The sequence below is a fragment of the Thalia democratica genome, chromosome 5, assembly GCF_965202585.1.
Source record: "Thalia democratica chromosome 5, ktThaDemo2.hap1.1, whole genome shotgun sequence".
NCBI classification, from domain to species: domain Eukaryota; kingdom Metazoa; phylum Chordata; class Thaliacea; order Salpida; family Salpidae; genus Thalia; species Thalia democratica.
The window spans coordinates 64,074,300-64,218,478 of NC_139169.1; the positions used below are offsets into that span (position 1 = coordinate 64,074,300).

The 144,179-nt window shown below is 26.6% G+C and overlaps 2 protein-coding genes, 1 long non-coding RNA gene and 1 other non-coding gene across 9 annotated transcripts; 3 read left to right on the forward strand and 1 right to left on the reverse strand.

Annotated features, from left to right (window-relative positions):
• The first annotated feature begins 16,705 nt into the window (after window positions 1-16,705).
• On the forward strand, window positions 16,706-82,140 carry LOC145837262 (ovochymase-like). 5 transcript variants are annotated; one of them, XM_082945062.1, is made up of 27 exons: window positions 16,706-16,859; window positions 18,956-19,106; window positions 19,836-19,936; window positions 20,468-20,629; window positions 21,204-21,327; window positions 21,599-21,783; window positions 22,493-22,609; window positions 22,785-22,912; window positions 23,470-23,559; window positions 23,720-23,852; window positions 24,419-24,532; window positions 24,727-24,788; window positions 24,988-25,154; window positions 25,620-25,712; window positions 76,670-76,815; window positions 77,101-77,255; window positions 77,563-77,719; window positions 77,849-77,965; window positions 78,713-78,844; window positions 78,969-79,085; window positions 79,630-79,746; window positions 80,072-80,203; window positions 80,341-80,463; window positions 80,713-80,844; window positions 80,969-81,097; window positions 81,449-81,580; window positions 81,893-82,140. In XM_082945062.1, the coding sequence occupies exons 1-27, from the start codon at window positions 16,763-16,765 to the stop codon at window positions 81,964-81,966; spliced, it is 3,387 nt and encodes a 1,128-aa protein (XP_082801188.1). In that variant the 5' UTR covers window positions 16,706-16,762; the 3' UTR covers window positions 81,967-82,140. The 5 variants fall into 5 exon arrangements, with proteins under 5 accessions (XP_082801188.1, XP_082801190.1, XP_082801187.1 ...); XM_082945061.1 differs by lacking the exons at window positions 16,706-16,859; window positions 18,956-19,106; window positions 19,836-19,936; ... (9 more) ...; window positions 24,988-25,154; window positions 25,620-25,712 and adding exons at window positions 67,588-67,708; window positions 69,443-69,593; window positions 70,333-70,433; ... (9 more) ...; window positions 75,321-75,487; window positions 75,966-76,058; XM_082945063.1 differs by lacking the exons at window positions 16,706-16,859; window positions 18,956-19,106; window positions 19,836-19,936; ... (9 more) ...; window positions 24,988-25,154; window positions 25,620-25,712 and adding exons at window positions 68,316-68,436; window positions 69,443-69,593; window positions 70,333-70,433; ... (9 more) ...; window positions 75,321-75,487; window positions 75,966-76,058.
• LOC145835712 (28S rRNA (uridine-N(3))-methyltransferase-like) lies at window positions 44,597-46,159 on the reverse strand. The gene is made up of 2 exons (XM_082943415.1): window positions 45,509-46,159; window positions 44,597-45,201 (listed from the first exon to the last, which is right to left on the reverse strand). Exons 1-2 carry the CDS (start codon window positions 46,143-46,145, stop codon window positions 44,630-44,632), a joined length of 1,209 nt encoding a protein of 402 aa, XP_082799541.1. The 5' UTR covers window positions 46,146-46,159; the 3' UTR covers window positions 44,597-44,629.
• A 5,716-nt stretch (window positions 82,141-87,856) lies between the features above and the next one.
• LOC145836990 (uncharacterized) lies at window positions 87,857-98,252 on the forward strand. 2 transcript variants are annotated; one of them, XR_014369896.1, is made up of 3 exons: window positions 87,857-87,981; window positions 92,199-92,335; window positions 97,634-98,252. It is a non-coding gene; the product is annotated as an uncharacterized LOC145836990 (long non-coding RNA). The 2 variants fall into 2 exon arrangements; XR_014369897.1 differs by having other exon boundaries at window positions 87,866-87,968.
• A 631-nt stretch (window positions 98,253-98,883) lies between these two features.
• On the forward strand, window positions 98,884-98,957 carry Trnan-guu (transfer RNA asparagine (anticodon GUU)). The gene has a single exon. It is a non-coding gene; the product is annotated as a tRNA-Asn (tRNA).
• Window positions 98,958-144,179: the final 45,222 nt, after the last annotated feature.

Genomic DNA, 144,179 nt, shown 5'->3' on the forward strand with positions numbered 1-144,179 from the left:
TCAATGCTGATTTTTCACTTAGTGACAATATTTCTCACTAAAGGATTCAATAAGTCGCTTGTATCAAAGTTGTATTGTCTATAAATTTACGTGTCCAGATGATCTGAACAACCAGTACATTGGTGAGACAGAAAGACAACTTTTCGTAAGAATTAAAGAACATGTGACTCCAACCAACAGTGCGGTATTTAAACATATTGAAAATTGTGTATTTTGTACTAATTGTAAAAACATCTAAATTGTTTCGAAGTTATTAAAACGTGCACTTCGTATAATGAATTATTATCTTCAGAAGCTCTATTAATTAAAAAAACTTCAGCCAAATTTAAATAATCAGCTTGGTCCTGATAAAGGATCAAGAGTAACTATTAATGTATTTAAATAATCCATTTTGTCTTAATTGTTTATAAAAATCCATTTTTGCTAATTACTTGTCGTTTTAATTAGTTGTGTTTTTTACAAATGATATAATTTCACTCTATTTATTTTGTGTTTGTTTAACTAAGGAGTGTTTAGCATTTTGATAAGGGAATTTGGACATTCCGAAAGCGCTTAAGTTTTTAATAAAGTTTATAATGAAAAAATTTGTTTGTCTTGTAGTAAAGTGGTATTTAGTCATTATGTTTTTATCAACCTTAGTCATTATGTTTTTATCAATCTAGGACCTAGGTACAGCTATGTAGTATAGCTGTTTAAAAAAGTTATTGTAACTTATTTTGGTGAACAATAATCAGTTTAAACTGTTGCTATATATTGCAATCAATTAGTTTAAATTTTAAAGCAGAATTATGACACTCTCAGGCTGCTCAGGTCTCTCAAACTAACCTTACATTTTCAAAAATTCATAAAAGTCTTTATGAAGTTTTTGTTTCTGATAAACTTTACATGGTAATATTTATCTTATATATTAATGCTTTTATTAATATTGTGTTTAAGTATTCAAGCTACACACTATTTGTTGGTTAAATATATTTTGAGTCAGTTAAAGATTAACAACACTAAAAATTATTTAAGGTTAAAAATTTTTTTGAAAAAACTAAATAAATAAAAACTCAATACAACTCAGGCTAGTTTGTTTTTCGAAAATACAGGCTAGTTTGTATATTTTTTCGAATATCGGCTAGATACTTATCTTTAAATTTTTTTTTTCTGAAACATTATCTTTAATCAAGTCTTTTAATTATAGGTTACCAAAAAACCTTGAGTTCTTGAAAAACTTAAACTTGAAAATTCAGGCTAAAAAACCTGTAAAAACCTGGAAGTTGAAATTTTGAAAAATAAACCTGAAAAACCGAGGAGTTTGGAAAAAAATAACAATAAAACCTGGAATTTTAAAGAATTTAAAGTTTTGAAGTAAAGTAATGAAACTTTTGTAGATACGAATAACTTTTCGTATAGACAAAAAATATCATTAGAATTTTTTTTAACCAAAAAAACAAATTTAAAGTAGCTTTACACTACCATTTTAATCTTGTTATACTATTTAAGACAGTTTTTTACCTTAAACTTAAAAAAAAGTAGACCAAAAACAATGTTTACTAAAGTACTTGGAGTATTTTTTTAAGCCTTTGGCAACCCTGATTTAAGTATAATAAAAATTCTTAGACACTGATCAGTATTGATCGCGGTTTTTAAATGATTAGTTTTAAAGGTTTTTTTTAAATAGTGACTAAATTATAAGTTTGGGTGTTTGAAAAATCATTTTAAGATCTCCATTTTTAACAGGAGAACAATTATACTATTTAATTTATGTTAAGTTTTTTCTTTAAATTTAATAAATGGTAGCTTGTATAATAAAACTTACAGTAGAGGAATTTCTCGCCAATAAGAAACATAAACAACAAGTCCTCTTCGCGCAAGAAACCCAGAACTTCTTTGCTTAAAGGATATCAAACAACAGAGGAAATGAACCAAAACACTCTCAATAAAAATCTTGAAGAAGTTTCCTTTTTTGGGGAAAATTCCGTGATTGAAGAACATTTTGATGATATACTTGATGATTTTTCTTATGAAGAAGAAAATAACGACGATCTTAGACTTGAAAATTACGGATGTGTACAAGACGAATTTTATGAATATTATTAATAACTTTATATTCAAGTATATCACAATAGTTAAAAAAAAAATTTGACCTCACTTCCCGAAGTTAAATTATTCTGTATTAGATTAATTATTGTCACAAACATTACTTTATTGTCTTTATTTTAACATGCTAATTTATAAAAACTAGAATAAATATAAATATATGGTTTTTTTTGTTGTATATAAATTAAGTTAATTACTATTTAATTTTTAGGTCATCACTTTAGCACAGAGTGACACTTTAGCACGACGTCACTTTAGCACGATCGATACTTTTAAGTAATTAAACTAAACTAATTAAGAATATATTTAATAAAATGTTTAGAATTTAACTTTATGTAGTCAGCATCCTGTTGATTACACTTTTTATACACTTTAAAATGTTAATTCAAGGGGATGTGTATTTACCAAAACTATTTTTATCTAAAATATTAGTTAGGTAAGGAGCAAATTGTAAGACAAAGTTTGGTAGCCTTTTAAAGGAAATTACGAGTTATACTTAGAAAAGTCACTCGTAGGTAACAATAAATTACTAAACATCTTTAGTAAATATATTGTTTGTTGAACGACATAAAAATACGGTCAAAAGGGTTGGTCCTAGGACCTGGTGCACGAAAAACCTTTCGGTTATCGAGATTAAAAGTAATAAACAGTTTAACGTATGCCCAGGACAGTGAGTGCCCAGGAGAATAGTAGGCTCTATTTTCTTAAAAAGAACAATACTTAAAAACAATACTAGAAATAAGTATTAGAAAACAAGAATTTGCAAATCTAAATGTTAATTTAACTTTTTAATACTTGTTTAAATTTTTTTAACTTTATACTATTTTAATTCACGTAATAACATCAAATATTTTACTTAAAATTTATTTAAAAACTTTGCTTGGCTGACAAGGTTGGAATAATTACTTTATTTATGTAACAAAAAATTCTAAACTTTATTAGAAGAAGGAACATAAACGAAAATTATAAAACTATATTAGTCTGTACTTAAATTGTAATGTATCCCGCGTAGGAATTCAAGTGAGTTATCGTTTTCATTAAAATTCAAAACAAGATGAAACAGCCGCTTGTCCGCTTGCCGGAATCTTATTCTTAATGGATTTGGTTGTATCCTTGCTAAAAGGTGTTTAACACTCAAATCTCGAAAATTTTGTGTGGTTTTAAGTATATCAACGGAACTCCAAAGATTAGGGTGGCTTCCTTTTAAGAACGGAGTATAATGCTCGGTGATCTGCTTCTGCGATGTTATTTGGCCTCTCACTTCGCGTAAGGACTCTATGGTATTGATTTCATAAAGGGATAGAAAATAAGGGCTGGCCTCTATAAGTTTAACATTTTTTTACATTCTTTTCTAAAATGATGAAATCAATTGTTAATGTACTTTTCATTATATGAACTAATAGTTTAGTTTTTAAATATTACATTAAATCAATAATAAGTATACTTTACTATATTTTTATTTAAAAACATAAATTAAAATGTACTTAACCTTCAACATAATATTAGCGGAACCATTCCAGAACTATGACTAGTTCTCCAAAACGTAAACTGAATATACTTTTTACGATGATAACTTTTATGTTATTGATATTGAAGCTGGTATTAACAATTTTTTTAATTAAAAAAAAAAGCGTTAAACATTTCGTGTCTAACTTACTTCATTAGAAATTTAAAAAAAAGACATTTAACTTAGACTTAATAAGAAAACATACATAGCACTTTAATGTAATAAACTTTGATAAAATAAACATAGAATTAAGAAAGTTAATCCTTTATAAAGAAACAGTTGTGACATTTAAACTTTATTTCTACAAAAACATAGTTTTTGCATATTTTTGGTAACAAAATTATTTTTTATTAAAAAACTTTTTGTCCTTTTAAACTTAAACTATAAGTAGTTGATATTAAGTAACAAAGCTGAGGTTTTTAAAATATATTAGTGCTTAATAGTGATTACCAGTAATACTACTTTAAAAATATATAAAATATATATAAACTTAAGTACATAAGAACAATTACTGTAGTTTATTTTTAATTAAATTTAAAATTATAAGCATCTATGAAGCAGCCTTACAATATTTCAAGACTCAATATTAATAACAATTTAACTTGAATAGTATTTAATTTTTTATTTAGTATCTGTTTCCTGTAGTACTTATAATAATCCACCAACAATTAGTTATAACAATTTTTATTCATTAGTAAGATTAATTTTAGTTATAAATTTTAAAGGTGTTGTTATAGTTTGTTCAAACCTTCATATCATTATTAGTATAATGTTGAAAAAGTTAAATTAAAAACGAATAATCTAAAGTCGATTTCTTAAATTAAATTATAAAAATAAAGTTTTTTATTTGTTTAGTAATATTATTTTAAGTTATTGTTTGAAATAAGTTACATTTTTTGTTTTTTAAAACTAAATGTTATTTACCTTATTATTCGTTTATCTTTTTTTGGAAGTTGTAGCTATGCAGATGTTACAATCCGTTTAAATTTTATGCTACTAGTATACTAGTAAGAAATTCTATCATAATATTTATTTTTAGCTTTAAGAGTTAAAGAGTGGTTTAAACAAAGAAAGACATGTTTAATCACATGCTATGCATATTTTTGTGGTAATTTCCTTAAATGCTTACCCAGTTTTTACCAATAAAAATCAGAGGCAATTTGGCTACAACTCAGTTAGTTTACTTTGTTCTAAAGATTTCATTGCATAATAGTTGGTAAAATAATGTATATTACTAGCAATAAAATAAAAAATAGCAAACGTTTACAGTTTTAAAAAATTATTTTTTATCTGCAAGACATAGCCATAATGTTTTTTTATCTACGTGAGAAATAGTATGTGTAAACATACTACAAGTTAAATATTCTACAATAAAGTTAGTTGCTGAATTAACTTATATTTTATGAAGTTTAAATACTTCTTTAATATAAAGCACTTGGAGCATTGACAAATATTTTCTTTAAAAGAATGACACTACTTATATAAATGTAAATGTGACAAAATGATTTTGTAAATGTGTAAATTTTGAAAATTCAGGAAAATCTTCAGTAGTGACCAGATTTTCCGTATACTTGGATGAAAACACGGAGTTGACAAGCTTTAATTCTATTAAAAGCAAAGAAATAAGTAACAAGATGCACTCAAATATGATAAATCGTCGATTTTCTCTGGTAAGTATACAAGTTAGTTTAGTATTGAAGAATGTTTTTGGAAGATTTTTTTAAAACCTTTTGTATGATGTTACATAAGTTTAATGGTATATGGTATAGTTAATCAGGGACAAAGTTGATCTAAATGTAGATATAAACGAATGTTTAATAAACAACGGTGGCTGTGGAGATGCTTCGAGTACTGAATGTGTAAACAATTGGGGAAATTTTTCGTGTCAGTGTAAACAAGGGTACAACGAAACAGCATCAAACTGTATTGGTAAATTTAACCTTAAAATTGTTGAACACACCTTGAGTTTTTTCGTATAGAATTTTCTGTAGAATAATTAAATTTACAATAAGTTACACAAGACACAAACTTTAGATCAATTATAACGTAAATGGTCTTATTTGATTTAAATGTTACTAATTGCTTTTGTCTGTAATTAATCTTTAATTTACTTTATGACTACTTGATTACTTGGTTACTATATAAGTGTGTAAAACCTGATTACTTGTTAGCATTGTACTCTACTAAAGAAAATTGCTCGAAATACACTTAGTGTTTTTGAAATTGTGTGTCTTGTGTAACTTATTGTATATTTACTGGTCACTTATGTTCCAATAATTAAATTAACTAAAAGACCAACAGGACAATTACTGACAGAAAATTTAAAATTTTGGTTTAAAAATCTAAGCATTTTTACTATTGCAATGCAATGAGATACTAATCAGACTAGCTACAATCTATAACATCTAAAGATAATCATCTCTTTTTTCTCGCTGTTTTGTAAACTGATGTTGTGAACCAAGCTTAATTTAAATTATATTTAGTTTTGTAGTTTTAATCAACCATTAAAATTTGACTTCAGACTAATAGTTTTTTATGAAAATATTAACAAATTGCAGACATAGATGAGTGTTTAATTGACAATGGAAATTGTGGAGAGGGAAATGTAACGAGAGCATCATGTATAAACTCACCTGGAAGTTTTAAGTGTGAATGTAATGAGGGCTATGTAGATCCACCCACATGTGAAAGTAATTGTATTACTATTAAAAAGTAAAATATATTTTTGAGAGATTACTAGTTTTTAAATAACTTGATAGTTTCATTCCTTTAAAAATTTGAATTTATCAAAAAAATTTAAAAAACTCAAATTAAAATTAAAAATTAGTTATAAACATCTAGTGAATTTTTATTTATTTTGTTGTAGTGCTTTCAATAATAAACTTTGATTAAACAATAAGTTTTTGTACGTTATCAAATTCTAAAGTACAAGCCCATTACTTTAATTAATTTAGCTTAATCTTAATTTTTATAATTAAAATACTAAAAATTCATAGGTTCAGCATCAGTTTTGAAGAGTGGCTTACTACTAGTGTTTGTTTTGCTTCTGACTACATACTTTGCTAAAGAAATGAACTGCCAATAAAAATTCAATTTATACAAATTTGTTTACTTCGAGCTGTATTATATTGTACTTAATTCTTTTTTTCTCTTTTTTTTTAGTCGTTGTACTTGTGTTTTTAGTTTTATCATTTTACTTCATTCACTGTGAAACAATGTTTAAAACATTTATAATTTTTTATTAATTTCATTTTATGCGATTGTGTACGACTCGATAACCATAAGGTTCCTTTGTACACCAGGTCCTTGAACCAAACCTTTTGAGCGCTTTTTTTATCGTTCAATAAACAATAAATGTATATTTAAAAACTGTGTTTCAGTCATCATATATTTCAAACCTTTTATTTTCAATGAACGAATTGTTATAACTTGATAACATTTAAATGATAGGTTTGATTTAGCACTTTAACTAAATAAACTAACAAAACTTAACTAATGAAACTTTCATTTTGTTTTATTCTAAGTTATTGTAAACTATATTAGTATTAAATACTTTAAGTATTGATAAATAAAAGTATATTATATTTATACACAGCAACCAACATAATTTTCGTTCACAGATACAGTTTTATGTTTTATAAAAAATTGTTTTTATTGAGTGTTAAAAGTTCAATTTTAAACTTATTATTACATTACTCTTATTTCGCAGTTTAAATTTTTATTTGTAAACTAAACTAAAACATATACTGTACTATGTTATTAAAAAGCAACAAGAATTGTTATTAAGTACTTTAATAACTTGTATGATAGTTTTTTTTATTACATTAATTATTTATTTATATCCTTCTCTTATGTCTTATGTCTCTTATGAAGTTGAACTAATAAAAGGATTCTATTACTTTAAAATTTGTAAATTTGAATAAGGCTATGAAAACAGTATAAAAATAAATTGGTTATTTTATAATAATATTAAACAAGATTTATACATAATTTTCAAATCGGTCCAGGACACAGTCAATTGTTTTTATTTGTGTTTTTTTTTTCTCGCATCAGTAGTTATAAAAAATCAGAAGATGGTTTAAATAATCTACAAATTTATGCATACTTTAGTTCAAATCGATTTCGGACAACAGTCCTTCTTCAGTGAACTTTATACTAACAGAACTTAAACACATTCATGCAACTAAGTAAATAAAAATTAGAAAATATTTTTTTACGTAGTAATTCAAAATTGTGTATAAAACCAAATGAAAAAGTGAGTGAACACGTCTTTTTCCCAAAGATGGTGCTCTCACAGACATAACTGGAAGAACATGACCACCAGCGAGACAAATGATCGAGCTGCACTTAAACTTTATTATGCCAACAAGCATCCAACATCGAGCAAAACTTTTAAAGAAGCATATTCAATCACTTTTACAGACTCAACAAGCAACCATACGAACTTAGATTATTTAGAGAGTAAGTAGATCAATTTATTACAAGCAGGTATAAACATAAATAAAACAATACTGCCTGTTTAAAGATATTTGCAAACTTATAAAATTAACAATTTTACATTAAACCAATTTTAATAGGATAGTTTTACCAAGAATAATTTTTGTTTCAGAGTAGTTTTTAAACTTTTGTTTAATTGATAAAACGTTTACTTTAAAAACAATATATTAGAAAAAATAATTTGCTGTTAAAACAATTTTAATTAATTCTTTTTTTAATTTTTGTATTATTGTTTTACTTAGATTTTTAAATAGTTAATTTTATTCATCGATAATACTATTTATTTAAGATAAGAAGTTTGTGAGATACAGTTTCTAATTAATATAAGTATTTCTAATTACTTAAAGTAATGTTTGGGAAAAGTTTTTTATTTGTATTTCACCGATAGCTGTAATCATTTATTAACAATAACTTGCACCAAACAGTTCCTTACTACTTACTTTTTAAAAAACTTTAAACAATAAGCGACAAAGAATTTATTAAGTATGTAGCTACTACTTTAATACTTACTTTACCAACCTTTAAAGTTTAAAGTGCTCATGCATCTGACATACATTAGTTTAAATCAAAGTTTTACAAAAAGGTCCATATGGCTTTCTTTTGGTTGAAAATAAGGGAGTACCTAGCAAGCATAAAATACGAAAATCATTATTTACAGCTATTTTATGCTATTTTATCGCTGTAGTAACTAGAAAGCTAAAGTAACAAATTATAATAATCAGTTTTTTTATTCTCGTGATTTACATTTTATCAAATTTATAAGTTGATCTTTATTGTTATAATGAATTACTACAATGTTAAATTACATAATTTTTAATAATCTATTTTCTCTCAGTAAGTAATTAGTTCTATAAGGTTCAAGATTGATTGTATAACAATTTTAGTTTAACCGATAACTTGTTTAAAAAAAAGTAATGAGGTCAAAGTCAAGTCTCCTGCATTATAAAGTTTTATTATTACGTTTTGTTAGTCTATCCAGGTGAGACGTATAAGAAGTATTGCAGCGGATGAAGATTAATCTGGTATATTTTCTTTGAGCAACTTTTACATGATTAGTATCTTTTTTTAATTATTGAGAAAAGATTGGTGTTTTATGTGCCAACTTAGGACGACTGTATATGAAAAAAATAAATAAAAATGTTTATACCCGTAGACTTAAAGCTCTTTAAAACTTGAAAAGATGTAGTAATTAATATAGTGATCCTATTTTAAATTTTCAGCAACAAATTTCAAAGATACTTAAATACTTTAGTTGAAGATAAACTTACAATGTTTATTTTAAAGTCAAAAGTAGAGATAGTAGTTTTTTTTTTAACATTTGAAAGTTGAAATTTACTAGGGTTTAAATTTAGTTTTCTTAACTAAATGAAAATGTTGTCTAAGGAAATCTGTAAAATTGTGTTGGATTGGCTTAAAATTTTTGTGTCATCTTCAAAGAGGTTAATGTTGCTGCTAACATCAACTTCTGAAGCTACATCATTTCTGTATATAATAAATAGTAGAGGGTCATTAGACTCTCCTTGAGGGACTCAACTAAAAATAGGTAAAGATTGTGAAAATGTGCTTTTAATTACTACTTTTTGAGTTCTATCGTTCAGTAACACTTTGATTCCAACTAACTAGACTGATATGAATTTTGTATTGCGATAATATTTTTAATTTAATATGGAAGACAGAGTCAAAAGCTTTTTTGATATCTGTATAGATTACTTTAGTAGACTTATTGCTTAAAAAAGGCACCAACTGAGATTTTAAGCAATCATACAGTTGAAAACAGGATGCTCAGTTAGAGCAAAAACCAAATTATTTAGGTGAGGTAAGGTAAAAAAGGCGATCATATATATTTATAGAAACTATATGTTTAAAGATTCTGCAAAAGCTACTTGTAATTTTAAAGGTTGTATTTGCTACCTTTTTTGTGTATTGGTATTGCATATGAAACTTTCCATTGTTTTGATACAGAAGATGTAGCCAGTTAACAATTTAAGATTAGTGATATTAAGGAGATAAGTTATAGAATAAATAGTACGTTTAGTAAAAAACGAAGGAATATCAACCGTTGTTCTTGTTATTTTATCTTTAAGAAGATTTACAGATTTAATGGTTTCATCATTACTTATAAAAAATTTTTTGCATTTCTTGACAATCTTGATCAATAAGTTTAAGATTTTAGTTTTCACCATTTTAAAAAATACTTTTTGAAAGGCCTTATTAAAAAAAGAGGCTTTTACAAAATCTGATACTATTAGTAAGTTGTTTTCGTCATGCAAAACAGAAAAAGCAGGTGGTATCTTAAGTTTAGATTTAACATAGCAGTTTTCTTTTTTTTGCATTTGTATTGTTGAAAAACTTTTTTCATGTTCCATATGAGATATTTAAACAATTTTTTTATAATTATTTGAAACTTTTTTTGTTTTTTTGTATCATCTGCTTATCTGATTTACATTGTTTATAGATTTTTAGATTTTTCTCAACAGTTTTTTTATAAATTAAAGGATATATTTTTGATTTTCTGCGATGTCTAGTTAAATGCACAAATTGTTTGATTAAAAGTTTATTGTATTTTAAATTTGTCAAAAAATTCTTGTAAGTTTTTTTAATAAACTGTCATATTTAACTTTCCAATTTATTTCTGACAATAATTTATAAATGTTATCAAAGTTTGCTTTGTAAAAACCTGGGTAAAGTGACCGAGAAGTTGGCTTTGTACCTCTACCAACACTAATGCCAAACGAAATAACGCTGTAGTCATCAGCATCGGTTAAAGGCAAATCAAACGAATAAAACTTAATTCTATCCAAACCCATATAACTACAAAGCAGTAAATAAAAAAATATTACTTTCTTTATGTGTAGGTGAATTTTATTTGTTACACACAAACAAGCATAAACAAGTTTAAGAAACTAAGAAGGTGTTGAGAGGTTTAAACAATTTCCAAAGGTGTTTTCTAGTATATATATCTACTCTATTGTAGAGTATACAAATGATTTTAGAATTTTTAATAAGAAATGTTTTTATTTTTTAATTGTCTGTAAGTATGTTTCATCTAACAATTTTCTTAATTTTTTATAGTAGCTAATACCAGTATATACTTAGATACAATTTGCTGTAAAATACTAAATAAAATAGTTTTTAAAAAGCAATAAAACTGAAGTTTAAAATAAATAGTGTTGGTATTTTTAAGTTTGGTCGTAAAGTTAAACTTTAGTTACTGCTTAAACTCATAAAATCAATTTAAGATATATTCAAAATTTTATCATACATAAGCAAATATTCACAATTTTATAAATTCTTTAAATCAAAAATAAAATAAACACTGTTATTTTTATCTAATATTTTTTTATTCGAGAAAGACTTAGTTTTTTTAAGCTTGGCTTGTTAGATAGTTTGTCTTAGTTTTTTTAGCTTGTTTAGTAAAAAGATTCCTTTTTTTTTAAGAAACTTGTAAATTAAATTTTTAACAAACTTACTATATTTTAATTAAATCATTTTTCAATTCGTCTACTATAAATAAAGTTTACAATATTTCTTTTTAAAGTTCATTTGTATCTTAAATACTAATAAGTCTTCAAACATTAGTATAGTAATTTAATTTAGGCTTAAATTATTTTTCAATGAACCAAACTAAATTACAAACTTTTTTTTAATTGCAAAACATAAGTATGAATATTCTCTAAAATTAAAAGATAAGCTTTTTAGCCAAGACTATCTACAGCTCAAGTTTAAGATTGCTCTTTTTAAAAGATTGCTAAGGTGCGCGTCGTTTTGTTACATGTTTTTGTTACAAAATACTTTTATTTTTAAGTTCAAAACTTTTTTGAAACGAGTGTTGACGTCTTTTTTTCCTTTAAAACGCTCTGATCATTTGAAGAACTAGACTTTTGTGTACCGACTGACGGCTGTTGCCGGCTCGCTAACAGTGGACATTGAAATGATGTGGGGTTTTCTTTATTAGCTAGAATTGCCAATTATACAGTTGACATATTCGTGTTGCCCCTAACAAATGAATCTACGATTTTTCGACTTCCTCTGTTTCGATACTAGAGTTCGAAAAAACAGGTGATACCTTCTTCAGAAAAGGCTTGTTGTATGTCGGATATGCGTGGTGTAACTTACACTTCCTTACTACATTCTTAAACTTGATAGGTGAATGATTTTGGCTGATAAGTTGTTCATACCTTGAACTATTAGTTCTCAAAATGTTTCTTATCTAAACTTGATGCTCTCTTAAATAAAAAAATATTTTGTTTTTATGATTTACCTAAATAATTCCGTGATAAAATGTTTATTTGAAATTTATTTTTAAACGTATTTCATTTCATTTAAACTTAAATCTTTAGTAGGTTATTTAGATATTTTTAGACAATATGTACAACATAGCATTTTCTTAAGCATCATAAAAAATATCGTATCTGATGATACTCACAAAATAAACATAATAAGCAATTACAATACTCCAAAAATAAATAGATTTTTTTAGAGCAAAAATTTTGAAAAATATGAAGCAATTTTTTTTTTCTAGAAATAACAAATTTTGGTATTCCTCAATGACAAGATACCCTGCATTTAAAATGGAACAAAACATACGAGTTGCTGTAGTTTTCATCTAAAAATATAAGGTAAGTTGTAAGGTTAATACAAATCATAAGTAAAGGAAAAGTAATTTTTTTTAGTCATTTATCAATAATTCAACTGTTTTACGATAAATAAATACTTCAATCGAAGGACCTGGTGCATAGAAAGACTTTTGGTTATCACACCAGTTGTTTACTTATCTGTTTTGTTTTACAAAACAAAGAAGAAAAGTGTTATTTGATAAGTGTACATATATATATATAAATGGTATTTAAGTTGTAAAACAGGGTTTACATAAAATTACTTAAGCTTATTAAATTGTTTAGAATTTTTAATATCTTTAAGTATGCACCTTTAGATTTAATTATAAAAAGATAAAGCATGTAAGAAATTGGCAAAATACATACAGTTTAAATTGTTTAATACAAAAATTAAAATATATACAATAATTTGCTAAATAATTTGCTATAACAACAAGTTTACTACAAAAATTTTATAAATACTACTAAAATCAATTACTCAAAATCACCATTTTCTAAAAAAATTTAAACAATTGAAATAACTATTAGTGAGCTTTGGTCATTTGAAACACTATGAAGTTGTAAAACAATTATAACTGCAATGTATGTACTTCTATTTAGTGCGCGTTAGTTAAGTGTATAAATTTGAAAGTGTTTTTTACACTTTGAAAATAGTAAAGCGGAATAAAAGTTTGATTATTATAAAAACTAATAGTTTTAGCATCTGCTTCTTTTGTTTTTGGAAGTAAAGCTATTTAATTTTACTCAAAAGTTTTAAACAAATGTTTTTCTTATGTATTTTAGTTTTCAGCCTACGTTAACTTTACAGTTATTACATTTAGTAAATATATTTTATCTTTTGTTACTCGTGTTACTTAAAAAATAAGCTTCAAAGTAAAACATTTATGCTAGTAAAATAAGAAGATGGGTTTAAATTTAACTTATGGTTTTTATAAGCGTAAAATACGATCAAAAGTTACGACATATAACTATTTATGTTTAGAGCAGGGTTTCCTAAACTTTTTTGCATATTGCCCCCTTTTATGAAACTGAAAACGCCATTGCCCCCTTTAACAGTATTACTCTTAGAAGACCTTTTTTCTTTTTGCTTTTCATCTGCAACTCAAGAACATCAAGTGTAAGCTTCAATTTATGACCTTATGGCCCCCTGTGGCTCCTTTACTTTTCATGGCCCCCCTTTTACCTCTTTGCTGCTCGTGGCCCCCAGAGTATTTGTCATGGCCCCTTAAGGGGCCACTTTGGGAAACCCTAGTATAGAGTATTGTTTTGTCCCATATTACATAGTCTACAACAAAATTTCATAAAACATTGCATTCACTACAAATAAGAAAAGCAGAAATACTATAATTAATTTTACTACGTTCATCAATGTTTAATATGATGCTTAATATAAAAGTTAAAAAATGTTGTATTTAAGATAATTACTTTACTTCAAAATAAATATATTCTATTAAAGTACAAAGTTAAGTTAGTTACAAGTTTTTTATTTAACGCTGCCGTTATAATTAATTAAGTAAAGTACAAAATTATCAATTTAGGTTCACATTATAAAACAAAATGGTCAAATTTGCAATTTTATTTTGCCTGCAAAGCTCACGTTTCACGTTTAAAATATAAATTTCTTCTAAGTTTTAGATAAAAACCACTACGTTACTTTGATACTAACTTTGAATTATCCTCATTTTGTAATTGTCAAAGCGATCCAAGTTACTAATCAAATGTTGAGCAAATAACGAACTACTACTTGTGCATCCTTTGCAACATACTTTCATTAAACATTTTATCTCGAAAGCATTCTAATTACATGTTTTGATTATCAACAATCAATTATTCACATGACGTCATCATGTTTGGGCTGTAAATGAATTACAGTATTTCTTAATAGGTATTTTTAATTTAAATCGTTTTTCATAATTTCAGAACAACTTTTGGCTAATGTATTTGTTGACGTCAAATTAAGGATTTTAAAAACTTTTCCAACTAATCTTATAAATCGTGAATTATAAACTTAAATAAAAATAGGAAAAAAACGTTGTAAAATATAAAATCTTACTTAATATCAAGGATTTTATTTAGAGAAAAAAAAAGGTTTGTATAAAATTTTTGCATATTTGTGTAAAAACGTAATTATTTTGGCATTGTTTAAGTTTTGTCCCTTAATCCATTAATATATAGAGGCTAGCATTCATACTCATTTAAATTCCTTGAAACACTGCCAATCGTTTTATATTTTTGGTCTGTTGTGCGACTAAGTTTATTTTACAATAAACACTTTCTATATCCTTAAAAGTTGCAAACAATTTTAATAATAAAATATTTAAGTTAACTCTGATTTTTACTGCCCTTTTTTTTATAATCAACTTAAACCAAAGTATAAACCTATACTTCATATTTAACTTTTAAAAATTTTATAAAAATATAAAGAGCCGTCAAATAACAAAAGCAAAACCAAAACACACCGGATTTAAAAAATTAAGTTTAAAGTGTTTAATAGTTATTTTTAGCAATAACCAACATCTAAAACAATAAAAAAATAAACAAGGTGACAAAAAGCATAACAATACACAGTTAGGTTGTATATAGATTTACAAAAAGCATTGCTAGTTAATAAATTTGTTAAAATAGTATTTTTTATATACGATTAAAAGTTATTTTATGTAAGGAGAAAAATAATAATTATTTTACAAATGATTTAGCTTTATTTATACCTAGCATAAGCTCTAGTTTCATCATAGTCGTTCGTTAAAAGATTTAAAAAGTCAAAACTTTTTTAAATGTTTTATATCTTGTTTAAGTTTTAGTTTTTATAGTCTGGAGGTTTGTTAAAACGACAAGCAATAAAAAGTTTTAGCTACTTTTTGTAAATATATTCAATGGTTTAAATTTAATTCAAGTATTTTAAAAGACATAATTTACAGATGTATTTAAATTTCAGCTAAACTATTCTTTAAGCTTTTATTGCTTTGATTTATTATTAAAAAACATGCAAGAAATATATAAAGTAGTTGCTACTACCTCCTTTGTTTTTGTGAGCCAAACCTGCTGCTTTTGTTTATAATATTTTTATAATGTATTGTGGAGAAAATTCATTTATTGTATATATTCAAATGGATAACAAAGAAAGTGACATTCGAAAAAGGTGTTAAAAGTAAAATTTAAAGCCATGCTAAATTGCAAGTTTCAAAGTATTTTGCAGAAAGATTGAAAGTTTAGTGTTTACTATATACAATGTAAAAATCGAAAATAAATACAGTGTTCAGCTTTTTAAATAAAAGAGGTGTTTCAAAATATTTGACTAGGTATATGTTAACTTTGAATTGAAAATAATGAAACTAATAAAATTTTGCACTTTATTTGTTTCTTCCTTACTGTAATTAGTTCTACTTCTGCAATTAAAATAAAATTAACATATTTTCTAAGTGCTCGACCAAAACGGTTATGTTCCTCTTTTTCGTTTGCTTTTAATGAAACACGTTTAGAACTTTTGTTTGACTTGATTTATAGCCTATGTTAGGAAAATTTGATTTATAGAGTGGTTAAAACAAGTATGCACATAAAAAGAAATAAGGCTTTATTATATATAAGGTTTAAGTAATACTGTTTTAGTTGTGGATGTTTTGTTAAAGCTTGTGAGTGTTAGTATAAAAGAAAATCTGTGATTAAACTAGAATGTTTTTTTTTATCGTTGGAGATATAGTTTAGAAAATTTAGATAAGTAGTTTGTTCAAAAAATTTTATATTTACCATAAAAGGTTTAAAGTATTAATTTTAATTTTTATTATTTAAGTAAACAGCAAAAAGGCTTATTTATCTGAAGGTTTCTAACTTTACATGTAAAAAATTCATTATATATAATATTTATAAATCTTATTACTGACTTTACTAAACATGCCATTTTTAATAATGTTACAATATAATTAGAAACTAAAATGATAACCAAAACGTTACTAAGTTGTTTCTATATTTTAGTATCTTTAAAACTCATCTAAACAAAAAAAGTTATTAATAAAAAACACTTGCAATTTTCTAGTAATCAAAAGCTTATTTTTGTGCAAATATGAGGAGAATATATATTGAACTTTTCGTTGCACTGATTTTATTTCCATGTTTTCATTCAAAAACATTTAATGTTGCTCAAAAAATTGACTATAATGGTTAGTTTATACAATTTTTTTATAAAATAAATTATGTAAACTATAATGCGTGAAGAAAATTATTTAGTTTATGATAAAAATTACAATAAGTTGCATTTTGACTTTATTTTTGATCAGATTTTTCTAACTTGTAGTTTATGCTCATTAATAGTCTAAATGCTTTTCTTTCAAACAAATCTTTAGCTGTCAAACTTAAACGTAATTATAAACGAAACTAAGTTTACTATAGCTCTATATTTTTAAAACAAAACTTTGTAAAAAAATAAGAATTTAAAACATTTTTACTTTTATAAACTACGTTGCTAAAAGAAATAATTAAACATTTAAAAATAATTGCAACTATTTTTAATTTAACAAATGTCAAATTGTTTTTTCCAATACTTACATGTTACACATTCATACTTTTGTTCACGCACCGTAACTTCCAGACGTAAATTCTCTATTTAAGCGTAAAATTAAAATGATAAATTGGTTTTTGAAAACCATCTTTTAAGTTTTTTAAGCGGTTCAAACAAAACTAGAAATTTTTACGTCATTGGTTACATACAAGTGCGTTATTACAACACAAAACTTAATTTTCGCGAGTTACGAAAAAAAAAAGCTATAAATTTAAACAAAATTTTTAATTTTAAAAAGGGCAAGTTTCTTTAAATAAGAATTTACTTGTTTAATAAACCTACATCATTAAACAAAAATAAAAGTGTAAAAACCAAATTTTCAAACAGAGCTGTGGCCCAAATAAACTTTTTATTTTTGCGATTCAACTGAAATGTGAGACATCGATACATATATGTAGAAATAAGAAATTAACTTAATAAATTAAATCTTTCACACGGAGCCTACCTTAAGGGCTTTTTTAATAAAAAGGTTTATTTAAAGATGTAAATTTTGAAGGACTCGAGTTTTGTGCTTATGCACAAATCAATTTCAAAACAAGTTCAAAACACAAAACTGTATATTAATATACATATATATATATATATATATAACATACATTAGACAATTTCAAATTGAGGGTTTTTATTCTACACAATGTTTCATGCAAACGCAATGATCACAATTTTTAAAAGATTTCGTCTATAAAGTAAGACAGACAAAGTGATATATACTACTATGAAGCACTACTCTACAATCATTAATAAAATAATTTCTGAAGCTTTAGGGAGCTGGATAGTAAAAACTACCTCGGTTAATTTTAATTTTATTTTAATAGCATAACGTTAGAATAAGTTGAAAATTCGAAATTGATAAACATAATTTATTTCAGTAGTAATCTAAATAATATAAGCAAAAGTACAGAATAAAAACTAAAATATTTTTTATAACTTTTTTTTTTATTAAATTTATGTCTTCTATTTCCTTCCCTTACTTTTTGTACTTATTCTTATCTTAATTAAACTACAATTTAACTTAAAATATTTTTATGTTGCAGTTATAAGTTGTTAATCTATCTCTAATTACTTTTGTTTATTTTTATTCAATGAGTATTTGTGATGTAACTTTAAATTTTTTACTCAAATAAAATTTAATTTTAAAATTAATTGCTTACAGTAGTAATTGATAAGGGTTAGCCGAAATATATCTTAAAACGTTTTCGAATGAGATTTGTCTCCACTTTGGTGAAAATTATAAATAAAGTTTTAAAGCTGTCTAGTGCAATAAACTTTTCAAATAGTTAATTAAAGAGTATGAATTAGTTGTAACAATTTAGCTTTTAAAACTTAATGAGTAAAAACATTTTTGCATTAAAACATTGAGTTCGCCACGGGTTAGACACACCAATGTTGTACCTAAAGTTTATTACGTGTTTGCTTTACAAAAAACTCGTGGATTTGTTAAAGTATTAAATGCTATTCTGTTGTTAAGTTGTTCTTGCTACCATGACTGGTTGTTACAATCTGATCATGTTGTTTATGTTTTGTAATAAATCTCGAAATATATCAACTACGTGCTATTCTGACACTCGTTACATTGTTCGAGATTCTTAACGTTTATCTTTATAAAGTTTAAACAAGTTTAATGAACAAAAGCATAAATAACAAAAATATTTTGTTTAAGAACTTTAAAAATATACAATTAAAATTACATCTTTTTAGAAAACAACAGAATAGTAGGAGGAACTAATGCCAATGAAGGAGAATTTCCTTACCAGTGCTATCTACGACTAATTTATAATTCCAACTATTTTTGCGGATGTTCAATAATATCGGAGAAATGGGTTTTAACAGCTACGCACTGCACTGAAGAGTAAGATTAATTCTTAAATTCTCTTTTATCCTTAGATGAAAACCTCTTGTGTGATTTCATTCACAGTTTAAAATAAAAATTAAAAAAAAACTTATTTTGTGTTATATTTGTACCATAAACACAATTTGTAACTCTAACTTAATATATATTCAAATAAGCATTTAATCTAACAATTCAAATTTACATTAGATAATAAAGAAATGAGATTCTGAATTATTTTAGTTTTTAATTACGTTTAGTTATTTTCAATAATTATTTTTTCAAATAAAGGACAAACTATATACTGTGTTTGTTCAGTTTATAACTGCTGTTGATAACAATCATTAAAAGACGAATACTTTATTAACAGTTTTTATAATTTCATACGTAGATAACTAATCTTAGAAAATAACATTAGTAAATTTGAAACAATATATTTTAAAACACACTATAAAAGTTTTAGTCAAAAAGTAACCCTCTAATGTTTTGGTTTATAACTAATGTTTTAATGACAAAAATGTTAAAAGAACCCTACCAGATTTTGTTCGGTTAAAATCATTCTTTTTGTTTTTTTTTTAATTTATTAAGTAATTTTATTTACTTTATGTCAAAAAGTTTTTTTTTAACCCAAATACGTAGTACAGTATAAAGGTAGTAATGGCAATTTAAACAATAAAAAGTTTTAACGTTTTTTCAAGTTTATAATCGTAATTACCTTAGTATACTTAAACGTTTTGTTGTTATCGACAGTTATGCTTTTTCTGATATGATAGTTGTTGCTGGAGTAACAAATAGAAATGATATAACAAACATTCAAGAATTTACTCTTACAAGAAAACTTGAATATCCTGGTTATTTTAAGTTATTATTATAAAGATCAAAATCAAATATTTAGCCAACAAACTTTAAAATTTGTATTTTTAACAGTGCGATTTATTAGATTAATTTAAGTTTTATTTTAAATCATTGAAGCTACTCTTTATAAATGAAAAAATTTGAAACATAAAAATAAAATTCTTATATACTAAAAGTTTTAAACTTGTATTTACGATATTAAATTAAAATTTTTGTGTTTATTACAAAAGCTTAGTTTATTTAACTAAAATCTACAAAAAATTAAAAAAAAAATGATTTGCTTTAGGTATAACGCTTACTTGAAACTAGTCTAATTTGTTTTAATTTTTTTCAGCTGATTTATTTTATATAGTAGTTATTAAAACTAAAATTACACAAAGAATTTTGTTTGTAGTGTTAGAACTAAATTAACTTCTAAAAGCAATAGGTTGACTAAAATATTTTTTGCCATATAATTAATATCTGTTAACATAAAATGTCGCGTATTAATAATTTGTCGATAACAACTTGTTGTAATAATTTGTTAGGTTACGTAGAATCAACAAATGAAAATGACATTAGCTTGCTTGAACTGAATACAAACATTATTTTCAATCGTTATGTTCAACCAGTTGCAATTCCCAGTCAGGGTGCAAATATTCCTGTCAACACAATTTGTGTTATAACTGGACTCGGAAGGCTTTCATTAGGTAAAATTTTTGTCTCTAAACAATACCTATCACTCAACATACATTGATAAAAAAAACCTAGTAAGTATTATTAATTAAATAAAAACTATAAAATTTAGTGAAAAACCCTTAGTGAGTCAGTATTAGTAAAATATGTACATTTTTCAAAAATAAAATATAAATTAGGTTTGTTTGTCTATAAAACGACTTCACGCTACTATTTTAACTTTAATCTACTACAGATTATTTTAATTAAGTAATGTATAATATTAATAGTAATTTTGTCTATCAAATAAGCTTCTTTCATAAATTAAAGCTAACTTGCTAAACTCGCCTTAAAAAGGAACAAAAAGTATAAGTAAAGATTTAAGTAAGCACGAGTTTATAATGTACTTGTGATTTCAGAAATATATCGTATTTATCAAACACAATAAATTTTAAACTGTTTAAAATTTATTGTGTTTAGAAAATACGAAGCATTGTCTCTTATCAAAATTGAATTTAAAAAATAAATCAATACTCACTTATTTTTGTAGTTGCGTAAAGTGTTAAAGCAATAAAGTATTATAAATTTAAATAAAACTATTAATTTCAGGAGGACCTCTTCCCTTACAGCTTCAAAAAGCAGATGTAAAAGTTTTTAGTAATTATCAGTGTGAAGACTATTTGAGAGTACGAATACCTACAATTGAAATACTTGATTCTATGTTATGTGCTGGGTTAGTTTAAAAACTTTAAAATTTTAACTTTTAGTATATTCATAAAAATGTTTCGAAACAAAGTGTTAAATTATGCTATTTAACATAGTTTAAAAAAAAACAAACTTTGACTTTTTCTAACTAAATAGTTTATTATTAGATACTTCAAAGTACTTAAAATACAACTTTAATAAATGTCAATAAATAAACAAACAGGACAAACAGTTATAAATATATTTGAATTAAAATTTAATTTTATAATTAGCTTTTTTAATTTTCGACTGAACTATAGAATAGAGATAGGAGGAGTGGACAGTTGTCAAGGTGACAGCGGAGGACCATTGGTTTGTCCGGATGGGGCAACTTCGTACCTTCATGGGGTCACCAGTTTCGGTATTGGGTGCGCTCTACCGGAACTACCTGGGGTCTACACTCGAGTTTCAGAGTACAGTGATTGGATAAACCTCTTTTTGAAAAGTAAGTTTTCAATTACCTTATGTTAAAGTGTTTTTATAGCTCATATATTGTCAGAAAAACATTAGAATGATTAAGAATTTGTTTTAAGTTTAGGAACTAAGGATGCTGTTATCTAAACATTTACTTATTTTGATGTTAAACATAGGATTTTTTAATAACATAAAACAAGTCTTTGATCTAAACTTAGCCTTAACTTATTGTCAAAAGTACAGTTAATAAAATTGTAAGCTTTCAACAGTTTTAATGTTTAAACAATATTTATTAAAAACATTTTGTAACCTATGTTCTATATAATAATACAAGTGCGAATTAACTATTCTATTTGTTATCTAGTTTCAGTACAGAAAAGTTCCGATCTTATCAAAACTTAAAGAATTATAAAACTGCTCTATACCATATTGTTGAGTAAGGGTTGAGAATTAAAACTTGTTCATGCATGAAATAAAGACAAAACTAAGATATGGCGTATTCAAAACTTTCAAATTGTTAATGTATAATAATTGAATAAAACATGTATTAGTTAAAAATTAAACTAATGCAAAAAGTAAAAGTTTAATATTAATTAAAAATTATCCAAAACTAAAAATAAAATATTTAAAACAAGTATCAACAAGATCTAAAATCTAGATTAAGATTAAAATAATCTTAATTATAAATGTTATTTTAGTTTTAAAACTTTATAACTATTATTTAAACTATTTTTTTTCAGAAAACAACTGTAATAGTACATCATTATGCCCACCAGAATCTACTTGTGTAACAACTTTCGAAGGATACAATTGCATCTGTAGTAATGAATTATACTACAATGGATCATCTTGTGTTGGTTAGTTTAAAACCTACTAGTTTAAATAAACACATTCCTTTGAAAAAAAAATTAAATTTTAATGTATAAAGACAAAAATTTCGTTCATAAATTTCTAAACTTAAGTTTTCGTTCAATATTTGTGTATTTTGCTGTATATTTTCATGCTTTTTTATTGACTGTCATAATTAATTAGAAACAACAAATATTTGTGAATTTGAAAACACAATTGATAGTTTTGGGTATTTAGTATCTCCTAACTACCCATTGCCTTACGACAATGATCAAAGTTGTTCTTCTACAATAAATTTACGTCCAGGGATGGTAAGTTAGAAAACATCAAAAGTGTTTTTTCATTTATTTTTCATCTTAATCATAAAATCTTATATTTCTTGTGTTAATATTTATTTAATTACACTTAGCACTATAGTAATCATTTAATTTTTTTTACTAATAATTTGAAGTAATAGAATAAGTTGGTAAAAATATGGGCGTAAAGTTTTATCGTCATTATATTTTAACTTAAAATACTTTAAGTATTAAATGTGTAGTTTTGTTTTTTTACACACAAACAACTTCTTACAAACTATAGTTTAATGTCATTTGTACCCTAAAACTTAAATTACTATCTCAAATGATTGTTAAACATAAACACATTAAACAATGAAACATAATTGTAACTTAAATTTCACTTAAAGGACAAAATTTAACTATGTTATTGTCATTTTAAATTTAGTAAAGCAGCCGTTAAAAGATAAAGAAAAAATTAAACGTTGTTTTTTTATTATCCTTTGTAAATTCAAAAATAAGTGCAATTTAATATTTGATATAGTTTTGTTGTATTAACATAGTTTATTATTATTACAAATAGTATAATACAGTTACTTGAAATAAGCTTCATTGAAACTGATATTGAACAAGATGATTATTGCAGCTATGATGCATTGCAACTAAATGTTGGAAGCGAAGTAGTAAGTGAACATTTGTAAAATAAATAAGACTATTTAAATTTTTAAAACTAAATAACACATCTAGATTTAGTTTACCTGGGATAATCAAACCTTTTTTTTATGAAACAGATTTTAAGATTTATTTAAAGATTATAAAATCTAAAAATAACAATTTAACTAGTACGCTGGACACAAGTTTTGTTCTACAACGCCAGCAAGAAATTTTGTGACAGATGAAAAAGTAGAAATCATTTTCACTAGCGATAGCTACGTACAAAAAAAAGGATTTATTATAGAATGGAAGTTTCTTGAAGGTATAATAAATTTATGATTTTGTATTTAAAAAAGTTATGTCTTTAGTAAACTGAAAGTATTTTTCGTCAATTTTTATGGACTACTTTTATTTGTTAGGTACTGTTTTTTGTTTGTTGTTAATTTATAATTAAACATATATAAATCTTAGTTCATAAAAGTTTAATGAAAAAAAATTATGTTAACACTTTAATACTTTTTCAAATAAGTTTCTGCTATTTAGTTTAGTTCATTGTAAAATATTTCAAGTATAAACTGAAGCTAAATAAGTTGAAACTAATCGCTTTAGAACATTAAATAACGAAATAAGTTCAAAATCTTGTAGAAAACTGAAAAAAAAAACTAAGGAAAAACTTTTGCACAAACTTGTGTACCCTAAACTGTACTTTTATATTATACTTCAATTTTGTAATGAACTTATACAATACAAAAACTTTAAAAAAATTACGGTTTAAAATTACGAATTTAAAAAAACATCTTTAGTCTGACGAAAGCAGCTATAAATTTATTGATCACATATTTTTTTTAAAAGTACTTTTTAGTATTGTTTATTATTAATATGTTACAGACTGTGCTGATGAAAACAACTTCAGATGCTGGGATGGGTCTTGTGTTTCAAAAATAAATAAATGTGATGGAAAAGTTGATTGTCCGAACGACAACTCTGATGAGGTTGAATGTGGTGAGTTATGTAAAAGTTAAACTGTTTACATATTCTCTTATGTTAAAAAATGAGTCAGTACATTTTTTTAAATTAAACTAAAAGTGTAGTTTTTTGTTAGAATAAAAAATCGTTCATAATATTTTTCTTTAAATTTTATTTAAACTAGCTGTAAGTTTAAACTAAAAGGTTAGAAAGTTTGCTTTGGTTTTTAGAAAGAAGTTCGATTAACTATGGTCAATGTGGAAAAAATCAAAACCGTATTCAGTTTACATGGGTAAATATAGTTAATTATAAGTATATTTCTAAACCTAAAAACTATATTAGTCGCATTTTAGTGTAATCAATAAAACTTTTTAAGTACAAAAATTAATATTAAGCTAAGATCTAAAATGTTGTTTTTAAGCTTGTAAACAATTTTATCGTCTTAGTTTATCGCTATAATCTAAAACCTAACTATCAAACCAAACACACAGGACAACAGAATTATTGGCGGCAACTTGGCTGCAAACAACTCGTATCCTTGGATGGTGGCATTGTACAGGGGATTGAATCAATTCTTGTGTGGTGGTTCCATAATAAGTTCTAATTGGATTTTAACTGCTGCTCACTGTGTTTACAGTGAAGTAATTTACAATCCAGAGTTTGTTTTGTTTTGATAGTTAGAACTTTGTTTTTTTTTTTGTATGTGCGTTCTTTGAAAAAACTTTTTTTTTTAGTTTTAACATCGCAAGTCAACTGAAAAATTAGTAATTAAGATTATTGACTTTTTTGTTTGAAATTGCTGTGTGTGTGTTTTAACTAAAGTACCTTCTATTTTAAAGTGCATCTTAAATTAACCTCAAAAAATTCTTGTGTTTATACTTTTTATCGAATTGTAAATTACGCGTTACATTTAAAAGTTTACATTTAGTTTTTTTTAAATTTTACTGTTAGATATTTTATTCCAATTTCACTGAATACCTTTACTAGTAAGTACAAAAATTATATGATACTAATCGAGTTGAAAAAAAAGAACTTTTGAACTCAGTATTATAAAGTTACAAAAATTAGAAAAAATAACATTGAGTTGTTTTATTGATAGTTTTTAATTGTAAAACACTTTTAGTGAGCTGATAGGAATAATTGGAACAAACAACAGACTGGATAATTCTAATAGAATATTTTTTAATGACGTAATTATCTACCCTGGATGGGATAAGTAAGATTATTCTTTTATTTGTTTAAAAATTTTGGTGGTGTAAAATTTTTAGCATTTTTGAACTTAATTTTATAACAAAAACTATGTTTTTAATCAATCTAAACAAAGATCAATAAACTTTTAGAAACAAACTTTAAAACTATTCCGTTTTAAGATTTTTTTCTATTTATTGTTAATTATGTTAAATGTTACTTTTATATCGTTCATTGTTAATGCTTAAAGTGTTAGTTCGTACCAGTGACGTAGCTTGGTATTTTGGTCTGGGGGTGCGCAAATTTTTTTCTCAAAAAATCCTCTAAATTAAAACTTTTGTAATTAGCTATAAAAAAAAATTTTTTTAAGTAATGTAATTGAAATAAATTTATTAAGTAAAATAAGTTCGTTAACTGTTTTAAAAAATATTTATAAATTACAAAATTAAACAATTAAATAAAAGTATAAATTTCATAAGAATTACTTATACTTGCAAAAATGTAAACTTACTAAATAAAAATTGTTTTTATTAATTACAGTAAACTTTATATCTTTGAAAATTAGTATATTCAATAAAACGAAAGTATCTGTTTTATTTACGAAAAAAATATCAATCTCTTTAATATACAATACAACAGCGATAACAACACCTCATTGCACATAATTTTAATAAAGTTACACAGAAATTAAAATAGACCAACTTTATAACTGTTATTACAGTTTATTTAAACTTTGTAAAATAGTTAAAAGTATAATTTTTAAATTTAATTCATTTGTTTGTATTTGTTTGAAATAAAAATCACAAACAAAGTTTATTTCTCATAGGCCGACACGCTTTTTCTTGTATGTTTACAAAAATAAAGTTCAGAAAACTAGCAGTAGTCTTAAAATTTAGCATAAAAAAAACTTTTTTAATTGTTTAATTTTTCTTTAAGCGTGACGTATTTTTGTAATTTTTTTTTAGAAAAATGATCTGCCATAAGGTTATACTACAGCGGTGCGCTTTATTAATTGCGTGCTTTTTGAGTATAAATTCTTATGAAGTTTATGAACTTATAAAATTTTTCCTTATGGAGTTTTTCATCAACATCGGTGCGCATTTGCAATTACGCACCGATTCAGTATATTGAGTAATGACATATACTTTCCTAACTTATCACTAATTGGTAGTCAAAAATTCGTTTAACTTTTTGAATACTAGATAAACATAGTTGAAAAGAGGCAAATTAAGCAGAAAAAATAAACTATAAAGAATAAAGATATTACATTCTTTTTTGTTACATTTTTGTTTTTTTGGGTGGCACGCATGCACCAGTGTCCCTCCCCACGCTACGCCCCTGGTTCGTACTAAAAATTATATTGTTCAAGTAAAACCTAGTTTGTTAGTAAGTATAACACAAGACTTTTTTTTTTAATCAGTGTACGTTAAAAACTTTGATTCTTAAAATGTATATTCTTAACCCCTTATCACATAGCTGTACGTAGTCTTCACATTATAGCTGTTGCTTATTGTAATAAGACTGACTGTTAATTTTCGATACCTAATCTTATCATATAGTAATAACTTAACCATAAATACTTTGTTGAGAGAAAAACAAGACTAAACAATTTTACACTAACTTTATAAGGTATACTATAAGCTACTATGAAAATAATTCACAAGCAGAAAACTTTTAGTATGCAAACTAAAAAGTATATTTGTTTATGTTGTTGTAGCCTATATCTGAATATATTGATTTTTTTTGATACTTTTAGAGACAATTTACACTCAAAAGGTTAGGTACACATTAACAAAATGTATTTATATGTTTTTTTTTCTGTTTACCTTGAAATTTAACGTTACAGCGCGGTTTTAGTAGGAGATTTAGCACTACTACACACGACGGAGGAAATATTATTCACTGATAATATTTCACCAATCTGCTTACCTTCTGAAGAAGACTCACCGGTAGCTGGTGATATTTGCATTAATACTGGCTGGGGAACACTAGGTAATTTAGACCTTTTATATTAAGTATTAGAATAAAAATGTTTAAGGTATATTTTTAAATAGAAAACTTAGTATGCTATTTAATTATAATAGGTATTCGAACCCAATGTTAACCTTATTATTCCACTTGCTAAAAGTACTACGTATTTATTTCATTTCGGAAAACTTTAAAGTTGTAATTATACTTAAATACTTAAAAACGAAATGGTTAAATCATTTTTTGCTTAACACATATATATGTATATAAACTATATATATGTTCTTTGAAGTGAAAGAAGGTTTTGTTTAAAGTAAAAAGTACAAAAATGTAAATAGTACAATGTTTTACAGCCCCTGGTAGCATACTTCCAACACAGTTGTACCAAGTTCGGTTGCCCATAGTTGACAATAATATCTGCGAAGATGCTTATTCAAACGTCAACGTAGTTTACAGAGGAACTATATGTGCGGGTAGCGTAGAAAATGGCGGAATTAGTACTTGCCATGTACTTAATACTTATTTTATTGTTTTTAAAGGATTAATTGAAAAAGTATTAAAACTACAGATTTATTTAAGAAAATCAGTTTATATAGTGCCAATTACAAAAGTTAGAAACATAAAAACTATTAATATATTTTAAATTTTGGTCTTAATTTGTTATAAATATTACACATATAATAATGCAGATAAAAATATTGATAAAAACTAAATATAATACGTTTGTAACAAACTGCTCAAAAGTCTGAACTTTTTTATACAAAAACACATTGTTTAAAAATAATCCAATCAAAGGGGGATTCTGGTGGTCCACTTGTTTGTTTGAAAGGTCGTTCGTTTGTTCAGTTCGGAGTTGTTTCGTATGGTCCGAATTCTTGTGGGGCTTTGGGCTGGCCTAGTGTCTTCACTGATGTCCACTTCTATCGTGACTGGATCATTGAAAATGCAGACGGTAATGAGATTAATAACATTGCTTTTAATATTAGTTTTCTAAAAGTTTTTAACAAAGTCTTGAATTTATTTAAACTGTATTTTAAATAAAACCTTGTGTAGATACAAACGAGTGCTTGTGCAGTCCATGTTCAGTTGATGCAGTATGTGAAAACACAATAGGAAATTTTACGTGTACTTGTAAAGATGGGTTTACTGGAACTGGATTTGTATGCAATGGTAGTTTTTTAAAATCACAACTTTATACCGAACGGTTGTACTTATTGTACACATTTTCTACTGTGTAGTTTTGTATAATGTATTTGGTAAACACAATTTATGTTTAATAAAGTTTTAGTTTTCAAGCTAATTTTAACATTTATTACAGAGCAACAATATAAATTAGTTAAATATGTTACCATATTACTAAATAAATGCTCTAAAAAATAGTTTAACACTATATAGATGAATAAGTACAATATTAGAATTGTAAAGTTTTACGACATTTTAAATATAAAAATGGATATTGTAGTTTAATCTTTTAAAGTCAAACAACTTAATAAACCCTTCAAAAAAAGAGTTACTGTATAAACAAAGCAAAATTATAAAATTCTTAACTTTAGTATTTTATAACTGAAATCTTAACTAGCTTGTTTAACTTTGACTATCTTGTTAAACCAATAACCATACTATAAATTACTAAAAAAAAGAAAAAATTGTAATATTTTTAACTTTGACTATTGCAAGGTTTACTGATTATTTGATTTTTTTTCAAATAAAATTAAAACTTATACACCTGCTGAATGTTTAATTAATAAAAATTAATTGTTAAGTTTTTATTGTTCGTGTACAAAATATAGTGCAATTATTAACATTGCTTTTTTAACTGTTTTTTAATTGGTGTTTTTCTAAGATTAGAATAAACTAACAAATCTTTGTTTTTAAGCAGTACTAAAAACGTGATAAACTAAAGTACGATTTTAGACATAGATGAATGCATGATAAATAATGGAAATTGTGGAGAGGGAAATGTAACGAGAGCAAACTGTGTTAATACGAACGGAAGTTTTATGTGTAATTGCAATACTGGTTTTGAAGATAAACCCATTTGTTTAGGTAAATAATTGTTAATGTTCATTTAATGTTTGTATGATGGTTACAGTAAGGTTAATAGAATTAATTGTACAAAAAAGTTTCTTTTATTCAGTACACAGTTTTTTTCTCTTTATTCTAAAACCATTTGAATTAAAAAAAAATATAAAAAAGAAAATTCAACAAAGAAACTTATCTTTAAATGTAGATATAGACGAATGTTTAATAAATAACGGTGGCTGTGGAGATGTTTCGAGTACTGAATGTGTAAACAATTGGGGAAATTTTTCGTGTCAGTGTAAACAAGGGTATAACGAAACAGCATCAAACTGTATTGGTGAGTTTAACCTTAAAATTGTTGAACACACCTTGAGTTTTTTTCGTATGAAATTTTCTGTAGAATAATTAAAATTACTAAAACACCAATAGGACAATTACTTGCACAAACTTTAAATTTTGGTTCAAAAATCTAAGCACTTTTCTTTAACTATTGCATTACAAGTAATCAGTAATTAATTTTATACAGTGTCTCAAAACTAATGAGACTAGCTGAAATCTAAAACATCTAAAAAAAGCATCTCTTTTTTCTTGCTGATTTGTAAACTGATGCTGTGAATCAAATTTTTTTTTACATTACACTTGACTTTTGTAGTTTAACTCAGTCATTAAAATTTGACTTTAGACTAATAGTTTTTTATGAAAATATTAACATATTGCAGACATAGATGAGTGTTTAATTGACAATGGAAATTGTGGAGAAGGAAATGTAACGAGAGCTTCATGTACAAACTCACCTGGAAGTTTTAAGTGTGAATGTAATGAGGGCTATGTAGATCCACCCACATGTGAAAGTAATTGTTTTAATATTAAAAAGTAAAACATTTTTATAAGAAATTACTATTTTTTAAATAACTTGATAGTTTCATTTGCTTATAAATTTGAATTTATCAAAAAGATTTGAAAAACTCAAATTAAAATTAAAAACTAGTTATAAACATCTATTGAAATTTTATTTATTTTGTTATAGTGCTTTCGATAATAAACTTTGATTAAACAATAAGTTTTTTACGTTATCAAATTCTAAAGTACAAGCCCATTACTTTAATTAATTTGGCTTAATCATTATTTTTATAATTAAAACACCAAAAATACACAGGTTCAGCATCAGTTTTGAAGAGTGGCTTACTACTAGTGCTTGTTTTGTTTCTGTCCACATGCTTTGCTGATGAAATGAAATGCCAATAAAAATTCAATTTATGCAAACTTCTTCACTTCAAGCTGTATTGTATTGCACTTCATTTTATTTTTTTTAGTCATTGTACTTGTGTTTGTAGTTTTATTATTTACTTCATTTACTGTGAAACAGTGTTTAAAATAGTTTTTTTTTTTATTAACTCTAACTTATGCAATTTAAAAACTGCGTTTCATCATACATTTAAATCTTATTTTTTTCAATAAAAAAATTGTTATATATTGGTAAGATTTAAATGATAGGTTAGATTTAGACATCACACTAAGTAAACTAGCAATTTATAAATATTAAAAGTATTAATTACTTTAAGTATTGATAAATATAAGTAACTTTACATTTATACACAGCAACAAAAATAACTTTCGTTCGCAGATACAGTTTTGTATTTTATAAAAACTTGTTTTTATATAGTTTTAAAAGTTTAATTTTAAATATATTATCACAAAACTCTTATTTCAGAGTTTCATTTTTTTATTGTTTTTTTAAAGACTATACTAAAACATATGTTGTACTATGTCATTAAAAAGCAACAAAATTTGTTACTAAGTACTTTAATGACTTGTATTATAGTTTTTTTAGATATCGTTATTTTATGTCCATGAGCTTAACTCTTGTAAAACATTCTTTCAACTTTATAGACAGTTTCTTGCTTTTCAGCTTTAAATGATGTCACAAGCGCTTATTTAAAAAATTTCTTTCTTAAAGTTAAGTTGCAATTATTTTAAATTTTTTAAAGGTGTTTATTGGAAGTCAGGTTAAAACGACCAAATTACAATTAGTCGATCGTAAACCGTTTTATATCTAAAACATATTTGTTTTATAGTAAGTATGTTATATACAACTGCAAAACTGATATTCAAAATAAGTAACCTTTTGCCAAGAGATGAGTTTTGTCAGTATTTCTAGCGAAGTTCTGTATAGATAATCATATACTTTAAAAACTCTAAAATAAATGTGACTAATCAATTAAGATTTTTATAAAAAGCTTTATTTTGTTTTTGTTAGCTGATTTATAGTTTCGTATTATTTTTTCAAAAATTATTTTTAATGGTAAGTCAATTGATGTTTAACACTAACTTAAAGTAATAACATTCTTTTATTATTTGTGTATAGCTTATTAATCATTATTAAAAAAACTGTCAGGTTGATACAAACTATTCAAAAAAATACTTTATTTAACTACTTTAAAATACCATAAGCGTAAGTTATTTTTTTTCTAAATAAATTTTAAAACTCAATGAAAAACATAAGTATTGAGTTAAGACTTCTGTTAACTCTCTCAAGCAGGGTTTCATAAACTTTTTTTCATCAGGACATCTTTAAAGACACTAGAAAAGCAATGGCCCTGTTCATTAAGATTGTTAAGAAAGTGCCCTCAAATAGTCTAACAACTTTTTTTTTTAATTTTCATCATTAACTTGAGAAAATTTAACGTAAGTTTTAAATTTTGACCTTTTATCTTTCTTAAAAATTTTCATACTTTAAAAAACCACAAAAATTGTAGTCATTATTCAGATATATTTAGACCTTTTAATGTAATTAAGTACCACTTTACTACAAGACAGACAATTTTTTTCATTATAAACTTTATTAAAAACTTAAGCGCTTTCAGAATTTCCAAATTCCCTTATCAAAATGCTAAACACTCCCTAGTTAAACAAACACAATATAAATAGAGTGAAATTATATCATTTGTAAAAAACACAACTAATTAAAACGACAAGTAATTAGCAAAAATGGATTTTTATAAACAATTAAGACAAAATGGATTATTTAAATATATTAATAGTTACTCTTGATCCTTTATCAGGACCAAGCTGATTATTCAAAGTTGGCTGGAGTTTTTTAATTAATAGAACTTCTGAAGATAATAATTCATTATACGAAGTGCACGTTTTAATAACTTCGAAACAATGATAAATGTTTTTACAATTAGTACAAAATACACAATTTTCAATATGTTTAAATACCGCACTGTTGGTTGGAGTCACATGTTCTTTAATTCTTACGAAAAGTTGTCTTTCTGTCTCACCAATGTACTGGTTGTTCAGATCACCTGGACACGTAAATTTATAGACAATACAACTTTGATACAAGCGACTTATTGAATCCTTTAGTGAGAAATATTTCCCTTCTTTTTCTGATCTATAAGCAATGCGTACTTTTACCCCGATGCTTTCAAATACTTCTTTTATGTTCTTGGCGAATTTCTCTGACGTCTTTTAACATATGGTATTGTAATTTATTGTTTTTTATCATCTTTATTTTCAATTAATTCTGTCTTAAAGTAGTCTTTCTTTTGTATTTGTTCATCAATAAACTTGGCCGGAAATGAGTTTTTCATCAACAGATCTTTTACCTTTTGCCACTCGTCATTTTGTAGATCTTCTGTAACGAGATTTTTGATTCTGTGATTCAGGTTTTTTACTAAATTTTTCTTCCACGACTGCAGTATACACGAGTTAAAATTCATGTGCACGCCCGTGCTTATTGGTTTTCTGAATATTGATGTTATAAACTTGTTGTTTTTTATTGTTACCTGTGTATTGAGATATGGTAGTTTACCTTCTTGGCAAGTCTGGATTACAAATTTCATATCTTGATGCATATTGTTGAGTTTTTTATCAAACTTATGTGTTTGTTCTTTGTTTTGGAAAATGCAGAAAATGTCGTCAACATATCTTAAGTACATTAGAGTCTGTCTCTAATTGACTTACAAACCAGTTGGCCAGTAAAGGGGCAAGAGGTGAGCCCATTGATAAACCGTTTGTTTGTTGATATATGGTCCCATTGAACATAAAGATGCTTTGTGAGCATGCTCTTAGAAGATTTTTAAATACTGTTTGAGTCATTTTTGATCGAGCAAAATATTGAGCTAGGATTGTCTATGTATACTACTTTCGTAACGTTATTAATAGTCTCCTCCAACGGGACGTTGGTATACAAACTCTTGATGTCAAATGTGACACAAATGTCTGTGTTCAAAGGTCGGTATTCTTTCAATTTTTCAACAAACTCAAAGCTGGAATTAATAATCCAGTCACTTTTTAAGTATGGTTTAAGTTCTTTCTCTAGCCATTTACATAAGGCGTATTCTGGGTTTTTTGTTGCTGATAGTACTGGTCTAAGAGGATAATTAGTTTTATGGTTTTTAGCAAAACCGTACATTTTTCCAGGTTGTGTTCCTTTGGGTATTAACTTATAGTACACTTTGTCAGTGACTAATGGTTTAATGTATTTGTATACAAGTCTGTATATAGTTTTTTTCTTTTAAGTACCAAGGTGCTCTGCTATAGTTGTTTGAGTTTGGATCAAAGTTAAGTTTTTTGAACTTACTGCCATCTTCTAGAATCTCATTCATTTTATCATTGTAATCTTTTGTGTTCATTATCACAACTCCGTTTCCTTTGTCCATATTTAGGCTCCTAATGTTTTTATTCCTAGCAAGGTTTATTAGTGTTCTGTGTATTGCTTTGTTTTCGTCGGTCGCACATGCTTTGTTGCTCTCAGAAATAAACTTTGTGGTACTGTTTCTTAGACTTTCTAGCATGTCAAATTCAGAGTTTTGTTTTCGTTTAAACAAACTTTTTTGGTTTGACTCTCAATAGAAGCTTTAGTTTTTATTTTATCAATATGTTTAGGCATAATGCTTCGTTTGAAATCTAACATCAATGCTGATTTTTCACTTAGTGACAATATTTCTCACTAAAGGATTCAATAAGTCGCTTGTATCAAAGTTGTATTGTCTATAAATTTACGTGTCCAGGTGATCTGAACAACCAGTACATTGGTGAGACAGAAAGACAACTTTTCGTAAGAATTAAAGAACATGTGACTCCAACCAACAGTGCGGTATTTCAACATATTGAAAATTGTGTATTTTGTACTAATTGTAAAAACATTTATAATTGTTTCGAAGTTATTAAAACGTGCACTTCGTATAATGAATTATTATCTTCAGAAGCTCTATTAATTAAAAAACTCCAGCCAAATTTGAATAATCAGCTTGGTCCTGATAAAGGATCAAGAGTAACTATTAATATATTTAAATAATCCATTTTGTCTTAAATGTTTATAAAAATCCATTTTTGCTAATTACTTGTCGTTTTAATTAGTTGTGTTTTTTACAAATGATATAATTTCACTCTATTTATTATGTGTTTGTTTAACTAGGGAGTGTTTAGCATTTTGATAAGGGAATTTGGACATTTCGAAAGCGCTTAAGTTTTTAATAAAGTTTATAATGAAAAAATTTGTTTGTCTTGTAGTAAAGTGGTATTTAGTCATTATGTTTTTATCAATCTTAGTCATTATGTTTTTATCAATCTAGGACCTAGGTACAGCTATGTAGTATAGCTGTTTAAAAAAGTTATTGTAACTTATTTTGGTGAACAATAATCAGTTCAAACTGTTGCTGTATATTGTAACCAAATTAGTTTAAAGCAGAATTATGACACTCTCAAGCTGCTCAGGTCTCTCAAACTAGCCTTACACTTTCAAAAAATTTATAAAAGTCTTTATGAAGTATTTGTTTTTGATAAACTTTACAAGGTAATATTTCTCTTATATATTAATGCTTTTATTAATATTGTGTTTAAGTATTCAAGCTACACACTATTTGTTGGTAAAATATATTTTAAGGCAGTTAAAGATTAACAACACTAAAAATTATTTAAGGTTAAAATTTTTGTTGAAAAGATAAATAAATAAAAACTCAGTACAACTCAGGCTAGTTTGTTTTTTAAAAATACAGGCTAGTTAGTATATTTTTTCGAATATCAGGCTAGTTACTTATCTTTAAATCTTTTTTTTTTTTTCTGAAACATTATCTTTAATCAAGTCTTTTAATTATAGCACCAAAAAACCTTGAGTTCTTGAAAAAACTTAAACTTGAAAATTCAGGCTAAAAAACCTGTAAAAACCTGGAAGTTTAAATTTAGAAAAAAATAACCTGAAAAACCAAGGAGTTTGGAAAAAAATAACAATAACACCTGGAATTTTAAAGATTTTAACATGTAAAGTAATGAAACTTTTGTAGATACGAGTAACCTTTCGTATAGACAAAAACTAGTGATTAAATTATAATTTGGGTGTTTGAAAAATCATTTCAAGATCTCCATTTTAAACAGGAGAACAATTATACTATTTAATTTATGTTAAGTTTTTTTCTTAAAATTTAATAAATGGTATTTTGTATAATAAAACTTACAGGAAGAGGAATTTCTCGCCAATAAGAAACATAAACAACAAGTCCTCTTCGCGCAAGAAACCCAGAACTTCTTTGCTTAAAGGATATCAAATAACAGAGGAAATGAACCAAAACGCTCTCAATAAATTTCTTGAAGAAGTTTCCTTTTTTGGGGAAAATTCCCAGATTGAAGAAAATTTTGACGATATACTTGATGATTTTTCTTATGAAGAAGAAAACGACGACGATCTTAGACTTGAAAATTACGGAAAATTAAATCTTCTTACTTGAACGCAATATTAACGCTAGCTAGCCTAGTAAAAACTATTTTATAAAGCTTTACTGAATTGAAAAGGTAACTTCTAGTCCATTTGGAATCCTGAAACTTTACAGGATTCCTCTTCAGAGGTTCTATTTTTGTGATCTGATTTTATTTTAAAATTTTGTCGAAAACTTTTTTATATAATTATAATTTAAATCTTCATACTTGAACGCAATATTAACGCTAGTTAGACTAGTATAAACTATTTTATGAAGCTTTACGGAGTTGAAAAGGTAACTTTTAGTTCATTTAGAATCCTGAAACTTTACAGGATTACTCTTCAGAAGTTCTACTTTTGTGATTTATATTTATTTTAAATTTTTTCAAAAACTTTTTTATATAATTAAAATTTAAATCTTTTTACTTGAACGCAACATTAACGCTAGCTAGACTAGTAAAAACTATTTTATGAAGCTTTACGGAGTTAAAAAGGTAACTTCTAGTACATTTGGAACCCTAAAACTTTACAGGATTCCTCTTCAGAGGTTCTATTTTTGTGATCTGAATTTTTTTTTATTTTGCCGATTTTTTTTATATAATGATAATTTAAATCTTCTTACTTGAACGCAATATTAACGCTAGCTAGCCTAGTAAAAACTATTTTATACAGCTTTACGGAGTTGAAAAGGTAACTTCTTGTCCATTTGGAATCCTGAAACTTTACAGGATTGCTCTTCAAAGGTTCTATTTTAGTGATTTATATTTATTTTAAAATTTTATCGAAAACTTTTTTATATAATTATAATTTAAATCTTCATACTTGAACGCAATATTAACGCTAGCTAGCCTAGTAAAAACTATTTTATAAAGCTTTACGGAATTGAAAAGGTAACTTCTTGTCCATTTGGAATCCTGAAACTTTACAGGATTGCTCTTCAGAGGTTCTATTTTAGTGATTTATATTTATTTTAAAATTTTATCGAAAACTTTTTTATATAATTATAATTTAAATCTTCATACTTGAACGCAATATTAACGCTAGGTAGCCTAGTAAAAACTATTTTATAAAGCTTTACGGAATTGAAAAGGTAACTTCTTGTCCATTTGGAATCCTAAAACTTTACAGGATTCCTCTTCAGAGGTTCTATTTTAGTGATTTATATTTATTTTAAAATTTTATCGAAAACTTTTTTATATAATTATTAACGCTAGGTAGCCTAGTAAAAACTGTCTTACAAATTATTTTTATAACTTAAAAATTATAACTTATTTTTATTTTAAACTTATATTTTTAAATCAATCAAAAAAGTTATAGTTTAAAACTTGATTACTTATTAAATTTGATGGAATTTTTTGAGCTTGCATCATTTTTCATTAAGCGTTTAAGAGAAAACTCTCAAAGTCATGTGATTTACTGATGCAACATGATTACAGTTAAGATAAGGAGGAAATAAAAAGCAGACAATTAATTACTGATGTAATGTTGCATAAAGTTAAGAACGTTGCTTTATAAACCAGCCATAGAAAGTGGTTTGAGGTAGACACAGCTTGCTGCAGTAAACATGTTATTTTTGTTGAATAGTCATTTGGTTTTTTCTTGTGTTATTTAAAGTATATTTCCAACAGTGTTTTTTTTTATATTATTAATTATTTAAAAGCTAAGTATTTTAATATTATTTTGTTCTATAGTTTATAAAAGTATTTTATCTTTAGATAGATTCTTGTGTAATGTTTTGACTAAAATTAAATTAGTTTGTAAAGTATGATGTTCTTTATGTATTTTTTAGTGTTAGCAATTGTTATTTAGTACAACATGTTCATTCATTGTCAAGCTTACTTTTATATAGAGGCCCTAAGTATTATTGAATATAAACTTAGTATAAGTAAAGTTTATTATATAAGTAACCTACGTCCATAGGTTGCAGTGGATACCATACAAATGCTGGTGAAATTAAGGATACTAGGCACTAAATAAATTATCATAACTATTACGATAATAGGCTTTCCAGAGTTCCTGATGGAAACAAAGGTATTTACCCGATAAATAATTATGACTACAAAACAACTTGATGTAACCTTAGTCAAACAGACATAGTGAAATAATTATTGAACTGTAGTTTAAAAGTTCTTCTACTGTTGTTCCAAAAAAATTCAATTAAAGTTATTAATTTTAGTTAAATTTACAGCGTGATAAGTTGTAAAACGAGAGTTTTAAAAATTACAGAAATCTTAAAAGAAAAAAACAAGCTATTTCAGGCAGCTCATCAGTGTAATTTTTTTTAAATCTTAGAAAAAGACACAACTATAGCTTATGATGTTTTGTTTGACAAGCTTGGTTTGTCTACATTTTATAAAAACAAAACACAAAAAAGAGATGCCCAGTTGAAAATTCGAAGATTTTTTGAAAAAAATACCGAGGTAAGTTTTTAAATCTGAATCTATATGTTCAAATAAAATAACTATTATCTGTTTTTATTTATTATCTTTCATTATGCAGCTGATGAGCCACCTGCTAAAAAAAAAGTTGTATGCTTTGAACAGCAGTCTGAAGAAACCGGACAATCAAGTTCTGAAATTGAGGATAAGAACTTATCAAGTAGGAAAGGTTAAATTTTGCTAGTTTATATAAAACTTTCTTTTTTAGAAAATACTAAGTTTTAAATACTTTATGACACGTTTAATTAATTTCACGGCTAAGCACAACTTATGTGGGAAGTTATTATTAATTTAAAAGAAAATTATTTTACAAATAAATCAAAAATTGTTTAAAAAATGTATGTTAATCAGGTATAATTGATTTTCTTATAAAACAATTAAAAAATTTTTAAAAATAGAACCTCTGAAGAGCAATCCTGTAAAGTTTCAGGATTCCAAATGGACTAGAAGTTACCTTTTCAATTCCGTAAAGTTTTATAAAATAGTTTTTACTAGGCTAGCTAGCGTTAACATTGCGATGTAAGAAGATTTAAATTATAATTATATAAAAAAGTTTTCGACAAAATTAAAAAAAAATTCAGATCACAAAAATAGAACCTCTGAAGAGGAATCCTGTAAAGTTTCAGGATTCCAAATGGACTAGAAGTTACTTTTCAATTCCGTAAAGCTTCATAAAACAGTTTTTACTAGGCTAGCTAGCGTTAATATTGCGTTCAAGTATGTAGATTTAAATTATATTTAAATACAAAAGTTTTCGACAAAATTTTAAAATAAAAACAAATCACAAAAATATAAGCTCTGAAGAGGAATCCTGTAAAGTTTCAGGATTCCAAATGGATTAGAAGTTACCTTTTCAATTCCGTAAAGTTATATAACATTCTTTGTATATCCAAATATCGCAATTTTAAATATTGACGAAACTTCCTATCCATGTTAAAAATCCGTATATTAAAGAATTTTAAACAATTAGTACAAATGTTTTTTTGTTTTATCTTAATTCAAAACATTTTGACAATTAAAATACGTTTTTTATTTAAATATTTCAACCCTAGCTTTTAATTTTTCACTATTTTCCTCTGTTAAATTATTATAGGTTTATATTTAGAAAAAAAAATCATTTTTGAACAGAATTAAATAAGCCATCGAAAAGACTGCTACAGTTACAAAACAAAATTTTAATCTTATAAAAAATGTTTTAATTGATTGCTTTATTTTCACATAACTAAATGAAAAATCTTTTTTTTTTTTTAAATAAAGAAAAAAAAATTGTTAGGATTTAGGTTTAGTTTTTGAAGGTTATTTCAAGTCAAATACTGTTTCATGGTATTCTACCACAAAACATATAGTTTAAAAATTTAATTTTTAATTTTAAAACTAACTTGCTCATAATATCTTTTAGCATTAAAATTAAAAAATTTTCTGCATTAATAGAAGCTATTTATAAAACGAATTTTCATGTGAAATAATTAACCAGTTGGTCAGACTTCCTAACACTAGATCAGCAATGAAGTTATAATCTTTAATTCATTATGTGTAAAATAAGCTGTTCATTATTTTGTAGTTTCTAATCCATTGAAATTTTAAATTTTATTAACAATACAATGTTTCACTCGCTTTACTTGTAAGTAACAATTGAAACATAAAACATTGAATTGTTAGCAAAATTTAAAATTTATAACTGATCATTCTCCTTGTATATAAGTTGAGAACTTTGATTGTCATCTTTAAAGTATAAAGTACACAGTTTTTTAATCTATGGTAAAGTAATTTTGGAAAATGCCTATTCATAAAATAATATAAGTGTATTGTGCGACTTAAATAAGTTACTTAGCATTCACTACTAAATGTCCGAAATTCGTTATATAAAAGACTATTATAATGTCAGGTTTCAGTTAATATTTTTGATGGGTAACGTACGATCCAGTCAAATTTCGGCCTGCAAAGTACCTTGAAATCTACTTGTGCAAAACAAATAAATGTTAGTTTTTGATACTTAATACTTTGAATTACGCTTTTTATTTGTTTTTAGTTTACAATAGTACTTTCCAGGTCACAATAATAGTAAATCAGTTTATTGAGAACTTGCTGGAGTTTTTTAATTTTCTTATATGTTAGTTTTTTTAAATTATGCACCCCATAAGTACATTTTTTACAAGTTGACACTAGAAAGGATTATTTAGTAAAAATGTCTTGCTGACTACAAAAGTTGTCCACAGCAACCTAAAGGTTCCATTAGTTTCAAAACAATTCATGTTTAAACAGAATTGATTACAGATTACAAAAGGTTTTTAATATATAAGTATTTTAATACACTTTACTGGGCTTATAATAAAATAACTGTAAATTATTTTTTCAAGCCCTGTAAGTTACTTTGAACATAGCCCAAAAGTGCGTGCATAAGAAGTTCAAGACTAAATTACGTTTCGAATACAACTTTTTGGCTCAAAAATGCGTACTCAAGAAGAAAAAATACTTTTTGAAATCAAGGGGGGCGATTTTTTTTCAATCTTCTGAAAAGGGGGCGATTTAGTAAATGAGTTTGGAAAACCCTGGTTTAAGACATTGTTTACTTTTAAATATTTAAATACTCAAATTTAAGCTCAGGGTCAAATATTTTATAGTAAGCTGAAAGTATTAAAAGTATGAGAATAAAAAAATGAAAAAAGTCTAAATGTTTTAAAAATGCCTTCTAACTAGTTATTGCTGTTCAAAGTAAAATTAAGCATATTAAACACAAATGCTTAATTTAAACATCTCCAAACTTAGCAACCCTGCTAAACATTATCATAAATCCCTAACAGCTTATGCCATTTTTTTTCATTTAAATTTTAATTATAAAGTTTTGTCATTTGCTTTTTTAAGTAAAGCTGCTCTATAAGACAAATGTTAATTGAAAATGTTTTAACAAATTTAGAAGTTAAAATTTGTAGTTGTCATCGTTTATCAGTAAAATGGTTTCTTTGCAGCTCCTGCAATTTTGAAAAGCTAAAATATAAAAATACTTAAAGTTTTCGTAAAGTAAACTATAAAAGTGTGTTGCAAAAAAAACTTAAAAAATTGAAGTTTGATAGTTTAGGTAAAAAACACTTGAAAAATCCTCTTGTTTAAAAATTTTTGAAATATACTGGAAAATACATAAATTAATAAAATGTTACATGTAATTTTATAAAATGTTTATGAGTTAGTAGTTACAAACTATTTATAATATCAATAAAAAGTATGTTGTTAAATAGTTTTATAAAAAACACAATAAAAATTGCTTAACATCTGTATTTCAATAACTTAACATCTGATTTATTGTTTTATATTTAGTTGAGTTTCTTTTCTTTGTAATAATAATTGACCTTTATATAAAAAATCTCAAAAAAATACCAACGTTATTATAATTGAGACTTTTTATTTTAACTGACAGGCTCTCAAAAAAGGACTCAATAACATGATATTTCTTTTTAATTAGGAAAAAAGTAAAATATATAAGTCCTACAATCCTTGTCACAAGTCATTTATGACACATTTAAATAAATAATCAATGACATCTAAATGGAGACTGAAAACCGTATTAACAAAACAAAATATACTTTATATAACTACATTGTCTTTGTAAAGTAAACTTCTCTACTAAAAAATCCATAAATCTATCCATAAAGTATATATATGTCATAAGTTTTCAAGAACACCTTAATAAAGTTGTTTAAAAAAAAAGTCCTCGTAAGGTCTAAGCTATGCAGATAAGATTTCACTGAACTTAGGTGACCTGAGGAAAACTTTAATAATTATTATTAGTAGTATATTTATTTTTTATATTATCATTAAAGAAAAGCCAAAATTTTATTTAAACCGAAATAGGTTTACGACCACACATAAAAAACTATACATAAGATGAATAAGTAAGAGCGATTATCCAAAAAGCTGAGATTAAACGCCTTAACTACGTATGTATTTAATTTGAGAGTCTAAAAAAGATAATTTATCATAGGTTTAATACTGTGGGCAAAACTTAAATAAAAAATGAGAAGGCTTTTATAAGTGTGAAAAAGCACTGTTTTACCAACTCAAGCGTGAAATCGTTAATTATTTCTAGATTTTATTCATTTTTTGACAAACAATTGAGTAAATTAGTCTCATTTTGAAATTAGGACTCGGCCGAATCCGAGTCTCATTTTAAATTTAGGATTCGGCTGAATCCGAATCTTGGATTTAGTAGATCACTAGTTTTGAATAATCTAGCTCACGCTCTTCCCAAAGTTATCTATGACCATCAAAGGGGCCAAAAGGGGGAGGGGGGCATGAGCAACGCACTAAAGGTGGTCAAAGGGGGCTCAGGAGGTCATAACTTGAAATTTACACTAGATATCCCGGAGTTGATGATGAAGAGCAAAAAAATAGGTCTTGGCGTTTTTAATGGTAGTTTTTGAGTAATAATTTATTTATTTTGAGCATTTTTTCAATGGAAAATGTACAATTTGATGAAAATTTCAAAGCCAACATAGCTTTAAAAAGTTTGTTTATATTACTTACTAAATTTATTTCGAACCGATAGCTACATCTGAAAATTTCTAATAACTTGATCTACTATAAGAAATCTTACTTTATTAATAAAATTGTAGAAGAATTTGTTTAAGTTTTGGTAATTTTTCATAGGTTGAAGTACCTACAAGTATTCAGCAAATCGTAAAAGTAGAATATTATGTTACCACACACTCACACAACCTACTGATTTTTTTTATATTTTAAATTAAACTTAGATCACTGTGATAAAAAAAATTACAGTAAAAACTATCGATATTTAAAAATTATACTATCTTTTATAAACTTTCTAGTACCCGTTTATTGTTTTTAACATCATAAGTAGGATTTACTAACTAACTAAGATAAAAAATAATCTGTATGAAAAGACTTCTTATTTTAAACTTTAAACAAAATATGCAAAAAATAAACAAAATTACTGATAAACAATCACATCAAATAATATATCAAAATATTTAACTACTTAGGTTTGAAGTGAAAATAAGTACCACTTAATTTCTACAAACTAATTGAAATTAACATGTAACTGAAGATATAAAGTTTTTAAACTGTTTGATAATGTTTGAAATTTTAAGATAAATATACGTTGTAAAGTCAAGTTTTATTAATAAGTTAGTAAAAAGTTAAGTGTTTTACTTCATTCATTTTATAGATATCAAATCGATTTATGCCTTGTTTATTATTTTGATTTTAAATACAAAAACTTTAGTAAAATGATGTTGCCAATGTTTGTTTAAAACTTATTTCAAGCTAGAATTTTTCAATTATACAAAAAAAAACTTTATTTGGAGATTGTTTTCTTTTAAGCATCAAAAATACTATAAATCATGTTAACTAATTCAATTAGTATTATAAAATACACGTGTGAACTGAGTTATCAGTTATTTTATCAAATTAAATAAAAAAACTGTCGTTAAACACAACAAAAATATTTTTTACTTAATCATAGTTTTAATTAATATGATGTTTACTAATTTACAATTTTATTCATAAAACTATGTTCCACTCAAAGTTAATGTAGTAAAATAAAGAAATTTAACATATAAATTAAAATTTCCAACAACTTAAATCGTAAAACTATTAATAAGTGCAAATAGAGTGCCATAAAATTACCTAAAAGTTTGTTAAATGTTAACATTTAAAACTAACATTTTAACATGAAGTTATTTTGTATAATAATTTCAAATTGAAAGTTTTTTAAATCGAGAAACATTATACTAGAAACAAATTCAACTAGGTTCAAATCAAAACCTTTAAAATAAATTTTACCTACAAAATATAAATAGTTTTTCAATCAGTCTTGATTTCCAACTTGGGTCTCAACGATGCCATGGTAACCAACAGTGCTTCCTCCGTCCTAATGGTCCTGCTGCCCTGGTTGGGACACGTGTTCAGGTAGCAGTCGAACAGCTGCTGCGGGTCGTCAATACCCTCCAGGTCGTCATCGTTGCTAAGCGACAGCTCCAGACCCTGAACACCGCCAAAGACAACAAGCAAGTGGGTGAAGTTGGACTTTGAGGTGGGTGTTCCCACAGGAAACTTGAAATCATCGACTGATTCTCCTCTCTCAGAAGTACCTACTGTGATGTCATACTTGCCTTCTTTGTACGTGCACCCTGTGATGGCTTCCGACAGTGACCCAGCAAGTCTGACCCTGTAGCCCCAGTATATCCCGTCCTCTGTCCTTGGCTTCTCGCAGTCCACTCCTCTGCCGTTGAGGAACTTTTTGGTTTGGAAGTCAGACTTGAGGCTCTCTTCCGACATTTGAACGGTCACCCTGGTGCCAGGATCAAGCTTCATGTCAATCTGAACGTCTTTTTTGATGATGCTGTTTACCCTGATGCCGCAGTCCACAAACGAGCCTTATTAACAACAGTTTTGAATTAAAAATTAATAGTTTAGTATATATTGTAATTATTATGATAAATTGCACTATAATATAAACTTGTTTTGTACAATATGAAACTTATATAGTAGAGTAAAAAATGACAGTTTTGTTAATATTTTCCATTTAAATTTTACAGCAGTAATAAATAAATAAATCTTTTCATTATTTCTTGTGAAGTTATCACAAATAATCATAATGTATAATCCAATTTAAACTACATAATTGATTAAACAACAAAATATCAACAATTACACTAACAATTAACCAAATAAAAAACAAACCCTTATTTGATTTGGTCGGCCTGTCCAGCACCACTCCCTCCCTGTACTTGCTCTTGTCCAGCGCCCTCATGTGGTGTGGCGAGTCCAGCGGGTTCATCAGTCCCGCCATGCTCAAGTCATTGTGCCTCGGGAAGAAGTCCTTGCGCAGGTACTGGGGACACTCCAAGTACTGCAGCAATCTTGCCAGTTGTAAGCAGCAGTGGGCCTTGTTCTTGTGGGAGGAGTGGCCCACCCCGCTGAAGTTTCCATCTGTTTCCTTGATGTTTTCATCCTTTCCGCTCTCGTCAAACACCACAATCTCGTCAATGTTGAATATGACAGCGTGCCTGGCTATCTGGCCAGCCAAGTAGGTTCTGAGCTCAGGGGACTGGGCGTTGTCGAGGATGGAGCCGGGCAGAGCAATGCTGACAGTGTAAGGTCTTCCTTTAATGCTGGTTTCATGTTTAGCTTCTTGCTTTTCTGCATCAGTTGCAGGAACATCTTCCTTATTTTCTGACTTTAAATCAATACTATCTTTTTCAACTTCTGGAATTTCAGTTGCGGTGATTGTTGCTTTAGACTTTTTCTTTTTAGCCTTCTTTATCTTTTTCAATGAGTTGTGTTTTTTCTTTTTAATTTGTTTTTCTGAATTTGTCATTTTAATGCTTATAGATTAAGTTAATCTGGTACTAAAAAAGTTGAGTTTAGTATATATATAGTAGTTAAAAAGCTAGTATATGATATAAATATTTAAGTTATGGTTATAATTACTTTAAAAACCTTTTTTTTTTTAACTTAAGTAACAAAATAATTAATAGATAGAATTTTTTTTTCTTTTGCTATTTTTACTTTTTAATTTATTTTATTATAAAATCAAACTGAGAACAGTTTTTTTAGTTACTGGCAAAATACAGGGTTGCCACTTGTTTTTCAAAAATTTCTCTTGATTTTTATAAGTACACATTTTTGGGTCTATTTTAATTTAAAGTTAAGTTCAAGGTAAAAAACTGTGTTAAATAGTATAGAAATATTCAAAAGATACTGTAAAGCTACTTTAAATATATTTCTTAACAAATTAAAATTTTGACGATGACAAAAATGTTTTACTTTTATGACTGACTTTTTAATTTAAATTGAACTTTTATTGCTGAACATGTAAAATTTGTTAAAATTCCAGGTATTTCCAGGTATTTTTAGTGATTTTCTTTTTTAAATTCCAGGTTTTTATTTTGCTTAAATTGTCAAATTTAGGTTTTTCCAGGTTTCCAGGTAAACCTGTAAATAGTCAGATATGTATATTGTATATTTATATATATTACCATTTATTTATTTTAACTTTTAAACATTTTTTTGGTACTTAAAATTTAATATATTTACTACCATTTTTAGATGCTTTGTTAAAATAATGACTCAGATTTAAATTATTCATAAAGTACAGGCTAATTGATAAATAATCTATATCTGATAAATGCAGAAATTTAATAATCAGTAACAAAAATTAAATATCTAATCAGAACAAGAGATAATACAAGCTTTAAGGTATTATACCTGAAAAAATCCAGACAAAAAAAGCTTATGAAAAATAGAAACTCTAAAAACTGTTTTTGTACTCTAATACTTACATGGCAATTTATTTGACTGATAATGTTTCCCTATCAATAAATTATGAACACCTTTAAAAAGTTTTTTAGTTACAATGTATATTAGAGTAGATTATTCTTTTTAATTACTAACTTCAATGTAAACCAAGTTAATTTGTATCAAAATATTAATAAAAATTTAAATATAGAAGCTTCTAGAGATTTCTATAAAATTTAACCAAATATTTACAATTAAATAATTTTTAAGACACCTTTTCTATATTATAACATTCTACAGGTTGTAATTAAGCAATACAATAATAAATCTTTATTTAATTTATAGGTATAGTAATAAATCAAAAATGCACTAACTAGTAAAATATTATAGATTTAAACTAAACAGTCAAATAAAGTATAATTATAACAAAACAATATACAAAACAATTAAAACTTTTTTTGAATAATTTTAAATGAATTATAACCAAAAGACACAAGTTTTATCATTAATAATTAATAATGATACACAGACATTATCAAAACGAAAATCAATAATTTTTAAAAAATATGTCAATTTCAGAGACTGGGTTTTTTTCTAATATTCTTGTTAATAGAATCGAAAAGCCAATCAAAGGATTTAAAAAATAATTGGAAATTCTGTAAAATATATCAATACACCATGTATAAAAACAAGTATTACAACATTTGTATACATCTAACTGCAACAACTAGGACAAATTTTATATTTCAGCTTCATAGAATAATTGTAGATTTTTTTCTGTTTTAAACCAACAGTTGTACAGAAAATATACACAAAATGAAACATGACTACCAAAAACTGCTTAAAAATTAGCAAGATTACTCATAATATATTTTTTTTTTAATTTATAAAATTACTACAAAAATATTTTATTTGAAAATCAATCAACAATTTATGTTACTTATTAAATATAATTGTAGTATGAATAATATTATAAACTTTTTAAGAAAACTTTCTTGATATTTTGAGATCTCTACCTCAAAAAATTAAAAAGCATTACTAGATAGATTTTTAGTAAACTTTTAAGCTTCCAATAAAATGACAAGAAAAATTTAAGTCCATACTACAGTGGGCTGTAAAGAGGGGTCAAGCGGCCATTTTAGTTACTAGAAAATAAACCAAAAGTTTTGTTGTATTGTTTAGAGCTGGGTTTCATCATTTAAAACTGATTTTGGTTCTATTCTGCTTTAAATGTATTAAAAATATGCAGCCTTAAATGAAACAAACTTTTGTTGTTTGAAGTTTAAAATAGTTTGAAAAAATCCTATGTCAAAACTAAGGCCTATAGCAGCTGCTAAAAAATACCTTGAAAGGTTTTAAACAAACTTTTTTTTTTCTTTTCTTTAGATTAGTTTTAATTTTAAGAAAGTCAAAAGTCTTTGAATGTTTAAAAAATATAAGTATATTATTTATCTTTTAAAAAAACTGCTATTATTTCCAAAAATTTATTGTTTTTTTTAGGCAATACAGGGTATATTTAAGAGTTTTATTTCAGAAAACACCTGTCACAGACAGTTTTTTTTATTTTTTAGCAAATATGACAAAAAATCTATATAGTAATTTACAAATATGTAAACTATTTAATTAAGGTTTTAGGTACTTTAGAGAGTACATGTGACTCTTTTGCGGTAATCAACTAATTGTGTTCTCACTTTTGTCTTAAAGTTTCATTATAAATTAACACTTAAAATATTTTTTAATGTAAACAATACTCATAAGGCTAATACTTTTAGTTACCAACTATTTTTATTTGATGCTAGTTAAGCATAACCTAATTTGTACTTTTTACAGTTTATTTTTTAAATATCACAAGCACTAGCTTGCCTAAGAAATTTAAAATTGAATCACATTTAAACACCATTTCTGTCAAAAAAAGTCTTCAAAGGAAATTGAGCAAACTTTGAAAACTTTTATAGCTTTGATTTTTTCTTTTTGTAAATGATGCACCAATTAGCATATCTTAAAATATAGACTGAGTTTAATCTGCAGAGTCTAAAAACTGTCTTGAGTGACCAAAAACTGTTGTGAGTCATCCTGAGTTTTTTTTTTAATTTATGAAAAAGTTTTACAAATTTTCAAATTTAATAAAAGTTTATTTCTTCATTAAAGTGGTTATAAAATAACAAAATATTGAAATCTTATTCAAAATCTGGAAAAAATGTCTTAAGATTATCTAAAAAACCTAAAACTATCCTGAGTGTTTTATATAAAAAAAACTATTCTTAGCCAGCCTGAGATTTTAAAAAACTTCAAAATATCTTGAATAATCCTGAGTGTCTGGCAAAACTGGTTTGAAGCTCTAAATGCGCTAGAGTAGTGGTGGGCCACTGTAAAAGTTAGAGACCAGGTCTATCAAAAAGAATTATGCTAGCCAGACTTGAAAAATATCTTTGCCAAGTGTTAAGAAAATTTGTTTTATAGTTTTATTTTAAATACTTTAATAACAAAAATTTTAAGCATAAAAAAAATTAAAATATTTGTTACAAAGAAGCTCTTTTTTTTTTAATTGCTATCAAGCTAAAAATATTTTGTGGACCAGATATTTCTATTGTCAGGTGGTAGATTGTCAATCCCTATGGTAGACAATTAGCTTTCTAATTACTAACTGTCTTGAAAAAATAATCTCTTTTTTTAACAACCCCCTTGTGTAGCAAATAGATAAAATATATTACTTAATAATTAAAACTTAAATTAAAAAAAAAAGTGGAAGAAAAATTAATTAAGCTTAAAATAAAAGATTTTAATCATTAACAATCAAAACTTTAACTATAAAAAATATTATCAAAAAGTTTTAAATTACACCTTATTTCCAGGTTGCCAGGGTACTTAAAATATTTTGAAATTCTAGAAAATCTCAGGATATTTTGACTTTTTTTATAAACTCAGGATGATCCAGGATAGTTTTAATTTTTTGTTTTTAATCTCATGAAAATTTTTTTTAAGATCTAGAATAAAATTTGGTTGATCCAGTTTCAATTGGTTGTTTTACATAACTTAATTTTCTATGAACATAATTTTTATTGATTTTGAAATACTTAACTAAAATTTGTTAAGCCTTGCATCTAGTTTTTTTACTATTCACTTAACAATAATGTTGTAGTTTATGTTCAAAATCTGAAATTAATTTGAGATTTATCATGATTGAGTTTCATAAGTGAGTGCTTTATATGGTAAGATTACAGTAAGTCAATTAAAATGTCAAAAAAGAAACTATTTTCTATTATATATAAAGTTAAAGGCATAGGGGGTTTGACAGTTTTTTTTTTTTGTTTTTTTGTTATAAATTTTTATTTTTTTATTTTTTTTATTTCTGTTTGGACAGAATTTTCTAAATATTGCAAGGAACATTTCCTGAAAATTTGAAGTATTTATCTCAAGAAACGTAGGAGGAGATAGCTTTTAGTGATTTCTAGTTATTAGCAGTTTTAGTTTGCTCCTCCCATAAGGATCCTATTGTTGCCTCTGACTTTGACCGGCTATATCTCAAAAATATTTTTGAAATTTTAAATCTGTAAAAAGCATCTTGTAGCTTAGTAAAAACTGTATAAAATAAGATCAAACTTCAAAAAAAAGTTGTTTACTCCCCCCTATGCCCTTAACTAACGTGGTTACATAAATGACCCAAAAATTTTGTTTTTAAATCTCAATTGTTGAATCTTGAAAAATAGTATTTCTCATAAGTTAAGTGAACATCTAATGCAAAAGCATAAAAATAAAACCTTTTTTTTTAATTATTAAGAAGAAAAATCAACATGAGGTAAAAGTAGTTTGTGCCAGAGGCAAAAATTTTTTTAAGGATATGAAAAAAAAAATCAGGATGACTTGGGCAGTTTTTAGTGACTCAAGATGGTTTTTTTGACTAAGAATAACAACCCTTTAATTTTTTGTTAATAGAATCAAACTAGCCTGAGTTAATTATAAAATTATTAAAAATTTTTAAATAGCCTAAGTTAGCTTATCAAAATTTGAAGTGAGACTAGTGGCAAAGTCTGAGATAAAATAAATTTATTGTTGAATCTTCTTTAAAATAGTTAAAAAGGAGAACAAATGTGGCTTTTAAAGTTTAACTATCCTTTTTTTTAACTAAAAACTTATTTTTGTAAAATGATTCAATATCATTAATGGGATTTTTGTAAAACTTTAAGGACGATTGTTTGAAAACTTTAAAAGAAAGTGGGTTTTTAGTGAAACAGTCTTTCTGAGACTTTTAAGGTTTTACCTTGCATAAGGAGCCTGTTAAACGCATCAACTTGAGTTCATGTAGTTAAGATAAAACTCTATATATTCAAAAAACAAAATAAAATTCCAAGCAAGGTTTCAATCAATTTTTTTTTTATTCAGAAACACAGTAAAAAACAATTGAGTCAAAAGAAGTGTCTTTAATCAATTTTCATTATAAAAATTAATTTGAAGCTTATCTAAATTGAAGTAAATTGCTTCAGAGTTTAATGAAGTTTTGAAAATACTGGTTTTACCAAACAAAGAAAATCAAAATTTTCCCTTAAAATCTTTGCTGCACAGAAATTATAAATATAAATTAATATTATTAACTTCTTGACTCGTCAGAGTTTTATAAAAGTAACAAAATTATCTCAATAATAAAAATTAATATCAAATATTTTATCTTTTAATCTAGAGCAATTTTATTGAGCTTTGAATAAAAGTAAAAGTGAAAAATATATAAAATCATAAAATCAAATAAGCTGTATTATATAAACAGATAATAAAAGATTTATTAAGGGCATAAGTGAGGGATGTAAAGCAGTTTTTCTACATTTTGTTCTTATTTTTAAGACCATTAGCTTGCCTAGCATTTAAAGTTTTGTATATTCAATTTATTTTTCATTTCAAAATATTTACAAAGTTGAAAGCTCAATATATCTCTTATTAAGGACAAATGTAAGGCCAAAAAAGACTGTTTCACTAAAATTCTATCATCTCCTACAGTTTTTAAGCAATCTTTCTGAAACTTTCTCAGTTTAATCTCATAAACATTTCTATAGCAAGATTTCTTTTTTAACTTTGAGTCAAAATATCTTTTATTAACAATAAATTTAAAAATTGTTTTTTTTTGTTTTTTGGTAATAAAAATCTCAAATTTTTTTTATAATTTTTACAAAAAAAAATGTTTGTTAATGCAAAAAACATTTCTTGAAAATTTGAGGTTAATTGATTAAAAATGAAGGAGACATAGATTTATAATTATTATTCTACACAACTGACAATAACTGTTAAGTTAATACATATACTTTATCATGTGAAAAGTATCTTTTAGATTATAACTATATCTTTTGTACAAAGGCTGATGTTTATTTTAGTGAAAAAAATAAAATTGTTTTCCCTATACCCTTAACAATGTGAAAACTATATAGAATAATAGAAATACAGAACATAAGTTTGAGCAAACATTGACTTCTTTCTTGTTATAAATTTTGATTTTTTTCTGATTTTGAGCAATAGATACCAGTTGGGAAAAATAATTGTTACTTTAAGCATATTGTTGTAAAATTTTTATTAGGAGTATTGTCATTTTAGTTCTAAATTCTGGTTTAGAAATATAGGCTTTTACATTATTTTTTTTACAAATTAAGAACTGCTAATAAAAACTGACCAGGTCATTTTAATATTTTTATTTATTTAAAATTTTCAAACTTAAAATTCAAGTAATAGTTAACAATGTTACAGTTATTAAAGATGTTCATACACTGTGTTACACAGTCAAATAGTCTAGCTTTTATCAAAAACTCACTTTGTCAATTCAAGTATTATTGCTTATGGCTTTAGATTTCCACTATTTTTTTGAATAGCTTGAAAATCATGCATACATTTGCATAAATATAGAAAACAATATTTGCTGACTTAGCAAAGGTGCAAAAAATTTGCATGATTTTTAAGCTACTAAAAGTAGTAGTGAAAACTTGAAGGTACCCCTTATCAGATTCAAAAATTTACAAGTTTTGAAAGGGTTTTACATTATATTTTAAGTAACTGCGGCCCGTTTTCTATTTTTTCGAGGAAAATTTTTAGTTTTTGATTTATGAAAGCCTTCCGATCCGACCCTTGGGTTAAAATTTTGCCCGCAGTATAAGACTGTGATAGATTACTTTTGTTATACTTTAATTTGAAAATAAATGCTAATTTAAGCCATTTAATCTCAGGTTTTTGCATAACTGTGTTTCTTGTTTTATCTCACATTTCGATAACCACTACAGCTATTTGTCTTTGCTCTTAAACCTATTTTGGCTCAAATAACTTTCTGGCTTTTATCCTGCGAAAGTTTGCGAAATAAACTTCTTTGTAGGTAGTTAGTTTCATTCATTTTAGTATGATCACTTTCAGGTTACTTTAGTTAAGTTGAAAACTTTATCTAGAAAGCTCAGGCAAAATGAGGTATATTTTTTATCTACATTTAACCTTATCTTGAAAATTTTAATATATGTTACAGCTAATCTTATAAAGTTTTAAGTGTGGAGGTCTAGTTAACAAAACCATGTAAATATATAAAAACTTTGTTGGAATACTATGATTTTCAGCAACCATTTAATTAATACTGATTTTTTATTTATTTGTGTAGTGAATGATTTGTGACCTGGATAAAGGATTTATTTCTTAGTTTTTTTATATTCCATCTTTTCTTGTTATATTTTATGTTAATTTAATCTTTCGAAATGTCAAGCTTTATAATTTGTTTTTTTTATTAGTTTATTAGAAAGAAAATAATAACTAAGTTTAAAAATATTTTACTGAAAAATAAAGGATGAAGCACACTTTATGTTATTGATTAATTACTTACTAATAATAATTATAATTAAGCATTACATTCTATTTTTAATAATTACAGCCCGAGGTCAATATTTTTTTTTAATTTCTAGGCTCATTACTTATAAAAATTTTTCGACCCTTTAGCATAGATTTTTGCATATAATATAAAGACCATGATAAATTATTTTTTACCATCTCAAATAAATAAAAAAAGATTTCATTAAGGTGTTCAAGTTTAGCTTTTTTGCAAAACCGTTCTTCCTTATTCATCTCACATTTAGTTTAAAACTACAGTTTTTTGTCTTTGCTCATGGATCTATTTTGGCTCAAAAAACATTCTGGCTTTCCTCCTACGAGAATTTGCAAGATGAATATTTGTATAAACTAGATTTATTTTCATTTTTGTATAAATACTATGCAGATCACTTCATTTAGGCTTAAAATTTATTCTGGTAAGCTCAGGTCTAATCAGGTTTTATTTTCTAACCGGTTTTATTAAGTTGTATGTATGTTATGGCGAAATCTAGGCGATTTCAGTGCAGAGGTCTAATTTACAGTAACAATGAAATTGTTTTTAGTATTTTTTTGAAACATTGTGCTTTTGAGCAACCAGCTATAAGTTATTGATTATTTATTTAATTGTGTAGTAAATAAGTTGTAACCAGGATTGAAAGAATTAATAAACATTTTTAATTCAAAAAAATCTATTTTTTTTATATTTATATAGTTTCAAAACTTTTTAAATGTCATGTTTTGTAATAATTTCTACTTATGATTTCATATAAAGAAAATAGTAAAAAGACTTGGGAATAATTTACTGAAGTTTATTTTAATACAGTTTGTCATAGGGTTAACATATATTTGTTTTATGCTATTTTATAATGTTTTATGGTGTTATTATAAATTAAGTATAAACTTTATTTTAAATAACTTTGGGCCTGCAAATAACTTTTTCTACAAAATTATAAGTCTGCGACTTTTTAAAGCTTTCCGACCTTAGGTTTAGAGTCTTGCACACAGTATAAAGAATGTGTTATACTATTTTTGTCAGGCTCGTGAATATAGTTAAATACTTAATAAAATATCAGCCTTTTTGCATTATAGTTGTTCATTATTCATCTCAAATTTAGTCTATCGCCTAAGTTTTGTGTATTGCTTGTGAACCTATTTTGGATCAAATGACAAATCTGGCTTTTCTCTACAAAAAATTCTTCAAGGTAGGTAATTATTTTCATTTCATTTTAGCGTTGTCACTCTCAGGTTACCTCTGAAGTCTTATCTGAAATTCAAAGACCTAATCAGGATTTTATTTAACCAGCTTTATTGAGCTTATCTTACAAATTTATGACATGTAATTTTGACTAAATTTATGGTGGTTAAAATGTGGAGGTTTCATTTATGAAATCCATGTAATTATTTAAAATATTTTATGTTAGATTAATTTAATTTTCAGGAACCATCTAGATGTTATTGATTATTAGTTTAATATTAATGTAAATGATATGAGACCAAGATTAAAGAAATTTTTATATATTTATTATATTTTTTCCTGAATTTTTAAAGTTTATATATTCTTGTGTCATTTTAGAGACACTGTTAGTTGCAATAGAAAAAAACTCATAGCTTTAGTTACGATGTTTTTAATTAAGTTTTATTATTAAATAGTCAAATTTTTATACGAAGAAATAATCAATTAATTTTTAAAACTTCAAATACTTGTAATATTAAAGTATATTTCCATTACCTTTAACTACATTGGTTCATTAATGTTTTCATTTATTTACACTTTCAAAACATTGTTAAAACTATTTTTGATAAATAAGTTACATTAAAACATTAAGTTGTTGTGTGTAAATTTTTTAATTTACATTTCAAGATTAGGTATATTTCAGGGTAAGTTCGAAACATACACTAGATATTTTACGTATGTCATGAAGAGTAGAAACTTTAACTACAACTACTGCCCGCGAATGTTAATATTTTCTAAATGATGCCACGACCACCAAATGCCTGAACTATAAAAACTTCTTAATATGTAAAATAAATTTTATCTACTGTAAAAATTTTATTGTTTTTGAGTACTTTTCGAAAAGTATTAGAACCTTCCACATAGGCTACTTGAACAAAAAGCTATCTTTAAACCTTTCAGATCCAATAATTAAATAATCAAAAATAGTAAAATGATATTAACATTGAGTTTATAAATAATACAACAATGCTGTAAACACCGTAAAACAGCTGTAACTAGTTTTAAACAATGTATTATTTGTGTTGTCATATTAATGTATAACTAAATTTATAAAGCACACAATTAAAGCTACATTTATTCTAAAAGCCTGAAAAAATGTCCCAGAGTCTAGACATATATTATTAAATTATTTCTTAAACTTGTTATTTACTTATTATTATTTTAATTATTCCAAATGTTATCTAGTAAAAGTTCCAGATTTTCAAAAATATTTTCAACATGCTCAAACACTTTTTCGTTTTATGTGCATTTTTTATTTTATGCGGGTCGTGCTCCTCCGGAACACTGCACGATCTGGATTCCAATACTGACCCCCACTCGTGCGACCCGGACGATCTGCACTGCCAGAGGCTGAGCTCGGCCAGAATGCAGCGAATAGAGGAATTTCGAACGACTCTGCTCGAAAAACTGGATCTGGACAGCGTTCCGAACATCAGAGCCGAAGACTTGCCCAGCCCTGAGATGATCGAGTCCCTGAAGAAGAGGTACGGAATCACGGAACAACCTGACCAGGACGAAACTTCGTCAAACAAGGAGCTAATCATACTTGCAAAACCAGGTTATTTCTAGTTAAAGCTTACTAGTTATAAGTATTTTAGGGGTTAAAACTAAATATATTCAAGTTTTATGTTTGTAAATTTAAACCAAACTTAAAAATGTAAAACCTAAGAAAACATTTTAAAAATTTTACATTAGATTTAAGTATATTTGATTGTCTTTTTAATGTTAAATAAAATAAAACGAGTAAAAACCTTTAATTTTCTAACTTTAAGACTCAGTATTTTATTATCATAGATTAAAAAATAAACCGAGTGTAAAAGTTAGAAATTTAATAGAATAAGACAAAAATAACAAGTGTTTGTTTTTTTTTGTAGACCAAGGTGTGATTCATAGTTAAAAAAAAAAAGTTTTAGTTATATTTTAAAACACATCTTTATCTACAAACTAAACGGAAACGATTTTTTGACTATTTTTGCATATCATCATTAAAATTAAGTTTTTTTTTAGTTGAACGAGCACTTAAATATAGTGAAAAAAGTTAAAACTTGAATTTTTTTTGAAATGTTCCTGTTTACACTTTTTTTTTTACATAGCATCAACTTTTAGTTTTTAACAAAACTTTGTTTAAGTTGAAGTGCGGTCAAATGTCTAAAAACTTTTTTTTTGCATTTTAAGCTGAATGCTTGACCCTGAGCATCATATACTTTTCGGTTTTTTTTTAATTTATAGTTCTATTCTAAAATGATATTGTATTCAAGTGTATAGCTCTTAAAAGAATATTATCTTAAAACACTGTTTAATTTATTTTACTTTTATCATGATATCTTTTCATAAAATTTAAAGTGCTAGAACATTAACTCGGTCAAATGTTAAAATACAAAACCCTTTTTTTTAAATTTTTTTGAACAGTAGTTTTCTTTTCTAATATATATACCAAAGCAACGTTTAGCTAAAAACATTTTTTTAAATTATTTTAGTGAGCGAATCTGAGCGCGAAAAGGGAACCAGGGGTAGCTACTTCGAGATCACGCAAAATGAGAGAAGCTTCATTGCGAAAAAAGCTTCGCTCTATTTGTACGTTAAGCCTCAAGCTGGCAGAACGACAAACGAGACCTACATCAACATTGTCAAGTACAAGACTGCCTCCGACGGCACCTCGGAGTCATTCGGTGGACCGAGACGGAAGGTCAAGCTGACAAGTGACAAGGGACATTGGAAAAAGTTGGACGTTTTGAGCCACGTAAACAAGTGGCTGGAAAATGACGAAGAAGAGCGCCGAATTCGAATTTACGCTGAAGATGACCAAATTTTGGCTGTTGACTTCACTGATAAAAACAGCCCCCATGTAAGTTTTAATTTTAGTTATGAAATTTTTAATTTAAAGTGATATACTCCAGTCGTCGTCAAGCTAAACAAAAACTGTGCACCCCAATTCACAAAATAAAAAATATGTGGATCCCCTAAGTTTAAGTCTCCTGAATTTTTTCATAATATCTGGTTCAAGTTTCAAAACTAGATTTAACAACGCTTAAGACCATTTTTTCGCTCTTCACCATCAGCTTTAGAATATGTGTGAAAGTTTCAGACTTTTAGAACTATTTTTTATGCAAACTAAAATATATTTCGTGTATTTAAGATAAATTTCGTGCACAACTTTGACGATCACTGATCTACTCTGTACTTTGTACACATCTCAGCGATATATTAACTTATACTAGCTATCACAAACTTTATCTTTTAAAGTCGTAATACATATGACTTTTGTATGTGTAAAAAATATTAGTAATCTAAATAACCAACTCATGCTAATAATCAACAAACAAACAGAGACCTTACATACAAGTTTCGCTGGAAAAAAATCCCATGATCAAAAGCAGGAGTAAGCGCGAGTTGAACACCAGGGATATGACTGAGATCTGTGCAAATAAATTGTTGCAACCTTCCCACTGCTGCCGTCACGATCTCAACATCGAGTTCAGCTCAGTCAACTGGAACTTTGTGGTTTTTCCGAAGTCTTGGAACGCCTACTACTGCTCCGGGCCGTGTCGTTCCCAGGACATGTCAACAATGCGGGGTCAATTGGTGTCTATAACCAACCAGGTCATAGACAAGGGTGCTCGGGACGGCTGCTGCACCGCGAAAGAGACCAAGCCGCTCAGCATCATGTACTACGACGGTTTGAACAACATGGTCCATAAGAAGTTGGATGATATGTACATAACCAAGTGTGGGTGCGCATAAGTCGTCGCCTGTAAGAACTAGCTGCACAATATTATAGGATTTTTTTTTTCAAAAGTAAATAAACTATTTAAAAAGTACTTGCATTGCTTTTTTAGACTTTTTTCTGTAATAATGATGATTATGTAGTAATTTAATCTATATAATTTCTTTAATGAAATGTGTTTATTCAAAAGACAAAACAGCCAATCTTTTAGTAGTATAAAACTACTAAAATAAACACAAAATATACCGCAAATGCTCTACATATAAGAAAGTTCTTAATATTCTGAACAAATTTAAATGTCGGAATATTAAATATAGAAATAGAACTTACTAATAATACAGAGTCTTAAAATAAGGTGTGCTTTTTTCTTGAACTGACGGCTGAATGAACAATAGAGTAATAATTTAATTATAGTTAAATTAAGTATAACTAGTAGCAGAAATTTATAAAAACTACATCAAGTTTTTTGATTCCTTTCATCAACTATTTTTTCAGACGATTATTACACGCAACATATTAACTTTTTGTTCATTACAATAAATCCAGCTTGAAGTGTATTGACATTATTCTCGGTGTTTTTTTGCACCTCTAAATTTCTAAAAACGATTTTTGCATCTCTAATTTTCTAGAAACCTATACTACAGTTTAACAATACACTTAAATTTTATTATTTTACTACAAGTTTTTAAAATATATAAACTAATCAAGTAACTTATACTTATATTTCATATTTAATTATCGCTAAATAATCTTAAGTTCTTGTGTTTTGGAAACCTGTGAAACAATAACTTTTAAAAGACATCAAGAAACTTTTTAAAGAAGGTTCTACTATTAATCGTGAGAAACTGTTTTTACAACTTTAAATTTTGAAAAAATTTAAACTTTTACGATAAATGTAAATTTCTTTTTCTCTTTATACATCATATTTTGAATATAAAAAAAAGCAAAATATTAAGTTTTCGACACTTAATTTTTATAGTTAAGTTTATTATGTAACATATCTTATTTAATCTTTAAATATAATTTATTATTGGGTAAAAGAAAGAAAATTAAATTTAAGTTCTAGTAAATGACGGGTTCTAAATATTGAAAAACGTCTAACTCTTCTTTTGACTTTTTAAACAGCAGCACTTTCGTTTTAAGAACTTAGAATTTAATAATGATACTTTTTAATGAAACTATACTAATTACGATTACTAAGTTTTATTAACTGTAACATTTTGAGTTTCATATATATTGATATTAATATTCTTAAAAAGTTGTACTTTATATTAACTCGCCTTAAATTTGAATGCAACTTGCCAATCTGGTCTCTATACTTAAAAAATGTATATTAACAATATAGAATCTCTTCAAAGAAAAAGTACGGAGTAGTCTTTAACGGCTGCAAAACTCATTATATTTCTAACCTTGACGACTATCAAAACTTAATACTTGATCTTTAGAATACAGAAGACTTTAATTTTCTTAATGCTATTTATACTAATTAAGTACAATTAATTAATAATTCGATTTTAAATTTATTTAAATGACTAATTGCCACGAAAATAAACCATTGATTTACAAACCTAACGAAAATAAACCATTATAAACCATTGATATAAAATGCAGAATTTGGGTGAGTCTATAGTTCGATTTTATTAGCAGCGCCTTTCCTCTGTAAATAATGTAAGGTTTTTAATATTTTCGATAAATATTCATTTAACCTAGTATTGCTAATGTGCTTTGGACTTTAAATTTAGTGGTTAGTCAATGCACTTAATTTTTTATGTTTTTACAATTGTCTGTACGTTAATTTCAGTAATGTTTATTTTAATTGTATCGATTATGTTTTGGCAAAGCGACAAAAATAATTGATAAAAAAACAATGAAATACCAAACGGTTTCAAAAATGTACAGAACTTAACTCTAAAAGTCAGGTTGTGTATATCCAATTGATTTTTGAACAAGAATAAGTTTATTTATGAACTTTTGTAGTTTGTTTGAATTCTGACACTCTAGTATGTTTCTAAAAGAATTTTATAAAAGTAACCATGAACCTTCTTTTTATGAAGAAGTGCGTAATTCAAAATGTTTTGCTGATTGCTGCACTAAAATCATTAAAATATTTTACTAAATCGTCTTAATATGTGTTGCTGAAATTTTAAAATATTTTTTTTTGTTAAAAAAAATCGAAAGTTAATTCTAAATTAAAAGATTGTGCAGCTGTGTTTGGTTTTATTGGAAATCACTGATCGATAAAAGAATTAATTTTACACCTAGCTTATTATTGAGTTAAAATCAAATTTGTTAAAAACCTTCTTTAAATCATAAATAAGTCAATTAGTATTATACTAAAGTGTTAAATTATTTTGCTGTTAATCTATAAATATTAGATAAAACTATAGTTTTGACTTTAAGGTAAATAAATTTGCGTCTCTTTGTTAAGTGTCATTCAGTTTAAAAGGCCCAGATGTTGATTCCTGGGTCTAGCGTAGGATAACAAACTTCCAATAGCAATAAATATCAAAACTTAAATTTTAACAAAAGCTATCTGAACACTAAGTTTTATTTTAAACAAAACTAACTAAATTTCATCATAAAAACAACTTCCTTGAGATTAGTTTGTTTAAAAAAAACGCTTATTTTAAAACAAGATTAAAAAACTATATTAATACAGATCGGGTCAATAATTGTCGGGTTAGATCGGGTTAGAAATGATCGGGTTAGATATGATCGGGTTAGATATGATCGGGTTAAAAATGATCGGGTTAGAAATGATCTTGTTAGAAGTGATCGGGTTAGAAGTGGTCGGGTTAGAAATGATCGGGTTAAAAGTGATCGGGTTAGAAATGATCGGGTTAGAAGTGATCGGGTTAAAAGTGATCGGGTTAGAAATGATCGGGTTAGAAATGATCGGGTTAGAAGTGATCGAGTTAGAAGTGATCGGGTTAGAAGTGATCGGGTTAGAAGTGATCGGGTTAGAAATGATAGCGGGTTAGAAATGATCGTATAAGAAGTGATCGGGTTAGAAGTAATCGGGTTAGAAGTGATCGGGTTAGAAATGATCGGGTTAGAAGTGATCGAGTTAGAAGTGATCGGGTTAGAAGTTATCGAGTTAGAAGTGATCGGGTTAGAAATGATTGGGTTAGAAATGATCGGGTTAGAAATGATCGGGTTAGAAGCGATCAGGTTAGAAGTGATTGGGTTAGAAACGATCTGGTTAGAAGTGATCGGGTTAGAAATGATCGGGTTAGAAATGATAGCGAGTTAGAAATGATAGTAAACCGTTTTTTTTTGCAGTTTATTTTTTTATTTTTTGAGTTTGCTACGTCCCTAGATAATATAAATTATTAAGTAATACTTATTTAGTATTTACTTTTTAATAGTCCTATGTAAAGTGTTTGTATGTTGCTTTTAATATGAAACTTTTTTTTTTTGTTTTGCTTTTGCAGTTTTGTTTAGTAAAAACATTTATAACTTGTTATAAGTATATATTTAGTAAAAACTATTTATACTTAAGTTTCGCTTTATTATTTATAATCGTTATTGTGCATTTTTTTTTGCAAGTTTATTTTTCTTCTATTTAGCTGTTCTCGCAAGTAAATCGTAAAGAGAATAAATTTAACAAATTTCATTGTACTGCTATATATCTAAGTGTATTGACTTATATCTCTAAAAACTTCTGTTTTCATTAAATAACACTGCAAAGTAAGACTACTATTTCTGCTCAACAGAAAAAAAAAGGAATTCAAATAAATTTTAGTTAGCCAATAAAAAATTTTATAATGCGCTTCTGTTTAAGCCGACGGAAACTTTGTAGTTATTGAATTATTAAATTTAGTTTGTGTTGTTTGTACTTTTTTAAAAAACAAGCTTAAAAGTCAAACATTTATGTTGGTGAGACAGAAGAACAACATAAAAAGTTAATCTGTATGGTATGTATTCGTATAATAAACAACTACGAAACTTACTAATTTCTTAAAACATACCGATAGGCAAGGCTAAATTACGGAGAAGTAATAAAGGTTGACACAACAGTGATAATCACCTAGGATAAAGGAAAAAATAATAAAAGTAAGTTCAACGAACAAAACAAAATGGTCGAGTTTATTTTGCCCGAAAAGCTCACGTTTAACGCTTTTAATAAAAATTTGAAACAAAAACTATCATTATATTTGTTTGAAATTATCCGCACTGAATAATTTTTAAAGGGATGCAAACTATGAATCAAGACTTGACCATTAATGAAGTGCTGTATAGTCTTTTCTTTTAACTTCCTTTTATGAAATATAGTTTTTTCAAAACACCCCTTTAAGAAGACTTAATTCTTAACTTTTAATTTTTACATAAAGTCGCCATGTTTCAACTATTTACAAAATAAAAGTATTATACAATAAGTTTTTCTAAACCAAAACTAATTTGTAAGTTTTTGTAAAAATTTTAGAATAAATTTTAGAATAAAAACATACTAACGTAGAATTAAGCAGTCAAAAAATTAACCAACATATTAAACAAATCAACTTCATATGATAGTTGAGTACTTTTTTGTAAGCGAAATTTTTATTTTAAAAAGTCTATAACTTTTTCTGAACTTTAGTTTAGGTTTCAACAAAGATATGTTTAATGTAAATACTATAAAGAAATAACTTATATAAAGAAACTTTTTAAACCAACTTAATCTTTAGCAGTAGAACATAAAGAAAATTAAAGCTGCACAGACATTGTTTAACGTCAAAGTATAAGTTTTAAAACCTGGGAATTTCGCTAAAAGTAAAAACTTTTGTATTATGTACTATAAATAAAAAAGAATAAAGCTTAAGTATTATAACTTTATAGAGTATTAAAACAATAAAAAACCGTTAAAAATTATAAAACTTTAACTTAGTATCAAGGGATTTTGGTCAGTGAAAAAATAAAACTTTGTATAAAGTTTTTGCATATTTATTTAGAAGTATACTTATTTTGAAATCGTTTAATTTTACTTTCCTAAATCCACTTAATATCGAGGCCAGGGGCGTGTCTAGACTTTTTTCAAAGGGGGTTCACAATTTTTTTTTGTTCTTAATTTGCCACTTAAGTACGCATTTCTTAGGTATGCATTGCCAGTTAAGTACGCAATAGTTAGCCAAAAAACTTATATTATAATTTTTTTTTTATTTTATTGTATTAAATTAAGATAAAACTAAAAGAACCAGAAAAAATTTATGAACTACAAATTTTGATTTAAATGTTAATATAGATGGAGCTCTTACTAATTTTTCTTTTAAATTTTAAACTTTTTACATTTTTATATCTATTTATAATAAAAATATTTTTTTCAAGTAATCTATAAAAGTTGAAATTTTACTTAAAAAAATGTTTAGATATATACAATTAAATTAAAAAATCTTTAAATTATAATTAAACGTTTGACTGATGGTGCAGGAATTCTAATGACGGTTTTGAAATATATCTGAGATGAAAATTTCAAAAAATTAAAAATCAACTTTGTGACCAAAAGATATACAAAAATAAAAAAACTTAAATAAAAATTGAAATTTCACTTAAAAAAAAGTTTAGACTTATACAATCAAATTAAAATATATTTAAATTATAACTAAATGTTTGCCTGATGGTGCAGGGATTCTAATGATGGTTTCGAAATATCTCTGAGTTGAAAATATCAAAAAATCAATTTATGCAATTAAATCAAAACATCTTCAAATTTACATTATTTATTTGTTTACAACATTATTATATACTATCAACTAAGTAAAATAAAACTTTAGTGATTATATTGGACATTTTTTAAGTAAAATTGTACTTACTAGTTAAAAAACAATACTTAACCAAAAATTATTTACACTAAGTAACAGTTTATAATGGTAACTAAGAGCATCTTAGTAAAAAGTTTCCAAGAAAAAAATTCAACTTTAAAACTTTTACCTATTACACGTCACAATTAAAATTTTATTTGAAATCTATTTCAGCTGAGCAAAAACGAGCATTTTTTGATAAAGAAACTTATAACCTTTCAGTGTTATAAATTCAACATTCATTATTCAAAGTTTATCAAATGGTCAAAACAAAGTCAATAGACAAGGTTTTTAGTGATATTCTAAGAATCTTTTTTTTTCTTTTCTTTTTTTTCAAGGGGTTCACAGGAAACAGGAAACCAGTAAAAACATGCCCCTGATCGAGGCTAGCATTTATGTTCAATTAAGTTGCTTAGAAATATACCAAAAAGTTTATATTTGTTTTAACCTAAAATATTACCAAGTATCTTTTAGAATAAATACTTACTATATATATTGTTTATTAAACGATAAATAAGCGCTCAAAATATTTGGTGTATGGACCTGGTGTACGAAAAAACTTTTCGGTTATAGAGTCGCACACCAGTGTTCATAAAATAACTGCTCGACTTAAGAGTTGCTAAGAATTTTAGTTATAAAATATTCAAGTTTACTGTAAATTTGCTACACTTTTTTATAACAATTTTTAACTAAGTTTTTAAGTTCGTAACCGTTATTTTTAGCAATGAACATTATCTAAAACAACAAACAAAAAAATAAGCTTAGCAATACACAGTTGGGTCTTTTATAGTTTTATACGCAGTAGGGCTAGTTCAGTATTTTGTCGACATAAAAATTGTTCTTTAAGATTAAAATATGTTTTCTGTTAGGAGAAAAATGATCATTTTCGTACAAATGATGTAGCTTTATGTTTATCTACTCTAAGCTCTAGTCAAAGAATTTTAATCATATCCTTTTGTTCAATGGATTGAAAAGTCTAAATTGGGAAAAAAATTATTTACGTTTTGTTTAGATTGAAACTTTCCTAGGTAGTAATTTTTTTAACGAAAAATTATAAAAAAAATTAAGCGAGTTTTGTTTATATAAACGCGTTCAATGGTTTAAATTATATCAATTTTTTATGAGATATTTTATTTAGGTAACATCGAGTTTAAGCTAACTTTTTCTTTAAATATTTTTTGCTTTGATATAGTATTACTAAACAAAAACATGCAAGACAAATATAAAGTGTTTGATCCTGTTACCTTTATTTTCGTTTAACAAACCTATTGCTTTTGTTTATAATGTTTGTTTAATGTATAGTAGAGAAAATTTATTTATTGTTCCAAATTTAGTTCACATGGGAAAAATGTGTTAGAAGTAAAATTTAAAGCTAAGCTATGTTGCAAGTTTCAAAATATTTTGATAGTTTATGTTTACTGTATACAATGTTAAAATATAAAAATAAATACAGTTTTAAGTTGTTTCAATAAAAAGTTAACATTGTTATCAGTAGTTGAGAATAGATTTTAAAACAGTTTAAGCTTATACTTTATAATAACTAGGCTTAAAACTAGATTAAAACTAGTTTAAGTAAGTAAAGTTTCATACTTTATTTATACTTCTGTTACTGTATAACCTACAAGGAATGTGGGTTACTTAACTTAACAAACAGTACGGGTATAATATATTTACAAACCAAACTTTAAACCATAATAAACAATAAAATTAACCTTACTAATACTGATAACAAATGATACTTAGGGCTACTCTATATAAAACTAGGCATGACAGATAAATGAACATATTGTATTAAAGAACGATTGCAAACACTAACAAATATATAAAAAGCGTCAAATTTAGGAATTACTCTAAGTGAAACAAAATCTTTTAAACACAAATCAAGTCTGTAAGGAATATACTTTAAAAATTATAAATTAAATTCAAATTTTTTTACTTGGAATTTAAATAAATAATCACTTGTATGGAACTAACATCGTTTAAAACAGAAAATTACATTGAACAACAAAAAATGCGAATGTCTACTTGATCAACACGTTAGCACCGGCACGTTGATGAGTATTTATATACGGCTGTGGCATTGAAATGCAAACTTGCATCAGTTAAACACGTGACCTTGCGAGCTTTCTCTTAAAAGCGTTGATGTACTTTAACTCGAAACTTTCCATTAGATTTAAACAAATTCGGTTTGATTTCCTGTTACAACCGTAGTTGGTTCCGCTTCTGCATTCCAAAATTAATCAATTTGCTTTTGAAGAAGTAGACCAAAACGGTTATGTTTCTCTTACGCGAAACGCACGTATTACTTTTGTTTAGAATATCTGTTTGACATAATTGTATCCTCTATTAGAAAAAAGTGATAAGCAGTGTGGTTAAGTTAGATGTGCACTAAAAAAAGAAAAAAAAGTGGTAATGTATAAAAGGTTTAACAAATACTGTTTTAATAATGAATGTTTTGTTTAAGGTAATAAGTTTTTACGAAAAAGAGATGGTTGTTTTTAAGTCGTTGCTGGCATAGTTTTTTGATTTAAACTATGGTTTTGTTCAAACTTTTATTTAACATGAAAGACTTCAAAATAGTAAAAAGTATTAATTTTTAATAGTTCCTATTTTAGTAATAACTAATAAGCTTAATTATAAGAAGACTTCCAATTTTACAAGCAAAATACTTAATACTTAGAACGTTTTTAACTATTTCAATAATTTTACTTAACAAACTATTATTTTTAAACATGTTACAACAAAATTAGAAGTAAAATAATAACCAAAACCTAACGAAGTGTTTATTATTTTGTTTAAATATTTTAGTAACGTTAAAATTTATCTAACAATAAAGCTATTTATTTTACAAAACTTACAATTTTCTAGTATACTCAAAACTTTATTTTCTCTGCAAGTATGAGAAAAAATGCATTGTATTTTTCGTGGCGCTGAATTTATTTATATAAAACACTTACAATTTTCTAGTAATCAAAAATTATACATTTGTGCAAATATGAAAAGAAATTATATTGAATTTTTTGTGGCGCTGATTTTATTTCCATGTTTTCATTCAAAAACATTCAGTGTTGAACAGCAAATTGACTATAATCGTTAGTTAAGTTTGTTTTGTAGTAAAATTGTTTATGTATGAATATTTTATATATTTAAGCTTTGTTAAAACTTAGAATAATTGGTCTTTTGACTCAATGATAAGTTATTTTCAACTTGCTTTCAATGCCAACGACAAAAAAAAATACTTTTCTTTCAACTAAGCGTAGATTTTATCTATAAACGTAATTACAAACGAAACTTAATTCTCTATGTCTCTTTATTTTTAAAGAAAAACTTTGTAATGACGTAAGAAATTAAAGTATTTCTACTTAAATAAACTACTTTGCTAATTGATTTCAATATTTTCACAGTATTGCAGCTATTTTTAATTTAACAAATGTCAAGTTGTTTTTTCCAATACTTACATAACATGTTACACATTCATACTTTTGTTCACGCATCGTAACTTCCAAACGTAACTTCTCTATTTAGGCGTAAAATTAAAATGAAAAATTAGCTTTTAAATACCAAACGGCAACTTTTAAAATGTAAGTAATTTTTACAACAAAACTTAAAAGTTTCAAGTCGGTCGATCGCAGCTAAGTACGTATCAACAATAAAAGCTTGATTTGTCAATAGTGACGTAACAGTGAGGTCGGTAAACTAAAAACTTTTCCAACGATAAGTTTTGTTTGCAACAATTAGATTTTATAAAATTAAAACTTTTTTTCTCTATGTTACCGACAACGACAGATGAAAAAAGGAAGTGAAAACAAAAAGAATAAAGGTCAGTTTGTTTTTGCCGATATTTAGTTTACTTTAACAATATGTTTTAGAAACAAAATTAAAACCCGTTTGAAGCAGTTTGTTTCTTTCGCCGAAGCTTTAGACAGTTGTATTTTTTATTTTGCAGATATGCATCGATGTTTAAGTTTGGTAGCGTGAAAATAGAAAGTTAAACTGTGGCACTGCTTGAGATTATGGTCTTCGAACTATAATAACATCTAATAACGTAGTCTATGAAAATAAAAATAAAATATGAAAGTTATCTAATGCAATAAACCCGTTTAACAACTAACCAAACAGTGTAAACTAGTTTCTAATATGTTAGCTGTTGAAAACTTTAAGAGTAAAAATGGTTCGCATCAAAACATTGAGTCCGCCGCGGGTGAGACATTCCGATAAAATTTAGTACGTACACATGTTTGTTTGTCGAAAACTCGTGATTTTCCTACCGTTGTTTGAAGCAATTTCTTTTTTTTTAATGTTGTTCTTGCTACCATGACTGGTTGTTGCTGTTTTATTGCTTTGGTTGTAAATCGTAACAAATCTTGAAATATGTCAACTACGTTCTATTCTGGCTCTCCTTGCATGGCTCAAGATTCTTGACGTTTATGTTACGTTAGGAAGTTACGTTTGGAAGTTAAGTATAAAAGTATAACATGTTGGTATTGGAAAAAAACAACTTGACATTTGTTTAATTAAAAATGGATGCAATTTTTAGAAAATGTAAAAGTAGTTCTTTTATCAACGTACTTTATTTAAATAGAATTATTTTTACTTATTATTATTTCATTACTAAGTTTTTCTGTAAAAATATAGTGATAAAGATAAAATTTAATTTCGTTTATAAGTACGTTTAAAGATAAAACCGAAATACTTATTTGAAAGAAAAGCATTTTGATTTGTAAAGTTTAAATAAGTAAATAAAACAAACAAAGACAAATACAACAAAAGCTTTTGTTTAATAACTTTACAACACAACACACATAATGAACATCTTATATTTATAGAAAACATAAGAATAGTAGGAGGAACTGATGCCAATGAAGGAGAATTTCCTTACCAATGCTACCTGAGGCCGCTCACAACTTCCAACTATTTTTGCGGATGTTCAATTTTATCGGAGAAATGGGTTTTAACAGCTACGCACTGCACTATAAAGTAAGATTGATTTTCTTTTTCTATTAAAACTCTATGTAAATGGAAAACATTCTATTAGTAAAAATAAAACTTACTTTTTAATGTACTTGTACTTTATCATCGGTAATAGTCATTAAAAAACGATTATTCTATTTATAGCTTTAATAATTCTATACGTAGAGATCTTGTCTGAAAAAGCATCGTGTGGTTTGAGTTTTTTATTTAAATCAGTAAAAGTCTAAATAATATATTTTTTTAAATACCATTAGCAAAAAACTGTTGACTGTTAAGTAGGACTTATATATTAAGTAAAAAAATCTTTAAGCAATAAAACCGTAACAAATATTAAATAAATGTAGGAAATATAAAAGAAATTAAATAATAAAAAAATTAAATTGGTCATTGACTTTTTAGTCTATTGCATACAGGTGTTTTTCTAGACAACATTGAGCAATTTTTTGTCGAAAAACAAAACAAAAATCGTTCAGTTAATAAAACATCTTTTAGTAACAATGTTTTTACGGCATTTAAAAATTTTCTTAGCCGACTTTGTTTGGTTATAAAAAACTGCTTAGTTTTTTTGCTAAAAATACTAAACAAGTTAGTTTTCTTAGTTTAATTTTTAATAGATTTTTTAATGGAGTAAAACTTTATACAGTCAGCATAAAAGTATTTATTAGCAACTTAAACTTTCCTTAACAAGTTATATATTACTCTTATATATTTTAGTAAACTTTAAACTTTTTATTATAATCAACAGTCTCGCGTTTTCTGATATGATAGTTGTTGCTGGAGTAACGAACAGAAATGATTTAACAAACATTCAGGAACTTACTTTAACAAGAAAGCTGGAATACCCCGGTAGTTTTGAATAATTTTGTTTTTTAAATTTCAAAAATCAAAAGCAAACACGTCTACAAATATTACTTAAAATTTATACTTTTAGTAGCACGTGTTTTTATAATGACGACATGCAAAGGAATTAACTTAAAAGTGCTATAGTTTGTTTAACTAGTTTTAGCTAGTGATCTACCAAATCAACATGACTAGGATCTGGTTGGCTCTGGATAGTAGTGAAATGTTGCAACATCCGGCCGGATCCGGATCTTGGTAGTGGATCCAGTAGATCACTATTTTTTGTAAAATTAAATAGGTATACTGTTTGCATGTTTGAAAAATTTTTATTTTAATAATAATGGTATTTGATAAGTTTTTGTTATATATATATATATATATATATATTTAATGTTTACTTAATATATATATATATATTACAATAGCAGCTTAAAATGTTTTATTTAAAAAAATCAAGCGTAAAAATTTAAAAAATAATGTCTTTATTTATAATATTCACTTTGAAATCATTTCATTAATTTTTAGTTTTTTATGCAGAAATTTTTAATAGTTTTTGCACCTAAATTTTGCTAAACATTTTAGTTATAAAACAAAAATTAACTTTAAAAAGTAACAAATTAAATAAAACACTTCTACTATCTACTTACTATCTGTTCTTGTCAAAATATCATTTCGCGTTGTTTCTTGATATAAACTTGTTTTAATATTTTGTTTAGGTTACGTAGAATCAACAAGTGAAAATGACATTAGCTTGCTTGAACTGAATACAAACATTACTTTCAATCGTTATGTTCAACCAGTTGCAATTCCCAGTCAGGGTGCAAATATTCCTGTCAACACAAACTGTGTTATAACTGGACTCGGAAGGCTTTTATTAAGTAAAACAAAACATATATATGTACCTTTCAATAACAAGTTCAAATTTTTTTCAACTAATTAAATAATAGATGTTTTCATAATCAGTTGAATAAAAGAACGTCATAAAGTTTAGCGATAAAAGGTCTTTGAGTCACTAGCACTGAACAAAAGTACATATATACAAAGTAAAAGTGTAAATTAGATTAGAAATTGTTTATTTCTTAGAAACAGTTTGATTATTTAAAGCTTATACCTTGTATATTTAAATTTAATTCTGGAATTGATTTTTGTTGAGTACAACACAAAAAATAGTTTTTTTTTTTTGAATTTAGTGTAAAATCACTTCTTTACCTAAAACCACCTTGCTAAACTTAACAAAAGATAAACGACTTAATTGTATTTAACTTTGTTAACTGCAACTTCAGACAGTACATCGTGTTTTACAAGTACAATAAATTTCAAACAATTAGTTGTGATATAAAAACATACAGTATTCTCTCTCTCGGATCTTGTAATTACATAGTTTTAGAATATTCTCATAAATTTATAGTTATTTATCGAGTTTAATAAACGTCCTACAGCATTATAGCTTTATTCAAAAATAATAATTTTTAGATGGACCCCTCCCCTCACAGCTTCAAAAAGCAGATGTAAAAGTGTTTAGTAATGACCAGTGTGAAAACTATTTGAGAGTACAAAGACCTACAATCGAAATACTTGATTCTATGTTATGTGCTGGGTTAATTACGAGTTTTTTTAAACACAGTTTTGTTTCTTTTTTCATCAAAGTTGGTACAAAATATGTTATAAGTAAAGTATGCAACTGAAAATTAGTTATAAAGCACACAACTTTTCTTTATTTTATTTCAATTATTTTTATTGGTAATTCAAAGTACCAATAACTCAACTTAAAAGTATCAATTAAACAAACAAAAAAGATTAAAAGTAATTTTTAATACACTCAGTTTACAATAGATCAAAATTATTAAAAGAAAAACTACCATAGAATAGAGGAAGGAGGAGTGGACAGTTGTCAAGGTGACAGCGGAGGACCATTGGTTTGTTCGGATGGGACAACTTCGTACCTTCACGGGGTCACCAGTTTCGGTATTGGGTGCGCTCTACCGGAACTACCTGGGGTCTACACTCGAGTTTCAGAGTACAGTGATTGGATAAACTTCTATTTGAAAAGTAAGTTTTCAATTACCTTATACTACAACATTAATATAATTTATGTTTATACAGTAACAAGCTTAAAGTTATTAACAATTCGTATTAAGTCTAAAAAAAGGATGTAATTTTTTAAGTATTTACTTACATTTGTGTCAACAAATTATTTTCAATTAAAAAAAAACAAACTTTCTATCTAAACTTAACATATAATTATTATCAATAATAATAATACAGCGTGTATTAACGTAATGTTTAAATAATTTTAGTGATAAAACAGTATTTAATAGAGTAGTTTTTGTGAATAAAATTCTGAAATTAAATAAATATAAGTTAAACAAATTTATTTTATATTGAAATATTTATCACTATTTTTTACACAATTTTTTTCAGACAACAACTGTAACAGTACATCATTATGCCCACAAGAATCTAATTGTGTTACAACTTTTGAAGGATACAATTGCATCTGTAGTAATGAATTATACTACAATGGATCATCTTGTGTTGGTTAGTAGAAATTTTAGTAGTTTTTATGGAACAAAACAGATACTGTTTAAAAACAATAAAACTTTTAGTCATGTATTTTTAAGTTATCTTTTAAAGTTAAAGTCATTTTTACAAACTATTTTCTGAAAATCTAAAATAGTCATATTTAAAAAGAAAGAACTAATATTTGTGAAATTGAAAACATCGTGGAAAGTTCTGGGTATTTAGTTTCTCCTAACTATCCTTTGCCTTACAATAATAGTCTCGATTGTTCTACGACAATAAATCCACGTACAGGGATGGTAAGTTAAAAAAAAAGTAGTATTAATGCATTTTTTTTAAATTCTGACAAGTTATTTTAAAGTTTTACGTCAACCTTATACAACTTTACTTTTTATTTTATTACGTCTAAAATAACAGTTAACGTACTTATTTTTTTTTCTAATAATGTATATTAATGTATAGTAACAGAAAAAGTAGATAAAAATTTAGGCACAAAAACTCATTATCTTTATAATTCAACTTAAAATACTTAAAACAAAAGATTTGTAGTGCTTATTGACATACGTACGACTAAATGACTCTCATTTAGTGTCATATATACCCTAAAACTTAATTTAATATCTAAGAAACTAAACAAACTAAAAAAACTTTGTCAAAAAATCAGACTGTATCTAGTTTAATAGTTTTAAATCATCTAAAGTGATCGTTTAAAGATAACTTAGGTTTTAAATTCCATGGTGCATTTTTAAACATACTATACAATTTTAAAGCTTAAGAAAACGTAACTTTCAGTTTCGTTGTATGAGCAAAATGTGTACTTGTAGTGAAGATACAAATTTTACAGCTACTTGAAATAAGCTTCATTGAAACTGATATAGAGCAAGATCAAAGATGTAGATACGATGGTTTGCAACTAAATGTTGGGGACGAAGTGGTAAGTTATTATTAGTTAAACAAAAAAGGCTATTAAACTTTTCAGGAATAATTAATTATGTTATTTTAATTTATTTGAGATAGTGAAACTTTTTTTTAAGATAATAGTTTGTATGTCTTAGTTAAAAACATAATATTATAAAAATAAACCGCAATAAAATTAGTACGCTGGACACAAGTTTTGTTCTACAACGCCAGCAAGAAATTTTGTGACTGATGAAAAAGTAGAAATTATTTTTACTAGCGATAGCTCTGTACAAAAAGGAGGATTTGCTATAGAATGGAAGTTTCTTGAAGGTATAACAAATTTGTGTTTTTTTTATTAAAAAAAGTTTTGTCTTCAGTTAATGGACGGTAATTATTGTAATAAATCGCTGGATAAATACAGTGTTTTAGACATTTTTTTTTGTTCTAACAAACTAATGAATCGATAAAAATAAAAAATTAAAGCGATAAAAGTTATGAAAACAGTTTTTTATTATAGTTTTTTTTTTAATTTTTTCTAAGAAACTTTTACCATATAATTTATTGAATTGTAAAGTATCTCAATTTCATACTAAAACTAAATTAGTTGTAACTAAGTGCTTTAGGACATTATGTAATTTTTTAATAAAAGAAAATAAGAAATAGTTAAAGCAAAAGGTTTTTTTACAAACTAGTGAACTTTCAGTAGCGATTTAAGACAAAAATGAAATTATACAGTGATCTTATAACCATTCAAAAACTTAAACTAAAAAAATCACGATAAAAAAAAACGTTTAGATTTTACAAAACATCTTTTGTCTGACGAAAACAGCTATAAATTTATTGATCACATATTTTTTTTTAAAGTACTTTTTAGTATTGTTTATTATTAATACGTTACAGACTGTGCTGATGAAAACAACTTCAGATGCTGGGATGGGTCTTGTGTTTCAAAAATAAATAAATGTGATGGAAAAGTTGATTGTCCGAACGACAATTCTGATGAGGTTGAATGTGGTGAGTTTTATTAAAATTAAACTTTTTTAAATTTTTATCTTAAAACACGACTTATTAACTTTTTTCAGTTGAACTAAAAGCTAAGTTATTCGTTAAAACAATAGTTTACAACATATTTACAAAATATATATTTTTATACTTTTTTTACTATGTAACTGTAGGTATAACTAAATGGATTAAAAGTTTATATTTGTTTTTAGAAAGAAGTTCGATTAACTATGGTCAATGTGGAAAAAACCGAAATGGTATTCAGTTTACATGGGTAAACAATCAATTATAAGTAGTCTTTTAAACCAAAAAAATGTATTAGTCGCATTTAAGTTTGTTCAACAATACTACCTTAATCAAAAATGGATACTAAGCTAGGAGCTAAATTTTGGTTTTTAAACTTTTAAGAACCTTTAAACAGTTAGTGTTTATCATTGAATTTCAAAACCTAACTAAGTAATCAACCCACAGGACAACAGAATTATTGGCGGCAACTTGGCTGCAAACAACTCGTATCCTTGGATGGTGGCATTGTACAGGGGATTGAATCAATTCTTGTGTGGTGCTTCCATAATAAGTTCTAATTGGATTTTAACTGCTGCTCACTGTGTTTACAGTGAAGTAATTGACAGTCCAGAGTTTGTTTTGTTGCTAACTACTTCAAATTTTTTTATGGTGCGTTTTTTAATTCGGATTTTTAATTTCATTTCAAGTTTTAACAGTGCGAGTCTTTTTAAAAACTTGTACATAATTTTTTCATAAATTAATTTTTCTTTTTGAATTTTTTGTGTAAGTTTTAACCAAAATTTTCTTAAGCATAAAGATTTTTTTAATTTCACAATTGAGGAAGTCTTGTGCTTAAATTTTTTACCAAATTATAAACTACGCTTACATTTAAAATTCATACTTTAGATAAAGATTATATGAGAATTTTTTTAATACTAGTATCAAAAAGTTACAAAACTTAGAAAAAAAAAATATTCTATACATATATTGTTTATTGAACGAAAAAAGCGCTGAAAAATTTGTTCCAAGGACCTGGTTTACAAAAAGTCTTTCGATTATCGTGTCATTGAGTTTTTTCATTGATGCTGTTTAATGATAAAACACTTTTAGTGAGCTGATAGGAGTAATTGGAACAAACAACAGACTGGATGGTTCTAACGCAATATTATTTGATGACGTAATTATCTACCCTGGATGGAATGAGTAAGATTTTTTTTTAATGGAAAACAAGTTTTTGTTTTTGAAACTCAAGTTTATGATTTAAAAATTATGTTATTAGTTGGTTTCGTAAAGAAATGCGTAAATCTTAAAGTTATAGGACCTGATGTACGAAAAAACCATACGGTTATCGAGTGCTTTACAATTTCTTACGAGCTAAAATTTAAATCCTATTGTCTAAGTATATATTAACGTAGTAGTAAATTTTACACAACGTGCAAGTTTTTTATCACTGTAATTTTTTAAACTTAAATTTTAAAATGTATACTCTTAAACAATGTTACAAAATATGTTTGTAGTGTTAGCACATTCATTATTGTATTTGTAAGAAGACTGTTTATTTTTAGTTTCTAATAAAAGCGCACTTGCCATATCATAATTTTTTTTATGCTAGCAAAAATTCGCTATTGCAAAATTTTTTAAACTTGCAAAAAAAAATGTTTTTGTTGTAGTAGACTATATCTGAATGTTTCGAAGTCTTTAATTGCTTACTTGTTAAATTTTTAATAATCAGTAAGACTTAAAAAAAAGAAAACATTTTAAAAATGAATTTTGTTTTTTTTTATTTCCGTTAACTTTTAAATTTAACGTTACAGCGTAGTTTTAGTAGGAGATGTAGCACTACTACATACGACCGAAGAAATAATTTTCACTGATAATATTTCACCAATCTGCTTACCTTCTGAAGAAAACTCACCGGTAGCTGGCGATATTTGCATTAACAGTGGCTGGGGAAGATTGGGTAATTTAGACGTTTTGTATCAAATACATATTTTTTTAATTTAAGATTATTTTTAAATAGAATGTTATATCGTTTAATTTTAGTTGGCACTCGAAACTAAAATTAAACCTAGTATTTCATTTTGCTTCCAAAGATTTCGTAGAAAATAAAACTTTTAAGTTTCATTTATACTCAAGTACGAAAAAAAAAAGTTACATACCGAGACTATGCAAATGCACTAAAAAGTCATGATACTTTTTTCAAGTTAAATATGTATCAAAAAGTAAATATTTTTCTGTTTAACAGCAACTGGTAGCGTAAGCCCGACACAGTTGTACCAAGTTCGCTTGCCCATAGTTGACAATGATATCTGCGAAGAGGCTTATTCAAACGTCAACGTAGATTACAGAGGAACTATATGTGCGGGTAGCGTTGAAAATGGCGGAATTGGTTTCTGCAATGTATGTGTACTTCATTTTATTAGTTTTTAACTGATATAAATAATATTTTTTAAATTACTCTTTATAAAAACTACTGATTTATTTTAGAAGATAAATTCGTATAGTGCTACTCACACAAGGTTTAAAACATAAACACTATTAAAGTGTTTTTAAATTTGATCTTAACTTTTTATTATTATTACACATATATTAAAACAGATTAGATGCGTTTATAAAAAAATTTAAACATGTGTACGTAACAAGCATCTTTTAGGTCTGAAACTTTTACTACAAAATATAACTAACTTTAAAATTCATTCAACCAAAGGGGGATTCTGGTGGGCCACTTGTTTGTTTGAAAGGTGGTTCGTGGGTTCAGTTTGGAGTTGTCTCGTATTACGCGGTTTCTTGTGGGGTTTCGGGCAGACCTGGTGTCTTTACTGATGTCCACTTCTATCGTGACTGGATCATGGAAAATACAAACGGTAAAAAAAGTTTAATAAAACTGTTTTAAATATTAGTTTTCAAAATTGTTGCTATTTATAAATATTAAGAATACTTCATGATAAAAAAAAAATGAAAAAAAAAAAATTTTTTTTTATAACCTTGTGTAGATACAAACGAGTGCTTGTCCAGTCCATGTTCAGTTGATGCAGTATGTGAAAACACAATAGGAAATTTTACATGTACTTGTAAAGATGGGTTTACTGGAACTGGATTCGTATGCAATGGTAGTTTAAAAAAAGTCATAACTTTTTACCGTACGGTTGTATTTTTGTACACATATACCTACTAAGTATTTTATATACACATTTTATGTTTGATGAAGTTTTAGTTTTTAAGCTATTAAAAAGTTTATTAGAAAAAATAATTTAACTTACTCAATTATGTTACCACAAAATTAAAAATTATTTGAAAAAAAGTTTTACACTACAGACAAAAAACAAGTAGATCGTAAATAAGTAAATTAAGATAAGTTTAAAAATGAATAAGTATAATCGTAGAGCTTTATGAAATTTTGACTATATTAATGAATGTTGTAGTTTAATGTTTAATTAAGAAACTTAATTAAGTTAATAAACGAACAACTTAATAAACACTTTTAATAAAAAAATTAAACAAACAGTTCTTTATTTACGTACTTTATAACTAAAATTTCAACTAGCTTGTTTAACTTTTACCATTTTGTTAAACCAACAAACATACTAGAAATTACTAAAAAAAAATTTAATCTTAACTCTCGCAAAGTTTGTTAAATATTTACTTAGTTTTCAAAACTTACTAAACTTAATACTTATACACCTGACTGTTTATTAAACATAAGTCAAAAGTTTTTTTTTTGTACAAAATATAGTGCAACTGCTAACATTGCTTTTCTAACTGTTGCTTTTCTAAGAATATAAAAGTATAAACGAAAAAAAACAAATCTTTGCATTTAAAACTAAAAACGTAATAGATAAATTAAAGTACGGTTTTAGACATAGATGAATGCATGATAAATAATGGAAATTGTGGAGAGGGAAATGTAACGAGAGCAAACTGCGTTAATACGAACGGAAGTTTTATGTGTACTTGTAATACTGGTTTTGAAAATGAACCTATTTGTTCAGGTTGGTTTACTTTTTTTTACTTTGTCGAGTACCAACAAATTAAATATTTAAAAGGAAAAAATAAAAGGAAATACAATTAAGTATATTAGTTTTTTAAATGATAAATTTACAATCTTTCATGCAGATGTAAATGAGTGCTTGTCAAATCCATGTTCAACTAATGCAGATTGTCAAAACACTGATGGAAGTTTTACTTGTACTTGTACAGATGGGTTTAATGGAACTGGAGTTATTTGCGACGGTTATTTAAATAAACGCCTTACCATTTAGTTTATGTTCACAAATTTAGTCAACTTTATTATTTTTGTTTTAATAACGTAGTACTTATTAGCTTATAATAACTTTAAAAACACAACACATGAAATTATTTTTAATGTTTATTTAAAAATATGTTAAAGTAGGATTTAAAAGCATGTTTTTAGTATATGGCTTAATAAACTTTTGAAACAGCACATTAACAAATAATATTTTATGGTAATAAGTTTTAAATAAATAAAAATAAACTAAAACTTATTTTAATAAACACATGTAGAAAATATAGTTAAAAACCATACTTATTTAACTTCAACACTTAAGTAATTATTGTGGCAGTGGTAGCTTAGTTAAAAAAGTGTATGTGAGCTAAAATTTAAAAAGTTTGTAACTTTTAATTTCAATGTAAACAAAACTAGTTTGTTTGTTTTTTCAAACTTTTTATAAACTATATCTAAGTTTTTCATAAGTTTTAAGAAACAACAAAGAGTTACATAAAATGTCACTAGTTAAGTTAAACAAAATTCATGCAGATGTAAATGAGTGCTTGTCAAATCCATGCTCAGTTAATGCAGAATGTCAAAACACAGATGGAAGTTTTACTTGTACTTGTACAGATGGTTATTTTGGAACTGGAATAATATGCGATGGTACTTAATATTTACACATACTTTATTTTGTGCTATTTTCATTCTTTAGTTTTTCATATTTAAGTTTGCATAATTTAAAAACAAAGAGAAGGTTTATGTTATAGCTACAAAGTTATTCAAAACTAACTAAGTTAAATACAGTTTATGTCGCACCACAAACTCTATGACGTCATCATACGTCGCCACCGATTTAATGTAAATAAAAGTTTTTCTTATGTATCAAATTATTTATCACTTTAAGTTGTGATAGAAACCGATTAGAGAAAATTTGCCAGAGTTTTTTTAAATCTGTACAAGTTTTTCAACTAAAATTAATTCTTAACAGACATCGACGAATGTTTGGTAAACAATGGAAATTGTGGAGAAGGAAATGTAATGAGAGCAAGTTGTGTTAATACGAACGGAAGTTTTATGTGTAATTGCAACACTGGTTTTGAAGATGAACCTATTTGTTCAGGTTGTTATTTACGACCAATTTTAATTTAAATAAGAGTCAATAGTTCTTTAGGTAAAAAACTATTACTATGTAAAAACTTTTTCAACTAACTAAGTTTTCAAAAACATTTCTACCTATATAACTAGTTATTTTTGTAGATATAAACGAGTGCTTGATTGATAACGGTGGTTGTGGCAGTAACGCAACTTGTTTGAACACTTTTGGAAGTTCTACGTGTAAATGTAGTGATGGTTTTAAAGGAACTTATCCTGTTTGCAATGGTTAGAAAAAAAGTTAATGATTTATGAAAAAAAAACATATTTCTTTTTTTCTTTATGTAAGAAGTCTATACTAAGGAAAACTTAAAAAATAACATTAAATTTTGGTTCAGAAATACTGCAGGGTACTTAAAACTTTTTACCACTGTTGTGTATACTATTATAAAAACTAGTTTTTATTTGGTGTTTTTATAATAATAAAATGATGATTTGTGTGCTTTAACTACTATAAACAACAAAAAAAATATTTAGACATAGACGAATGCTTGATAAATAATGGAAATTGTGGAGAAGGAAATGTAACGAGAGCAAATTGTGTTAATACGATTGGAAGTTTTATGTGTAATTGCAATACTGGCTTTGAAGATTCACCCATTTGTTCAGGTATTTATTAATGTTAATTTATTTATTGGAGTTGAACACAGTTATTTTTATTTAGAAAATTATACAAATAGTTTTGTTTTCACTACTATAAATTTTGCAATAAGGACATTTATATTTGATTTAGATATAAACGAATGTTTAATAAATAACGGTGGCTGTGGAGATGCTTCGAGTACTGAATGTGTAAATCACTGGGGAAATTTTTCGTGTCAGTGTAAGCAAGGATATAACGAAACAGCATCGAACTGTATTGGTGAGTTTAACCTTAAAATTGTTAAACACACCTTGAGTTTTTTCGTATGAAAATTTAGTAAAATAATTAACTTTTTTAAAACACCATTTGGACAACTATTTACTTAAAATTTTAAAAGTTGTTTAAAAATCTAATAACTTTTGTTATTGCAATACAAAGTAATCAGTTATTATATGAGACTAGCTGAAAACTAAAACAACTAAATTAATAGCGACTCATAACTATGCTTTTTTATAAATTAATCCTGTTAACTTAAATCTATTTACATTAGACTTGATTTTTTTTTTGTTAAGTTTAATCATTATAGTTAAGTTTAAATTGATATTGTTTTAAAAATATAAAAACTTACAGACATAGATGAGTGTTTAATTGACAATGGAAATTGTGGAGAGGGAAATGTAACGAGAGCTGCTTGCATAAACTCATCTGGAAGTTTCAAATGTCAATGTAATGAGGGCTTTATATATCCACCCATATGCATAAGTAGTTGCTAAAATATAGAAATATTGATAAATTTTTTATAAGAAATTAAAATTTTGTTACGACTTTTATAGTTGCATTTAGTTTAATTTTATTAAAAACATTTTTAAAACAAACTCAAATATAAATCACAATCCAGTTATACACATCTATTGAATTTTTTTTTTTATATAGTGCTTTAAATTCAATTTTATTGAATATTTATAAAACAATAACTTTTAGTTTGTAGTCAAATTTTAAGGTATAATATAAACACATTAATTGTATTACTTTAGCTTAAATATTATTCTTATAACTAAAACAAAAAAAATATAGGTTCAGCATCAGTTTTGAAGAGTGGCTTAATCCTGGTTCTAGTTTTGTTTCTGACTACATGCTTTGCTGAATAATTGAACTGCCAACAAAAATTCAATTTATGCAAACTTTTTCACTTTAAGCTATATTAAATTGCATTTTTTTTATGATATAAATCATTGTACCTTTAGTTTTAGCATTTTACTTCATATACTGTGAAAAAATGTTCAAATTGTTCTTTTTTAATAGTTTAATAAATGTATGCAATTTAAAAATTTTGTTTCAGTCTATTACATATTTAAAAAAATAAATTTATCAAACAATAGTGTTATAGTTTGAAAGACTTAAATGATAGTGTAGTTGTTGCACTTAAACTAAATAAACTTAATAAAACTGAACAAATGAGCCTCTTTTTTTGTATTATTTAACTATATTGTAAACTACATGTGTATTAAGTACTTCGATAACTGAAAAAAAATAAAAATAATAAACAAAGTATACAGAAACAAAATAAACCATTTATGTGACATTTATAAGTTTGTATTTTAATATAAACAATTTTTATAACTGTCAAAAGTTTTTTTTAAACTTATTAACACAAAACTTTTTTTCTCAACTTAAGTTTTTTCTTGTTTTTTAAAGACTAAACTAAAACATATATTGTACTATATTATTAAAAAACATAAAGTGTTTTTATTTAGTACTTTAATAACTGTTATCAACAAAAACATCGACGAAAGTCTGCAGAGCAGAAACCTGAACATTGGTATGCTGTGAGACAAGCTCAGGTTTAACATAAGTTTCGATCATCAGACCACAAGCGTTCGGTAGACTGAAACCGGTTTCGTCCTTGTTATGACTCAGAAGTCAAATCAAACTTTAAACGGCAAAAGACAATGTTGACGTCACTGATCAATACCAGCAAACGGTTACTTCATTTTAAAGCATTATAAACCGTTTGTAAATTGATGACAGCTAATTTTTCGGTTGTGACTGACTTATGAGTCCTAACAAGGACAAAACTTATCTTAGTCTACCGAAGGCTTGTGGTCTAATGGTTTCATTGGTATGGTCAACCCATTTGTTAAATAACTGTTGAGATAACTTATTTAAGCTGTATAAACATTATTTGTTTGTTTTTATTACGTTCTTCCGCAATACTCTCGTAAAACGTTTTATATAACGTTTAAATACAGCTCCTACTGACGATATAAGCGCTTTTTAATTGAAATTTTCTTCATTAACTTTATGTTAAACAAAATTTAATGCTTATAAATGGTGTCCATTTGAAGTTAGGTTAAAGCAACCACAATATGGTGAATCTTAACACGACAATCGTACAGTTATTGATTTCTTCCAAGTGTAAAACTTTTAAAAAAATTTGTCATGAAAGTTTCAAAATTGACGAAAACAAAAATATTAAGCTATTTTACTCTTCGTGTGTCATCTGTTGTTTTGCTGTTTGAGTAAAACCTTGCGCAATAAACAACAACAATAACAAAGTCAACTTTTAACCGAATTGGTGAAAACTGTTTCAAAAGTATTTATTATAAAAATTCTAGATTCTTAAAGCTTGAAAAAAGATGTATAATATTTCATTGAACCACAAAAAAGAAACTCAAAACATTTGGTCCTAAGACCTGTTGCACGAAGAACCTTTCGGTTAATCGAGTCGCACACAACGGATACCTTTTAACGTCTTGTCCAGGACGTAATGTCCTTGTGTTAAAATGTACTAACTAAACTTACTATTTTGTAAATAAAACCAAGGTATTTTTTTTCATTGTAAAGCTTTAATGTTATAAAACGAAAATTGAAATATATCAAGCTGGAAAACATCGACCAAACTTTTTATTAGGTTTATAAAACCAAGTTAATGTTAAAAAAATCTAAAGGCGATTTTGTTTGATTTAAGGGAACTCTAACTTCATAAATTTGAATGGTGTTATTTGAAACGTCGCGTAACTATAGTTAAAAACATTTCAGTTTTTGTAATTTGAATAATCGGAAGTTTTGATTTGTCGGATATACTAAATAATTTGATAAACTAAAATTTAGCCTTTAAAAATTCAGATTCACTTACTTCATTGTTTATTTATTATAAACTCTTGAAGTCTGGACTACTTACACTATCCAGTAAGTTATAAAAGCTTAAACTTTTAATAAACAGACAAACTACTAATACCTTCACTTCAAGCTTACATGTACCGATCAAAAAGAAACTTAGTACTATACAAAACTGTGCTAAATTAAATTCGTTTTATAAAGTTTAAGTTTCATACATACTGCAAAGATAACTATTGGATTTTCTTTTGAATAAAAAAACGAAAGGAAAGTTTTTATTAGAATTTTTTTTTCTGAAATTACCAATACAGTTTTTAACAAACAATATTTATCTATAGTTTTTTTTTAACCTTTTTTCACAAGTACCTAAATTTTGTTTATTTGATAAAAATACTCCAGTCACAGACGATCAGTGTTTTAAGCACACAACTTTTTGAACAAACACAATATGCACGACGTAAAAACGTTTTTTGTTTTTTTAATTAAAAATTTCATATTTTAATACATTTAAAATCCCAATATCAAAGTCTTTAACACTAAAAAAGGAACATTTCCTGAAAGTTTAAGGTCAAAAAATGATAGTGAAGATAGATTTTTAGTGATTTTTTAAATTTCCAAGAAAAATGACCCCTAAAAATTTGCAGTCCGTACGTTTGTATTGGAAACAATTTACAGAAACTACAATATCTTTTAAGTTAATGATATTTTTTTAATTCTATAAAAACTGGCTGACAGTTTGTACTTAAAGCTTTCAAATAAAAGCTAAAGTTATTTTTTGTAAAAAAAAGTGTTTTACCCCCCTATGGCTTTAAATTTCAGAAAATATATTTTCTAGATTGTAATTACAGAAGATTGTAAGGCTACTGAAATCAGAAGTAAAAAATAACAGTTGTTGTGAGACTGGTCATTGTGGTCAAATTCTTCTAGTACTGCCTAATAAACCTAAAGCTTAACTACCTAAAAATGATGTTCCCAAAATTTTTTTGTTGTTCAATTCTACATATAAATCAAAAACAAGTGCAAACACACATGTAAGTGAGCAAGAAGACTCAATTGATCAAGAGATTGAGAAGTTATTTTTTTTGGCTGAAGAAGTTAAAGAAACTGAAGTCTTGTCTTAATGGAACCCCAAACAAGAAAAATACAGTTATCTTGCCAGGTTTGCAACAAGGTATGGTTTGACCCCACCTCATTCTGTTTATTCTGAAAGGTTATTTTCAGAAGCTGGTAACTTTTACGAACAAAAGCGGAACCGATTGTTTCCAAAAACGGGAAAAAGCTTTTATTTCTTTATCACATAAAACAAGAATAGATTTCTTTGTACCTTAATGGTGTTGATAAGCGTAAATTTAATTTAGTAAATTACTTACTTTTATTAATGTAAATAGTTGCTTAAGAAGTTATTGTTTATCTTATAGATCAAACTTTTGTAAATAAAAGTATAACGTAAAACTTATCATAAAAAAAATTAAGTTTGTTATTTTTGAAAGCCCTGTAACATTTAATTTCTTTTTATTTTAGGTCATACAAGGTACAAAATTCAAATTTAGTCGTACAAGTAGCCTGAAATTTAACATTTAAACTGAGAATTCTATAAGTGTATAATTTTATTTTACAGAGTTCTTTTTACTAGTGTTGAAATAAAATTTTTCTAATAAACAATTTTTATTAATAATACTATACTTTATAAGTTTGTTCTCTATTGAAACTAAATAAAAGTTGAAACAATTAGTATTCTGATCTGGTTGGATATTTAATTAAAAATAGATCCGGATCCAGCTAGATCTTTGTTTGAGAAAATAGTAAATCTGGTTGCCACAAAACCTGGAATCCTGAAAAAAAACCTGGAATTTGATAATTTAAGCTCAAAAAACCAAAATTAAAAAAAACTGAAATTTTAAACAATTTTTACATGTTAAGTAGTAAAATTTTGATTTGACACAGAGAATCGATTATATAGAAAAAAAAATTTGTCATCAAAGTTTTTTTTATTACTAAAAATCACACTTAAAATAGGGGTAAATCACATTTTTACAAAGAGTTTTAGGAACCTATAGACTCTCGACTTTTAATAGTTTAGTTATATCTCAAAAATAAATTAAAATTTCAACAATATGTAAAACGCTTAGTTAAAATTCTACAAAATAAGATCAAGTTGCAAGAAAAAATATATATACCCTCCCTTACGGCCTTAAATAATATTGCATTGAATAAAGTAACTACTTAAGAAGTACTGTATACCAGGGGCGTTGCATGGGGTGGAACGCTGGAGCTGTAGCTCAACCTAAAAAAATCAAAATTTAGCTAAATTCTTTTCTAACTTTAGAGTTTAAGCCTTTAAACATGTTGCTTTAAAAGGGCTCCTGCTTCAGCTGTACAACCCCAAACTACACCAAAGTAACTTTATTTTAAAACTGAGAAATTGATTGATGTTTTTTTTTTTTTTTGCTTAAAAAATAATAAAGTTATGTTATCATGAAGTTGTACAAAAAATACAGCCAAATGTGTACATGAACGTCGTAATTTCCTTGCTAAATTAGTTTTTTTCAAATTTTGATATTTAGTGTTCAAAATGTTCGTAAAATTAGAGCTGCAAGCTCAATCTGTGTCAGCTGCATCTTAAATGTTTACAAATTTTCAATACAAAAAATGTTGAATTCTGGAGCTGCATGAACTTTTAGCACCATGTGAATTAAATCATGATCGTTATTGAAAATTTACTACAGCGCAAGAACAATAAGAAACTCAAGGAGAAGAAACTTGAGGAGGGAATACTTAAGCAGAGGCAACTCGAGCTGGGGAAACTCGAGCAGGAACAACTCGAGCTGGAGCAATTCAAGCAGGAAAAACTCGAACAGGAGCAACTCAAGCAGGAAAAACTCGAGCATGGAAAACTCGAGCAGGGAAAACTCAAGCAGGGAAAACTCAAGCAGGACCAACTTGCGCAGGAAAAACTCGAGTAGGAGCAACCTCGTTTTTTTAAACTTACTTTCATGATTTTTTTTTTTCGTTTTTTGTTACTAGTTAGACAAGTCATAAAATTAAGTTAGTAAATTTATAATTGTGCAAATAAGGAAACTTACATGGACATAAATATATATAAAAGTAGCTATAGTTGTTAAGAAAAGGTGATGAAAAACGAAGGTATCAGATATGTTTTTTTTTTAGTTAAACAAATATGTTCAACTTTTTTTCTGAAAAGTTTGCTATTTCTTCATACTACCTTATGATTTCAGTCTAAATGTTTCAAAATGGGGACTTTTAAATTTGAGAATGCTAATCTGCTGCACAATGCCACTGCTGTGTACTGAAAGTAGTTTTGAAAATATTTGTTTAATAACTCAACTTGTGTTGTTTTGCAAAGATGTTTTCAAGCTAAAAAATATTGCACGCCACAAGTTTTTGCTTGGTGGGCAGATTTAACGTTGTGCATTATCCATCTTCAATCTGTAACTAGTTTAGCTATTGATTAAATGAAATTAAATAAATTCTTGTTTTTATTTAGTTTTCAATTTAAACAACTTTTTATATAATTAGGTTGAATGTGCTATAAGGGTAGGCCTGAATTATTTTTTACTAAAAAAACTAACTGAACAAAAACTTTAAATATTAATAAATAAACGCTTAAGATGGATTAAAAATAAATTAAAAGTAAACTTAAACTATTATCATATCATAATAATATTATTAAATTTGGTGTTAAGACAAAATATTAACACTTATAATTTAAAATATATAGTTACCTAACAAAGCAGGGGTGGTGCAACAATATTAATGTCTATAAAGTGCATATTGTAAGTGTAGTTGTTTATACTGGTTGTTAGTATTTTATGATAGTAGGTAACACTTAAGAATTATTTTTATCATTTGTAGAATAATTTATTATACATAAAAATGCTATTATGTGAGTTATGCTGTTCAAATCATTAAAGAATGAATCGAAAACACGCTGGCAGGTGAAAGGATTTTTTTCTTTGAAAAGTTAGGATAATCTCATAAAAGTTATAGTGGGACTAAAAGTATCTTACCAAAGGTATTGTATTCAAGTTAGATATACATTTTTCAATAAAAATTGTTAATACTAATAAATATTAATTTTATAGTTGTATATTACTCTATTATGGCTTATGGAGATCTTAAAAGTTTTAATAGTATTTAAAAACATTAGTCTCTTTTTAAAACTTAAACATTTTTAGTTTTTATAAAAGGTAACTTATTTTTTATGAGTTCATTCAAATAGTAGTTTTATTATAGTCAGTTTTGTTAAAATTTATTGAAAGGACTTTTTTAGTTTAACTTTCTCAAAAACTTAATAATTCCTAAAAAAATTTTTCCATTGTTTTGAATTTTAGTTCCACAAATTATTATTAAACATATTTTTTTTAAATTTCTGTGTTCTGTTAGTTTAAAGCTCACTGAAGAAGGACTGTTGTCCAAAATTGATTTGAACTAAAGTATGCAATAAACTTGTAGGTTTTTAAACCATTGTTTAATTTTTTGTAACTTTTAAAATAAATATATTCTTATGAAGAAAACAAAATAAAAAATTTATATGAACTTTAGTCACTTGAGTTTGATAATTTCATATGCTAATTTACTTTATAAAATAGTATACTTATAAAAATCTGAAACTGTGGGAAAAAATTTAACTGTCATTTTTCTTGGTTTACTTTTCATATAAAACTATTTTTTATTATAGGATTTTCTTATTTTAATCCAAATATTTTTTGAAATTAAAATAAGAAGTAAAAAAGAAATTTTTTCTTGTTGTTCTTCAAAAGTCTAAAAAATAAGAAAAAAGTTGTACGAAACTGCTTTACTCCCCCAAAAGCCAAAAACACAATGGCAAAATTAAACATATAAATTGACAATTTTATCCAATAAAACTTCAACTAATAAAAAAAAAATCTACAACAGGGGTTCTTAAATTTTTTTCATAATTTACCTTTTTATGAATTGTAATTAATAAATTTATTGCATATTCTAGTACTAGGTGGGTAGGAGTATTTGCAATATGCACAAGAATGCACAAAGGGTCACTTTTGCCATGGCGTCACATTTGTCAGTTTTCAATATTTAACAAAGATTTCTGTATAATATAGTAAACTATTATGTTAGAAATTCTAAAAAATGATATTAAACTAAATGGTGAAAAAAATATGAACCAAGGCTTTTTTATATCAAAATTATAAATCACAAAAAAATCAAATTCAAAAAAGAAAATAATTAATTATTTCTGCTACATTACAAACTAAAGTAGGCTTATTAATTTTATCACATAAAAAATTATAACTTAACTCATAGTTTTAGTTGATAGTTTGTTATAAAGGTATAAAGGTCATCAATTATACACCTCAAAATTGAAATTTACCTGAAATCAAACTAGTTCCTTAAATAAGCTATAATGATGTCACTTTCAAACTAAAAAACGAGAATAACTTCTGTTAATGTGACAACTTCTTTTTTAGCTTGATGGTAAGCAATGCAGAGAAGCTGCATTTGCACAAGTAAGTTGAACAAAATGGAACCAAAAAAGCGTTCAGACCTTGAATACCTAATTCTGGAGATACATCTACAGAGTTGAATTTTAATTCAAAACCCCTCAAGGTTGCAAGAATGAAACTTGTCTTTAGCAAACAATGAGTTTGTTAGTTCAATAAACTCTTCTTGTATGTCTTGAGAAACGTCCTTAGGGTTACAAACAAAATTATTTCCTGTTAGTTTCATCTAAATACTGGATATTTCTGGAAAATATCAAACAAATTTATTTTGCAAGTTTTGTAGATGTTTGATGATGTCTGTCTTCAAAATTTAATCAAAGTTATATTTAGTTATCTCATTCAAGCGGTGAAATGGTGCAAAAAAAATATTTTTTGCTTGTTTAATCCACAGACTGAGCTTTCCCACAAAGGCATTGATCACATTATTTTGCTCCTTAGACTTTGCATTTTCTTGTTTAGTGTTTTTAATTATTTGAATATGTCATAAAAATCTGGTCTCCACCAAATGCCAACAATAGATATGTTTTTTGTGATGCAACCAAAAGCAACCTAACTTCTCTTAGTTCAAAAACACAAGAAAGCATGTTTCCTTTTGAGATAACTTGAGAGTAAAACAAAGGTGTAGTATAATCAACATCCATGTCTTTACAAAGCTTGCTGAAAGTTTGAGTATTGAGTGCTGAACTTTTCACATTATTACCAACTTTAATTACAACAGACAAATGCTAATGAAGTCTCTTTGGAATGGTTTTTGTGTGTCATGCAATTTGTTCCTTGAACTGCTGGATTTTTCTGCTTTACAAAGGAAATCAATCCAGAGTTTGCACTAATCATTGCAAGGGCACCATCAGTGCATACTCCCACAAACTTACTCCATTTAAACCAGTCTTGTCAAAAAAATCAATCAGAACTTCATATCAGTTGTTTTTGACTTTGTTTCCAACGGTTGGCAGAAAAGAAATTCTACCTTATTATTTCTTCTAAAACATACCAGCTATAGACCAGAAGCTGTGAGAGATTGGAGACATCAGTACTTTCATCCAATTGAAGAGCAAAAGTAGGAGAAGAGTCACCTCTGAATATTGTTAGACATTTCATTAATTTTTGATTTTATTGTGTCATTGGACAATGATATTTGTTTCATTGTTTGAGATGATTTTTCCCAAGCAATATTTAAAAGGTTTTAAAAGGGTTTCACCAATTATATATGGCTTTTAAGCCTTCACATGCAAAGCAATGACAAATGATGAATGTACAGCAGCTTGTTAGTCTTCCAAAAAGTTCCAGTACTGTCTAGTTTTTTTTTGAGCTTGACAATTCTTAACTCAAAAAAGAATGGGTTTTTGTCCTTCATACTTGGTAGAGTATTTACAAGGTGTTCAGTTATATACCTTAACTATATACTGTTAATTTACTAGACTCTTTACACCAGGGTTTCCTAAATTTTTGTTTTCCAAATTGCCCCCTTGAAGAAATTAGAAAAGCTATGTCCCCTTGTACCAAGATTACTCAAAAAGTACCATCAAAAAACACCTAAGACCTTTTTTTTTCCTTTTCTTTTTTTCTTCGTCCGCAGCTCCAGAATACTAGTGTAAGTTTCAAATTATGACCTCATGGTCCCCCTGTAGCTCCTTTACTGCCCATCTCCCCCTTTAGCCCCTTTGCAGCTCATGGCCCCCTCAGTATCTGTCATGGCCCCCAAGTGTGCCACTAGGTCCACTTTTGGGAACCCTTATTTAGACTAATCTGAATACTGGTAATCTCAATTTGATTAATAGTAAAATGTTATGAACAAAAAATCAAAGACTACAAGGGTTGCAAATAAACCTAGAATCCTGGAAAAACTTAGGACAACCTGGAATTTAAAAATTTTATCAAAACCCCGGAAGGTTTTAATAAAATTATTTAAAGACCTGAAGGTTAAAGAACTTACATGTAAAATAATAGACTTTAGCTTAGATAGAGTTTGCACTAATCATTGCAAGGGCACCATCAGTGCATACTCCCACAAACTTACTCCATTTAAACCCAGTCTTGTCAAAAAAATCAATCAGAACTTCATATCAGTTGTTTTTGACTTTGTTTCCAACGGTTGGCAGAAAAGAAATTCTAAATAATATACATTTTACTAATTAATAAACACAAAAAATATATACATTAATAAGATTTTTATTATTATAAATTACATCTAAACTAGCAAATCTGTTCACTTTTTTAAATACATGTTTCAAACTTTAGTTTAGATTTTTACTAAAAAAACAAGGAAACTTGTACTTTTGAAAACCTGGAAAAAAAAAATCTAGAAGTCCCTCAAGATTTTTTTAAATTACCAATGGCCTTTCTGGGTAAAGTTAAAACTTAAAGCCATTTTCGTTTTGGTGATACAAAGACAGAATTTTAATTTATTTACCTGGGTTAATATAACATCAGAACTGATTAGTTTATAACATAAACTAAAAAGCACTAATATTTACCAAAGCTTGTAAAAGTTAAATGACTAGTGAGCTAGTTTACTTCTAAGAAAGTCAGTGAAAAGTTATTTCACAAAAACCATGTGTTATCTTTATTTGAACTTTCATCTTAAACAAATAATTTAAACAACAAAAATTAAAAAGAATATTTAGAAAACTCCTTAACTATTAAGACCAGTAAACTATTTTAACATTTGGTTTTTATTTAAAAAAAATATGTTTAGTAATTAATGAAAATTGCAGCTGTATAGCTTAAGTAATCAAAATGCTAATAATTGTTTTATTGCACAGACCAGCTAGCAAAATATCTTTATGTCTATCCATCTAATGTAAGCTCTACTAGAAACTTATGATGCTGAAAGAAGGATTTTGAACTTTTTCAAGCAATACATATCGACTGATCAAATCAAGATTATAGGAAAATCAAAGTTTGTTTTATTATATTTAGACGTAATTTATAAATTTTTAGTAGTGGCTTTAAACAAAACTAGGTAAGCTGTTGTGGGTAATTATCAAGGTCAAATTTTCATGTAAAAATTGACGAGCTGTAATTTTTTTGATAGTTTCAAAACTAAATTTATATTATATATAAGTATTAAAAACCTTATATTTTACAAACTTTATATTTTAATTTATTTTTAAAACTCTAACAACTCATTGTTGACTGCTTATATTGTTTGAAACTTAAATTTTAACGTTTTGTGTTGTTGTTATAGATTTAAGTTTTAGATGCTTGAAACTGTTTTGTAGTTTTTATTACTATGTGATTTAATTAAAATTATGAATAGCTTTGCCTATACAGATTTATACATATTTCTTAATTTTTATCCAATTAAAAGTTGTGATGGAAAATTATGGTTGGTTATATTCTAAATTAAACTTTTAAATTTACTTAATGAACATGTAAAACTTGTATATAAATATTGCCTAATATAGGGTTGGGAAAGTTTTGTAAAAAACAGGCCAGATCTACAAAAAAAAAAGATATTTTTTTAGGACCTGACACATTAAAATAAAAGTTTTGTAAGTCCTGAAATTTTTGCACATTTTACTCCAAATTATAAAATTAAACGTTTTTAATGGTAGTTTTTTTTTATGTTGTTGGAGGGGACCATAGCTTTTTTATTTCTTCAAAGGGGGCCCTTTGAAAAAAAGTTTAGAAAATCCTCTTTTATAATAATCTGTAAACTAGTAATTTCAATTTTACTCTAAAACATTGTTATGAACAATAAATCAAGGAATAATAGGATGGCCATTTAAGCTGGATTCTTGGAAAAACTTAGGATAACCTAGAATTTGAAACTTTTAGCAAATAACCAGGAATTTTTGAATAAAATAATTAAAAAACTTGGAGTTTGAATTCACATACAAAATAATGAATTTATATTAGATAACAAATACACAAGAAATATATATTGGTAAGATTCTTTTTATTATGGATTACATCTGAAGTAGCAAATTTTTTCATTAATTTAAATAGATATTTTAACCTTTCGTTTAGATTTTAACTGGAAATAAATGAGGAAACTTGTACTTTAAAAAAACTGAAAAAAATCGGAAAACCTTTTAAGAAATTTATAAAAATATCAATGGCCTCCCTGGATTAAGTTAAAACTTGGAACCATTTTTGTTCTGATGATAAAAGGCTGAATTTTCTACACATGTGTCGCTGATTAGCTGATCTATTTTCGATGAGATAAAACTATCCAAACGTAAAACCTAACAATAATTGGTGCTTACAATAATTTTAACATATTAGCTACACAGTTAATGGAAAATTCATCAGTCTGTTTATCAACAAATAAACCTTACTGGTTTCAGAAATTCGTACACATTCAACTGAAGTACATTTGTAGCATTATTTAGCACATAAAAATTACGGTTTAGCTGTTTTCATACTTATGCAATTATTAGATTTCTTTGCATATCAGATTGTCTTCATTTATTTTTAGACCAAAAATGTCTTATGAAGTGGTACTTAGAATAAGTTATTTAACTGGTAATCTAAGGTTATGAGGAGTGGTCCAACATTGAAAAAAAAAGTTTTCTAATATATAATATTACATTTGTTTATATCTAAAATGTTTTTAAAGCCAATACCTTGAAATGAAAAAAAATATTGAAAATCATTTTACCCTTCATTAGGTCTCCACTTATTGCTAAAGACAATGATATAACTTCGATTATTTAAAGGTTTTGTTTTCATAACAATCTTTCACTCAAGAAAATAGAACATCGAATAAAAAAAAATTATTAAAAATTAATTAAGATTTTGTTATAAACATATTTTTTTAGAAAATTGTTTTGAAAATAAAATGTTAAAATGTTTGACTTTATAGCATATATGTCATAAATTAAAATTGTCAAATAATAAATTATTCACATAAAAGTATACAGCTAAAAGTAAACAAGCATCTGCTTTAATGTTATATATTTTAGTTGCATATTTTTCTTTGTATAAATAACTTACCTTAATATGAAAAATAACAAAAAGAAAAACAACCTTGTTATAGCTGTGATTGTTTATTACAACTAACAGGCTCTCCAAAAAAGACACAATATCATGATTAAAAAAAATTTGTTTGGAAAAAAAGTAAAGTATATAAATTGTATTAATCCTTGTCACAAGTCATTTATGACAAAATTATATAAATAATTGATAACATCTAAATAAAGACTGAAAACCATATTAACCAAACAAAAGATGCTTTAAATAATTACATAGTCTTTGTAAACTAGACCTCCCTACTAAAAACTCATAAATTTATCCACAAAATTTATGTCATAAATTTTCAAGATAACCTTACAAGAGATGTTTAGAAAAAATCCTGGTTAGGTCGAGCTATGCATATAAGATTTCACTGAATTAAGATGACCTGAAGAAAACCTTGCTAAAGTGATATGAAATAGATTACCTACAAGTATATTTATTTATAATATTCTTGTAGGAGAAAAGGCGAATTGTTATTTGAGCCAAAATTTTTCACAAATTTTTGCATTGAAATTTTTTTATAACTGTTAATTCAAAAAATATTTGATAATATACTTAGTTTTGTAGGTAGCTGTCTAAATTGCGCGAGCGTACAAAATTGCACGAAAACACAAAATTGCACGAAGATACTTTTGCACGAAGACTAATTTGCACGAGAGCTCAAAATTGCACAAAGATAAAATTGCACGTAGACAAAATTGCACGAAGGTTTACTTTTGCACGAAGACACTTTTGCACAAGGGTATATTTTTGCACGAGCAGACTATTTTGCAGGCAGACACTTTTGCACAAAGGGTCATTTATGCACGAGTGACAATTTAGCACGGAGGGTCAATTTTGCACGGGTTTTGTTTCCTTCCTAGGGACGAGTCAAAATTGCGCGTAGACATTTTTGCATGAGGGGACAAAAATGCACAAGAAGACTTTTTAGCACGAAAAAATTTATATAATATTTAAAAAAATAACAAAATCATAACTAAAAAATTTAATAACTATATAATAGAAAAATACAATAAATATATATATAGTATTTGAAAAATTAAAAAGTCAAAATAATAGAATTTAATAATTAAAGAATAAAAAAAAAATTAAGCAAAAAATTTTAAATAAAAAATAAAAATAATATGTTGAATAGATTAAAAAATTGAATAAAGAAAGTCAGAATTTAAAAAATCAAATAACTAAATAATAAATCAATTTTAAAAAAACCAAAAAATAAATAAGATTTATAAAAATTAATAAATTAAATTATAAATACATTTAATAAAAGTCCAAAACAAAAGTTAATAAAAAAGTCAAAATGAATAAAATAAACAATTAAACAAATTTAAAAGAAATAGTAACAATTAAAAAATCAAAATGAATAATATTAATAATAAAAAAAAAATAATTAAAAAAAGTCTATATGAATAAAAAAAAACTAGATTATAAAATTAGATTCTAACCGTTATTTAAATATATTTACCAAAAAGTGTTTTGTTTATATTAATTTATTTTTTGTTTAAAATAGAAATTAACTAAATGTAGCTGTTGTATTATTTTGTTTGTTTCATTTTAGTCAAAAGCTTTTATCTCCTATTTCTTATAAAAAAGTAAGAAGAAAATTGTTACTGACAGTGCTTTTTCGCAACTCTGGGTTAGATAAAGAGAAAAAACAAAGCAGAAGAAAGTTAAGAGCTAATTAGAGTAAAACGCGTGCAAATAGTGATGCAACTAAGATAAAGTTTAGACAAATAGAAAATAATGACATATAGAATATGTTTAACAATTTTTTACAAAAAAAAACAATTTTAAGTATAATTTATGGAAGTACACAGCCATAACAGAACTTTCTGTACAATGCACAATAAAAATTTCATCAGACGGATTTTCTCCTTTCTAAATTTATTTAATTGTCTCACTATTTTGTATGCTCGTTTTTTTCTGTGCAAAATTATCTTCGTGCAATTTTAACACCTACCCATGTAAATATTATTTATTTTTATTTTTAATCTTGTTTTATTTCATATTGAAGTTTAGTATAATTATAATTTAATTCAAGTTTACATCAATACATGTTTATTCTTTAATAATGTATATTTCTATAAAAATAAAAATTGTAGTTTTATTTTTATTAAAAACTTTTTAAATTTATATTAGTTTTTAAACACAATAATTTAGTTTTAATTAAAAAAGATTAAATAAATTTCAAAAAACAAAGAAAAATTGATATAAACCTAATTAAATTATAATTAATTACACTAATACATGCTTATTATTATTTTTTTTTAAGTAAAAATTAAAGGTATTAATATTTATTTTTTTAGTTGGTTTAAGTTAGTATATTTTTGTGCAAAATTGACCCTCCGTGCAAAACTGTCTGTCGTGCAAAATTGACCTTCCGTGCAAAATTGTAACTCGTGCAAAATAGAGCTTCTGTGCAAAATAGTCTTCGTGCAATTTTGTCCCCTCGTGCAATTTTGTGCCCGCGTGCAAACTAGTCTTCGTGCAATTTTGTACACTCGTGCAATTTAGTCCTCACGTGCAATTTAGTGACCTCGTGCAATTTTGTCTTCGCGCAATTTAGACCCGTTCCCTAGTTTTGTACCTGATCTGTAAAAATGACAGCTAAAACAAATGTATTATATATACAAAATATTGCAACTTTAACAGTTAAGCTTTACTAGCCACTTACTGCTAGTTGAACCTGAAAAAAAGTTATAAAGAGCATACTTAGTAAACTACGAAAAACTAGACAGAATTTATACGTTTAAAACTTGATAAACAATTTTGACGTATTTTGTACTAAAAGGGTTTTACTTAAATTTTTTTTGTCTAAATTTAAGTTATTGCGAGTGGTGTTGTTATACGTTTAAATGTTAAAAATGTAATAAATCTCTTGATACTTTTAAACGCGATATGAAACAAAATTTAAATAGTTTCATAGTCTTCCAATTCAATACACCAGCATACACGATAAAATTAAACAAACACGCAATCGAAAGTTGAAAACTGTTATTTAATGTGCTACAAAATTGTAATTCGCAAACTGTTTTATGTAGATAGCACTTGCTTAGCAAATATATCTTTTATACTAGATAGCACTTGCTCAGCAAAAATATCATTCTTTTTTATATATCCTTTATTTTCTTATTTTACTATTTCGTATTGTTTTAGAAAAGATAGGTATGTGTTTTTTAGATACCCGTAACACCAAGTAATTATTATAAATAGTAGTTATACACTATTTTAACAGGTACGTTACAACGATGTCGGTTTGTAGTATGTTCGTCTGCTATGGTCAATACTTGAACAATTCATATCAACAAATAGTTAATTTACGGATCCGCGCAAGATACAGGTAATAGGCCAGGCGGCCCTTTTTTATGCAGCAACCTGGGAAACATGACCAAAGTACATAATGATGTTCAACCAAGTAAGTCTGTTGTTAAAGTTGAATCAATTGAATACTTTGTTGCGTTATAATTAAATAACTATGGTAAGCGAGAAACTTTTTTTAAGATTTAACAATCTTAATTTAAGTCTGGTTTTTGAAACTCATACTTTTATATGAAGTGCAACTCAATAAGGTACGGTCGTTATGTTTTTAAGATTTGTGAACTATATGTTCTAAAATTGTTCCCATAATGGTGTTTAATTTAATTGGTTAATACAGCTCCGTTTGAAACTTTTTACCTTAAGTCTAAAAACATTGTCGCCATCTAACTTAGAAAATCATGGAGTTTAACTTTTTAGGCAAAAATAACAGGAATTTTTAAATTTTAGGACTAAGTTTAAAAATTTTAATAATAATTTTCTGAAAAAACATCTGTAACCATTGAATATGTAATAGTGGCTTGATGAAGTATAATGTATTGTGCATTTGTTGATAAGTTACTGAGTTTTCATAAAAGTTAAAGTTTTAACATTTTTATATGTTTAAGCTGTTTTCTAAAACACTAATTTATCTACAACATTATGCTTTGTATTTTATTAAATTTATTTTTGTAATGTTCAATTGAAATACTAAGCACATATCTTTTAATATTAAAATTCAAAAAAAAAAGCTAGAAAAAAGCTATACAACAATGCCTCATACAAAAGTGAGCTTTGAATTCATACAACATGTTTGTTTTGTTTGATTTTCTATAGTCAAGACAACAGAACTTATTAATGTTGGGTTTAAAATTGCTTTAACTACTTTGTAAAAGTTTAGTTATCAAACTAGTTTTATTTGTTGAATTTTCTTAGGGTTGTAAAACATTTTTCAGTACAATAATATCAAACAAATATACAAATTTTGCTTTTGTCAAACAATTTTTAAAATTATACTAAAATTTTTATATTTTAAATTAGTCAAATCTTTTATGTTCTTATGAAGATAATAAGGTTCAAAACGCAATTTTTTGTAAAATTATCAAGTACAACAGCAACCTTATAAGTTGGTTGTCACGTTTCGGCAAACATGTTAACTTTATAATCATAAATAGTTGAGTTTCATCAGCGGTCTTCGTGGCGCAATCGGTTAGCGCGTTCGACTGTTAATCGAAAGGTTGGTGGTTCGAGCCCACCCGAGGACGCCTTTTTAGAATAAAATATCCACGTGTTTTGTTATACTCTTATTATTTTTGCCGTTTTAAGCGTGTGTTGCACCGTTTGATAAATTTACTATTATATGTTACATTCAGGGTTTAATTTTATAGTTTAGGGTAAAAGAATCTCGAATTTTGAACAAAAATAACTAAAAAACATGAATTCTCAAAGAATTTTTACATGTAAAGTAATAAAACTTTGATTAGATACAAAAAATCTACCATATAAAAAAATTGTCTTTAAGTTTTTTTATTAAAAAACACGCTTCAACTAGCTTTACAGTATCTTTTCAATGTTGTTATGCTATTCAAGACAGTTTTTTACCATAAATTAAGTTTCAAACTAGAAATTTACCAAAAAACTTTTTTTATACTTGATATATAACATAAGAAAGTTTAATAAAAGCTTAACTATACATTTTGGGTAGGTGTCTAAATTGCGCGAGCGTACAAAATTGCACGAAAACACAAAATTGCACGAAGATACTTTTGCACGAAGACTAATTTGCACGAGAGCACAAAATTGCACGAAGATAAAATTGCACGCAGACAAAATTGCACGAAGGCTCTCTTTTGCACGAAGACACTTTTGCACGAGGGTATATTTTTGCACGAGCAGACAATTTTGCACGCAGACACTTTTGCACGAAGGGTCATTTTTGCACGAGTGACAACTTAGCACGGAGGGTCAATTTTGCACGGGTTTTGTTTCCTTCCCAGGGACGGGTCAAAATTGCACGTAGACATTTTTGCACGAGGGGACAAAATTGCACGAGAAGACTCTTTTGCACAAAATTTTTTAATAATATTTAAAAAATAAAAAATCAGAATTAAAAAAATTATAACTTAATAATAAAAAAAACAAAAAAAAAAACTATATAATATTCAAAAAAAAAATCTGAATTATTATATTTAATAACTAAATAACAAAATATAAAAATCAGAATTAAAAAAGTTATAGCCTAATAATAAAAAATACAAAACAAAATTATATATTATTCAAAAAAAAATAAAATCTTAATTATTAAATTTTATAACATAATAATAAAAAATACGAAACAAAATTAAATATTATGCAAAAAAATCAAAAAATCTGAATTATAAAATTTAACAACTAAATAACGAAAAATTAAGAAAAAAATATTAAGTAAAAAATAAATAAAAAAAATAGTGAAAAATTTAAGTAAATAAAAATATATATATAGTACTTTTGAGTAAAAAAAAATATTTTCAAGTAAAAAAAAATTAAATGTTAATTAGATTTTTTTAAATAATAAAAAAAGTTAAAATATAAAAAATCAACTAACTTAATAATAAATAAGTTTTAAAATATCAAAAAATATTTAAGATTTACAAAAATTAAAAATTAAATAATTAATACATTAAATAAAAGTCCAAAACAAAAGTTAATAAAATTAATATAAAAAATCAAATTAATTGAAATAAATAACTAAATAAATTTAAATGAAATAATAATAAATATAAAAGTCAAAATGAACAATTTTAATAACAAACAAAAATCTATCAAAAAGTTTATATAAATAAAAATAAAAATTAGATTATAAAATTAGATTCTAACCGTTGTTAAAATATAATTACCAAAAAAAGAGTTTTGTTTAAACTTTTTTTTTGTTAAAAATAGAAATTAACTAATTGTAGCTGTTGTATTATTTTGTTTGTTTCATTTAAGTCAAAAGCTTATATTTCATTTTTCTTCTAAAAATGTAAAAATAAAATTGCTTCTGACGGTGCTTTTTCGCAAGTCTTGGTTAGATAAAGAGAAAAAACAGAGCAGGAGAAACTTAAGAGCTAATTAGACTAAAACGCGTGCAAATACTGATGCAACTAAGATAAAGTTTAGAAAAACATAAAATAATGATATATAAATTAGGTTTAAAACTTTTATATAAAACAAAAAAGTACAATTTTAAGTATAATTTATGGAAGTACAAAGCCGTATCAGAACTTTTTGTACAATGCACAATAAAAATTTCAAAAGACGGATTTTCTCTTTTCTAAATTTATTTAATTGTTTCACTATTTCGCATGCTCGTTTTTTCTGTACAAAAGTATCTTCGTGCAATTTTGTCCCCTCGTGCAATTTTGTATACTCGCGCAATTTTAACACCTACCCATGTAAAATTTTATTTATTTATTTTTTAATCTTGTTTTATTTCATATTTAAATTTAGTATAATTATAATATAGTTTATGTTTACATCAATACATGTCTATTTTTAAATAAGGATTATTTTAAGTATGATAAATTTCTAGTTTTATTCTTATTAAAATAAAATTTTAATTTATAATAGTTTTTAAACACATTAATTTAGTTTTAATTAAAAAAAGGTTACACATATTTAAAACAAAAAATAAATAAAATTAATTTAAACCTGGTTAAATTAGAATGAACTACACTAGCAAATGCTTATTATTATTTTTTTTTAAAACATAAATGTTTTATTTTATTTTTTATTTAGTTATTTTAAGTTGATATTTTTTGTGCAAAATTGACCCTCCGTGCAAAATTGTCTGTCGTGCAAAATTGACCTTCCGTGCAAAATTGTAACTCGTGCAAAAACGACCTTCCGTGCAAAATAGTCTTCGTGCAATTTTGTCCCCTCGTGCAATTTTGTGCCCGCGTGCAAATTAGTCTTCGTGCAAAAGTATCTTCGTGCAATTTTGTTCTCGTGCAATTTAGTCCCCGCGTGCAATTTAGTAACCTCGCGCACTTTTGTCTTCGTGCAATTTAGACCCGTTCCCATACATTTTATATAATTTGATAAGTTTATTAATAAAGTATATGAAATAAACAATGAAATTAGTGAAAGTATCTAACCTTGATACATTTAAAAACTACAAAGTTTATTGAAAATTACCACAAAACAAGTTATTTTAATTTTTTTGTAATTAAATTAATAAAAGCAATTAGTTTTTAACTTGTGTAATAAACAACATTTTATAAAAATTAATTTTTGAAATTTGACTTAAAGTTTTTTATTAACAGTTGTATACAGTTTTTAAATTATTAATTGTTTTTTTTTACTTTTAACTTTTTTTTTATAGTTGTTTAAATTAAGTAATTCGAATACAAAAAATAAATTAGTTGTACTACTTAAGTAACAATCCAACAAAAAAAAACAGTTTATAAGTTGTTGTATGCATTTTACTTGTGAGTTTTTGTTTCAAAATTTGTTTTCTCAATTTAAATTAGAATAAGTAAATATAATTTTGTTTAAGTAAAGTTTGCTTGTCTATGTTTTTTTAGACCTTAAATCAATTTGGATAACTATAAACTAAAGTTTCCTTTATATGTTGTACTTAATATTTTTCTCTTTTTATGCACTTTTTTATTTTGAGGTTTGTGTGGGTTTTTAATTTTTTATTAGTAGATTTTTATAACTAGTTAGTTAGTTTTATTAATATAGTCGTACTTTATTTTGCATTTAATGTGTAAGATTTTGTTGGCTAAGTTAAGAAGTTATTGAACATTTTTAATTAGTTTTACTACTTTTAATGTAATATCTTTTAAATCTTGAAAAAATTCAGCTTATACAGAGTTATAAGTTTCAAAATAATTTGGAAAGCAACCTGTTTTATTTCAAATGCATTGTTACTTACATACTGACGTGATAGGTTAAATTCCAAACAATTTTTCAAACATACTTTTTACATTTGATAGTCGTAAAATATTAATTTACTCTCCTATCCATATTTGCATTAGCATATGTATTTTGAATTTAAAGCGCAATTAAATTTGTGCCTTTGTTATCACTTAATCAACTATTAAGCTTTAACTTGATATTCCATTTAAGTTGTACTACTTATTAACATTAATTTTTCACCAAATAATGTTTTGTAAAACAATCCTCAGCTTAAAGGTCAAGTCGGTTATATTTACTTGTAAACTCCATTGAGTTTATGTGTTGTTTAAAGCAACGATTAGTTGTTGCATTATTTTAAAATAAAAATTTGTAAAAGTTTAGTTGAGTTGATTTTTTTCTATTGAGTTTTTATAACTACAAGTTTATAATTTATAGTGACATTGTACGTTTGAATTTTTTGTAATTAAAAATAGTAATAAACATTAATTTTTACAAAACTGTGTTTGCCACTGTTGAATTTGAAATTAAATTACTTAACAGATATATTCTGTAATATTTTTTAGTAACGTAAAATTTAATTACAATACTAACCTTAAAAAATTTATTTATTTTTAGTTTATTAGAACAAACTGTATTGATATATACTAATTAATATTTTATTTAAATCAATTTATTACAAATAATAGGTAATTGTTTTTAGTTCGATCTATCAGTTGTAAGTTATTTCATTTATTTTTAAATGTAAACTATATTTTTTTAACGTTTTTTGTAATAAAGACATTTAAAATAATTCTTTTTATAGATTAGTTTTTCAAACTTTATTTAGTAATTCAAAACTTTTTTATAGACTTTTAATTGTATCCTAAAATAGATTATAAGTTCTTTTTTTAACTTAAATCTTCTTTTCATCAAATAAAAAATATTATATACATTTTAGTTTCTATTATTCAGTGTTGAAAATAAGAAAAAAAATTAATAAATATAAATTTTGTTTCGATAAAATTTTTCGGATGATTTTAAAACCTTAACAAAACATTCATTATAATTTTGGTTTCACAGCATTATTATTTATATAAAATGTTAAAGTTTAGAAAAGTTTGTTAACTATAAAAAAACAGACAATTTGTTAACTTAATAACTTGTATTAGCAAATATAAAATTGCATTTTTGTTTACTTTTTAATCTTACAGCTCTCTATGCGATGTAAAGCGGTATATGACATCACTGATTAAATTTTCACCAAAATAGTTTTGTCAATACAAATAATAACCAAGTATTATGACTTTGTACATCTCCATCTGTGCTATACTGACCGTTTAAATTCTGTTTTTTTGAAGCAGCAATAAAGTTGTTGCAATACAAATTAAATAGTTGAAATAACCTCATTTATATTGTGACGTAATTATTAGATGTAATGAATGTATTTTGTTCATTCATTAATAACAGTAAAATTTGAATCAGTTATTCATTCCATTAACGTGAGTTGTTTGTTTGTATTATTATTTGTTTTGTTGTGTAGTTTAGTTTACTTTACTTATTTTAGACTTAATATTTACAAACATTATATAGTTTTATAACAGTCGGATTTAATATTAAGTATTTTACCTATTAATAACTATTATCTGTAGAAATTATTTTATTCTAATGAAAACATGTATACACCTACTTTATTCTATGCTTCTATTCTTTCATTACAGTAATTATTTTTTTACAGAACCCAGTTGAAGTGTGTTGATTCATTAACACACAGAAACATATGTTGGCACAGTAAAGGAAGATTACTGTACAATTTGTTTTTATTTATATTCCACTTAAGTTATTTCACTAGGATCTTTTGTTAGCAAACGATTAAACCTATATTTTTGAACAGTTATATTGTAAAATATAAAGATTTACTTTTGATATAAATTTGAATAAAGTTAGCTTGGTTTGCTTAACATTATAGCTTTAAATATCGCCCAAAGAACTGTTTGTTTAAAACGTTGCGGTGTAAAACGCATTGTGACGCATTAAGTAGAATTTACATGGAATGTTTTAGCAAGTACAATTTAAAACAAGTTTGTCTTAGTATATAAGTGGAATTGGTATTCTCCGTTTAAATTTAAATAATTTGAAGCAACATTCATCTGTTGCTTATATTGTTTTTTTTCTATTTATCAAGTTATAACTATTATATTGTTTTTAATTTTCTAAGCTGAACAAGATTTTAAGAGTTTTTAAAATATTAACAATGTAAAGTCTTCAAATAAACAAAGTATTTTAGTTATTTATTCATAAAGTTTTTTAAATTATCAAGCTTTAAATTTTAGTATGCGAACCTTTAAATTATTTTACTTAAAAAGTATTGATTGCTCTATAATAATTATCAAACTGTTCAAAATCTTTAAAAAATATTTAAGAGGCCATGTCTTAAAAAGTTATATGTATTTGTTAAAAAAAAGCAGTTGTTTATATAATTAATACCTACAAACTTTTTTCATTAGATTTAGATTTTTTTACATGTTGCTAAAACAAGATTAAAAAGTAGTAATTTTAAAATTCTTAATTAATATACTTATCGATTATTTTTTGTCATGTTCTTATTAGTTAGACCTACAACTGTTTTTTTTTTTTAATCAAATATAGAACACTTTTTGAGATTTGGACTCCTAAACATTTTTTAAGAAATTTAATTGTCCAAGTTTGATTTTTCATGTAATTTTCTTGTAGCTTTTTTTTTTATGCCGTGACAAGGTGTAAGTCTATATAATATTTTTGTAAAAATTAGTTGTTTTGTTTTTTAACGATTTCCTGTTTTGATTTACGGGATTTAACGCCTTATTACGACGTAACTCATAACAAACTGTTTGCAAGTTCTCAATGACCTGAACTTTGCCTACTGGAGAAAATTTTCCTGGCATTCCGAGGCACGGGAATTTTTCAAGTTGGGTTCTACTGGCAGTACTTGTACAACGAGAGTAAAGAAAAACTGGACCACTTAAACAAGTGTTTAGTCACAAGTGAAAAAGTTTTGACCACATTTACAATTTTGTCTTCAGCCAAGAAGACTTTTTAAATTGAAAATTCTTATTGAAATTTTTTACCTAAAAGCCTTTTTTTGTGGTTTTATTTGTTTTGAAAGTCTGATTTACTATATATTTAATCAAAATTTAGGCGAAATAAACTAAAACGTAAACTAGTTTTATTATTTGTTACTAATATTATTTTATACTTTTAAAAGTTATTATAAACAATCTATGTTTTTTATCTATTTAAAATCTAAAACAAAACCAGTGTATTTTAAGGTTACTTGTTTTTAATCAATTGATTTTGCCAATGCATTATAAAACTTATTGTTCGCAAAATATTGAAAAATAATATTACCAATAAAAGTTTTCTGTTAGTGTGCTTAGTATTTTAGTTATATTTTCAAAAAGTTTTTAATATTTGAAAAAAGTTAAATTATATATACAGGGTTGCCACTTTACCTGGAATCCTGGAAAAACCTAAAATTTGACAATTTAGGCAAAAAAACCTGGAATTTAAGAAATTTTGAAAAAAACCTGGAACTTGGATCAAAAAACCTGGAATTTTTAAGAACTTTAACATCTTCAGTAGTAAAGTTTCGGTTTGACTCAAAAAATTTATCATATAGATAAAAAATTTAAGTCATTACCAAAATTTTTTTTATTAAAAAACACATTTTAAGTAGCTTTACAGTATCTTTTCAATCTTTTTATACTATTTAGCACAGTTTTTACTTTAAATTTAACTTTAAACTAAACATAGACCCAATAATATGTACTTTTAAAAACCTGGAAGAAATTTGAAAAACCTGGAAAATTTTTTGAAAAAACGAGTGGCAACCTGTATTTATAATTAAATTTTGATTTTATTTTTTTTTTGAATATTAAATCCAAAATTAAGTGTGCATTAGATTAGTAGAATTTACACCTTAGTGTGTTCAAAGGTTAGAAAGGCTTAATATTCTTAAAATAACTTGAGTTTGTAAATCCCTATTGAATTGGTATAAAGTTAAATGTTCATTTTTAGACTGTAAAACTTAGTTTTTTATTTAAGTTATTGAATTTTTTGTCTTAACTTTTGAATGTTGATTACGAAACTAACATTAAAATACTTATTATTTTTTATAAAGTCTGTTTATGTTAGTTCAAATCTCATCAGTCAAAATAAAAACAATACGCAAAAATAAAATAAAAGTGGCAATTTTATACATACCTTGGAAAATAAAATCTAGTATTAGTATCATTTTTAAATCAACTTAAATTATTACAGGTTTAAACTTTCATTAAAGAAAAAAGTTAAGGTTAAACATGTTTAATCATGTAACTGATAAAAAGTTTTTACATTTTAAGCTTAAAGTTTCTTTTATATTTATCAAAAGCAATTTACAAGTTACTAAAAATGTTTTCACTGTATATTCTGTTGAAAAAATCACTTAAGATTTATTTATATGTAGATTATAAAAGAGATGAAATTGGTTTCAAGTAGAATTGTTTGTATATATTGATTTGTTAAAATTTACAATCAAACATTTTTTAAATTTCAATCTTTTTAAGTTTTATTATTTAGACTGTAATTTTAAGAATTAGATAAACTTAACATTAGTAAAACTTCATAATAAAAAGAAGACAATTAATAAATTAGTCTGTTTCTAGAATATTTCTAAGAGTCAACAAATAAAAAAAAATTAAACATATCTGTTTACGTTCTAGCAAAATAAAAATTTTATGAATATACACCTCGAATGGTTTACTTAACTATAATACTCAAGTCAGTTATTTATATAAGAGTACCTTATTATTAGCGATCGAACTTATATACAATTCTTAATCGTAATTTCATAATCTGTCATAATTGTACTACACATCCTTTAAATTTACTTAAGCGTTCTCGTATTAAAGCTTAAATCAATAATAAATGTTAACAAGTCATTAAAAAACTTCAATGACTAAATATTTAACTTTTTTTTATTGTAAGGTGTTTAAAAAACTTTTTACATTATTGTTAAGTTATCTTCAGACAAAAAACATTTATTGGTTTGTTTTTTTATCAATTAAATGATAAGTTGCAACTTAAATCATTTATCATGAGATTAAATGTACTTCAACTATATAACTTATTGTGAGGTTATCTTTTATAACAAATTTTTAAAGATAAGGTTTCTCTTTCAGTTATCAAAAAAGATTTTTAATTAAAATTACTAGTTTTAGAGTACTAAACTATTAATAAAACTTAATAATAAAAAATTCCTTAAACTTTTTGCTTTTTAAAAAATGATTTTGCTTACATCATTTATTTGTATAGTTGGTCTTTTTGGCACTTAAGTACTAATTTAAAGTTGAGTTGTAGTGATTACTATTCATTGACATTTTTTATCAATAGAGCAGAAAAACCTTGGTAAAAAATAAGGTTTTGATATGCTTTCTGACTAACTGTGAATAGTTGTCCTTCTTTCTTTTGTTTATACTTAATAAGTTATACATTTACAAACTATTTACGGTATATTATACAGAGTTATCAATTGAGGTTGGAGTTTATTAGAATAATCACAGCTATAAAATCAGGAGAGAAATTACAACTAATTCTAAACTAAACTCAAATCGGTAACCAATTTAATAACGCAGTAAACTTCATTGGAAGTAACTAATTCGAAATCACAACATAATGCATAATACAAACGAAAAATTGTAATCAATGTTACTACTGAAGTTTTGTTACCTTTTGTAACACCTCCGTTACGCTTCATTGAATTTAATCAAACCTCTGATTCTGGAATTGTTAGTGGTAGTATTCGAGTATATGTTGTGATACTCCACACATTTCACTTCGTACGCCGGAAGCTGACCTTCAAAAGTGTCCAGAATCCAAGCGACCCAACTGAAAACCACCCATGCGACAGGTAGCGCGACTCCGACCAAGAGGGACGAAATAAACATGTAACTGTGAGAAAAGCTCCCTTTCAACCACTGACGGCAGTGCCACAGGAAAGTGCCCATGGAGCCCAACACGAGCACCATTGAATACTGGTTGCTTCCAAGCCAGGTGGCAGCCAGCCATTGGTCCGATTTACACTGGAAAGCGAAGACCAGAATAAGTATTACAATAATAAAAATGATGACGAAACACTGGGAAAACATCAATTTAGCGCTGTCTAATTCAAACAGGTCGAAGCATCCTTGCAAGCGCTTGTGAGCTTCGGCACGTCGTTTCTCTTGGTTTGATCGGTCTTGACTCGCAGAATCTCCGTCGGATAACTTTTTCCAGAGGAAACCGCTACATTTCATAAGCCAGAAGTAACCCGCAACCAGATAGACGGTTATTTCAAATGTCCACAAAAGGTTAAGCAGACACCCATAAAACGAATAATAATAAGTACATGCTGCGGTTGCAACACCCACTGTTAACAGGACAGAAACAACCAATACAGAGTAAAACTCCATTTTCTATGGTATACTAGTATCACTGAAAAAACTGAAATAGTTAAAATCTAATATTGTTTAAAAACTTAATACTAACTTAGTTTTAAGGTGTGAAAATTGTATACTGACTATAAACTACTTACTTAGTGTCATAATTTGGTTTAGTTATAATCGATTGCTTTCATTTTAAGTTGGTTTCAGCATTTTGTAAACAAGGTAAACGTTCAAATGACAAAAGTAACATTGTTTGCACTATTTTAGTTTTGTAAAAAAAATTAATGCTTTTATCATAAGTATCTTAAACTTAAACATAATGCACATAATTGATATATAATAGACTTTCTACTTTTTTTTACTATTTTGAACAACTCCAACTTATTATCGAAAAAACTAAATTGACTTTTTGTTTTAATTTATACTGAATAATAGTTTTTAAATAAAAAACATATGATTGTGCTTGTACTAATTGTACACAACTACAGCAAGTAATATTGTGTTCATGAACATTTTTAAGTTTTTGTTTTTGAGTGTTGTTTTTATTGTAATTACTTAGAAGATTGCAAGGTTATTTAAATAATTAATTTTTCTTGCTATATCAATAAAATTAACATTGAAACTAAAAGCAACTTTATTAGATTATCAAGTAAAAGAATTTATTTTTTCCAGAAATTTTCTATATAGTTTTTAAAAACAAAGTAACTGTCAAATCTTTTTTATTAAAATACCTAAAGCCAATTTAAAACACAAAATGTTTAGTTTTAAAACTTTATTTATTTTATTTGTAATTATACATTATAAAAATATCATTTTATTTGTAATTATACATTATCAAACTACCAAAACACATATAAATAAGTTGCTGCTTAACAGTTCATTAGTAGTTAAGTATTTGAAATATACTTAACATTTAGTTACAGATGGATTAAATGTCTACTTGAATGAACTATAAAACATAAAGTGACTAACTATAAATACTTTAATTACTGCAAGTCATCATACTTAACTATAAACGTTATAGGCAGTAAACATAAAGCTACAAGGCTAGATATTTATAATATGAAAAATTAAACCATTTTGCTTTTTAGCAAATATTCCTGTAGAGAAAAGCAACTTATCATAGTGTTGACTGATTTTTTAATATCAGAAAATATCACTAACAAAACTATGAATTTTAATTCAAACTTTCATTCACATAAACATCGTAGATTAAGCCAAGGTTTATATTTAAAAAAAAGGTACTATCTTTTTTTTCCAGTTGCAAATAATTTTTTTAAGTTTTTTAAATTAGTGATTTCAAACAGTCTTGTTATTTTATTTTGTCCTTTTTTAAGTTCATTAAACACTAGACTCGCTTTTGTTATCTCTTTTTTTGTACAACAAAGCATAAAACACGATTAACACTGCAAAATGTTAAGTAGTTTTGTATTATACTTAAATAAGTTTTAATAAACTTAATTTGTTCAAGGTAAATATCAATTTAAACTGAAACGTTTTTTGTTTAGAACTTTAGCTTTTGTAATGAATTTTGTTGTAGTAAGCTTTGTACTTGAAAATCAATTGTTAACGGATACGTTTCTGAAAATCAAGTTTTTAAAATTCATTTGACTCCACTCTACATAAACGCACATGAAAATAATATTTTTAACAAAATTTTATTTGAACAAAATATAATATAAATATTAGCAACTATTCTGAATTTTTTACAATTTATGAAAACGACGTTCAATTTTGTTACGTTCAGCAAGTTTTAATTAATATTCTTTACGAATATTTATTCAAATGTTACAAAAGTGCTAACCAACAAGTGATCCGAAAAATTAAGATTTAAATCCAAATTTGGATAGAGGGTTTATTCTGCTAGAAAAAAACAAAATAAAGTCTCTCCACGTTAACTATCAAACAGAAAGTTATAAAGTTATCAACATTTAGAATAAAAACAAACAAATTTTTTAAATAATTGTTTCTGGTTACAACAAAACTGGTTAAGGACATTTGAAAATGATTCTATTGTCAGCATTATTAGATATACTTTGACTTAAACTACATAATCATTTTGACTAGTTTATAGCTATTTCAAATAAGCTAAGCCAATTTTATTTTTTTGAAAGTTTTTATATCTAGAAACTGTAACTGTATTACTTATTGATATATTTACATAACCGTCTTAAATGCAAAAAAAAATACAATGATTTTTTTTTACTTGTCTTACAAGGCATAAAGTACATCAATTAGTTTTATTGAACAACTAGCAGAAAAGAATAACATTATATTAAAATAAATAAATAACAAAATAAACAAATACTTTAGTATAACAAATATATACAAGATATATTTTTATGCAATAAAACTTTTTTTTACTAATAATTTAAGGATATAGACAGAAGTTTTTTGTTGTAGGATTAAATTGTCTTTAAAAAACCACGAAATATTTATAAGTTATAAATAGGAATAGGCTTAAATATTTTTGTGAGAAAATTTTGAAGTTTGATAAACAAAAACTAAAATATTAAAGTTAATTAGAAATTAAACTTATATTCTATACAACTTTTTCCCTGTTGTGATTATCAATGCATGCAGATTTCAAAAATCGCACTCATTATTCTTAAATAAAAACTTAACAAATATATAATGTTACACTGAACTTAAAAGGAAGTTTTTTGTAGGAATTATAATAAAATTTTCAAAACAAATTAAAATAAAATAGCACGTTATAAGTAGTTTCTATAGAAAGTTTATTTTAAAATAAACAAATATTCACCAACTAGAAATTTTGAACCCAAGAAGTGTTAACTTCAAGATATCACAAACTTTAAAGAAAAAAAAAATAAGAAAACCACTTTATTTTTATCATAGAAAACTATAGATAGTTAGTTATAAGAAGTTTTATTTAGCACAAATGAAAGAATAAAAGTTACTATATTTTGTTTTATAAATAAACTACTTAATAAAACAAGATTAACTTAAGATAAGATTGAAAAACATAAGAGTATCTAGTTGTTATTTTGCAAAAAACTTTTTACCTAACTAGTGTACTTAAAATGCTTTAAAAAATATAAACTAAGAAAATATATGTCTCTTAGACACTCTATAATAATTAAAGTTTAATAAAGAGTAGAAATTTTCCCCATACTATTATATACTAGGTATCAAACACCATTAAATATGCAGGCACCATCCCTTCTGAAAAAATTCATATCTGTTTTTTAGGATTTATAAAATATGCACTATAAATTGAAGATTCTCTGCTGTCATTATCTGCATTTTCATGGTTTCTACCTAAACGTAATCTTTTAACACCCGGATCACGGAACATGTTTGCTTCTTCCTTGCCTACAATAAAAACAAAAGACAGTTCTTTTACTTCACCGTCTTTCACTTTAGAGTAAGTTTTACCTTTAAGAAGCTCTTTTGTTAATATTTTAGATACTTTACAGGAAAAATTGCTAAAGATGTCTTTACAATAACACTCTTTTTTGCATTGCTAGTTATAAGCTTCCCAGTCTTTTGGATAACCAGACTTGAGTACATTTAAAATGTTGTTAGATTTAATTCCGTAGTGAAAGAGGGAAAATTTTTGAATTTTTGTAGCCTTATTTTTGGCCACAGGTTTAGTTTTTAAAATGTGAATAAATTTCTGGTATTCTTAAGATGGTTTATCAGTATCTGAACCCAATATAAACTCGTAATCTTCATCTGTAGATTTTAGAGTTTCAGATTTAACGGAAGAGTCATTGATAGATTTGATAAAGATGCTTACTTCAAAAACTGTTGAGTAAGTGAAGTTATTTTTTGACCAAATCGAGATTTTATAAGTTCTACTTGTGCAAGTTGGTTCGAGTCTATTTCTGCTTCCAACTCTGAATAAAACTACTGTGAAGAATTTTTGCTTATGGTAGTTAAACTAGTTTCATTTGTTGGATTTTTAGACAGACTTTGAGGTTTTTGTATGTAATTAGTTTGTTTATTAAACCTATACCACATTAATATCTCATACAGTACTTTTTGAGAAAATTTTTGCACACTTTCTTTAATTTCAACTTCTACCAGGTATGCAGGAGTAACTAATAAATAGTCAGCAACAGCTATTTTCTCCTCTTTTTTATCGCAGTAAAGTGTGCATTACGAATTTTGCACTCCTGACTGTCAGACATGTCCTGAGAAAAATCTTCGAAGACCTTTGACATTCTAGAAATTTCGTTGGAACCTAAAACCTCCAGGGTAGGTTCATTATTAGCACAGTCTTGCAAAGTTTTTGCTGAAATAAATGGTGCTAATGGTGCAATTTTTGTACCACTAAAACCAGTAATTTTATTGACATTTTTATCGATAGATTTTTTAGTTGCAAAGAAAAATTTACTCTTTATTGATTTATTATCTTGCTTGTTGTTTTTTAGTCTCGTGGGATTTTTATAGTTACTATTGTTTTGTTGGTAAACGAGTAACTAAAGTTTTTAGGAATTCCATCATCATTTACAAAACAACTACCATATCTGAAAGCAAAGTAAAGACTATCGGCTAAATAGACTTCAAGGCCAAAACTTCAAGATTGTAATGGCTTAAATTTTTCTTTCAATATACCTCTCAACATTTGGTCTTTTAGTCCCATGAAGTAAGAGCAACCTTGACAAAATAGAAGCCTTAGACTTTTGTAATCATTGTTAGTTGCTTTTACTCTGTAAATTTTGAATGAAATACGCTTATCTTTCAAATCTTCTTTTAGTACAGTTCCTCCGAAGAAATTTAAAATCTAAATCGAGTGAGAATTTCAAAGTATTGTAATCTGGATCAATACTTTTCAAAAATTCAAGTTTATATTAAAATCAGAGCTAAAAAATTTGAAATTAGAAGTGTTGTACTAAAAAACTTTTTTTGTTTCTTCTATCAAATCCTCTTCTGTTACCTTAAATTCTTTAACTGCATCTTCAATTTCTTTAAAAGTTTTTTTTCTTTCTTCGTTGCAAAGATTCCGCAAAATGTTTTTGGGGTCAGAAATAAATATTTTTTAGTGACTGATCTAAATTTACTTTATTCAAGAACATAATGTTAATTATTTTACTAACACACCTCAAAAGTATTTAATCAAAATAATTTAACTTAAAATATTTTTTTTTTCTAATATTAAAAACTATATTTTAAATTAACACCTCTTAAAAAATACTACTAATAAAACTCAACAGTTTGACCAATAAAAGTTTAAACATATTTGGTTGTGTATATTTATCATACAGGTCCCTATAAAAAAAAGTAAGTTTCTTTAGCTATTTACTTAACTTTTATTGCATTGTTTTGTTTTTTAGGGAACCTGTTCCAGTTACTATTATTAAAATTATACCTAGACATGTTTTTTTTATAAAAACCAAACTACAAAATGTACTTCAGTTAATAATATTTACATTTAGTTATATAAATTTATTAACATCTAAGAAGGCGTTAAGTGGGTTGTTGAATATTTCTTCACCTAAACATGTAAAAACCTTATAATGCTTTTGTAATTACTATTTTTAAATAAAACCTTTTTTATTAACGGTTTTTATTGTACTAAATCTTACTTAACTAAATTAGTTTTACAAAACATAAATTAAAAGTTTTTTCGAATAATAGTAAATTTTCTGAACCCCCTGACAAAAAAACTACTTGTCGCCAATGCTAAACACTAATATGCTTAATACTCAAATTCAGCAAAACAACTTAGAAAATTTAACTTTACAAGAATAAAGTTTATTTTAAGTTGATACTCCAAGCTTCTTGGTAGGTAAGAAACGTATTAAACGCTTTCTACTAGTTTACTGTTTTATTTCCCATACATTTCTTATTAAAACTCCTAATTAGTTCTGTTCAATAAACAATCAAAAACACTTAAAATTAAGTTTTTACTTTAAACAGATTGAGCTGAAAAAAGGGTTGCTATTTTCTTGGAAAAGACGTTATAACGTATCCAAGTGGTTTGCGAATCGATTTCCAAAAGGTTCTTCGTGCACCAGGTCCTAGGACCAAATATTTTGAGCGTCTTTTTGTCATTAAATAATCTATATTTGCTATTCTTAAATAAAAAGCAGCCTAAATGACCAAAAAATAGCCGGATTTTATGTGAAAACTAAGAAACAAGGAGTCAGAGCCGAATCGCCAAAAAATTAAAGAAAGCTTAAATACCTTAAAATTGTATTATGGTATTAATGTTAAGTAGGAAAATTAGTAGTATTAAAGTAAAAATAACCAAAAAAAAACAAATAAAAAGAACTTCTAAAAATCAAAATACCACTACTAAAAATTATTTCTAACTGTTTTCTTATGCTTTAGATATACTTTTTTTTACTTAAAATCGGATAGTTCCCAAAATTCTAATATATTTAAAAGTCAGAAGAAATTATAATTTTAGATTTTCAATAAAATATATTTTAGTTAATATATGGTAGTTTTAGTACTGTGCGTAGTTTATCAGGCTCAGAAAGCTTGTTTTTTTTTGTTTTTTTTTATTAATATATAACTTTATTTGTCTATCAATTAAACAGGTAAAGTAACCTTTTATTTTTTTTTGGTTTATTTTGTTTAATTTAACTAAAAGTAGACGTGGAGGACAAGTACTAATTGTTTTTTCATAATATACCGTTATTAAATTAAATCAAAGAAACATTTTGTTGAGTATAAACTGCACTTAATTCAGCTCTCGAAAGTTTTTTTATTTTAGATTTAAACTTTTTTTTTGCAGTTTCACTTTTTTCTGATGTATGTCTCAGACAAAATTAGTCAAAGTGTATTACATAAGAACAAACATTCGATATACTTTTTTTATGCTTTAAATTTAAATGCTTCGAAAAATTTTTAGTTAAAATTATTGGTCATATAAATTTAAGAACAAAACTGAAAATTTTACCTCACAACAACAAAATTTTATTCTTTTCTTCGTTAAAAGGACTGCAATAAAACAACTAAGTTAATGATCATTTTCAAAACGGTTTATACAAAACAATGTGTCGAACAGTAAGTAGACACTTTGACAATTTCAAAATAAATCAAATCAATTTTCTTTTTCACACAAACTATTTACTCACTTCGAAATGTATATTGACTAAATGTTCGTTAATTAATGTCGAATAAACATTTTAGAAAAAAAAAACCGTTTTCCAAATGCCCTTGCCTATAAAAGTTTTTGGAGTATTTGGACTTATAAAGGTTTTTGGAGCATTATTATGTTGAAATTAGAAATATAAAAACGCAATAAATCAAGCTCAAAAAGTTTCATCAAATGAGTTTTCAAAAAAAAAGTAGTTTAAAATTGACATTTACGAAAATTTTGCTATAAAATTTAAAGTTAAGAATAAGAAAACATATATACACTACTCAAATTTATTTTTAAATATTTACCGTGTCAAAAAGTTATTAATTTAAACAAAACTTGGAAATTTCTTATGTTCTGATTATTTATTTCAGGCTTAAGTAATCGGTACTTTGTTATATATATAAATTAATTTGTACAAAAAAATAGTTACTTCAGACTTTTAAGTTATTACAAAACCTGTCATTAAACAAAATAATTTAATATCTTACTTTAAAAGTTTCTTGTTAATCTACTGATTTCAACATTCTAAACCAGGGGTAAACAAACTTTAGCCTGCAGGTCAAATACAGCCCCAAAGTCAAAAATTATTCTGGCTAGCCCTGAAGTTTTTGTCAACACCAAAAATTTAGAACAAGCACATTTAGATGAACTTTTTTTTGTTTGTGATTTAACTGCTGCCTGTTTTCATTATAAATTTCCTCTTGTAAATTTATATATATCTTTTACTTGAAATTAAAATTTTCAAAAATACTGTTCCTGTGAAGGACACATACTGTTCCTTTTAGTGTGGCTCACGAAAATTTTTTTTCATCAAATCTTGTCTACTCCTCATTAAAGGCTGAATACCTCTGTTCTAAACTGTTGTTTTACAATTTATTACTTAAGCTTTAAACCGTAACTAAGTTTTTAAAGTTTCTTCAAGCTTGTGACTAAAAAATAAATAAAAATGTTCTTGTATTACGCAGTCGAGTTATATAACTCTTGTTTTACTACTGTTAACAAGAAAGTATAACAAGTTACAACCGGTAAAACCTACGTCAATTCAAAAATATGACTAGGTATAAAACGTCACTAAAGTTATACATAGGAGTTATCTAAAGCTACGTCACTAAAAAGTATATGACTTCCAGGTAGGTAACTAGTTATAAAACATAAATTATATAGTATCTAAATTGAATATGTCTATACAAACATAGTTATATTATAAAAAACTTTTTTTTCTACTACAATCTGTTTTTTTTTTACTTTATTGAATGAAACGTTTTTTATGGTAAATTAGTTTTAAAATAAGTATTTAATACTCAAAATATGTTTTAAATTTTATTCTATTTCTTTAACAGTTTTTTTTTTTTTAGTTTTTAATACAACTAAACAAAAATTATTTTTTAAATGTACCTGTTAATTAAAAAAGTTGTTAATCTAACCAAAAAAACAAACTAGTTTTTCAGAACGTTTAAGATATTTATTGTAGTTCTATTTGTCAGGTTTGTATCAACATATTCAAAACTTCAACGTTTTTTTTATAGTTTAATAGAAAATCCTTTTCTTTCTTACAAAATAAACAAATTTCAATAAAAATACAAATCAATAAAAAGTACATTTGACTATTTTTTGTTAAGCTCAACAACTTTTTTCTAAATTTTGATATTCATTCTAATATTTACAAGCATTGGTGGTTTAAATACTTTTACATTAGTTTTATTTTAATCTAACTTATTGAAATTTAAAAAATTGCAGTACCTTTTTGTTCGATTGAAAGTACATTTTACTGTGTTCTTGTTTAGTATTTGATATTTCTTATTTAAAAATTTTACTTATGTTTAAAAAGATGACAAAGCTCATAAGTAAGTAAAAATGAGCTTAATGTCTTGTTTTTCTGATTTAAAACAAAATTTATATGTAGTAAATAACAACCAAAAAACTTATTATAAATTTAAAACAAAAAAATAATCAAAAAGTTTGTTTTGAGAATAGTTTGCTATGAAGTTTTACTATAAAAACCTAAATCGGTTCTTAGTTCAGCTGGTTTAGCTAGGATTAATTGTATAACACTTGTCTTTTTTAAATAAAATTAATATTTTATAGTTTAAAGTTATGAGCCTTACGATTTTCATAAGTTTATTTTGTTACAAAATGTTTACTTTTTACTTTGAAAATTAATTTTAAAGTCTAAATAAAACTTTTTTTCTAAATGCGAAACATCACAAAACTTACAAAAGTTACAAACTTTAAGAATTTTAAAAATACAGTGCATAACATTTTTTAAGTCGGTATTAATAAATATGACAAAAATTTTACAAAATATATCGATAAGTCTTTTTTTTTTTCGTTTGCAATCTTTCGTTATGTAAGTATTGTAGTAAAAACAGAAGCCTAGTTAAATGGTTTAATTTTAAAAACTTATTTATAGATGTTTTCAAATAGCTGTTTACTTTAACGTTGTGTTTTGAAGCATAATTTTACTTTAATTTCTTTAGTTTCAGTACTTTTGTTGTTAATTTAAATGTTACCAATATATGTTTATTTATTGTTAAAGTCATAACATTTTGATGTAAAGTTTTTGTAAAATAAGTTTTTGATAATTGTATAAACTTTGTTAAAGAATTCTATATAAGACATATAAATTAGTTTTAACTTTTCGTCTAGATTTTTTAGTAAAAAAACAACAGGAAACTTTATTTACAACAAAATCATTATCCTTGTTTGTTTTTAGTTGTTTCTTAAAAACAATAATCTACATAAACCATTTTGAATTGTCTTTGGTTAACTTACACTATAAATAAACGTTTAAAGAAAATAGTTATTTATTTCAACTTAATGAAATTAACAATTTACTACACAAAAAATAAATGCTTAACTCGCAACCTGGCTTTGTTCTTACTAAAACCCAGCAGATAGACATAATCTTTCAGTCTGTCTAAACTGGGTCGTTTTGAAATACAAAATGATACTATACTGAGAATATATCTGGTCAGTTTTAAATTAAAAATTAAATTTTAATATTTAATAATTTGAGATTTTTCTATTTAAATTTATGCTTTTAAAATCATATTTAATAAAAAAAATTGCTAATTTTTTTATTATTTAGCGTTTAAAATGAGTCTATTAGATAACAAAAACGTTTAGTCGTCTTTTTTATTGGTTGTTCTGTGCTATGACTGACAAAAGTTTTTCTTAAAGGTTTTATATTCTAAAACAATATTTTGAAGTAATTATTTTTATTTAACAAAACTTTACAATTTTAAATTTTTAGTAACATAAGCGCGTGTTTATCTTAAAAATAAAACATACTTGTGTTATATGGTCTTATTCTAATAAATTTGTGCCAAGACATACATTGTAAAACTTTGTTATTACACATTAAATTTTTTGCTATAATAAAGCTGCTTGTTTTTAAAACTTTTATTCAACTCAATCAATAAAAATTAGTTTTTTTTTTTTTGTAAACAAAAATTTTAAAACGTTGGCAAGTTTTATATCAAAATGATAAAACAATTAGTCGTCTAAATAGTTTTAATAAATGCATGATATGTTTGTAGTAATTGTTAAGCTGTGAGTATTGTAGTTTGTATGAGGTTTGAAATAAATCTTATAAAATACATTTTAACAATTTAAATTAATATTTTTATAGTTTTGTTATTTTTGTATAATATCATTAAAACTTTGCTCGTAATAGAACAAAATTATAGGCTATTTAAGTATAAATAAAACTAGTAATGTTTTTGAAGTGAACTAAACAACATACACAGCAAAATAAGTTTGTGAAACATATTTTTTTATTTTATTTATTAAAAATAAACAAGCAAAAAGTTTAAATGAATAAAATATAAGTTTCGTTAAAAATAAACGTGCCAGCCGCAAAACAAGCATGTGAACTACTACTATACTAGCAGGCTCTCTTCTTTTTCAAAAAAAAAAACTCAAAGGGAAGTGAGTTTCAAATTTTCTCTCTAGCATTTTTGTAGTGAATGGTATGCGTCATGAGAAAAGTTGATGGAAGTTTTGTAAGCGAGTAGCTGATAGAAGTAGGTAAATTAAAGTGGAATATTTGCACGAATCTCAAACTTCAAAGTTATGCAACACACGTATCTTTTGTTTATGTTTACTTTTTTTTCAAGCTGTTACATAATAAATCAAAAAAGTTTTTTGTAAATGTGAGCTAGGCAGATAGATAGATGAGGCTTTTAATGCTTCTGTTTCAAGTTAAGTCGTGCAGTTTTTTTTCGTATTTTGCATTAAAGAATTTAACTAAGAACTAGGTTATTACATAAGTATAAGAATTTTTCATTCAAAATAAGTCAAGCAGGTTTTTGTTGTTTATTAACATTTATAACTAAAGTAATATGATAAGTAGAAGTACAACTTTTTTCATTGAAAACGAATGTATTTCGTGTTTTTTTTTTCACTAAGCACGCAAAAAAATTATTTCAAATTGCTTGTTGTAGATTTAAATTAGTTAAAGATATATAAGTATTCTGTGTAACAAACAATATCGTCAAGATAGTTAAAATCATGTTTTTATAAAAAAAATTACTATTTGCAAATAATGTAAATAGCTTATAAATGTTTTAGCGTTAATATAGAACGATACCATGGTTTTTATTAATGCTAAAGTTTTAACAATATTATGTTTTTGTTGTGCATTTCTTGAAACTAAAATTTAACTTCGAATAATTAAAAATAGTAGTAATCTGTAAAATTGGCAAAACAGTTAATTGCTATTTTACTAAATATACTTTTCTTTTAAAGTTTTTGTTATTTACGTTTACTGACATTATTACTTTTTTTAATTAGAAGTTGTGTAAAAAAGTTGTCACTAAAGATTTATAATTACAAAATTTAAGTTGTCGTTAACAACTAATATTGATAATCCTTTTTTAGGTGTAAATAAAATACAAACTATGCGAACCGTAACTATTTTGAAGGCATGAACCAAATTCAAATCAACAATTTCGAGCACCAGAACTGTTTGTATTGCAGCAGAAAGTTCTCGACGAGCAACGAACTCAGCCATCACCTGATAATAGATCACTTGGACGAAGTCAAATCCAAGCTGTTCCTCTTTCAGCCCAGCGAAGGTCAGAACCTTTTCCGTGTGCAGAAACCTGCCATCAGTTTCGCGGTGCCAAGTACAAACAATGGTCATTGTAATGATCGAGTGCCTAAAATGTACGTTCAAGGCAAAGAGGCACCGCAGAGTTTAGGCTCGAGCTCGCAGTTGAGCTCGGAAGACTTAGTTTATTCACTCAACGGTGCAAGTTTGCCCCGAAACATGCAGCAATCTTTAGAAGCTGCCAATCGTTCAACTTCCATCGGCAAGAACGGAGGCATCGCGTCCAAACTGGCAATTCTGAGGAACACTTCGTTAGATGGCCAGAACTTCTCTTTTTCCACATCGAAGAGTAACCATGCATTATCAAACGGAGGCCCAAACCAACAGCTTCTCACAAGCAGGAGCAAGAACGGAAACTGCTTGCTGAACAAAAAGTTTTTCGAGGACCGCATCACCAAGCTGATCTCGGACAACGAGAAACTTTTGGATGACTCCGAGTTCGAGAAGGTGAAGCCGAGGAGGGCAACAAGGCAGGAAGGCAATGAGGTAGCAGAGGTTCCGTCGTTGCGAACCACCTCGTTCAAAAGCCACCCGTTCGACAACTACACGAAGAAAGCGAACACGACATCGGGCGAGGTTGAAGATGCAAGAGCCGAAATTAGTTCATCTCACGAAAACAACCAAAGATTTTTTGTTTGCAGCGAATGCGGTGGAAACAACAGTTTGCCGGTGGGCGTTGTCAAGTATGTTCAGTGTTGTAAATGCTGGAAGTTTTATTCCAACGTCGCAAAGGCGACCAAGTTGAACAAGCTTCAACAACCTTCCGCTGTCCGAATTCAAAACTTTTCATCACAAAAAACCCTTTCAAGAGACCAAATTGTGAACAACGCGAGTTGCTCTGCGCTGAACACAAACAACCTGTTTGTGAGGTCTCTGGATCAAATGATCACCAAAAACTCATCTTCCAACTACGACGCGAGCTTGTTGGAAAAGTTCAGCTCCTTCTTCAACCGCGAGTACGGAATAGACGTGCCCAGGAGCAACTACAAAGTCCTCCTTCACAAGCTCAACCTGAGAAACTTGCAGGACATCGGCGGACTTCTGCAGGAAAATTCCAGGAAGAGAAGCTTGGACGAAAAAAAGGAGGTGGTGAGTAACAAAGTTGTGAGGAGGTCTATCTACAGCTCAGAAAACACGCAGCCGTCAGCTGATGCAACGTGCTTCAACGTTGCGCCAACCCACTCTCTGGCCAGCAGATTTTCATTCGTCCCCAAAAATACGGCTAACTCAGAATTTGTTCTAAACTCTTCAATAAGTAATAAACAATTTCTTAATAAGTAAGTTTCGTTTACTTGTACTTTTAGTTTATATCTGCAATTCTTGTAATTATTAAATAATGGTTTATATTTTTTTAGCTTGTGCAAAAGCCCTACAGATTGTTCAGCCAAGGTGAACAAGAAGGTAAGTTAGTTTCAAACCAGCTTTTGTTTTTAAAAACTTAGTTAAATTAAAAAATTTCAAGCAATCGTTCGATCACGCAACACGCAACACTGTGAGCAACAGGAGACCGGCGAAATCGAGCAATCTCGTGTCCACATTCTGCTGCGTCCTTCACACACAACCCTGCTACGTCGAAGTTGATGCGAAAAATCAGATTTCCATGTACAGCAATTGGAAAACTAAAAACGAGACAGAGTCGGAGAAAAGTTTTAAGTTCTGGAGGTAAAGTTATTGTTCACACTTTTTGTTAAGTCTTAGTGTTGCTACTATACGGATACTTCCTATAAGAGAAGCTCTAATTTTGTATATGTAATAAAAATCACTTAAACTTGTGATTATTGTGCAAATAGCTTTGTTTCCAGTTTAATGCTATTACAAGTATCTTTCAAAATAATTTCTTTATGAAATGAAATGTTCAAACCAAATGAAACAGGAAGTCAAAGCTCAGGTGCGGCAACACAATCAACGTTGAAGCCGGATGCAACAAAGAACCAACGCAACTCGTATACACGATAAAGAGCGCCAAGCCGCTGACGGAGCAGAAGGAAAATAAGTCCCAATCTAAGAACACTGACAATTCGTCCAACAACCAGACACAGAGCGAGGATCAGCAGAGGTGGAGCAACGATTCAGGAGTGATCCTCAACAACCAATCAGACGCGACCGTTCAGATTCCTAAACTGTCACAAGTAGCATATACCTCGACAGGTTGTTTGATTGTTAATGAATTAAAATTGTGAGTCGGAAATAAATAAATGAACCACGATGAATAAAACTTATTATGTGTTTTGTTTTTAAACCAGGGCTGTCCAAATATTATTTTTAAATCTAGTGATTCCGAAATTTGTATTTTTATACTTTTATATTCGTACCATTTAAAATTTGCTTCACTACCGCTGGATCCAAAAAAGATTCATTTGTTCAAAATTTAGAATAATTTTCTTAAACAAAAAAAAATTGCAGCTGTTGGAGTAAGCTGCAAAGCGAGCGCAGCTCCGAGGTACGACGGTGACTTGTACGGAGACGTTTCTGAGGGAAGCTGTACTGAGAACAACTTCGGGAGTTTCCCGAGATTGAAAGCGAAGAAACTGAAGAGTCGTCGCCAGAGGGCGTCTACGAGCACTTTTATAAAGTTTGTAATTTTGTTAATTGTTTTTTTTAGAATCAATTTTGTTTGTATGAATTATTTTTTTTACAAAAAACGGCTGTTTTAACTCTTGATGTTTTAAATAACTTTGTTTGAAACAAATTATGCACTTTTGTTTTGTGTATTTAATAAAGTGCAGAAAACCTGATTCGCTGCAAAAAAACGGGGGAAATAATTGTTTTCTGGTACAAGTCCCATTTAAAAATTATCTAAAAACACAGAGCTATTTAAAAAATAAAAAAAAACACAGTAAAATTAAACAAAATCCTGGTGACATAACAGAAACCACAAATGAATCACAATAATGTGGTCAAGCATTCTACTTGCTAGATTTTACTTTACTGTTGTATAACTTTTTGTGTTTGTTATTTATATAATAATTTTTACTGAAATTATTTAGTTCTATGCACAGTAAGCATTTCAGCAAAAAGTGTTGCTTTTAAAGCTTTGTGTCGTTTTTAAGTTTATGTATTGTTGTTTTTGTCTAAATATGTCTGTTGTGAGCTTGTTATTATCATTAAAATTTGTTTAAAATTAATAAGTTTTTACTTTTGACAACTTGAGCTTGTCTTAAAAACAAGGATAAAGAAAAAAAATTTAAACTCATTTGATTTATTATAATTACAAGTATAGAATTATGACGACATGGTTATAAAACAAGTTTATGTAAGATACTGTTTCCTGCCTGAACTTTCTGCTACATATGAAAAAAAAAATCACTGAATTTAATAAAAATAGTTAATATTCTTAAATCTGTAAATTTGAACTTATTACTTTCATTATAATTACGAAATTCTTAAAGCTTAGCTTCTAAAAAAAAAAATTTTAGAAAATTCATACATAAAGAAAAACTTAAAAACAAAACAAAAACAAATTAATTATAAATCAAAGAAAGTTATAGCTACTACACAGCCAATGGTCCTAATAATATCTGTAAATAAATAAGCACATATTTAAAAAAGTTTAAAACTTAGTTTCGTGACCCTGTATAAAAAAATTAAGCAGATTTTATGTAAAATAAAACATTAAGAATAAATGAGCAAATTTTAACAAAGAATGATAAAACGTTTCAAAGTATATAACAAATTTAAAAATTAAAACTAATGTTTGAAAACATGTTGTTTTGCACAAGTTTTTAAAGTAATGTAAAAATACTTTGTTTCATTAACAATATTTTTATCTTTTCTGTTTAAAGCTTTTGTATCATCCTACGTGTTATATGAACTTATCTGCTGGCTAACTTTAAAAGTTTGCTTATTTTCAACTCAGTTTCAAATTATTTCAAACTTATTGATATAGTGATTAATTTCGATTGAAATTAGATCATTTTTAACTCTTTGCAAAGCTGCATGCGAATTCCAATAAAAAAATTGCATTTTAGGATACTTAAGGTAATCACTGCGTCTGTATACCCAGATAAGCTAGTTTTTTACACCAAAAAAGTATACAAACATATATTTTGGCTAAAAAATTATAACTTGTGTTTGTAAAGTTAAAATTTTGTTCTTTAATACAAATGTTTCAACTTCAGAAATACTTACTTTTAAAATAAGGCAACTAAAATAAAGTTATACAGATCGTTTTTACAATTGTTTCTATTTAAAATTTAAATATTATAAGTCTTTTTGCTACTTCAGGTATATAAACAACTCGATCAAATTAAATCTAAGTAATTTAGTTTAGAATTACCAGAAACTTGTTTTTGAAGCTATCAAAAGTTCGATATGATCTGCACCTAAAGTTTGTATGTGTACAATAGCATTAAATGTGTTTTTAGGATAAATCAAAACTTTACATGTTGTTCTTAAATAATTCTTTGATGTTGGTTTCATGTAGTATTCAAACTGAAAAACAGGTTAAGTGTGAGAATTTTAAGATTTGCTTTTAAAAACTAGGTCGGTTTCAAAACAGTTTTAAACTGTTATTCATTTCAAAAACTCCTTAACTCACCGCTTCCTGTGGTTCTATTAACAATAAGGCTTGGGAGTTAGTAAGAAAGCTCTACTTTTGTTTTAGGAGAAGTCATATCGTTTTAATTCAGTAAGCAAGTAATAATATATATATAAAAGGCTTTGTAATAAACTCTGATTTTATCAAAAATATCTTCGGTCATTCTTACTTCAGATTTTTAAAGTAAATTTAAGTTGTTTGTGTCATAAGTTACAGATAGTTATTAAGGCTAAAGTAAATAGTTTGTTTAAATTTTGTTTTAATTGAACAATCGATTTCTGTTTACTTTTATTTACAGATATTTTAAAGTACATTTAAAAAACTAAACTCTTATAATCGGAGAACTTTTATTTCAGACGATTCAAGAATGGTAGCAGTGAAAATGAACAAACTTCGCATGTATGTAGCAAGTGCAGTTGCTCAAAAGTGAACGAAGAAGCTTCAAATAAAGTGAGTGACTCATGATACGCTTCATTGATTTTCCGCAAAGTCGGCTCGCTGAATCCCACTGACTCATACTTAATTTCTCAGCAATGATTTTTTATTTTATAATAAACTCAAACTATTTCTGATACGTTATGAACATTTAATATTTTACAAAAAGCACTTTTTTAAAACCACAATAGGTTTAAACGATTTCTTTTTTGATATTTATTTGTATTATTGATAACAAACAATCGCTCCAAATCCATTTAAAACTTTTGCGACTTTGATATCAAAAAAGCACTTCAAAGGTGCTAAAAATCAACGTGTGATACGTCATGGTTTTCAAGAAAAAAAACAAAAAAGCCTCTCGTTTTAGTCACACTGAAGCGTCACGGGTTGAGGAAACGCGCCTTGCAGTGTGTTGATTGAGCCTTGCAGTGTGTGAATTGAGCCTTGTAGTGTGCGAATTGAGCCTTGCAGTGTGCGAATTGAGCCTTGCAGTGTGCGAATTGAGCCTTGCAGTGTGTGAATTGAGCCTTGCAGTGTGTGAATTGAGCCTTGCAGTGTGCGAATTGAGCCTTGCAGTGTGTGAATTGAGCCTTGCAGTGTGCGAATTGAGCTGAGTGATTTTCATGATAGAGCCCTTGCTAACCGGAATTTCAATGTAAAGCAACGCACGTCCTCTCGTGTGTCGTCGTTTGACGACGCCTGTGACGTAACAGTGTTATGTAAGAGCTGTTAGTTGGATGATACGCCGTTTTGCGGTTTGCAGATTGTTTGTATGAACTTTGATAAACCGGGTTTGAATAATTCAATGTGAAACTCGACGGCTGAAATAAATTAATTTTAATGTGAAGTTTACACATCTGAGATTTTAAAAGTCCTATTTAGAGTGTGAAAAGTTTAATATACTTAGATAAGTAATAACTTGTCCTTAATTTTTTAAAGTGTAAACTATAAATCAACAAGTTTTATACGAAAACAAGAAAGTCCATCCTTGAAAGCTCAACAATAGAAGCTAAATTCTCAAAGCAGTAAAACAATGGCAAGATGAATTAAATCATCGTTTGAAAAAAATGCCATCAAAATTAAACTCAAAAGTCATTCAGATTTTTAAACTTTTAGGTTTTTGAGTTTTAACAAAAAATAACAAATTACAATGCAAGTTGTTCACACAGAAGCAAGCAAACTGCAAAGACAACTCTGGAGTGGAAATCAGTCAAGTCGAGTTCGCTTGCACATCGCAGCAACAACAACAACAACAATCGAAAACAAACAACAACGGTAACAACAACAACTGCTGTTCGCTTGTCGCTCTGCAAACCTCACCAGGTTAATTGGGTTTGCAAAAATATTATCGTATTAAACTGAGTTCGTGATTCTATTATGCTGTTACTATTGCTTCGCACGTTTTATTGAGCTGGCACGTTGAGTGTTCGCGCGTACTTTTTGAATGTGTCAGTTTGCTGTGTGAAAAATAGCTAAAATAGGTTGGAAACTTTTTAGCAAGTTTTAGTGTGTTTCTCTTAGAATTTTGCAGTAATTCGAACTGTAGTTTCTTAAAAGTAAGTAAGCATTCTAAGTAGTCGAATATGTTTTTATACGTAAGTTGAAAGAAATGCCACAAGCTTGTTAAATACGAATAAGTACTACTTTAAATTATAGTTAATAGTGCTAAAAGTATATAAAGTCAAAGTAAATATAAAAATAACTATTAAAATTTTATTAATTAGAACTGAAATTTTACACGTTTATATAACTTTTTTTTTAGTTTACGAAGTTTGTTTTCTTTTAAAAAATTTAATTTAAAGTTAATACTGTATAAACTGTATATTATTAAACTTTTACAACAAAGTTTGAGGCAATTTAAATTTTATTTTCTACTCTATAATAATATAAACCAAAAAACTACTAAATAATAATACATATTAATAAACCAAAAACTTTTTTTTATTGTTAAAAACCAAAAAGCGCTCGCAAACTTCAGTATAACGTCACAATAGAGAGCATCCTGTGCAGTACTATAAAAAATAACCACCCACTTTATTTTGCAGCTGAAAACTGTGACGTCACGGCAAGACCTCCTACGTCACCTCTTGATGACGTAACAGTTGAAGAGAGGAGCAGCGGCAGACGAGACGTAAGCAGTGTGAGTAACTTATTATAAAATACTACTTAATTAAAATATATTAGTTTAAAAAATCAAAATTAATCTGATATATTAAGAATGTTTTATCAAGGAGTTTTAAAAAATATTTTTTTATGTTAATACCTAATTGTTTTGATTTTTTAAATATTACATTCTAGCAGTAGAACTATTCGATTGGTACTAAATAACCTGCAAACTTTATTTGATTTTTTTGATTTTTTACTTAAATTTGATTTTAGCAAGAGAATCATTTGATGGTTACGAACGCGATCGAACTGGAGGGCTCCGCTTCGGAGGACTCGAGACCTTTCAGGTGTCCGGTTTGCCCTGTCGGGTTCAGAATAGTCGGGCATCTCGCTAAACATCTACGTTCTAAAAGTTTGATTTTTTTTTTTACTAATTCCTTAAGTTTTATGTTTAACAGTTTTGAAATAATTTTGATTTGTTGAGTAACTTCTATTTAGTAAATACAAGTTCTAAACTTAAATATCTTTACATGTAGAAAAAAAGTAGGTTTTAAGCATTACGGTATAAAATCTAAATATATAAAAGCTTTTAGCTCTAAAAAGTGTGCATTCACTGAAACGTCTATGTGTACTTATAAAAAATCATTTTAAACTTTAAATACATTTCTCTGTAAATTGCAACAGTTTTGACAGCTATTAGTAATAAAAATAAAAAATTAAAACTTGTGTTTATTATAAAAATCATTCCACTTGCCTAAAGCAGTTGTAACAAAAAATGTAGTGGTTTTGTATGTAAAAGTTTAGTAATAAAACTTACATTAAAAAACTAGTTTGTACGTGTTTACAATAAATTTTATAGTAAATACAATAAATTTTAAAAATTGTTGTAAATTGAAAAAATAGTTATTGCTAAAGTTAAGTTGAACCTTTAAACTATTACAAATCTTTTAATTAAAAACCATAATATTAAGATATGAAAAACAAATTAAAAAACTAAACTGTTTAAGGTATCCATTTATATTCAAAGTTATTGTAGCAATGGTTTGTTTTCTAGTAAATAATGAATTTAGGTTCTTTGTATAACTTTATTATTAGTAACAAATTTACTGAACACGAAACAAAGTATCAAGAGTATGTGGGCTGTGGACGTAGTTTACAAAAAGACCTGTTTGTTGTCGAGATTTAAAAAATTAAGCAACTTACTTATAACTTATCCGCTTTTCATATATAGATAGTAATACAACTAAACAGTTTCCTCATTTATGCACCACAAGTCAAAATAAACCTTCTTATTATCTTTTTTATCCATAAACAGTTTAATAAATTATTTCAGGTCACGCGGTCATGATGAGACGCAAGCTGAGGAGCAAACTCAGCTACAAGATGATTCTGCAATCCTCATCAGTAAACTCGTCCCATCACGCAGGAAGAGATCTGATCAAGAGGATCATCGACGAGCAAATTAGGAGCGCGATGTCGAAAAACAACCTGGTAGTTAGAACTTTGGGTAAAATGATTGAATTAAATGTTGTTCTAAGTTGTTTTATGACCAAAAAGGAATTCCAACACTATTTTTTTGTCTAACCTCGTTTATATTTCGGAAATGAAAAAAATATTTTTTCCACTGGTATGCTTAAAGTCTATGAAAAAAGAGAAAAATAAAACAGCTTGATATTTTCACATTTTATAGCTTATTCTAAATAAAAAAGTTTACTAGTTATACATTACAAGCTTTTTGAAATTAATCCTTTTTTCCTGCTGGTATAACTACGGTCAAAAAAAAAACTCAAACCTTTTTCTGCATTCTAACTTGTTGCAAACCTAATTCAGACTCAAAACGCATCGCTCGGTCGCTGCACGGAGAGAATCCGTCAGATATACGCTAAGACGACTAGGGAAATAGTGTCCAACTACTTGAGCGAAAACGAAGTGGTTTTAAGCAGAAAATTTTCACCGCATGAGGGTGCTGGCAAGCAGTCAAAGTTCAACGCTGTGGCGTGCAAGTCGCGTCCGTACAAGTGCAACGTGTGCAATATCGGATTCAGATTTCAGGTGGGGATTTTGTGTGCTAAAATTCGAAAATTGCACTAATTAACATTAGAACTGTTTACTAAGATTTTATAATGATATAGGAAATATATTAATTATTACTTTTATTTTATAAATTGAAACTATAAATTACATATGTTTCTATTATCTACAAAAAAACTGATTGTTTTTCTTGATTTTGTTATAATAGAAGTTTTAATGTCTTTGTACTACAAAATTTTCATTTTATATAACATCGGATATCGATTTCAGGTGAAAATTTCGTGTGGTAGATTGAAAAAAAATGTAATAATACTTTGAACTGTTAAACTAAATAAAGTTATGCATTGATAAGTTTTCTTTGAAGCGTTTTAACGGAAAAAACTAAAGTTTTTGTATAACAATGTAAAACTTTCATAAGTATTTACTCACACTTTTTGATGTTTAATGAGTTATTTCATTGGTTATTTATCGAGATGTATCAGAAAATGCAAATATTGTAGTTTAAAAAAACAAGAATTTTCTAAAGAACTTATTTTAAATTTTAAGGGTCACCTACACAGACACAACAGATCAAACGTACATTTGCAGATGGTCGCTTCAAAGGGTCGACCTTGAAAAAAATTTCAAACTAAAGCGATATTAAGTGTCTTCAATTGCAGTTTATATAACTATTAAGGCAAATTTAGAAAGAATATAGCAGCATTTTATAGATATGTTTTGTTCTTTTTTTCAATAAGTAAGTTGAATGTCCCTTTTATTTCTATTTGATCTTGATTATTTGAAGATTATTTTATTTATCAACTTTATCTATTTTTCTATTTTTGTGCAAACTGTTAACATTTTTCTATTTTAAGTGTATAAAGATAAAGTCACACAGGTTGCGTAGAGATTTAAAGTTTTTAACGGTATTTTGTTGTGGAAATTACTTTTTCTAATTAGTATTTTAACCATCAATAATACTTTGTACAAGTTTCTTAGGTTAAGGTAGATCTGTACAACGTAAATTACACTAACGGTTTTTTTTTTTATTCTAATTTCTAATTTACACATAGTACTCTAGAATGTTTACCATTATAGTGGCTTTTCTTGCAACTATAGTTACATTTAAATTTTTATTCTTAACTGTAGGTATTATCCGATACAGTCTATCTTGTTTTATTTTGCTGCTAAGATTTGCTCAAAGTGGTTGTATAGCTTCCGAAATTTTAGTAGTTTCCGTTACATTATAAAAATCTGTTTAAGGTGCGGCCAAGTTTAATGTGCTGCTATTTATTGATACATTGTTATTGTTTTAGTCTTTAGTTATTCCAGTTTTTTAATCAATATAAATCTGTTTTGTGTCATTTTTTAATATGTATATAAAAGTAAAGTATATATATATATCTGCTTTATTGTTTAGAAAATAAAACTCATAGTTACCTAGTCTTTTTTAATTTTAAAGGTGTTTTATTACTGTTTAATACCAAAATATTAACTTTACAGTGTGCCAAACAGATTGCTAAGTTTTTCTATAAAAACTCTAAAATTGTTAGTAAATTTTTATGCTAAATATTGAAAAGTTAAAACGTCTTCGTATATGTTTTTTATATTGAGTTTCATATTTTAAACATCAATTTACTACGCAATTTAACCTTAATAAGCAGAAACATTAAAAAATAATAGTTTAAAAACTGCTAAGCGGTACTCACGCTTTCAACTATCTTATTTCTAAATAGTGTTCCTATTTTATCCAAATTCTTTTTAGCTTAATATTGAGAGTTAAAGTGCTTCTACAACCAATTTAAAATGATTAATGTTTTTAAGTTGCTGCTTTACTTTTAAATAAATATATGTCGTTTTTATCTAATACTTTTAGTAAAAGTATGGATCATTCAAACAATGGAATTTTTGTAACTCAAGTTGTCTGCTTTGTTACTTTCTTATAACAACCATTACTTTTAGTTAAACTATTGGTGTATAATTGGTCCAAAGCTTAAAAATATTTTGCTATACTATACTTCAAACAACTTTACACTTTTTGTCATCAGTTTGCAAAAGTATAATTGAAATTCGTTGAAATTCTTTTCTCTGCGATAGAGTTTCTAATCTTTACATACAATTGTGATATTTATACACATATATATATTTCTATATTTGACAATATATCAATTGCTTTTGACTTTGTTTTTTTTTTTACTTTACTCGGCTATCTATGTTTCAGATATAGACTTTGGTTAAACAGTTTTTTTTTTCTCTGATTGTTTATTATCGAATACATGTTTAAAATACAGGGTTTGTTTTGTAATCTAATTTGTGTTATTCAGAGCTTACATTAAATACGAATTGCAAAAACTAGCTGTTTTAATCATTTCTGTAAATGTTTTAGACAATATCTTTGTAGAACACTTTAACCTAGAGTATTTTAAGCTGTACAAATAAGTTTAGAAAAAAACGTACTGAGTTTTTTTGTATTGTTAATGTTTTATTATTTACAAACATAGTTCTTATAGTTTATTCGCATTCATTACCTTTGTTGATTTAACAATTGTTATACAAATACTTTGTACTTGGTATCAAACTAATCGTAAAACTTTTTTTTTTTGTTGTGTTTCGATGAAATGAGTTGTTTGTGTTATAATAAAGTATACATTGAAAAGTTGTTGTATATTTTTAACACTAAAACAAAAGCATAATCTATAAAAAAAATTTAAAAAATATTATAGGTCAAAGTGATTGTGTAAATCAACTAAACTGAAACTTAACTAGCATCTTAAGGCAAAGTCACATCAAAAACTAAAACAAAACTGTTTAGGTAAAAGAAACTGAAAAATGCTTACATTTGAAAACCTAAATTTAAAATGATAATGAATCATTTTAACAAGCTGCTAGTGAGTTTTACAATCAAATCATTGAAAAATAACTAATTTTATTTTCACCACAGCTTTATATTCTGCTTATAATAAAATACAATGTAATGTATATATCAGTGGCGACGCGTGTTGTTTTTGGTAGGGCGTGTTGCAGATTAGTAAATTACCAAAGAAATCCCATAGGACAACGATAAATTTGTAACAAGTACTAAACTGCAAGACTTTTTCGATCGCTTTTCATCAACATTTTTCAGTTTTTTCAAAATGTCTACAGTGCTGAAAAAATAGTAAAAACAAAAGTAACTATAAGTACTACCTTAGGTAGTCATTTTTTATCAGTTGCTCCACTGAGCTGATAGAATTTTATCTACATTCGTCTCACAGATCACTGCAATCTAACTAATAATCATTAACTTTTCTCTGTCAAATGAAACGGGGTACCCAGTTGTACAATTAAAATGAGTTGTCTTTGAGCGATACATTTCATCAGACTGATCTTCACAGTCGAAGTTAAAGTCGCACACTTTTTCTATTTCTGTACACGCGAGTTAAATTCGCACCGAAAATACCAGGGACATTCAAGCAGGTTATCTTTGCATGTTTGAAACAAGTTACTTTTGTCAAAGGTAAATATTAATTTTTGCAGTTTGTCAGTCATTAGCACTAAAAAATTGGATTTTCACTGTTACTACCTTATCACTTTCGTTTTCAGAAAACCGAGATAATTTAGAACTCAAATGTTAAAATAAAAGTGTGAGACTGATATTTACTTCTTTCAAATCAAAAGTTATTGAAGAGGTCATTTAAACTAAAAAGAAATTCTCTAAATATTAAACAGAAAGTTAAAGAATTTAATAAACCTTATAATTAAAAAGTCCGCGAAATATGCATCGGTTTACTGACGTATTCTTGTGAGCATTTGTATTTTTTATAAGGACACTTGGTTGCAAGATCCATGGAAATCAGTTAAGCTGTTAAGTGTTTTTTGTTCGTATAGTGAAAAATAAATGTCATTGTTACCTGATTATGACCACTGTACCCGTAATAATCATCGTCATAATGATGAAAATAGACGTGATCAGTATAGGCGTTTTGAAGTCTGAACAAACCACGTGTTGAAATGTTTATCGCCCGGCACAACCTGAAGGTTTTGGTCAATTTCTGTCTGTTAATTAGAATTTTCGCGGTGTTCACCATGCTCTAGGTATCGTAATATCTCAAAAAAAATCTTTTTGATAATCTCTTGTAAAAAATAGTTCGATATCGCCATATGTTTCATCAATCTTTAAAGGTAAGTTTTGAAATAAGTCACAAACTATGCTGTTGTTCCATTGTTTTGATTTTGAACTGTTTACTTTATAAATTTGTTCAAGCAAATCTTTTAATTTACTATTTCCACATGTGCATTCAACAGATAACTCCATCACACATTTGTTTTTTGGTCATAGTTGTACCGTCAAAACATCGAAAACACTTGAGTCTTCCAAGATTGTCAAAACACTTGTCTTCTTGATTTATACATAATGAATGACTATATTGTTTTTTGGGCTGTGACACTGCTATGTATTCTGTGTCAACTATTCCCTCAAACTGGACACTTTTGCAAATTAAAAGTTTTTTTTTGAAAATTATTTTTTTAGCCTTTCAGCAGTTCACTCGAGTCCTTGTTATCTACTTCAGAGACGATCTCTCCGGGCTGTTCTATCATAAAGTTGGTCCAATCAAAAACGAAAGCTTTGTTTAGTATAAAGTTCGTTCCGACGGCATCACATCCCTCTGTTTCGTCAGATCCGTCGTAGCGGTAAACAATTCCGTCGCATTTGAGCCTTTTCGGTGAGCACCTGCTTTGATCCAAGCACAAAAACAACAGGTCATGGTTGTAACTTTTGATCCACACTTTTTTGTTGTCTTTAAAATGACGTTCAACTCTGCACTGATCATTTCATAAGAAAAACACCTTTTGTTTACAAACGAGAAACAAGTAAACTCGTATTTAAAACACTCAAATTTTTTGACATTTTTGTCCGATCCATCAGTGCAGTCTCTTATAAGGTTGTTAACAGAACTTCCTAAAAACTTTATTCTTCCTGGTTTGCATTTGAATTCGGTTTCAGGTTTGCAATTAATTCGTGACGCCTGTTAAGTAATTAATGTATTAAAGTAACAAAATCAAAAGATCAATAAGTTTTAAATTAATTGAAGCCAAAAAAAAATCATTTAAAAACTTGTAAATAATTGATGGTCATTAGATGTCAAAGTTTTAGACTAAATGAAAAAATTAAATTAATTAACAAAACAAACTGCTATAGGTTTACAAGCTCCTAAAATTCTATTATTAATTATTTTCCTGGTGTTGTTTTGATCTAACATTATAGAGTAATTGTTTGGTAAATCAGGAAATTCATCTTCTGCACATCTAAAATAACTAAAAGAATGTTTTTTTTTAAACTATTGTTATTTCCTATTATTTTATTATATTCTGCTAAAACTTACTATAAACTTGTCGCATAAGGTGTCAATTATATTCTCGATCATTTAAAAAATACTTAACCATATTACAAGAGATAACTAAAAATTAATTAAAACTAGGTTATGTTTAAATTACACTGATCTTTATGTATTCTAAAGTGAAAAATTTCTTGCATCGTATTAAAGAAAAAACAATAAAACACATTTAAATTTAAACAAACCTTCTAACTTTTTGTCTCCCACTACTTGAATAAACGAGGTCGCATCGTCACATTTGTATTTGACGTATTCCGCGCAAGCAGCTCGTTTAACGTCGTCATTCACGCATATCTTGGACTAACTCGTACATCCTCGATTGCAACACACTTTCTAGTCGGTTTGAAGCTTATCAGTTCTTTAAAATTATCAAGTTGAACTTACGTTGGTTTCTTAAGATTTTTTAAACTTAGTTATACTAAAAGTAAGAGTAATTTATTAAAAGTTTGTTTAAAAAGTTGAAGTTGTTTCGTTTGTTCTAAACGTTCAATCAAGCGTTGACTGAATCTTAAATCCATGAAATAAAATTGAAGTTAATAGCTTGAAAATATAAACTTTACGATAAAATCAAAATACTATACGTTTATAAAAGAAATAGCACATAACTATTTTTTTCAAACTTCATTATAGTTTAGACTTTTAATTTAATAAAAAACCAAAAAGAAAATTTACTGTGAATTAAAAGTTCACTTACTAATACTAAAAGAAAGCGTATTTACCAATGTTCAGTGTTGTTAGATCAGAGAGTGTGACAGAATAGAACACGATCAAAATTAAAACGTAGCAATCCGAATTTTGCATTTTTTTTTTTACTTTTACTTATAAAACTTACTTTTTAAATTTATTACTTTTGTTGTATAAAGCTATATTATCTAGCTTATTTAAAAACACTTAAAATATTAAATAAAGTATTAATGGTTACATAAAATTTAATACGTGGTATTTCATATTTCAAATTAAAGTTGAATAATTTAAGTCAAAACTATTTAAAATCTATAAAATCATAGTTTTGTAGTGTAACCAAACTAAGCTAGAAAAACACAAAAGCGTTTACAGCTGTTAATTTTTCTACGTTGTTACTAAACTTTTCATATAAAATTCTTAGCTAAAGTTACTTGTTAAGATCTATTGAGCTATCTTTACATATTGCTTTCTTTTTTACGACAAATAAGCGCTGGAAAACTACAGTCTAAGGCCCTAGTGTAAAAAAAAAACTTTATGTTTTCCAGTCATAAACCACGTTTAATGTCTTGTTCAGAGCGTTATGTCGTTATTTTTATACTTTTTTATAAACTAACAATAGGTAATATTGAAATGTTATCACTCAGTTTTACTTTCTACATACAAACTTTTACGTTTTTTTATAGATATCTCAAATAAAAAAAATTGTCAAAAATATAAAGCATAGGTAGAAACACTACTTCAAAAGCTCAGCTAACAGAAACTCAAAAAAAAAGATTAACTTATATGTGTTTCGCAACAGCTGTAAACTGACAGAGGAAAATTTATATCCGTTTATGATATCTCTTTTAATATGTTGAAACAAAGTTTTTTTCTCAATTTATTTGCAACAGTTGTACTTGGACGACGTTTTTGCGACGGGCATCTTGCGCGAGAAGGTGCAGCTGAAACTTCGAGCGATTTCCAAGATGCGCTCGGTGTTCTGTCCGGTTAGAAATCACAGGGAGGTGGAGCAGTTGTGGAGGTATCACAGGATCCAACACAGGTTCAGGTTCCAGAGCCTGAAGTGCCCCGTTGAGGAGGAAAGTTTTAAAGAAAATATCGGATTAGTAGATTGATTTTTGTAATTTTTTTGTCCTAGTTTATTACAATATTGGGTCACTATTTATTTTTAGTAGCGGATCGGTTTTTTTTTTCTAGTTTATTTTCAGTTTTTAAATATACTGGATAAGTTGGATCACTAAATTGTTTTTTTTTTCTGTAATTTATTTTTTTGCTCATTAGTCTAAAATATGTTTTCATTTTATTTTATTATAAGTATACATTTTTTAAACTTAACTTTTGATTTTTTTGTAAGTTGTTTTTTCTAGTTAGTTGAATTGTTTTCTTTTTATGCTTTTTTTCTTAGTTAATCATAAGATTAGATCAGTAGACTGAAACACTTTTGGCATCTCTGTAATGACTAACTGGTGCTAAATTGTATTCTTTTTGTTTGTTTATTTCATTCTAAGTTTTATTATTTTTATGTATTTTTGCAATAACTCGTGTACCGTGATTTACAGCATCAAACTTTAAAAATTTGTATTTAACAATTATTGGTTAGTTTGTTTGATGAAATAACTAACACATTTGTTTACTTCTTTTTTTAAATGTTTTAGGAATAGTTTTTTTTTTTTTAATTCACTACCAATATATATTGCTTATACAGACACTAATTATTAGTACGACTTTAAAGTGATAGCAAACTTTTTTACGTATAACAAGTGAATGATGTTGTAGCAAATTTTAGGCAACAAGTAAAAAAGCCATATATTGTCTATATATATTATGGGGGAGCTGGTCAGAATGACACAGCGACAAAATGACACGGTCGTCAAATAGACACGGTGCGTCACTTTGGCATAGCGACAAAATGACACGGTGGGTCACTCTGGCACGGTGCGTCACTTTGGCACGGAGGGTCACTCTTGCATGGCGACAAAATTACACGGTGCGTCACTTTGGCACAGCGACAAAATGACACGTTGGGTCACTCTGGCATGGTGCGTCACTTTGACACAGAAGGTCACTTTGGCACAGCGACAAAACGAAACGGTGCGTCAGTTTAGCACGGAGGGTCACTTTGGCGCAGCGACAAAATGACACGATACGTCACTTTGGCACTGAGGGTCACTTTGGCGCAGCGACAAAATGACACGGTGGGTAATAAGGGAGGGAACGATTTGTGAAACTTCAATCTTCATTGGTATGGACAACGATCTTATTTTTCTCGGAAACTTTTCGGTTTCCTGTCTTCTAACCGGTTTTGTAGAATCAGCAACAATCACATTGATTAACTTTAAAAACAAAGACCGCAGGAATTTTTGATTGTGACTTCATAAAATAAAGTGAAACACGTAATATTTATATCTTCTATTGTCCATCGTCGTACTTATAAACAATATACTCATTTTTAATCAGTAGCAAGATGTTAGGTGTGCTTAAAAGCTGTGCTTAATAAACGACAAATAATTATTTGTATCAAACAACGTTCACAAAGATGCAAAAGCAGCAACTTTTTTAACAAAATATGACTGCCAAAATTAAGGAAAATTTATTTTTGATTTCTTTCGAATGGAAAAACTTAAACACAACTGTATACTTGAACTTGAAACGAGTAATAAAATGTGGCAAATGACTTGCCATTTTGCAACTAAGAAAGATGAAAACTCATTCAAACATATTTTTAAACTTCAGCAACATTCTGATTTAAAACAAATACAATCTATACTTTAGAATAATCAATATCAATAAACTAGTAGTAGTAAACAAATAGAAAAAAAATTTTTATCAGCTTAAAACTCAGACGTTAGTGAGAACAACTATTCTTCTGTTGTAATTCTAAATTCTAATGCGGTTCTTATTTTACGTTTTTATACTTAAAAAAAGTAATACTTGCGCTCTTTTGGCGACTTAATATGTTGCAATTTTGAACTAAAATACTGCGTTCCCTGACGATTTACGTTAGTAGCAACATCTTCAAAAAATCATTTTGCATTTGACTTAAAAGATCAAAATTGTGCGCCTCTATGCGACTTATGTTAGTTGCAACATATATCGTGCACTTAGAAGTAGAAATATAATACTCTTTCGCAAATAAAATTGTGCACCTAAGCACTAAAAATTCATAGATTACAGTATAAGTACAAATAACCGCAGATAAATTAGTTTTTTTTAGCAAAACATTCCCTACATCAAGCATCTCTTTAAATAATACTCAATAAACCACTACTACACACTTATAATACAATTGTAGACTTGCTTTAACAAAATACAATTTTTTTACTATTATAATAGTAAAACTTCGCAAAATAAAACATTATCGAAATTAATATTGTTAAGATTTTAAACTCGTTAAAAAATTGATTAGTAATTATCTAAATTATTTTCTCGCTGCGTTTTTTAATGGATTAGGCGTCTGATTCCTATTAGAATATTCCTAAAGCTCCGGCAACTCGTGGTCTCCAATATCTCAATACAGATATTGGAGACCACGGGTTGCCCATGATATTTAGATAAATAGCACATCGCTTTCACCAATTACTGCCGAATGCCCCATACTTTCAAAATGTTGTCTATTTTATATAAAAAGCAAATAAAATTTATTTTATTTACTTTTTCATCAGAAAGAAATAAACTCCTAATAAATAAACAATTTTGTTTTAAAGTTTTTGAAAAAAGTTTTTAGAAATCCCATAAAATGTATTTATTTTTACAAAATCTCATTTTTTATTCGCAAGATTAAAAATAGAAAATTAAATATTATTTTTATAACAAAGTTAAGACAAAACCGAGTTTTTTAAAACTTTGTAATAAAACTCAAGAATATAAAGTAGCAGCAATGTTTTACAAGCAAATTAAAATCTGCTTTTACTGTATTATTATGAAATTTATTTACTGATTTTGTTTTAAATATAAATGCTATTTAATTCCTTATATGCAATAAAATACAATAATATCTATCATACTCTAAGTTTAATTCTTTATATTTTAGGCTAAAAAGTTTTGTAAAAATAAAAAAAAACATATACTATTAACTCTAATAGAATTAACTAAATTGACGATAAACTTAACATTTAATACACTATTTTTAAACACAACTAATTTTGATTTATTAGGATTCAAGTTGTGTCAACGCCGTTTGTTACTAGTTTAGATTAAAACTTGGGCAATACCCTTGGTATTTAACAGAACATTAAAAGGGGCACATACATAATAAATATGCGTATTGTTTCTGAATAATTGAATGAAAGTTTTAATGATAATGTTTCTATTAATCCTCTATTATCTGAAATGCTTGGTGCAACAAAAAATATTAAAAAAATTGACAGTGTCAGTTACATATTTTATATATTCTGCCGTAACTGTAAAAGGTTATATGCTAGTAAAATGTATTAAAATAAATTTCTACCTTAGTTAAACTTTTATCTGAAGAACTGATGATTCTTACCTAAGAAGACTCCATCGAAACCTAAACTAATTATATTGAATAAATGTTTTAGTTTTTATTTTTTTTATTAAAGAAAACAACGAACTCGGACAAAAATAAATAAACTAATAAGTTAGTCTAAAAAAATATCTTAGGTGCTCAAATACTTAGTAATATAATCAAAAGATACTTATAAGTAGTAATGAGTGATTAAAAAAGACTTAGAATAAATCAATAAATAAATACAATTTCAAAAACATGTTGATTCTAGGCTGCAGCAGCAATGTTTTATGTATAACCTCAAGTGCTTAATTTTCTTAAAAATGATGAATATATAAATGCGCATGAATGGTTGCATCAGACTCTTAATTTTCTCTTAACTGTTCATAATACTATTTTTAACTTTTTCATAAATTTAGGCTCCAGGACCGTTTGTTTTAATTATTTGCTTTTAGACTAGTTTATTATACATTTTCAATACAGAGTTTTAATTAAACATCCAAACTTATTAACTTTTATTGAATATTTTTTCGTATGTTTTTGGAAATTTAGGACTTTACATTAAAAAAAATATTTTCAACTGCTCGTAATAGACTGTTAAAGCATGTGATTTACGACTCGATAATTATGTTCTTTGGTATAACTTTTCGAGCGATAATCTTTTGTCGTTTAAAAAACAGTAATAAAAAAACTTTAATGTTTTAACAAACTACTAGGTTAAAATATTAAACATATTTAATATAACTGGCTAGTTACTACAAAAGCAGCTTAACTCTATATTTTTTAAAACTAGAGTTAAAACACGCATGACTTAATCTTACAACGAAATAACTCTGTATTAAATTAAGTCTTAATTGTTTTTTAATGCAATTCGTGATAATAATTATTTAAACGTTTAACAAAAAGTACTAAATTTTCTTCATTACATAAATATGAAAAGTCGCGAAACTTAAAAAACAAAACTTAAGAATTTTTTTGTTTTTATACTATGACTTAAATTTTAAAGCATTATATCATATATAGTTTCAAATATATCAAGCTACTATAGTTCGGAAAAAATATAATAAATCTTTTGTTTAACTAATTACTATTAAAATTGTACAATTAAAAGTTATATTACTGAAGAAGTTTAGTTTTGCTGATAAGTTTGTTATAATTTTGTTATATAAAACTGAATGAAAGCTTAAAATAACAATAGTTTGTTACATTATCGCACAAAAAAATTCTACTGTTTGGTTAAGCTTTTTAGTTTTATTTGTTTAATAAACTATCAAATGTATATATTTACAACGCTGTAAAAACTATATAGTACAAATGTTTTTAAAAATAATTTTAAAAATTCAAAATAGAGTTGTATTTCAAGGTTTACTTACTTACATATTTAATGCGCATTTATTTTAAATTTAAATTTAGTTTTCAAACATGTGCTTTGAATACTACATTTTTCGAAATATTTACAATTTGAATTCAAAATGTGTTACTTTTGGAGTAAAGATAATAACTAAAAAGAATGATTGGTTTAACTCCAACTTCTGTGTTGTTATACTTACTTTTCCCAATTTTGCTTACAATTTTTACACGTACTATAAACGAACTTTCAAATTAACGTTTTTAAAAGTTTGATTTAAGCAGTAATAACGCTTATTGCAAAAGTAATAAGTTAAAAAACGTTCAGAGCGAATATAGATGAAAAAACGGTGCAAAAATGGCAATCCATGCTATAATGACGCACCGTGTCATTTTGTCGCTGTGTCAAAGTGACGTATCGTGTCATTTTGTCGCTATTCCAAAGTGACGCACCGTGTCATTTTGTCGACGTGCCAAAGTGATCTCCGTGCCAAAGTGACGCACCGTGCCAAGGTGACGCACCGTGTGATTTTGTCGCCGTGCCAAAGTGACCCTCCGTGCCAAAGTGACGCACCGTGTGATTTTGTCGCCGTGCCAACGTGACCCTCCGTGCCAAAGTGACGCACCGTGCCAAGGTTACGCACCGTGCCATTTTGTCGCTGTGCCAAAGTAACGCACCGTGTCATTTTGTCGCCGTGCCAAAGTGACGCATCGTGCCAAGATGACGCACCGTGTCATCTTGTCGACGTGCCAAAGTGACGCACCGTGTCATTTTGTCGCTGTACCAAAGTGACGCACCGTGTAATTTTTTCGCCTTACCAAAGTGACCCTCCGTGCCAAAGTGACGCACCGTGTCATTTATCGCTGTGCCAAGGTGACGCACCGTGTCATTTTGTCGCTGTGCCAAAGTGACGCACCGTGATATTTTGTCGCCGTGTCAAAGTGACCCTCTGTGCCAAAGTGACGCACCGTGCCAAGGTGATGCACCGTGTCATTTTGTCGCCGTGCCAAAGTGACCCTCTGTGCCAAAGTGACGCACCGTGCCAAGGTGACGAACCGTGTCATTTTTTCGGTGTGTTAAAGTGACGCACCGTGTAATTTTGTCGCTGTGTCATTCTGACACCCACCCATACTATGGACTAACTTGTAATTTAAACCAACAAACATTTTATTAATTTTCACATGTTGCATTTCTCACTGGTAATGACGTAATCATGCTCTTTTAAGGAAAACACTTATTAACTATATTTAAAGAGTACCGTTAATTGGGTAGTTAATTAATAAAAATTTCAGCATATTTTTTTATAGCAGACCGTTGTTGATTCGTAAAACAGTTAAACTCCATTGTTGTGTTGTAAGTTGAACTTCCGAAGGCGGAACCGGAGTGCACTTGTTTATGAGGGTTTTAAATGAAGTATGAAAAACTGTTTCGAGATAAACTTCGACTATAAGAAAAATTAGTAAATATTTATAAAACGATGCCAAAAAAAAATTACCGAATAAATTATATTAAATATATATTTAATCTATCTTATTAAATCTATCTTTATTTTTTCTAATCTGTTTATGTAGTAAGTTTGTAAACCAACTTGAGCATATTTATTAAAGTTAGTTTTTGTACAGTTTTTACTGAGTTTAGATAAACTTATATTTTAAAATTTTTATTTCGTTTAACTGTCTTCAATCATTTATTTAATTAAACTTACTAAAGATAAAAACGTCAAGTTATTTAAGACAAAAAAAAATTCTTTATAAAATATTAATTTTTTATTTTCCCCTTTCAAACAGATGTTTTAAAATTATATACATTAAGTCTTCAAATTATTTGATGATTAAAAGCTGTTTTGAAATCAGAAACCTTATATTTACAACTGAAATTAAACTATGATATTATGAAAACTTATACAATCAAAAAACAAAACGAGAATATATAACAACCTTAATAATTTTTAGTACAGGTTGGCATAAATAAACTTTATACTCGTTGACTGAACTTGTACTTTTTTCATGAAGTAAGTAAAATGAGAATAATTTAATTGATTGTTTTTACAAGTA

Excerpts from the sequence above, each read along its gene's own strand:
- LOC145837262 (XM_082945062.1), top strand. The coding sequence starts at position 16,763 with ATGAGGAGAATATATATTGAACTTTTCGTTGCACTGATTTTATTTCCA. Across the intron at positions 25,155-25,619 it reads GAAGTAATTTACAATCCAGA|TGAGCTGATAGGAATAATTG; the intron begins GTTTGTTTTGTT and ends AAACACTTTTAG. Across the intron at positions 77,256-77,562 it reads GCGGAATTGGTTTCTGCAAT|GGGGATTCTGGTGGGCCACT; the intron begins GTATGTGTACTT and ends ATTCAACCAAAG.
- LOC145835712 (XM_082943415.1), bottom strand. The coding sequence starts at position 46,145 with ATGACAAATTCAGAAAAACAAATTAAAAAGAAAAAACACAACTCATTG. Across the intron at positions 45,202-45,508 it reads GCCGACCAAATCAAATAAGG|GCTCGTTTGTGGACTGCGGC; the intron begins GTTTGTTTTTTA and ends GTTGTTAATAAG.